Below are 109119 nucleotides of genomic sequence, written 5' to 3' on the forward strand. Positions count from 1 at the left end.
GTTGTAGCTGTTGTTAAACGTAAGAAAGTTTTATTTTACAAATTTATAACGCCAACGATTCATGACCTTTTTATTGTTTACTTCCCTTGTTAAGTAGGTCGACATTTGTAGTTATTTTTAGAATTTTAATATCCTCATTCAGTTAATTATTTCTTAGCCACTTATATATATATATATATATATATATATATATATATATATATATATATATATATATATATATATATATATATATTTAACAATGCTAGTCTTATTACTCATTTTTGTTTTATTTTTAAGTTAGGAAGATTTACACTTATTTTACTAATAAACTCTTATGAAATCATACGTTGACACTGTTTAAAGAAAAAAATGGCTTACATCGGTGTCTTTAACAAAAAAAAAAAAAAAAAAAAAAACATGAAGTAGAGTTGTTTCCCTTTAATTTAGTTTAGACTGCTAGCTAGATCTAAAAATAAGAAAAGGCTTTTTGAAATTTAAAAACAAAGTTATAGAAGTTGTTTTAAATTTTAATATCCGTAAATTATAAGTACAGATGAGCAAAAGACGTATATTAACCTTGATACATTAATAATTTGAAAGTATTAAGTAGTGTTTAACTAAATTTAAGTATCGTTGACTTTCATTGTAAAGTGCGACAACTCAATTAATAAAATCAGCATTACTTCATATATTTAGTTGCATTCCCTTATTTAATATACACACAACAACATATCGACTGCTCTACCTTGGTGAGAGGATTCTGATAGATCTGTCTCTTCTCACGTTAAACCCCAGGATTTGCACCTTTGGTTTCAGGTGGTAATTTTCAATGCGTCTCTAAGACTTTGTTGCCGTTGAATGGCTAGGAACATTTAACACATTTAACATGTGTTAAATGTATGTGGCATAAAAATAGATGGATATCGAAATAAACGTTATGTTTGAAGAAAGTCGGGTCATTAAACTCTAAAGATGTTCTTTTCTGTTTGTGCTAAACTCGAATAATTTTAATAAAAACAAAGATTTTTGACGTGTATCTCTAATAATGATTTTAAAATATACATCATGCATGTTAAGGTATTGAAATCGTAATTTGCTCTCATAATTTGTATTAATTCGATAGCAACACTATTTTTTTTTATTCTGATAATTTCGTACTTCTAAATTCAAAAAATATCTTTTATTGCTACGTAAAGCATGATACCTCACATAAAACGGGCCCACGATAGTATTGATCATTTGAATTTCGCTGTAAAAACACAAAAACAGAGAGTGCACTGCGTACACAGGCTGCCAACAAATAGAAAACTAAATAAAGAGACTAACAAATTAACCTGTAATATATAAACAGGCTACTAACTAATAGGGCACTAAATAAACAGGCTACTAATAGGGCACTAAATAAACAGGCTACTAAATAAAGAAACAACCGGCTATTATATCACTAAATAAAGCCCCTATGTGATGTATATACATAATATACATGTTGAAAACGTGTTTACTAATCAGTTGAAATAATAACCCGTTGACGTCACACACAGAAGATGTTACAGACTTGGTGTAGTGTATAGGACAAGAATCACAGAGATGTGGACAAGCTGACCGTTATAGCGTCATGTCATGTTCTAAACAGACTTGGTGGAGTGTATAGGACAAGCGTCACAGAGATGTGGACAAGCTGACCGTTATAGCGTCATGTCAGGGTTCTAGGCATGTTTGTAGGTAACTGGGTACACGGGCAGGAGGTAAACGACAAGCGTCACAGAGATGTGGACAAGCTGACCGTTATAGCGTCATGTCATGTTCTAGGCATGTTTGTAGGTAACTGGGTACACGGGCAGGAGGTAAAGGACAATTTTACAAGGTACTCAAAACATTAAAAACATTTTATATCTCGATCATTACCAAACTTTACCACACCTCATGAAAAGTAAAGCATAAAATCTACACATTTGTGTAAATGGGTAAATGTTGTGTAAATAGGAGTAAAATAAATGTAAATCTAAGAATACATATAATTTTAGCATTATGAGCATTATAACGCATCCTACCTATAATAAATGACATTCGTTTTCATATTACCGTTAATCAGTTATACATTATTTATATCCTACTAGTAACTAACTGCCTAATGCTATTTTTATCTGCAGGATTTCGTCTAAACATTTTATCTCTTGAGAGGGCCTGTTAAAAATTAAGTGGGGGAAGGGAGTTCCACTTAAAATGTGCAGGAACCGGTCACTTGTGGAAGTAAATATTTCTATACTACTTATGTATTTTTCTATTTTATATCAGGAGTGAACGATAGAGGGGGGGGGTAGAATTTTGAGTGGCCTCTCCGCACATCACACCCAGCGGGGTGTTGCCTGAAAGAAACTATGTTTGCCTAGTTGTGATGGGAAAAGTAGAGTCAAACTCTCAAAAACCTGACACAGTCGAAAGCACACAGGTTTACAAGACGACTGCGACACTCTATTGGTGTGTATAGAGAACTGATCTACAGATCCCATGGCTAATATACAGCAGAATGTTATCACACGTTTTATAGTACAGCATCAATTTCAAACAACTTACATAAACAGTATACCGTCCCTGAGTTCACCCAACTCTGATCGGTACCTAACTCACGTTAGGGAAAGTAAAGGCGGCTGGGCATAGTGCTGACCACATTATCTCTTCATATGCCGAGGTCACAGAAACAAGTGAACTCTACTTCACTTGCCCCATAGACCGTCAGGTTTGAAAGGGAAACTTTACTTTACTTTTTACATAAATAAACACACACACATAGAAATGAACACACACACACAGACTTTAACACTGCACCAGCAACAATTTAAAGCAACAGACATAAACACATAATTAGAAAGAAGCTCACACAAACACACATTAACATTGCACAATCCACGCTGTGTAGTCGGATTTGTCGGATGTTTGTAATAGGTCACACCATTAAAAAGAAAGTTAGGGCTGTTATAATCAAATTTTAATCACTTTTTCTAAGCACACAATTTAGTCGTCTTAGAAGTTTGTTTACCTGCATAAAGTTAAACAAAGTTGCTTTTTACATGTAAAAATTTATTCAAAGTAAACAGGTAGGCAAAGTTTCTTTTACCTGCATAATAGCACGCTTTATTGTGACTGGAAGGAAGACATTTGTGTATATCCTTTAGCAAAAGTTAAAAGATCAAATGATATTTTTATCCAAAATAAAGTGTAGGAAAAATGTAAAGTTGTATATAAGGTAAATGTAGTACTAAGAAGTAACTACTGAAGTATTGGTGGTTTGTGACGTGTTAAGTTATTTGTTTTCACAAATATCCAATCCTCTAGTAATTTCACGTAAGTGTTTCACAAAATAAAATTTAAAATATCAACTTCTTGCTATGTATTTTAAGAAATTATTTTTATTGACAATTTATTAATACAGTATACAATAGCATCAGGATTTTTAATTAGACAACTTAAGTTTAACGGTACCACGCACAAGCAAAAACGGAGCGAAAACACAGCTAGGCCCCTAAATTGAATATGGTTATCCCGCAAGTTTAGTTAGAATTAAACATAGCACCTATGACATTGCATATAGCTTTAAGGTCTGAAATAATATAAGGATCGTATAAATATTCAACTTTTTTGTATTTAAAAGACACGTGGTTTTCTATTGTTTTTTTTATTTACTTTCGCTACTTTTCACGAATGTTAATAATGTTATTTAATCATTATTACTTGTCTTGTAAATCAATATCCAGGATGACAAGCGATGTTCAAGTCAACTATCATGTCAGCAATATTTGATTTATCATATAAAGAACTCAAATAACTTGAAATACTAAATTGGCTACACTTCTTAAATATAATTTTTGGCAATGTTCTAAAATCAATCTTGTTTACAATTGTAATATATTGAGAATTGTGAAGTTAAGGGAACTCACTCTTCTTGTATTAGTATTATATTTATAATGTTGTTTTGAGTGATGCCCCTTGTATTCCTGTTCCTGTTTCCATCATGGTGGCTGAGGCCCAATAAAGTTCTATATACAAACAGCATGGTTTCTATTGTCAGTGTTTCAATCTACCTCAATTGGTGACGAGGATAAATCAATCCACTAGAAAGAGCACCTGCTTACTTAAAAAGAAGTTTGCTAGAGCATATTGGCTAAGTATTTCTAGGATAATGGCGCTGTATGGCCAAATAAAAGAATTTGATTCGAATGATGAAACCATTCAGGATTATCTAGATAGGTTAAGCTTTTACCTTGAAGCTAACGACGTGACGATAGAAGCCAAAAAGAGAGCTGTTTTGTTAACAGTCATAGGGCCTCAACAATTTAGGCTATTAAAGGACTTATGCGCACCAGCTAGTCTAACTACTAAGAGCTTTAACGAGCTGAGCAAACTGCTAACAGACCACCATGCGCCCGCACCATCAAAGTTCCTGTGTAGAGCCAGATTTGACGGTAGGACTCGTCACCCAAACGTGTCAATATCAGAATATGTTGCTGCTTTACGTCATCTAGGTGAATTTTGTGAATTCGGCGACACGCTGTCTGACAGACTATGTGAAAAGTTTGTGACAGGTGTAAACAGCCCTGATGTTCAAATAAAGTTGCTTCTTGAGTCAGATCTAACTTTGGAAAAAGCAATACAACTAGCAACTTCATTCGAGCAGTCATCCGAGGCGGCAAAATCTCTAACGAACTCAGGGATCCATGCAGTAGACAGCAGGTTAGTCAACAAACACCAACCCCATCAGAGCATTTCAACTTATGCTAAACAGCCTGCACGTTCAAATCCTAGATCTAAATCTAGTAATAATTATCAAAAATGTCATCGATGCAACGGTCCCCATGCATCTCATCGATGCAAGTTCAAGTCAGCAACTTGCTATAAGTGCAGTAGACAAGGTCACATTGCCAAGGCCTGCTTTGCAAAGTCTTCGTCTGTTGCCAAATCTAGCCAGTCAAGACAGTACCGCAACCAAAGGCAGCACTATGTTAACTCTCACCAAGACTACCTAACCCAACCAATGAACCACTCTACCAGTGAAAATGCTCAAACTGATTCGCAGCCGGAGTTCAACCTGTTCTCTGTGAAATCAACAAGGCATGCTCCCATCAATGTACTAGTTTATATCAACGGTAAGAGCATCATCTTCCAACTTGACACTGGAGCATCTCTATCCGTCATCGCAAAGAAAGACTTTGACGCTGTCACAGGAGGATCAGTGCCTCTACAGCCATGTCACAAGTGCCTAACAACATACACAGGTGACAATGTTCCGGTAATAGGAGAATGTATGGTTCATGTAAGCTATAATGGTCAAAGTGTTAAACTTCCTCTTCTTGTGGTTGAAGGAAATGGACCACCATTACTAGGTAGGAACTGGTTAGTTGATCTTGAGTTAAACTGGGAGAGTATATTTTCAGTAAACAAAGCAAGAGAATCTATTTTTACTTCGATAGATAAAGTTATATCTGAAAATGAAGGTGTTTTTGGTAGTTCAGGATCACTAAATGATAGGACAGTGAAGATAAGCATTAAAAACACAAATCCAAGATTATGCAAAGCTAGAGTTCCACCTTATGCAATGAGGGATAAAATTGAAAATGAGCTAAGTAGATTGGAATCTAATGGCATCATAAAGAAAGTAGACTATTCCGATTGGGCAACGCCCATTGTGCCAGTGTTAAAGAAGGATGGTTCTGTAAGAATTTGTGGAGACTATAAAGCTACACTGAATAAGCAAATAGAGCTAAATAAGTTCCCTATTCCTAACATTGAGGACATTAATTTGAATTTGGCAGGAGGAGACAAATTCACTGAATTAGACTTTAGTCATGCTTACACCCAACTAGAACTTCATCCAGATTCAAAAGTCTATACGACAATAAACACACATAAAGGACTCTACCAATATGAAAGACTATGTTTTGGTATATCATCTAGCCCTGGAATTTTCCAAGCTGTCATGGACAGTATTTTTAAGGATATTCCAAATGTTTGTGTTTACTTTGACAATGTGTACATAACTGGTAAGAATGACACTGAACATCTTAAAACACTTGATAAAGTCTTGAAAATAGTTGGTGAAAAAGGTTTAAAGATAAACAAAGATAAATGTCAATTCATGCTGACAGAAATTAGTTTTCTTGGTTATATTTTGAGCAAGCAAGGTCTCAGACCTCAACCTGAGAAAACAAAAGCCATTAAAGAAGCACACTAACCTGAAAATACCCAACAACTAAGAGCTTTTTTGGGCTTAATAAATTACTATGCGAAGTTCATAGGGAATCTGTCTGGTAAACTATCACCACTGTACAAGCTGCTACAGAAAAATGCAACTTGGCACTGGGGTAAACAACAAGATGCTGCTTTTAATACAGCAAAAGAAGCTTTGTCTTCTGACACCTTACTAACTCACTATGACCCAGGGAAAAGACTTATCTTAACATGTGATGCTTCACCAGATGGTGTAGGAGCAGTTTTATCCCACATAGATGAAAAGGGTGACAGACCCATTGCTTTTGCCAGTAGATCTTTGAACCAGGCTGAGAAAAAATATTCTCAGTTAGATAGGGAAGGCTTAGGCATCATTTTTGGTGTTAAGAAATTTCATAAGTTTCTGTTTGGTAGGAAGTTCACCATCTTTACAGATCATAAACCATTGCTAGGTTTATTTGGGGAAAACAAACCCCTACCTGAGCATGCCTCACCAAGAATTCAAAGATGGGCTATCACACTAACTGCATACAATTATGAATTGAAATACAAACCTGGATCTGAGAATAGTGCAGATAGTCTTAGTCGTTTACCTTTAAAAAAACCAAAGCCTTAGTTATGTACCAGAAGATGTATTTGTTCTTTTCACTATCATGGATAACTCCAATATAAATGTGAATGATGTTAAAAGAGAAACACAAAAAGATGAGTGCTTGATAAAAGTATATGAGTACTGTAAGAATGGTTGGCCTGAAGAGTCAGTGAATGATGATTTAAGGCCATATAAAATAAGAAAAACAGAGTTAAGTCTAGAAGATGGATGTGTACTATGTGGGTCAAGGGTTATTATCCCTAAAATGTTCCAAAAAGAAAATTTAAGAACTTTACATGATACTCATCTTGGTTCTTCCAAAATGAAGAGTCTTGCACGGTCGTGGTTCTGGTGGCCACATATGGATGCTGATATTGAAAAAATATGTAAAGCTTTGTTCAAGCTGTGCACAACATTCAAAGCAACCAGCTACAGCACCTTTGCAAAACTGGGACTGGTCAATCGAACCATGGAAACGTATACATATAGATTTCGCAGGACCCTTCATGAACAAAATGTTCTTAATTGTTATTGATTCACATTCTAAGTGGTTAGAAGTTAAAATCATGAACACAATCACTGCAAGTGATACCATTATAGAACTTAAGGAAATATTTTCAACCCATGGATTACCTGATCAAATTGTTTCAGATAATGGGCCTAGTTTCACTGCTTTCACTGTTTTGTGTAGCAAATGGTATTGAGCATATAACCACATCACCTTATCACCCTGCTGGGAATGGTTTGGCTGAAAGAGCGGTAGGCATATTCAAAACCGCTATGGCAAAAATGAGTACCGGTAACAAGTTTTCTCTCAGAGAAAGAGTAAACAGGTTCTTAGCCAAATACCGCACAACTCCTCATATAACAACAGGAAAATTAAAACTCATCTTGACCTACTACATACAACTGTCCAAATGTCTGTTTCCCAGCATCAACATACACAAAAAGTAAATCATGACAAAACATCCATTGAAAGAGAATTTGGAGTAAATGATGATGTGTATCTGAGAAATTATGGGAGAGGGGAAAAATGGATACCAGGTCAAATTGTTCAATGTACAGGACTGTGTCTTATAAAGTAAAAACAAATGATGGACTTATTGTCCGTAGACACGCAGACCAGTTAAAAATAACTTGTGCAGATAATAAGTGTGAATCTGTCAATCCCACCAAATCTGAACAGTTCACACCAACTCAGTTTGTTCCACAACCAAGTTCTGTTGATATGAGTGAACCAAGTGGTCTAGAGTCAGAAAATGTAAATTCTGGAATTAATGATTTAGATCCTAGACCTCCTGAGATAGAGAATCCAGATGTTCAGAATCTTGAGTCACCAAATCAAAAGCCACTGAGAAGGTCAAGCAGGACAATCAAAGTCCCAAATACGTTAGACCTATGATTTTAAAGGTCAAAAGGACTTTGACATCATTGTTTTGTATTTTAATTATGTTGTAACATATTGTGCATTGTTTGTAAGGATGTAATCTACAAATTAATTTAAATCATGTAATGTTCATGTTACAATATAATTGGTGATGTTGGAATACTATCATTTGTTCTATTGAGAGATGTGTTGTGTTTACTAAGGGTAAAGGGACGTAATATATTGAGAATTGTGAAGTCAAGGGAACTCACTCTTCTTGTATTAGTATTATATTTATAATGTTGTTTTGAGTGATGCCCCTTGTATTATTGTCTTCCTGTTCCTGTTTCCATCATGGTAGCTGAGGCCCAATAAAGTTCTATATACAAACAGCATGGTTTCTATTGTCAGTGTTTCAATCTACCTCAACAATCAGTCAGACTAAATGGTTTTTTAGAAACTTTACATTTACTAACTGGAATAAAATCATGCTAAAATGTTCAAAAAGTTCTATTAACAAGCTTTGATAGGTACTGTTATGGTTAAATAAATAAGTGGAACACCTGTTGAGTTAAACCGCATCTTAACAACCAGTCAAAATACGACACAAACACAGATGTAATAACCAACTTAAATGACTACATTCATTTTACATGTTTAAAAATGTCATTAAAATCGAAATCAATATTCTGGAATAATGCAACACGTGTGCCTAGCTTAGCGTAATTAATGTAAAGGAAAAATATCTTTGGAGCATGCACTATAAGTATTAATAAAAGGATACAATATTTTTGCTTATGTAAGACAAATAACATTTTGATATTTACGAAAATAATTTATGTGATGTATTTATCAAGCTTGCTGAAATAGTGTAGTGCTTATGTGGTGTGGTCTTAAATAATACTTTGGTTAGAGGTCTATGTTTTGTCAATTTTCATTTCACCATACATGACAATACGCTCTGCCTGCCCGTAAGGTAAACACAATGTTTAGATTAAGAACATCTGAGTAAAACAACCAATATTATAATTTAAATGTTTGTCTCTAGATACACTAAAAACTCATTTGAACTAGCTAACGATTGTCATTTCCAGTGCAAGTGCAAGTAAAAATATCTCGGGTGTGTTTGCTATAAATAGTTTTTCTATATTTAACCAGTTTGTCTGAGTGTTCTGGTAAACAAATATTTCGGTAAGTTTTTACAATGTATAACCTATCATAGTAGAACGACAATATCTTTAAGTACTTAAATATGAAAAAGAGAATTAGCAAATGCCATGTTCTGACATTAGCGCACACCACATATTGGCAACCTATGACATTACATTGTAAGTAAAAATACTAGCACTAGCCATGGCTATAGTCGCTGTTTGTGAAGTTACTCGTTTCACTGTTGCTAGTAGTCCTTACACAGTTCTTTAGCTCAATATGAGAACTTTAAAGTCCGATATAAATTATAATGTAACCGTTCAATTGATAGCCTGCTATAAATTCTGATTTCATAATTTCATACATGTAATAAACTCTAACAAAAGTATAAACTTTGTTTGACAATGGGAAAAGAGTAAATGTGTTTATGTGTGGGAGTGGGAAGGGAGGGGGTGAGGGGGAGAAATAAGATGGGGGTGGTTCATCATTTTTTTCATTATATTCATTGCGAATATTTAAGCTTAGTTTAAAACGGACTAAATTAGTATTTCCGTGTCGGTCAACCCAAAAAAAAAAAAATAATTGAAAATTTAAACATAGAAACATTGTTGTATGATATTTAAACCACAAATAAAACCAAAGATTGCAATTAAAACCAACAAAGGCATGCTATCGTGAAGCTTTTTAAATAACAATATGTCTCCCATACAAACGAGGTTAGTCAATAACCTATCGTGAATTGTTTTGGTTTATTTTACCTAATATTATTGGTCTATCGTATCAATCATTATCTTTTGACCTATAATTTTATGTTTATCAATAGATTGACTTATTTTCTACAACACAACAAAATATATGATTTTACAATTTAAGTAAGTGTTAAGTCACTTTAAGTAGGAATTTTATATATCTTCCTATCAGCGGTGTTTATAATGAACTTCTTAAGTTTGTTACTATATAATTTAGTTGTTGATAGCGTACGCTTAGCAACCTCTTCCGCCACATATTGTAAACAATAAATCCCTTCCCCCATTTATAAATAAACTTTTTGCTTTGGTTAAAAACACCGTCCCATGAAATGCTTTTTTTTTTTACATGTAATACGATATTTCGTTCAATAAATGAAGTTTAATTTGTGGTAATATAACTAAAATTATAACACTGGTAGTAGATAACAAACTATAGTTTTGACTTACTTTAGATTTATTGCTTTTCCTGTTTTAGTATCTACCGCCTCTAAACTTAAAACCTTGAGTAAGGAAGTATCTTTTCTCCCTATTAATTACGTTCAACTAAATTTTGTCCATGTTCAACTGGCTCTGGTTTTAACCATGGCTTTGGCTACGGCTTTAATGCAAATATATGATGATTTATACAGTTGATCAACAATAATATTCTGTTGCAAAATAGATGAAATAGATGAAAATAATAAGAGACTATAAGTAATTGCAAACAAAAATTAAAGTTTATAAATGTATTTTAAATCATGTAAATTAAAACACTTATTTGTAGCATATTATGCTTAGTAATAGGGATAGTAATGCAAAAATTCATTTAAATTTAACTGACATGATAAAATGTGAATTAGTATTATGTTTGATAACAATTAAATTTTAAAAAAATACATTTAAAATAATATTGATAATAAAAGTATTACAAAAACGTCTGAAATAATATATTTTATGGAGCACATTCAAGCATCTAAGCAAGACCTAAACAACATGTGTTTTAATATATAACATCAAGCTGTGATGATACATAATATAAAAGTAGTAGTATAAAATTATCATATAAATTTTTTTTTTATAATCTTAACTATATTTGATTTACATAGTTGCAAAGTAGTTGGATTGCTTTAGTATATTACTATATTGATAAGTAATTATTAAGTGCATTAAAAAGTACGTAACAAAAAAAAAGATATTTATATTAAGAAATGTGAATTTATCCTTTCTTAATTGAAATACCGTGTGGCAGTTTCTGTGACATTGGCATAAAAAAAGATGAAGTTTTTAGCACTATGTCCATTCACCAATACGTTTTCTATGATGAGTCACGGCTGGCTGGAATCAAGCCAGTGGTTGGAAATCGTAAAATTCTGGTAAGCGATCATATTCATATTCGAAAATGTCGTCCCATAAATTGGCAAATAGCATCAAACATTATGTTAAGAATACTAAACTGATTTGTTTGTTACTACTTATATTTTGATGGTTTTGTTTCAATTAACAAAAAACATCTAAAACCAACACATATGTGCTACAATATTTTTTTTTTTGTAAAATAAAATGACTATATTTTACAAAATAAAGCTAAAGATCGGATCCTTTCTAAAACGTTTACTTAAAAACATAGTTCTAGAAAATAAATATATATAAATGTATTTTTTTTTCTTTAATCATCTACTAAAAGAGTGAAATTTATAGTATGTGATTGTCCTAGCTCTTAAACATTCTTAAGATGCGAAAAAAAAAATGCTTTTGTAGCTAAAAGTATATTTTATTAGGATTGAAAAACACAGTGGTGTAAATTGAAACTTTTGATACTAGTTTTCAACATGAAGTGATTGTTTTGATGTTAATGTATACATTCGCAGAAATACTGTTTTATTTGCTATTTTAGTTGCAAAATGTGGTTAACATAATTTCACAAGGATGTTTACTATAGATATTTTTATGAAGAGATATATTTGAAAAATGGATAGTTATTAATTTATATTTTGAATGGATAATTTTAAATACGAATTTGCTTTTACTACACACATTTAACAATTTTATCTTGTTTAAGGATTATCAAAAGATTTATTTTATATCTTTAAGACTTTTCATATCCACGAACTACACAAGCTTTTATTTTTTTTTAAACCCCTGGTAATAAGTGTTTGTAGTAATACACATATGTTGTTCAATGGAGTCAACATTTATAAACTGCCTGTTATAAACGGGTCTTCTCTCAATAAATCTTCTGCTGATGGCCTTTGTTCTGCCTCAGAAGTAAATGTCTTTTCTAAAAAATCTCTCAGGTTTTTTGACGCTGTGATTGACAGCTCATACTTTGGTTTCTGCAGCATAGCGATTTTAAACAGTACATTGACTGATGCCGTTGTTGAGTTAGGTGGTGATCCAGTTATCATCTCTACAACTGTACTTCCCACACTCCTGTACGAATTTTAAAATATATTATCATATATATTACACAAATGGAATCTATGAAAAGAAAATTGTGCACAATGAAATTAAATATTTTAAAATGCATTATAGATTTAAGAATATTTTTTGTTTACTTATAAAACCTATTGTAACTTAATAATTATTTGAATAAAAAATTCTCACCAAATGTCCAAGCTACAACAATGTTTAAATATTCTCCCTTCAGGGCAGTTAATCATCTCAGGAGCCATATATCGAGTTGTGCCCCTTTCTGCTTCAACACCTTCCTCGTTAAGTATTGTCGACAGGCCAAAGTCTGTTAGCTTAATGTTTGATTCATCCACCATTAGAATATTGGTACCTGTTAAAAATGTGAATAATTATCTCAAAAATTGGTAAGCTCACTCTTTGAAATTGGTTACACTTGTATTAAAAAAGAATAATATTATATTGTAATACCTTTGATGTCCAAATGCAAGATGTTGGTTTCATGTAAGTACTTCACGCCTTCCAGAATTTGAATTGTAAACTGTCTGGTCAAACCTTCATTGAGTCTTGTGTGTTGTTTGATGAACGTTGAGAGAGTGCCCTGTAAATAAAACACAAACATTGTCAGCAAAACTCAACTGACATTTTAATAATTTTCTTACGTGAGTATCGAATAATACAGTGGTTATTTAATAAAGAAATATTGTTTTACCATTTTTATGTACTCCAGAAATAAGATAACATCATTTTCTTTCTTGAGATACCCATGAAACTGGACGATATTTTTGTGTTTCAGTTTAATTAATATCGAAGCCTCTGATTGTAAGCTCTCCTATTAAAAATAAATACATATGTGTACATTTGTAAATATACACGGTCATGTATATATATATATATATATATATATATATATATATATATATATATATATATATATATATATATATACGATGTATATCAGAGAAGTTATTAGAAATAAAATAAATAATTTCTAATATTAAACTTTGTGAAATTAGAGAATCGACTATTTAATGATATGCTACATGTTTACAAGAAACATCACTGCTTTATCATTTTAAAATTTAGCGTAACAAATTTCTATCGCATGTCATCATATGATCGCCCTCATGTACCATCCACTTCTTTTGGTTATTTGGGTCTGCGTGTGTTTTCTTGGGAACAAATGTTTCATCATCTGGTTGGTCTATATCGACAACAAGATGGACGCTACCAAAACCTCCTTGACCTAACGGCGTTGGTTTAATTTCAAATCTCTTTGGGAACTCATCAGACAGCACGATATCTACAGATATTAAAATATAATGTCTATCAAAAATAAACCCTAGACACTTAACAATTAATAAATATTCATTATAATATCATAAGATGATGTTAATTAAATTAGTAATATACTAGCTAAAGACAACTGATATTATAATTAACCTGTTGTAGATGGCAATATTCCTGTTGTACGTCCAGCTGTCCAAAGTATCGAATGTACGTTAGCAGAAAGATCCTCATTATGGCTGTTTATTAAACGTTGTAAATTGCCATTTAAGTCTTTGTCTGTGATGATAATCTCACTTCCTTCTTTATTCCTACATAATCCTCTCAAACATTGCGTCGTAAATATTAGGTCATCAGGATCATCATCATCTGATAGACCACCTGTTAGTAGTTCATACAGTGGAAGCAAATGAACAGCCGTAGCTAAAAGTAGAAAGAAACAATTATGATTACCTCATTCAACTCGTCGTCATTTTGTTCTAAGATTTTAGCCAGCCCTTGAAGCAGCTCAGATCGTAAATATCCATGTAGCATTTTTTTCTTTGTAACATATTGCATTAAAGTTTCCTGTTTTAACATATTAAATACGCACATTGTACAAGTGCAGTATTTTAAAAATATAACATTCTTACGGAAGAGATAACTAAGGTAAAGTTGGTATTAAGACACGTTCTTAATTCTAAGTATAACGTATTTATATTAATTAAAACGCCGATGTAGGGTAACCTGGAGTAATTTCACACACTGGGTAATTCCACATCCTATACACTGAATTGCTTTTTTACTCTCTCGTATACGAAGTATAGAGAAAGTCTTGTAATTGTGCAAAGATATAAATCGATATTTGTGCAAATCTCGACGTTTTACCTCTCCCTGAGTCGGAAAAACATAATTTTTTAATCTTGTCCATATGTCTAGGTGTATTTGTGTGTATGTGTGTCTGTAAACACGGTAACTTGAGTAACGTTACAGCTAGGTGGATGACATTTCATATATTGGTTTTATATCAACGTTCTAGTAACCAGAAGTGGCACTTATTTTACGTTCAATTTTTTCAAAAGCTTATAAATTGAGTACTGTTTGAGATGGATAAATATAATTTCGCTTGTAAGTAAAACATCCAAGTTTATATCTTCCTTCAAAATTTGAGTAATTTCTGTTGACCGGGAGTAGTAAGTAATAACTCCTAATTTTTTGTTATGCTCGTTCATTCACTACTAGTGGGAATCGCAAATAAACTTACGCTGTTATCGACTCCTTAAAAAAACACATGAATTTTTAAAGTATTAATTTTAGTCTTCACTATTATACACCTATTGTTTGCCATTCACTTTGGTTCGCAATTTTTTTTTCCATAAGATACTATTCTATTAATAAAAGTTAAAGTAATTAACAATGGATTAAAAATCATGCCTATATTCCGAGTTGATATTCCGCGTAGTGTTATATAATAATAATCGAGATCATTCCCGGTTTTTTTTATGTTTAATTTAATTTTTTGCTTGTTTTTACACTTGCTGGTTAATTGTTCATTTCGAAAGTGATAATGCCTTGAGTATATATTACTATGTTGTATTGACTTTTATTGACATTATTTTTTTTTCATAAATTAGTTTTATCTTGGGAAAATGAATGTGTGTAATAAGATACAACTTCCTGTCGAAGTCAAAAACTTAATTTATACAAGTATGTATGTTTATAACCTAATTGCTATTTATAATCAACGTTGGTGTTAATTTAATGATAAGAATAAAAACTTCAAGACAGATAAGTGTACACATTATATATGAGCCTATTTTTTACACCATGTGTAATAGTTAAGCAAATTCCATACAATCCATTTAGTTAAATAGTATTTGACATGTTACACTAAACAGTTTAAATCATTACTTTCTGCCTCCGTGTCTGTGGTAGAATCGTCTTCTATAAGCACTCGCAGAAATGTTGCAATCATTGATGTGTCTTCTTCTTTAAACTCCATGTTTTGAATTACCTAGTGAACATTAACATGCATTAGATTTTATAAAGGGATCTTAATTTGAAAGGATAAACGTAGTCTATTGTAGTATTTAAAACTAAAATATGTAGTACTTTCAAATGTAAGTTACATTTTATTCAACAATTAGTAAAAAAATATGAATACACAAGATACACTAGCTGGTTGAAAGGTGGAAGTGACGAGCACTTGTTTAGTAAGGTAGCAAAATAGTATAAGTGAGGAGAGCTCTAACTCAGGTATCTTTACTTTCCCTAACCTAAATCACGTACCAATCAGAGAGCCGGGTGGCCCAATGAACGTCCTGTAAGCTAGCAGAAGAAAATAAATTAGAAGGATGAGAGGACGCCTGATATACAGGGGACCGTTGGGAAACTTTAGGTGCCCATCCGTGCTCTACTGGTGGAGACCCGGATTCAGTCAACGATTATACTAGTCCATTGTTTGAAAAAGTGCGTTTTGTCATTTACTTACATTGTATGTGTTGTTTACTGAGAAAAATTTCTTCGCTCCCTTCCTTCTGGCAATGGTATATAAAACGGCAACAACTCGACCAATGATGAAATTAGATTGGGAGTTCTGTAATTTTAAACATTGACATTCATTTAATTATTTGCGATCACAACTAATGGTTTGAAAAGATGTTAATGTATATCAAGTCAGCAGACCATCATTTAGTCCTTTGACAATATAAATCAATTATAACACCAAATTGTTGTCGGGGAAATAAACGAAGAGGAAGGTACACCGCTAAGCATCATCAGTACATTATCAGTAAAATTATAATTCAACGAAATGACAGTCTAACTAATAGTTTATGCAATTTTGGAAAACGACAACAACAAAAAAAAAACACAATGCATTCCTGTTGACAAGAAAGCTAAAAATTAGTGGAATCCGACTTTGGAGCGAGGGTTGCAGATGTGTTTCATATATAGGTCACCTAGGCATGTGTGCACGTTGTAGTAACCTTATTGGGGTTAACTAAAGCGTTCGATAAAATATACAGATGTAAATGATATAGCAAGACACACACTTATTAAACATCTGACTGCTCTCTCTTTAGTTAAACTGGGTTTTGACAAGAACAAGTTAAACAAGAATATAAAGAGTTGTCTTAAAGTAAATCTATGCTCTGATCTCGGCAAATAAATAACATGTGTACTTAAGGCAATCTTTATACAATAGACGTAAATTAATAAATAACCATTAATCTGAAAATATTAGGTAATAAAAAATAAGGATGTATGTAATTATTTTTTTTTGTGAAACTTAGGTATTTGACTTACTTTCATTCATCAATAAAAGCAAAAAAATGTAAAAGAAATAATTAGGTATGTTATGAATAGAAATGAAAGCAAATTACTAAGTACGTATTTAAAAAATGCTATCAATAAATTACTATACCTGCACGTTTTTATGATAGATGAGGAAATCTGTAAATGTCTTTACAGCGTCCTTCTCGGCCAAAATCTACAATTACATATTGAATAAACTTCTAAAGAACTTCTTTCTTTTTGTTTTGTCCAATTAACATAAAAAAATTCTTTTTTAACTGTGTAACTCTGGTGTTTAATATACATTTAAAAAAAAATTATCGTGCAATAATTACCAAAGCAAACTCTGCACTTTTATTACTACCGACCATCAACAGATTCATCATATCACGAATTAAAGACAAAGTAAAACCTGGTGCTGTTGTATCAAGAAGATTTTCATCTTTTAAACATCTCCATGTAATATCTGTAACGACAATGCATCAAGAAAGTGCTTCATTTTTTCTTTTACTTTTATTAGTTTCTTACTCTGATTTTGATCGTTTAACCGTTGAGCTAAAATTATTTATTATGTTATAATCCATAAATTCTAATTTTGGTTTTCAGTGGAGTGTACGCCTCTGAACGAAGTACTAGTGTAATTATAGGTGTTATTGTAGGGATAGAGATTGGCATAGGGATATTTGTCTGTTTATAAATATGTTTGAGTTTCGGTTCCAGTCAAACATGTCATATGGCGACTTATAAATGCCTGAATGTAAAACTACTTCATGAACCAACACAAATTCATACATAAATTTAGCTCATAACTGCTATGCGACTACTTTAAACATTTTGAACATGTTTTATTTAAGCCAGAGAATAAATGATGCTTAAAAGCGAGTTCAGATACTTGTGTTAGGGTTTGAGAATTTCTGTCTAGACAGGAACCATATTGGCACGAGACATTTTTTCAGGAGTCCTGATGACAGAAGCCTATTTGTCGTGAGTCTAATTGACGGGGTCTGTTTGTTACGTCCCTTGCATGTCCCTTGCTTGTGTGTAAGTGTTGTGTGCTTGAACGACAGGTAACCCCCCCCCCTTTAGTATGGTTGTAGCCCTTGGTTGAGTGTGGTTACATGGAGCGAGAGGTGTTCACGTCAGGTGTGTCAGTTGACAGGTGTCAGAGCGTGTGCCAGTGTGTGAAGCAGTTAGTTGTAGTGTGGCTGTGGACGTGGAACGTGGTGTTGAGTATTCTTATTTATGTTGTACACCCCATTTGATCTTTTATTATTTATTACTGAATACATATATATATATATATATATATATATATATATATATATATATATATATATATATACATATATATATAATATCGTATTATTATTATTATATTTATAGAAGGTTAGTGTTATCTACTGTTGTATACGTTGTATTTGTCTGTTGCTATATATACCCCTTGACAGAAGAACCCAACAGGGTCCATTTCTCACTGGCGTTTTGACGGATCGGCTATACGGGGCTATTTCGTCGGGGCTATTTCGTCGGGGCCATTTTGATAATGAAACGTTACATCATAAATGTTGCATATAAAAGGGATAAATTTGAAATTCAGATTCGCTGTCATCAACAAAACATTAACTTTTTTTTACTAAGTCAAATAAACCGGAATCTGTCTAGTGCTATATGTTTTCCACACAATATTCCATCTTCAACATAGTCAGTAGCTTAATTAACATACAAGTAGCAACAGTCAGTGACTTAACATACAAGTAGCAACAGTCATTGACTTACCATACAAGTAGCAACTGTCAGTGACTTAACATACAAGTAGCAACTGTCAGTGACTTAACATTCAAGTAGCAACTGTCAGTGACTTAACATACAAGTAGCAACAGTCATTGACTTGACATACAAGTAGCAACATGCTAGTAACATCTGCAAGGTTGTAGTGAGGGTCCTAAACATCCGGCTGTTCCTTTTGTCGGTCTTGTTACACAGCTTTTACTAAATTAAGACTGCAAGCTGAAAAACTAAATTACCCGCATAGTTAAGATCTAAGAGTAATGTGAAAAACTTCAGATTATCTTCCTCTTTTAGAACATCGTAAATTGTCTTCAAACATCTCTGACATATGAAGAAATGTAACGCGTCAAAGTCTCTCATGTTAGAAAACTCCGACATAACATCAGAAACAAATTCCTGTAAATCATCATAGCTTGGTTTCTGTAAATAAAAACAACAATATTTTTAACATGATTGTAGTTACATATGTGTAATATATTGTATCGAATTCTTTATCAAATACATGTAATTCAAGAGAGAGTTGTTAACGAATGAGATCGATAAATACGTCGGATATTTGAGTCTAAAAAGGCAAACTACTCAAGCGCAAATAACAGATCCCATGCAACTGATAATATTCAAATCAAAACGCCTCACGGTCGTTGGCTTACACCAATGTTAATAGCTACTTTTTAAACTCAGATTTCCCTATGGATGTATGTCTGGGAACGAATTTACATATATGTTATGATAGGTTATAAATATCTATCATGGCGTCTCCACCTCTCCCCCCTTCTTGCTACCCCACAGGTAACGGTACACACCTGGACCTGAGTCCAGCGGTATTGTAAGGCTGACCGGGCCTCGACCTCAGACTGCGGTCGTGAGGGCGGAGCCTGAGTCATGTGACCTGTTGCGTAGGGACGCCACAGAACGGTCACTCTACCTTCCCTCCCCCCTTTCGGATGTACACGTTTTTGGTGCTAAGGCAATAGCCATTATTACATTATACTTATGTTTGTGCTAAGGTACTTGTTATCTACACAGAAATTAACTTAAGTTTTCGCAACGTGTGTAGAGGATTATGTGGCTTCATTTGAAGGTACCAGACACTTACTTTTATTAACTGCACTGTTATAAATTAATAAATAAGTATGAAATGGGTATATAACAATGTATGAATGAAAAGAATATTTTTTAGTAATGTTTATAGTAGGCCCTATGTCAGGCTAATGTAAATGTATTATCTTGGTCACAATAGTAAAATTGTATGTGTCTGAATAAAAGTGTATATCACAAAGATGTTAGGAAGTTTGTCAAATGTATTTTACAGCCGGCCAGCATGGGGCTAAAGAGACGCCACAGAGGTCCTTCTGTGAGCAATGGGCCCACCAGGGGTGGAACTACAGTGCCGCCAGACCCCGCAATGCGGGGGGGGGGGGGGGGCACGCCATTTAGGGACCCACAGCCGATAAATAATCATAAGACAATAATTCTACAAAGCGTTCATGTTTTATATTCTTTTGGCAGACTAATAATTATTATAAAGAGGACCAATAGCGCAAATTAAAAATAATGATTTTCTCAAAACACACTAATGCACTTACACATATGATATGATGTAGTAATTTGGTTTAATTAAAAAAAAAATTCTAAACCCGAACAGGCCAGTAATCAGTATCCTATGTTCATATTTTGTGCTTGCATATAAATATATATATATATATATATATATATATATATATATATATATATATATATATATATATATATATACATATGTATGTATATATATATATATATATATATATATATATATATATATATATATATATATATATATATATATATATATATATATATATATATATATATATATATAATGGGGGGAGGGGCTATAAAATTTTTGCGGGTGGCCCTTTTTTTCTAGTTCCGCCACTGGTGCCCACGCCGCCCTGATGACGAGTCACCATTTCAGGCTAATCTAACTTTGCTCCTTTATATATTACTCTATGTTAACCTTCATGTATTAAAATCTAAATAAGTGTTTAACCTTTGCAATGTGTTAATTATTGACTTGTATTGTTACACACTTTTCACTGAACCAAGTATTGGCAACCAGTCAATAATAAAAACATTACATTAATAAAACGCATTATTACGTATTAAGGGACCTCTTGTCTAACGAGACAAACGATAGGCCAAACAAGCAATTGTGTAGCTGCGACTACATATATATACATATATATATATATATATATGCAAAGTTAACTTGACGCGGGTGTAAATAACACTTCCATATAGGGTGCAATACGATCTGAACAAGAGACCAAATCAAACATTAAGACCGCTTAGACTGGGAATAATAATCACATTCTAATTAAACAACAATGAGACACAGGTAAAATACATCATTGATTAAATGATAATGAAGGGGCGGCTTAAGTGGCCGAGATCCATCATGAAGAACAACGAATGCCACGCGGCTACTCTATGACATAATCTTCAAATGACCATTAGAAACCTTGATTCATGACAGGTAATGTTTAAAATATTAAAGCAGACACTTTTAATAAAAATTTAAGAACATGAATCGAAAGCTTAAAGTCAAAACTACAAAATGTTAAAAAAGTTACATTGCTATATTTACAGGACGAGAACCAGAACAACAACCACAAACTAGATACAACACACACACAAAAGATATCAGTCTACAGTAATTATGAACCTTAAACACTGAGGAAATAAAATCCGACTCTTTAAAATTTCAGGAGAATACCTGACCAACAGAATAATTGTGTGAGATCAATTATGGTATTCTATGATTTCGGGTGATCTCGCTCACTGACGTTGATATAAAGGGGTACGTACGGTTGAGCGGTGTGCCTCGATAATGAATTTAAGCTGTTACTATATCATTTCGTTTGTGGGTTACCCATGTATTTTGTTGGCGTCCTGTGTTATTCAAGTAGTTCAATGTACTGAACTATTTCAACTGTTGAGATCTTATTCATTGTTTCAACCTGAATGGACTATATTTGTTGTAAATAAAATGACAAGTTAAGCTCGAAAATATACTGTTACATTTCTATAACGAACCCACAAACACATGGACGGGGGGAATAACAGGGAAATAACAGATACGGGGTAATACGTCATGGTTATTGTTGGAAGGGGCAAATACTTGGGTGGAAAGAATTGACAGAGGTATCATGTCATGTCATGTTTGCTTGGCGTCCCTGCTGGGACATAGGCCGCTGACAAGAGCTTTCCAGACGTTTCTGTCCAGGGCTAGTCTCTTCAACTGTGCCCAGGTGTATCCAATCTTCTTGGTGTCTTCTTCCAGGTCACGTCTCCAGGTCTTTCTTGATCTGCCCCTCTTCCTCCTGCCCTGTGAATTCCAGGTGAGGGCCTGTCTTGTTATGCTGGATACAGGCTTCCTGAGTGTGTGGCCAATCCATTTCCATTTTCTCTGGAGGATCTCTACTTCAACTGGCAGTTCATTTTTCCGTTGCCATAGAACATCATTTCTGATGGTTTTAGGCCAGCGAATTCGCAGGATCTTTCTAAGGCATACGTTTATAAATGATTGTATTTTCTTCTTATTTATATCAGTTATTCTCCATGTCTCGGCTCCATAGAGTAAAACATGTTTTACTAGTGTGTAGAAGATCCGGATTTTTATTCCAAGTGTTAAATCTCCCAAACCCCAAACGTTTTTTAGTTGGTTGAAGACTGCTCTTGCTATACCCGTCCTTATTTTTATGTCTGCTTGTGTCCCACCCTGCTTATCAACAATACTTTCAAGGTAGGTGAATCTATCCACTTCTTCTAGGGCTTCTTCTGCCAGTATTATAGGGTGGCACCCCGTAGTGTCTCAACAATTTCCACATTGACTGCCTATCCAGGCTATCTAAGGCCTTCTCGTAGTCTATGAAATTAGTATAGAGAGATGAGTTCCACTCTTGGGTCTGTTCAATGATGATGCGCAGGGTAGCAATTTGGTCTATGCATGACCTTTCCTTCCTAAAGCCCGCCTGTTGATCTCGAAGCTGGGGGTCTATCGCTTCCTTCATTCTGTTTAATAATATTCTGTTGAAGACTTTGCCTGGGATGGACAAAAGTGTTATCCCTCTATAGCTAGAGCATGCACTAAGATCGCCTTTCTTTGGAAGCTTTATGAGTAGTCCCTCCTTCCACTCCTCTGGTATTTGTTCATCTTCCCAGATTTTCTTGAAGACTGTGTGTAGCAGTGTGGTGCTAGTTTCTATATCTGCTGTCAGTGCTTCTGCCGGTATATCATCTATTCCTGGAGCCGAACGCCCCCCACGATCAAGCTGGGTACCAGGCGGTAGGACTTCCGCGACTAGTAGGGGGGGGGGGGGAGGAAAGCCCGGTAAGAGCCGACGGAGAAGCGACCGACGTGTAGCAATTACACCGACAATAAACGACTTGCTACTACCACCATGTGTCGGAGTTTGCTACACTGCGACCTGCCTGGCTAATGGAAGTCAAACTTCTGAGCCGGTTTTCGTATATATATATATATATATATATATATATATATATATATATATATATATATATATATATATATATATATATATATATAGAGAGAGAGAGAGAGAGAGAGAGAGAGAGAGAGAGAGTTTAAACTTGTGGGTTACTATTATGTTTTGGTTGCGTATTTAACGTAAGTCAATTTGTTAGACGCTGCTTTGAAAAAATAGTTTTACAAACATTTGTGAACATTGTAACATCACAATATAAATGACTATTATAATGTATCATAAAGTGAAATCAGATGAGAAATATAAAATGAGTAATATGACAAACATGATAGGCATTTTACTGTCAATATCCTAAATTAGATTTAGTTGCCGTTCAGAAGGCAATATGGACTAGAAATACATAAATTATAATAGTTAATGTAATATTAGACCTACACAGAATATAACATGGGTTGTACTACAGTGTTCTCCAAGTCTATATTATACTTAAAGTCTGTATTACAATGGTAACTCTGTTTTAATGTTATTCTACCACCCAGGGTAGAAATGAAAAAAAAAAATAGAAATTTAGAAACTTGTCCTTTCGCGGCTTTTTAAGGATACAAAATATACATGTTTTCGACTAAAAACAATTTTGCTCATAAAATTTTTATTTTTTAGTTCAGTACTAATACCTTTTATCCATCTAACCCGAGCATTCTGAACTTCTACAGCCCACGGATATTCTTTTATTTGGATGTGAAACAGGGTACCCTCCAGCAAATGTTACACTACTACGCCGACAGCGGCTATTTTCGAGCGGGTATTACATTATTTATTGCCCGCGGGGAAACATAAACTTTACAGCAATCTAAGGGCCAAGCACTAGTGTCCTAAAAATAAGTGGGATAAAAGTTGTTTTCTACAAAGTAAAGTTTGATATCAATCCCCATATAAGGACATGCACGTAAAAGTAATGAATGGGAAAAGATGCATTGATACGGTTGACCAATCATATTATAGTACAGTAAATCAAAATAATTCACGATAGGTGGCAACTAACCACGTGTGCCAGGCAGCCATCTTGTTTCTAGATTTTAAAAAAAACGATCGCCCGTCTTCGTTTGTTTACTTTTTGCATATACTTTTCTGTTTTAAAATTATACAACATTTAGGTTAATTATTAAAACTTTGCCAAGAAGTGCACTGTTTATTATCATTGGAACACTATTAAACATTGTTTGGTACGCTTTATGCAAAGCTGAAACAATGCGTCATGGACATGTCTGTCAGTTTGATGAATGTGCTGTCCATCCCCTTTACCCCTTCATCCCCTTCTCGCTATTCAACCAACGGCCAGTTTATAATAATTTTACACTATGCTGTGGTAGGTTTGAGCGCATTCATCAGACTTTACATCGGACTGTAAACGACACATGTGTTAATGTGTATGCCCTTCGGTCCGTGAAGGGTGTGCTAGCTACTGATGTAAATACTAGATGGGATAGCACGGAAATCTAGTGCTTGACCTTATCTACACAGATGTTATTCACGGTTCGATAAACATACGTAATCTATGCCTCATTGGATCTCCAACGGTTGAGGTGTGGGATTAGCCTTAAGCGCTGTACCCAGTAGGTTATCATCATAAGGCAATAAACTTGTGTAACCTACAATTTATGTGGGGATAGTTATTGTATTGAAGTGAGAAGACCGGCAAACAAACAAAACCTCATCTGGTTTGATGCTAGCTGTTCTCAGAATAACACTCGATTGATAGGATAGTTATTAATTCATAACCTTTGTATACATAGTTTCTGTTTACACAGAAAAATCTGCCTAAAACTTACAACATAAATCACTTAGACAAATGGTTCTTCCACATATAACAAGACGTATGTTTTCTCTGTGATCCATAAAAGGAAACGCACAGTGTCTTTTAGTTTTTACCGCCCTTCTTTTCTCAACTTTGCATGTTTACTAAAAATAAAACATTCAAATCGCTAAGGCTTTGGAATCCTTTTTCATACAAGACTGAAACATTCCATTTAGCATCATACCTTCTACAAAACAAAGTTTTTACATTACGTTCACTACAAAAAGCCTACTTTAGGCAATATTGATATGTATGTAGCACCACCCATTAATTTTTGTACATAAATGTACGTAAAAATTTGTATTAGAAATAGAGTACGAGCTATCGCAATAAATATGCATAGACATGTATAGTTTTGATTTAGAAATCTAAATCTTTTATCATCTTTTAAAAATCTTTTACGAAAATCAAGTCATTAGAGGTTTTAAGGTTTTAAAAGGTGTTAGTTTTCACACCTTTTCGCGGTTTCCTTGGCAACCAGTAGTAGTATATTAGGTCCCTTTTGGGTATTATGGGTGAGCAGGAGCAGGAGGTGGAGGTGAAGGTGGAACAAAGGATATATAGGAAAATACTCCCCCACCTGGGGGACCCGCAGGAACAATGACATATAGTAAAATACTCACCCACCAGGGTGAGGCGAAGGAGCCGCAGGAACAACGAGATATAGTAAAATACTCCCTGGGGGAGGTGGAGGGACACCGACATATAGTAAAATACTCCCCCGCCTGGGGGGAGGTGGATGGTGAGGGTTAAACATGTTATATAGTAAAATACTCCCCCACCTGGTGGTGGGGGATGCGGAGGGTGAGGAGCCGCAGGAACAATGAGATATAGTAAAATACTCCCCCACCTGGTGGTGGGGGAGGTGGTGGGGAAGTAGGTCAGTAGGTCACCACCGGTGACCTTGTGACGTAATCAGTCACCTTGTGACGTAATTAGTGACCTTGTGACGTAATCAGTGACAAAGTTAAGTAATTTTAATGCGTTTTTTAATTAGTTTGTTTATATTGTGTAAATTTTTATTAACGAGTTACGTAATTTGATTATTTGTTTGTATGTTTATTTTGTTTAAATTGTTTGTTTACTTGTTGTTTAATTACTTTGTTTATATTGTGTAATTTTTATTACGTAACTCGTAAATACATGTATTTTGTGTTTATGAGTTATATAAAGAGTAAAAAACTACATACCTGTTCATTGTGAGCGAGAACTACAATCTTTACATAACAATCGAAGGACCTGTTTTATAAAACAATATATATAGACATAGTAAATGCAATATGATTAAACTGACTACTTATATGTTTCTGTGTTTGTTTCTTTTTTTTTAATCGATATGCTGAAAAACTATTTAGGTACTTGATTGGCATTATGTGAAAAGAGGGATGTAGTGATGTAGGCTATATAAATAGACACAAAGATACATCTGACATATTGATCATGATCCTTCTCGAGATTGGCCTAAATTTGATGTCGACAGTGGAGTAAAATCAAACTTGAACTTTTTGTTGGACAATAGATAATTAGTTAATGATCAGAGGGTGATATAGTGATATTGTTAAGGACAATGTCCTGTTCCCAGATTGAATACGGTTGCTTGTCAGGATGAACGGGTTGATCTCGTGGTATTTGTGAACTGATACATTTATAGTAGACCCAATTGACATTAGGATTAAAGGTTTGTTTGTCTGTCTGTACCTTATTTTTGAGAAAATATACATATTTTTAATGCTGTCTTTAGAGTGCAGTAAAACTCATGTAGGGCTATTTGACGTATATGAGGCGATGTATTTAATTTGTAATTTTAGTTATTTTGCATATTTAATTTTTGAGACTTTATTTAATAGTAAATTGTAATTTTTAGCTTTACAATTGAAAATGTTTAGACATCTTACTTTAAACAATACAAATTACTTACTTCTTAAAATTCTGGAATTCTATATTGTATAGTTCACTGACTGTTGAGTCGCTCAGTTGTGTTTTGGTGTCATTTTCTACATCTTGTTTTAATGCTAGGTATTTGATACGACACATGACTTATTAATATATTTCTATTTAGAATACACATTTAAATTTTGAAATTATGATCTCCACATTTAAATACCAAACTATACTTTTAGCTTGATGATAATAAACAAATCATTAAAAAAACAATTGCATTTTCTCTTGTATCTGTTTAAAATGATTCTAACTTTGTCCAGTAATTTATATATGCAATCGTTTAAGTTTGGACATCGCCGTTAACACTCCAGTTAGTATACAATCACGTTTATGACACACAATTTATAAGTCATCATGACATTGAAAAGAGGGACATGTAAAAGAAGAACTGGGACAGTAATGTCATTTTTTAAAAACAGTAAATGGTTTGTAGTTTCAATAAATACAATGTAGGATAAATAATTGACTATAAAAATGAAACTATTTCATTAAAATAACAACTTAATATGATATACTAAAGGGCTTGAGTGTGTAACGTACATCTTGTCTCACTTCTCACCAAAGCTAGTTTGTGGCATAGTATTTGTTATAAATCTTAGTTGTTAATAAGCCCAAAACGTACACGAATAATGCAATTACATAATTACAGAACGTACTCTAATACAAGGATAGAAAAGATAACACAAATGTTCACCGTATTTTAAGGATTGTGAAAATACAAAAAAAATTTTAGGCACTTCTCTATGCAGATCAAACTAACAATCAGCTTAAGCTGGAAACAAGTTATTAAAAGAGATTCATCTTTAGTTTCATGTTTAATGCGGATACATCAACATTTAGCTGCACAGTTTCCGAAATTATGAAGAGTCCCAATTCTCCATGGTCCCACTACTCTACCTCATATATCCACTAGCTCTTACCCGTGCTTCGCTACGGTATGATGCTCCGGAATAAAAGTATTAAATGATTGAAGATAATCGTACATTATATAAAACAGCTGCACGTTTAAAATTCTTGTGAAATAAACATTTATTTCTCAATAGTAGGTATTAAAAAGCAGGGGAAATTTTAGAGAAAGCACAACAACACACACGATACCATAACACCCAAACCAAACCCACACCATCAACCCACCTCCACTACATTTCCACCTCCGGTTTAGATTATACAGTGATGTACGAGTCGATATATTTTTAAATATCCGGGTTAAGAGAAACATAAATGCATTAAACACTATAGAGATTATACATTTGAATCAATAATAAGGTATTGTTTGCAGATTTGCATCAACTGTTAAATGCTCATATAGATATAACCGAAAACTTTACGGTGCTGAGCATGTTCGTATGCAATTTGGTCTACATTGTGTATGCGTGTGATGTATACGGGTGGTTGACTGAGGGTTTCAATGTCTATGTAGTAGAGTAAAAGTAAAGTTCACTTAAATAACTGACGTTCTTTGGGGCAATTGAAGTGGTACCTAACACACAATAGGGAAATTCATCGCAGCTAGGCATAGTGCTAGACACTATCTCTTTAAATACTTAAATCATAGATTCAGTTGAAATGCACTTCATTGACAGGATTGCAAGACAACTTTATGTATATGTATATATATATATATATATATATATATATATATATATATATATATATATATATATATATATATATATATATATATATATATATATATATATATATATATATATATATATTTATTTATATATATATATATATATATATATATATATATATATATATATATATATATATATATATATATATATATATATATATATATACTTCATCGCATGAGAAGTAAATGTGTGTCGCGCTTCTCTTCTTGATGACATACAAACGTTTTGAAAATATATTAAATGTACTGCTTACCTTGTAAAATTAATTTACAAAAAAGTTTTAACTGGAATTTAAAATTCAGTTCACTACAATTTTCGTCGACAAAAATAGATATTTTTTTCATTGTATTATAGAGTTTGTGTTCAAAAGCTTGAAATAATATACCTAATAAATACAGTGCCATACTATTATTCCTATTAAATGGTATTGGACTTAAATCGCTTGATTTTTCATGTTCTTGCATTAGAAGATCTTCTTTAAGCAATAATTGTAGAATGTTATCATGACCTTTTTTTGAAGCAAGCATTAAAGCATCTCGTCCATCTTCATCCACGCGTTTAATATCAGCTCCGCCGTTGATAAGTAACTCTACTATTTTGTCATGTCCATTCTTTGAAGCAAGCATTAAAGCATCCCATCCCTTTGTATCCACACGATTAATATCAGCTCCGCCGTTGATAAGCAACTCTACTACTTTGCCGTGTGAATTACGTGATGCAATCATTAAAGCATCCCATCCTTTGTTATTAACAAGATTAATATCAGCTCCGCTGTTGATAAGTAACTCTACTATTTTGTCATGTCCATTCTCTAAAGCAAGCATTAAAGCATCCCTTCCATCTGTATCCACACGATTAATATCAGCTCCTCCGTTGATAAGTAACTCTACTATTTTGTCATGTCCATTTCTTGATGCAATCATTAAAGCATCCCATCCACACTTGGTTACACGATTAATATCAGCTCCGCTGTTGATAAGCAACTCTACTACTTTGCCGTGTGAATAACGTGAAGAAAGCATTAAAGCATCCCATCCATCTCTATCCACACGATTAATATCAGCTCCGGCGGTGATAAGTAACTCTACTATTTTGTCATGTCCATTTCTTGATGCAATCATTAAAGCATCCCATCCATAGTTGATTACACGATTAATATCAGCTCCGCCGTTGATAAGCAACTCTACTACTTTGCCGTGTGAATAACGTGAAGCAAGCATTAAAGCATCCCATCCGTCGTTATTTACATGATTAATATCAGCCCCGCCGTTGATAAGTAACTCTACTAGTTCGTCATGTCCATTCTGTGAAGCAAGCATTAAAGTATCCCATTCATCTGTATCCACACGATTAATATCAGCTCCGCCGTTGGTAAGTAACTCTACTATTTTGTCATGTCCATTCTGTGAAGCAATCATTAAAGCATCCGATCCATCTGGTTTAACACGTTTAATATCAGTACCGCTAGTGATAAGTAACTCTACTATTTTGTCATGTCCATTTCTTGATGCAATCATTAAAGCATCCCATCCATCTGTATCCACACGATTAATATCAGCTCCGGCGGTGATAAGTAACTCTACTATTTTGTCATGTCCATTTCTTGATGCAATCATTAAAGCATCCCATCCATCTGTATCCACACGATTAATATCAGCTCCGGCGGTGATAAGTAACTCTACTATTTTGTCATGTCCATTTCTTGATGCAATCATTAAAGCATCCCATCCATCTGCTTTAACAAGTTTAATATCAGCCTGGCCGTTGATAAGCAACTCTACTACTTTGCCGTGTGAATAACGTGAAGCAAGCATTAAAGCATCCCATCCATCTGTATCCACACGATTAATATCAGCTCCGGCGGTGATAAGTAACTCTACTATTTTGTCATGTCCATATCGTGAAGCAAGCATTAAAGCATCCGATCCCCTATTGGTTACATGATTAATATCAGCCCCGCCGTTGATAAGTAACTCTACTATTTTGTCATGTCCATTCTGTGAAGCAATCATTAAAGCATCCGATCCATCTGGTTTAACACGTTTAATATCAGTACCGCTAGTGATAAGTAACTCTACTATTTTGTCATGTCCATTTCTTGATGCAATAATTAAAGCATCCGATCCATTATTGGTTACATGATTAATATCAGCTCCGGCGGTGATAATTAACTCTACTACGGTCTCATGTCCATTCTGTGAAGCAAGCATTAAAGCATCCCATCCATCTGTATCCACACGTTTAATATCAGCCTGGCATTTGATAAGTAACTCTACTACTTTGGCATGTCCATTCTGTGAAGCAATCATTAAAGCATCCCATCCGTCGTTATTTACATGATTAATATCAGCTCCGCCGTTGATAAGTAACTCTACTACTTTGTCGTGTGAATTACGTGAAGCAAGCATTAAAGCATCCCATCTGTCGTTATTTACATGATTAATATCAGCTCCGCCGCTGATAAGTAACTCCACTATTTTATCATCTCCATTTTTTGAAGCAAGCAGAAACGCTTTACCTTCATCTTCATCTACACGATTAATATCGGTTTTGCTGGTGATAATCAAATCTACATTATTAGTATCATGTCCAACACTTGATGCCATAGTTGAAGTGTTTAATTCACCTTTAATCATAATATTAACATTCTCTCCTTTTTTTATTAGCTATCCTATAATTGTATCATTATCAAAATGCGTTGAAAGAATTTTGAAAAAAGTAATGGACCGTGCCGAATGCTTCTATAAGCAAGCTGGTCTTTTTTATCTTCAGTTCATGATGCAAGAGTGTATTATAATTTTCCAAATAGCCGTTGAAACACCATAACGCTGAGTTTTTTCTCTACAACTATTTATTGATACCTAAGTATTTAGCTAAGCATGATTACTTACTAATTGTCTTTATTAACAATGCAGTTTCATATTGGCACCAGCTCTTTGTCGATCTTTTCTTGTTGTATTTTTATAGGCGGAATTTTTTATCACATTTTATTAAAATTTCGACTTTTTTGAATTTCGAAATACAATCATTAATTCATCATCTTTGAGTTTGATTCTCTTAAATAAAATATTTGTTTTAGCATTGTTTCCTAAAGCTATGTTATTAGATTAGTTTCAAATCTCTTAGCCGATATCAAACGTTCCTGTGGTTTACCAGACTTTTAGCAGCAAACAGATCCTTATTAATTAATTTATTTTGGCAACATAGTTCATCAAAAGATAGACTTTTAATTTTAGAAAAAAAGAAATGTATTTGCATAGCTTGTCTTGGCATTTGTATTAATTTCTTGTTAGACGTCGTAAGCACAATTTTCGTACTTTTTATTGCGCACTTTGTTATGTCGCATTAGTGCCACCTTAATTCAGTTTCTTCATTATCAAAGAACATATATTTTCATTTCGTACAAAGTTGTTTTACACAATGTTTCGTCGTTTAAAAGAATATCGTTGCTATGGACTTGACTTTTTAACAAGCGAAGTTTTAGTTTTGAATTCATTTGATGAGTTCACCTGAAAAAAAATCTTTATTACATCTCGATTCCCAATGCTTTAAATGCTTTAATTTGCATAGCTCAATATGTAAACAATTCCTTAAAGCCAACATAAAAAAAAATGAATCTTTCAAGTTACCAGTCGTGTTCACTATCGTCGGCCACGACGACACATTACAATACTCGTACATGTTGTAAAACGTAGTTGTCTTAAAGAATTAAAGAAAGCAGGGATATATTAGGGGGTTACAAAATCAACAGCAGAGAACCGGACAAAAAGGGAAATTATTGTTGAGGCACTATAATACACAAGGACTAAAGAGGGTTAAGTAAGAAGGTACTTGATATAAAATGACATCTATAATTTAATGTTAGAAATTTGAAACATAAATGTACATTCTAGCAAAATGTAACTTTTGAAAATGTAGGTATTTAGTTTTAAAACAAGAACAATATAACGTGGAGAAATGTATCCTTGTGTAGAACACGTTAAACATGACTCCAGTTAATCTTACAAAACGTTAATAGCAAGAGATGTACACAAATACTAAATTCAAATTTTAGAGTATGTAGGAGTGTTTTAAGTGGATGTTGATGATGGTAACACGATGAGTATAGCAAACAATACTTATGGTAGCTTGCTGATAAACACACACAAATATATACACGCACACGCGCTCGCGTGAACTCTCGCATACACACGAATACTATGTGTTATACATGTCTACTTTTATGATTTCGAATGTTTTTCAATTTGAAATTATTAGTATAATACATATTTTCCAGAGAGAGCGATTATGGTACTAGTTAATTGATAGGCAATGATATGTAATAAAAGTCAAGGATAAATTAATCGCAGGAAAACGAACAAGGGTTTCATTATATATTTTTAACGTCCTGTAAATGGCTATCAACAATTAACGCAATATGAATCAACGTAAATGTATATGGCAATTATAAGCTACTTAGCACTTGGTAAAGCAGATATCCTAATATATAAAAGGCCACGTTCGCACTTCTCTCTCTCTCTCTCTATCTCTCTCTGTCCGCAAAATATTTTCGCCGGACATCACGTCAGAATCGGCAGCGATATATGAAGAACTTTATACGAACTTTTGTTGAAAATAATATGTTAGATGTTTTAAATGTATAACCACAATGTTATTTAAAGAAGAAAAATAAAAACTAAAGGCGTATTTGAATATAGAGAAACAGTATTATTTATGCAACCGGAAAAGCATTTAAACTTGGGACAAGAATGCATTTAACAATGACGTCGCTTATTGTTTACACTAAAAAAAGAGCACGAAACTGATGACGTCATCTTCCGAGTTTAGAATAAAAAGAAATGAACTATTTCATTCAAATATGATTTAGAGCTAGATATCTATGTACGCTATAAATGTATACAATACGATTTTCTCGGCCTAAACTTAAACAAATTATTTTATCTATTTGGATTCTAGATCTAGAGATTCTAGATCTAGATTTAGACTCTGTAGAATCTATTCCAAAAATAAATTTCTATAATAAACCTTTTCAGGACTTAAATATTTTATAGAAATCTTTGTTTGTTTAGCAACGAAACTGGCTAATTTTGGGTAAAAAAATTAATTTGAAAAAAAATAGGCATATTTGCCTAAGTTATTTTTTTTTTAAACACTTCTTTTATTCTCCATATTTTAAAGGTACCTAATTAGCTGATGTTGCCGGATCGAGACACACCAAGTCAAACCTAATTTTTTTTATATGTGAATCTTCCTATTTTTAACACGTTTTTCTTAACTCAGCTTCGCGTTTATTTGTTTGTTTGTTTGGATGTTTGTTGTTAAAATTGACATCGAAAATTAGCCCACTTCTGATTGCTCTAGAGATCTGAAATTTGGCATGCAGGCTATTTTCGCCTAACAACTTCAGATGCAATCATAAAAACTAGCAATTAGAGACCTAAATTAGCTTAATTAAATTACGACCCCAGGAACATAAAATTGAGGACATGTTTTCTAAAGCAAAAAATATCAATCCAGATTTATCAAAATATCAAAATTAAGAGGTTTTATCAGTGGCGGAGTGGTCTAGCGGTAAAGAGTTGGACTGCTAACCCGTTACTCTCAGGTTCGAATTCGGGTTTAAGTCAGTAGACCGTCCCTGAGTCCACCCAACTCTGATGGGTACCTAAAAAATCCTCTAAAATTTTATGTATTTAAAAACACTTAGTCAAGTCATACTTAATTCAAGTCATTGGATAAAGTAGAAAATAAACTATATAAAAACTTTTTAAAAACCACGTTTTTCATGTGTAGCAACGGACTAAAAAGGAGAAAATAAAATACTTAAAAAAAACTTTTGAAAAAACCACGTTTTTCTTGTGGACTAAAAAGTAGAAAATAAATTTTGTGCTTCCTCGAGCTGTGCAGGTTCTTGTGATGACTGTTCATACATTTGATGACAAAAAACGTGGGTCGGGCAGATGGGTCTGGAAATTTGATGCCTACACATTTTACACACAATAGAGAAGACAATTTAAATACAGCTAAATACTAAAGAATATATACATTAATGTTAGAAAATAAATACAGTACATCCAACAAATCACCCCCCCCCCTCATCGTTTAAAAGAATACAAGTAATATTCTACTTTATCAATAAATACGTTTGTATAATTTAAGATCTTAAACTAATGAAAATAACAACACACCATATTAGATGATGATCTAGGGCAGAAGGAAAAACCCGACACAGTCGACTACACATGTTCACAAGACGACTACGACACTCATTTAACTTGCGTGTAGGTGTAGAGTGTAGCGACAAGTGGTCTATAGACTCCATGTTTCGAATACAGCAGTATGTTTTTAAACGTTCTATAATACAATGCTTGGGGATATAAGTCAGTTAGTTACGCTGACATTTTGTTATGGAAATCATATATAAACACGTTTTTTTTTTACTTTCTCGTATATGCGAAGTATATAGAAAGTCTTGTAATCGTGGAAAGAAAAATCGAGTTTTTTGGAAACCTCGACGTTTTACATCTTACTGATACGAAAAAACATAATTTTGCAATCTGGTCCGTATGTCTGTATGTGTGTGTGTGTGTATGTGTCTGTAAACACGATAACTTAAGTACCGTCAGAACTAAGTTGATGAAATTTCATATATAAGTATTTTATCAAAATCGTATCAACTTTTGAGTGATTTCCGATAAACGGAAGTGGTACTTTTTTTTTGAATTTTTTAAAAGCCTATAACTTGAGTACTATTTCAGATAGATAATTAAAATTTCACATGCTAGTAAAAGATCTAATTCTCTACCTTTAGTAATTTCCGTTGACTGTAAGTAGTAATTGCCGCTATTTCCAATTTCTCAAAAAACGCATGTAAATTTATAAAGTACTAATAATATTGCGCACTATTATGCACATTTTGTTTTGGCGTTCACTTGGTGCGCAATTCTTTTTTCTACTAGATTCTATTCTATTTTTAAAAGTTTAAGTAAACAAAAATCATGCTATATTCCGAGTTGCCATCCCACGTAGTGTTATATTAGAATATTCGAGAAATTTTACGGGAGATAACTACCAGTTTATTTCTAAATAATATCTTTCTTTTTTTGTCTACGGTGATTATATACTCAGAGAAGGTGCTCCTCTCCTGGAGAATAAACTAAAATAAATATTTACTAGGCGTTCTTGTAAAGTGTTCCGTCATATGAGATTTTTGGTACCATAGTAGGAAAATAATTAAACTGAATATTTAAAAAAGAAATGAAAACTAACAAATAATTATAAGTGTGTTCTTTAAAAAGTATTAACGTTTATATTAATTTAGATTTCTAGCTTAAGATAATTTTTAATACTAGACTACCCGTTATCTAGTTTGATAACAGTTGGTTTCGGGGGTCATCAATAAATGACACCACGTCTTTCACTTATAATCACAAAATAACCAGAACCCACATTCAAACAAGATGTTTTTATCTTTTAAAAACACCGATTTCAGCTGAGCATGGGTCTGACCCCACTATTCCTTCATATACTGACGTCACTACTCAACTCTACTTCACCTGCCCAGGGTCCCGCCGTGTCACAGACAACATGTTTACGTCGTTTAAAAAAAAACGATTCCGGCCGAGCATGTCTCTGACCACACTATCCTTTCTTATGCTGAGGACAAAGAAACAGGTCAAATCTACTTCACCTGCCCTGTATCCGAACAAGTTCAGATAGGCAACTTTATCATTCACATCTAAATAAATGACATTTTTTTTAACATTGACGTGTTGTGTCTAGAACTCGTGCCACCCGCATGAAAGCCTATTACACTAACACTGACTCGCTAAGTCATTGATGCTTTTATTATTGTATAATTTAATACTTTGAGTTTCCTTATGCAACTTGATTTACGCGCATAGGCCATATCTAGATCTAGATCTAGTAACTTTCAAATGAAATGTTATCTTAAATTAGCCAATTCCATAGCTAAACAAACACAGATTCATATAAAATAATGAAGGTCTGAAACAGTTTAGTATAGAAACTCATTATTATCTAAATCTAGATAGAATTGTCTCGGAATCTACGACTGGTTTGCTTACGCCTAGATCTAGTTATTGTCGTAAATCTTGCTAAATCTAGATTAGACAGATTCTAGATCTAAATCTTGCTAAAATCTTGCTAAATCTAGATTAGACAGATTCTAGATCTAGATAGATAAATCACTTGTAATCTAGAATGAGATGATCCGTGATGCTAAAAAGCAAAGATCTATATCTATAAGTATTTAAGGACTAAAAAAGTTTTATTATGAAACTCAAAAATGTATTATGATTTTAAAATGGATTGTATTTTAACTATTTTATCTTTGGTTTGACCTAGATTCTAGATCTAGTTCTATGAATAACTTTCTTCGACAGCTGATATTTAGATTGTAGGGCTACAGAAATTTATTGTATAAGTATACATAAAATGAAAAGAACAGTTGAAAATGGATATAAATGTTGGAACGTAATTAAAACAGGAAACGGACGTATTGTTAAAGTTATAGCCGACTTAAAATTAGCTTTAGAACACGTTAAGCATTGGAATGTTTACACAATCTTCGATAGATAGATAGTAGATAGATAGATAGATGAATAGTTTTATATTTGACTTATTAAATGAAAGTAGCGACACGTACTGAAACACAATTGATCTGTGAGATCCCCACCTTGCAAATTCGATGGAGAAACGTAAGATGTGGTTAATGTATAACTGTAATGATATGTATTTAACCCAGCCCCTAAAATGCCACCCTGACTTTCGGATGCGTATTTCAAATAAGAAAATTGTATTTATGTATCAGAATATAGTTTATGAAATAAACTAGTTTTAGAAAGTTTATTTACCCTAAAAATCAGACAAGTTAAGCTTAAGATAGACGCTGATGTAGGTCTGTTGTAGGATAGTGGAGGCTAGTGGAGGTTAGAGAAGGAGATTTAATTCGTTCAATTACTCACTGTCAATGCAAACGTCTTTCGGTCACTTTAAATCACATTCTTTTTAACGAATTGTTTAAGCCCACTAATTGGGTTACTCTTATCTTAAATCTCGCTCGTATGTCAAAAAGCTAAATTTATCTAGATCTACATCTCATGTCTAAATAATGCCTTATCCATGGCACTAAAATGTCTATGTACCACTGTATTCTGTATATTTATTATATGTATGTATGTGAAATGGTTTATGTTTACAAATTTACTATAAAAAATAAATCACCGTTTTAAAATCTTCTTTAGCTACATTTTGTTTTCGTATTATATATTGCTAATGATTAATTAAAAAAAAACAACAATAAGGAACATATTTACCTGCTAAAAATAAACTGCTTTGTGTAAGAAAACTAAATCACAAGTGCTTCAGACAAACGTCACCAGCACACTGTCGAGTAGACAAACTTTGCTACTGTAAACACACATCAGGCGAGTCAGGTGACTTCCATTGAAAAAAAATAAACCTTAGCTAATACGTTAAGCAGACTATTTACCTAAATACTGTTTGAATTGGTTGTTTTTCTAGTAGCTATTATTTGAATTTTTAATTAAAGCATCATAAAATCGAGTAGCATAATATCATATTGTGTTGTGTTTTGACACATTTGATCAGCTAATGCAATGTGTAAGATAATAAATATTGTTTTCCTTGCCTGTACAGTCGTACTTGAAGTAAAGGAATGTCTAGGAGATGAAGGTAAGATAGATCGTCGCACACACAAACATGCCGAATTGCAAACAATAGAATATCTGGCCACACAAAGTTGGCAACTGTAAATACGTTAAGCTTTCTGAAGTAGCTAATACCATGCCTGACCTAACGATCAAGATATCCGTTACTTTCACAATTCAGAATGACCATAATTTGTACCAGGTACTAAAGATTGATATCCTTGTTATAACATCTTTCTACGCAACAGTATGGGTTAGTTATTGTAGAACAATCTTTGCGATAGAAGACCTCTTTATTTTTTTTTACAAAACCTGTACCAAGGTACACGAAAATTACATTATTTAACAAAATGCATTGTTTTTGTTCGGAAATTTGGGACTTAAACGGCCTGGGCTACCCCACATGTCTTGTGTGTTAGCTATCTGATTTAAATAGTGATAACCAGTTTTTAAGCAGCCTATATAATATGCTTACGTTGATTCATGTTGCATTTATATATGACGACATATTACAGGATATTACGCTACATCATAAAACCCATTGTCAGTTTCCTGCGATTAACTTATCACTATCAGTTATAACCTGTTAATACAAATGACTGGTAATCACTCTCTCTTGAGAAAATGTAATATACTAAGAGCAGCAAACTGAAAACATATTCATGCACATATTCATGAAAACATATTCATACACATAGCAATAGGCATGCATAACATGTATTATTCGTTTGTATGCATGCATGTGTATATATGTTGACTTGTGCGTGCATGCGTGCATACGTGCGTTCGTGCGTGCGTGTGTGTGCGTGTGTGTGTGTGTGTGTTGGCTATACTCATCATGTTGCAATCATCAACATCTAATGATATTATTTTCGTTACTGTTTAGAACCTTAAGCAAAGAATGCAAGATATTATTTGGTTTTCAGCTTCTCTGTTAAAAAATAAATAACCCAACAGTACCAGGTAATTATTATCAGTCATTATTTACTTATTTTCACGACCATTCGAATTTTTTTCTTTGCTTATCTTTATGCGCAGTAAGAGCTTACGTGAAACAAAAAAAAAAAATTCTTGTCGCAACTACATCCATTTATGTACATCTAATTTATGAATGATTAACAAAAAAGCAGGAAAGAACCTATCACGTTTTAATAAGTAGATTTGCAATGACTTAGAAAAGTATGCATTGTTTTATTAGCGTCCCCCACCCTTATTCTGCTGCCTTCATGCGCTCGCGGCAGTGAGCTCTGACATGACTAATAGACTGCGCAGCTGGTTTAGAACTTATTTAACAACCAATCACTGAGTAGGAATTGCACCAAATACGGGTAGTCGGACTCCCGTGGTGCGTGTTCAGATTGCATTGTGTTAAATGTTTAGAACGGGTCATGGCCTTTTTGTTGTGCGCAAGCTGAATCCAAAATACCCAGGTCAGGATGACCTTCAAGAAAAAAAAAACGCCTGGTCTGAGAATAAAAATACACAATAGATGTATGAGCTAGGATTTCAATTGTCTCTATTATTAGGGGGTTTGAGAGAGGGCTATCACTACAATTATTTCCAAAACAGCATTGCTTCCAGAAGCCTAAATCCCAGAGATATACACAGTCACACATACACACGATTGACCATACACATACACAATACATACGTTTAAAACACACACAATAAATCAATCCGTTTACCTACTAGCCCCACACCTTCAAACACACCACCCAACTCAGCACGACACCATGAGCGACACACCAATAAATAAACCCCTCACCACCCAACTCAGCATGACACCATGAGCGACACCCCAAAATAAACCCCTCACCACCCAACTCAGCATGACACCATGAGCGACACCCCAAAATAAACCCCACACCACCCAACTCAGCACGACACCATGAGCGACACCCCAAAATAAACCCCCACACCACCCAACTTGGCACGACACCATAAACGACACACCAAAATAAACCACTCACCATACCGATCCACTCGTCACCTTACGCTCCAAACGCCAACCAATAATCTGAACCACAACACCTCACAGCACACACCGCAAACATCACAACCTCCATGACACCCACAGTCCACGACCCACATTCCACAACCACACATAGAACAACCAACACCTCACACCACTTAGCATATGACTGCACATAAACACTTATAGCAGTGTTCTCGAGAAAGGATTTGGATGTATTCGTCCGTCGTCGTGAATGTAGTCAAGTCTTCGTATACGTTGTGAATGTCGTCGTCCTTGTCCATCAAGTGGATGTAATGTGTAATATATCTACGTTTTCATGTGTGGTCGACCCTGTACTCAACTAGATTCGCAACACACAGCCTATTCCACTAAACACATACACTTCATATCATACAGAGTAAACTAAACCCAAAACTATTTACCTCACGTTCTAAAACATACCACTCCACACCCAACCCTCACAATGCATAAACAGCACTCAAAACAAAACCTAAAACCACCCGGAACCACAACCCTTTACTTTCGATTTGCACACCCCCCGCTCGAGTTTTTCTCTATATATTTTGCTATTTTTTGCCTTGGTGTCACCCCCCTAAATGGTGTCACCCGGTGCGGTCCGCACCCCCGCCCCCCCCTCGCTACGCCCCTGCTTCACATGCAAGCAACCTTACACCCACTTACCCGCACACAATCGTGTATCTTAAACCAAACAAACCACTTTCATTACCTAACCCATCAACCACATACATCACACACAAACCAGCCCCCAAACCAATTAGATCAACACCGTGAAGTTTTCGCGAAAATTAATACGAGCATTTAACAGCCTTTTGCAAAACTTTAATCAACACAATATTATAATAGCAAAGAAATAGTTTATACCGCGTTTAATGCATCAATGTTTGCTTTAACCCATTGACAGTCTTCCTGGTAAGCTTTCTGCTAAAAATAAATTTCAAAATGGCGGCGCTTGGGAGTAGGTTGCAATTTGACGATCTCACACTTATGCACATAAGTGTGGTAAAGTTTATTTAGGCCTAAAAAACCGAAAACAAAAATACTTTTTTCTTACACCGTTCGAAAACAAGTCAGTGGGAAAAAAATAATGCTGCCTTTTGTGTTTTAAATTGCATAATTTTGTTCGTATAACAGTTACAAATTATGCTTCTATTACTGACCTTAACACACATTATTTAATATATATAAACCAAACCTGTCAAACGCTGGTTATTTGACTTATCGGTGCAGCAGGCGCTTAAAATGTTAAAATGTTAAAATGTTAAAATGTTAAAATGTTAAAATGTTAAAATGTTAAAATGTTAAAATGTTAAAATGTTAAAATGTTAAAATGTTAAAATGTTAAAATGTTAAAATGTTAAAATGTTAAAATGTTAAAATGTTAAAATGTTAAAATGTTAAAATGTTAAAATGTTAAAATGTTAAAATGTTAAAATGTTAAAATGTTAAAATGTTAAAATGTTAAAATGTTAAAATGTTAAAATGTTAAAATGTTAAAATGTTAATGTTAATGTTAATGTTAATGTTAATGTTAATGTTAATGTTAATGTTAATGTTAATGTTAATGTTAATGTTAATGTTAATGTTAATGTTAATGTTAATGTTAATGTTAATGTTAATGTTAATGTTAATGTTAATGTTAATGTTAATGTTAATGTTAATGTTAATGTTAATGTTAATGTTAATGTTAATGTTAATGTTAATGTTAATGTTAATGTTAATGTTAATGTTAATGTTAATGTTAATGTTAATGTTAATGTTAATGTTAATGTTAATGTTAATGTTAATGTTAATGTTAATGTTAATGTTAATGTTAATGTTAATGTTAATGTTAATGTTAATGTTAATGTTAATGTTAATGTTAATGTTAATGTTAATGTTAATGTTAATGTTAATGTTAATGTTAATGTTAATGTTAATGTTAATGTTAATGTTAATGTTAATGTTAATGTTAATGTTAATGTTAATGTTAATGTTAATGTTAATGTTAATGTTAATGTTAATGTTAATGTTAATGTTAATGTTAATGTTAATGTTAATGTTAATGTTAATGTTAATGTTAATGTTAATGTTAATGTTAATGTTAATGTTAATGTTAATGTTAATGTTAATGTTAATGTTAATGTTAATGTTAATGTTAATGTTAATGTTAATGTTAATGTTAATGTTAATGTTAATGTTAATGTTAATGTTAATGTTAATGTTAATGTTAATGTTAATGTTAATGTTAATGTTAATGTTAATGTTAATGTTAATGTTAATGTTAATGTTAATGTTAATGTTAATGTTAATGTTAATGTTAATGTTAATGTTAATGTTAATGTTAATGTTAATGTTAATGTTAATGTTAATGTTAATGTTAATGTTAATGTTAATGTTAATGTTAATGTTAATGTTAATGTTAATGTTAATGTTAATGTTAATGTTAATGTTAATGTTAATGTTAATGTTAATGTTAATGTTAATGTTAATGTTAATGTTAATGTTAATGTTAATGTTAATGTTAATGTTAATGTTAATGTTAATGTTAATGTTAATGTTAATGTTAATGTTAATGTTAATGTTAATGTTAATGTTAATGTTAATGTTAATGTTAATGTTAATGTTAATGTTAATGTTAATGTTAATGTTAATGTTAATGTTAATGTTAATGTTAATGTTAATGTTAATGTTAATGTTAATGTTAATGTTAATGTTAATGTTAATGTTAATGTTAATGTTAATGTTAATGTTAATGTTAATGTTATCTACACTACACATTAATGTCATATCTACACTACACATATACACACAGTCACACATATACAATTACCCATAGACATACATAAGACAACAAACAGAATAGATCAATCACCATACCAACTGACACAACATCTTAAACCACACCACCTCACTCCGCATTACACCGTGAACGACAGCCCTAAAAAAAACATCACAACACCGATCCTCTCGTCACTTTACGCTTCGAACGGCACCCAACATCCTGAACCACATCTTACACAATACGCCACCCAACATCCTGAACCACAACATCTTACACCACACGCCGCAAACATCACAACACCCTAGATCTAAATTCTAGATTTAGACTCCATCTACTCTAGAATCTATTCCAATAATAAATTTCTATAATAAACTATTTCAAGCCTTAATTATTTTATAGAAATATTTGTTTAGCTGGCTAATTTGGGATAAACAATTAATTTGAAAGAGCAGGCATATTAGACTATTAGTGTAAGTTAAATTACTTAACTACCTCTTTTATTCTTACTAGAATCTATAACTCATAAGGTGCTTAAATAGCTGAGATGATAGTGTACTTGATACCATACGCATTGTATGGGTTCTAGACTCACAAAGCCAACTTAAATTTTCTTTTTATGTGTGAATCATCCGATTTTAGAATATAAAGAAATGAACTACTTCATTTTAATTTGATTTAGATATAGATCTATAGATCTACTCATCAAGACATACGCTATGAAATATATGCAATTTTATCGCTCAAACTAATTCAAATTACTTTAAAAAAAAAAACAAGATGACCATTGAATAGCTAGATTTTTAACGGAATCATTTAAGTCTTTTAATCAGTGTGTGCATTTAAGATGGTGTTCTGTTGACTAATAATGTATATAATATAATGTGTATGATTTGGTTTTAATGTTTCGAACACGTATTGGTAGTCTATGTTATTTTAAATGTGTCGGATTTTTAGCTATTTAGTTATATATTTGCATGGTCACTAATATTGTTCAACGTGTAGTAACGCACATTGAGGATTTTTAAAAATTCCAATGCATCTAAATGGTTATTTTTAGAATGGCAAACTGAAGTATTAGAAACTGTAAGAAAATCACGGCGCCCCACGTTTTTCATTTTTTGTCATAATGCGCACGCAGTTTGCGATCGCTTATAGTAAAGTGATCGCTTGCATTATTGCGATGTATAGCATTTATTTTCTACCTTTTAGTTCAATCAGAAAACGTGGGTTTTTAAAAAAAAAAATTATGATAATTATTTTCTACTTTTTAGTCTTTGTCTGTTTGTTTGCATTCAAATCTTGCTATCGATTTTATCTTCTCGCATTCACTTTTTTTGGGTAAACGAAGACAAACACTCACAAAGGACGAACACAAAGATAAAAGGGACTTATCGGTGACAAACTTCTAGCATAGTCTTTTGCGCAAGCTCAGGGGAAGGTATCCCTTAGAAGCAAGCATGTGATATTTTGTCGCTTGATTAGGATAGCACTGCTTATGACAAATATCACAAGTTATATTGCAAAAAGTGTTTATCGTGTCGAAAAATGTTTTCATTGCTGCCGAACGTTGGGCGTAAGCAGTGCGTCGACGTTGCAATTCTGCTTCATGCCTTTCTTTGTCTTGACGAGCAGTAGCATGACGCTTTCTGTCTTTTGCTTGGCGAGAGACCCTTTCTTCTTCGGTCTCAATCGCAAGCGCAGCAGCAGTTCGTTCTTTCTGCGTAGCAAGACGAGAGATCCTTTCTTGTTCTGTCTCCATCGCTAAAGCAGCAGATTTTCGGTTTCGATCTTTTTCAAGCTTCTTTTGATACTCACCTTCTTCCAAAATTTTTGGTCGTTTAGGAGGATTTTCCAATCTGTATCCTGCATTGCGCTTCTCCTGATACTTCTTGCGTGCCTTTTCCAATCGACGTATCTTCTGTGTTGCCGTTTCTTTCACCATTTTGCCCTCGCGAGCAAACCATTCGACCATCAACATTCTTCTTCCGCATCAGTCAGATTTGCATAGGTTTGTACACAAACACCGCGTGACCACTACTCAGCCAATCGCGTGCTCGCTCCTTCATGATTTTTTTTTCATTTGTTTTCAGTAAGCCAAAAGAGGGAAAGTACCGAACCTTGTTTTTATCAAATTACAATTACTAGGTTATGTCCCTTTTTTGTACAAATCAATAGGAGTATAAAATGATCAATAACATTTTTCCATGGATCAATTTAGTAATAATAATAATTGAGTATTGTATTGTCATCGGAAACAAAGCTTCCCTGAAAATGTCAGCGCGCTAGCTACTTGGGAAGTGCCCGATATTTCGATCGCAAGATTTGATGGAAAAACAGACGCGAAAGCAAGTTAAAGAAAACGTGGGAACAAAAAAGTCCTTAAGTGAAGAGGCTCTCGAGTTATCTTTCCTTACACGGCCCGCGCGGCAGAAAGTTACAATAGCTTAGTATTTTAAGCAGACATTTAGACCACACGATTGTCCGGAAATTAAAATATGTGTACAAACAAACAACTGAAGTGCTATTTTAAATGTTAAAATCTGAGCTGCTTAAACTAAACATAAAATTTAGACCCCTTGTACAGACAGGGAGTGGCAAGTATAATTAACCGATACAAGTGGTGTGACATAATCAGAAGGTGAGGGTGGCGGGGGGGGGGGGTCGACTTTCCCCAATTTGGTTTCATGGCTGTAAACAATCTTCTACAGGAGAAATAGACCAATTATTATACGACTCATATCATGCATGGTAAAATCATCAACAATTTATAGCAGCCTGGTATTTCTACATTTGAAGGAAAATCGGCTTAAAATGATATCCCGTTATGTACGATTAGAAAAATAAGACTATCGGAACGAAAGACAGATAAAAATGAAAATATTTACACAATAAGAAATCAATGTTGTATCATTAAAGACTATTTTTGTAAAGCATATCAGAGTATAAAAGTACAGAATATGTTAAATCAGGCAAACATTATAGACCTATATTTAAGGCGAGTTTATTATTCAAGTTAACTCAAAACAAAAGTCTACAAGTATGACGCTCAACTTTACGAGAGTCTTAAAGTGTTTGGAGTGTTTCAAGATGATGATGGAGTAATGAATTCAGACAAACTGACGTCATTCTTTACTTGTCGTTACACTTGAATGCGTAAATACATTGCATATATGTAAATATTATATAAAAAAGAAATAGATTACGGTTGTGGCTATGGTTATGGTTATGGTTATGGCTATGGCTACGGCTACGGTTACGGTTACGGCTACGGTTACGGTTACGATTACGGTTACGGTTACGGTTACGGTTACGGTTACGGTTACGGTTACGGTTACGGTTACGGTTACGGTTACGGTTACGGTTACGGTTACGGTTACGGTTACGGTTACGGTTACGGTTACGGTTACGGTTACGGTTACGGTTACGGTTACGGTTACGGTTACGGTTACGGTTACGGTTACGGTTACGGTTACGGTTACGGTTACGGTTACGGTTACGGTTACGGTTACGGTTACGGTTACGGTTACGGTTACGGTTACGGTTACGGTTACGGTTACGGTTACGGTTACGGTTACGGTTACGGTTACGGTTACGGTTACGGTTACGGTTACGGTTACGGTTACGGTTACGGTTACGGTTACGGTTACGGTTACGGTTACGGTTACGGTTACGGTTGCGGTTACGGTTGCGGTTACGGTTGCGGTTACGGTTACGGTTACGGTTACGGTTACGGTTACGGTTACGGTTACGGTTACGGTTACGGTTACGGTTACGGTTACGGTTACGGTTACGGTTACGGTTACGGTTTTGGTTATATTTTGAAGGTAATCATCATTATTATTTTTTTTTACTGTTAACCCTTTCAGGACCACAAGGGTTACAGGCATAATTTTTAAATATCTGTTCACTTATTTAGTAGTAAAATGACACGTATATTTTAAAAATGTTAACGGTTTTCCGCTATCTTAAATAGTTTTTGAGATACAGCATGGGACTTATGTGTCCCTACGGTCATCAAAGGAAAATTATCGAAAACAGGTTATGTTGTGAGTTATGTCAATATGTTTATTCTAAAAGTGATCTAACGTGTGTTAGTTGTTCTGGTACATTAGAAATTGAAAATATCAGTATTGAGAACACATTTATGTCCTTTATGAGTGTATAGTCATCTATGAATGGAGCTATGTTATATAAAATACACGATAATGGCAGATATAATACATATTGTCCGCTCTGTACTCAATCTTTTCTGTTACACACTGTGCGTAACTCCTGCGTTTCTCTTCCTTTGAATTATCAACTTCTGGTGGGGTTGAAGTGAAATTCTTGCCTCTACGAACAGGCCTTGAGGTGATATCTCTATGATGTAATCCCTAAATCTGAGCTCTCGCTATCATTTGCCTATATTCAAGCTTGGTTTGGCATTGTAGCCAGCGTTGAATTCTTGACAAATATAGGTATCAATGGCTTTTTGAATCCATATCATTATCTTGAAAACAAATTATCAATGTATGAAACATGGATTTAATTGCCTAAAATCATTAGGATCTTCATTTCAATCAACATCTATTGTCAAATTCCTATAACCATAGTCAATAACTTTTATTGGAAACTGTGTTTTCACAAGCCTCTAGTTGAAAATAATATCTTGCTCCATTCTCCTTTTTCAATTATCACAAAAACGTTTGGTTGTTCATGTTTTGGGCAAGTCTAGTTCTATTGATGATAATGATATGTGTCAGCTTCGGGTCTAGGACATTACCACCCCGTCCAATTCCCCTCTCCCCCCCCCCACCGATGCTGATGACCCCTGATCTTAACCCCAAGCCTATAGCTAACCCTAACAAAACCCCTAACTCCAACTCTAAATCAACATTTAACTCTAAAACTAGCCCTAACCCTAACCTAACCCTAGTCCTAACTAACTTATCCATAACTGGATGAGGGGTAATTGCTCGGATGTTGTAATATCGGGTTGGGGGATGTCGGAGGGGTAATTGTAACTATTAACGCTCCCTTTGAGGGGAGAATTCTAGTGTACATCGTATATTTTTTGTGCGCGGTGTTCTAAAAATCTCATACAAGGTAACATGTATTTTACGAAATGACAGCGCGGCATGTTCACAAATATTAGTCACTATAGAATGTTACATTGACGATGTATGCAATGTTTGCAAAACAGAATGACTAGAATAAGGTGTAGGCCTTATCGTAGTGTTAACAATCTGCTCTGAGACTTGAACAAGTCGTTCGATTATAGCTTCTACACTTACTTTGTCGGGATATTTCTACAGAAAATTCACATCTTTTTCATAAAGAAGCAAGTTGTTTTCATCGTCTTTATTGTAAATAAACAGTATTTGCGCAGCATTTTGTTCAGTTATAGTAAATAAAAGCTTTGCAACTATTTGTATTCTAATGCCAAAACTCATGCTGAGCAGCATTGTAAAAAAAGTTAGCTCCCTTCCGGACCGTAGGGACATATATGTCCCAAGCAAAAAAAAAAAATACTTTAAAAAAAACAAACGAGCAAAGCTATTAGGAAAAACAAATGTAAATATAATACCTAAATAGTAATCCTTTAAAAAACCGCCAGTAATTTATTTCTGTTACAGTTTGTATTTTTTATATAAAAATGTAAAATGTAGCTTTGCGAGTGGTCTAAAAATGCAAAGTTCCCATAATTATGACAACAAAACTATCTCATATATACTGAAAGCAAATTTATTTATATTAATTCTATCATGTAATAAATGTTTTAAAGCAAATTCAACAGCTCTATGTTATTCCAATTTCATTTGGTGATAATTTGAAAATTTGGGACACCGGTGTCCCTTGGTCCTGAAAGGGTTAACTTAATGCCGCCACAGATGTTTTTTTTCGGAAACTGCTTCTATTTCCAACTCTCCTAGAAGTCTATGTTGTACTTAGCCAGAAAAACACAATAAGTTTAATAGCATTCTAGTATGTATTTAACAACGCAGGCTGTTATTACTCACTGTCGGTGTGGTGAAATATACCGTGTGAATTATGTCCTGGTCTAAACTATATTGGATGAATGTGTTTCTCGTTTTGCTGTCCCTTTATATACCAGCATCCACACATTTTACTTATTCATAGCAAACTCCTACTTCATTTGTTGTCAATTCCCATGTCGAAAAAAACATATTTAGAAATGGGGTTTGAAAAGAATGAATAATTTCATGCATATTCATAAATGTATTTTGCGTTAAATATAAAAACTTGATATTCTTAACACACTTTTGACAGCCATAAACTCACACATATGATTATTTAAAGGCATGTTAAGGAATGTTTGATGTAATGTATGTAAATATTGGTGTGGTATCGCTGTGAAATGATAACCGCTAGCCATACAACCCGTAGCTAAGTCACAACTCAATCAAAAATCGGTCAAGTACATTCCTACCAAAAACTGTAGACTTTGGTCTGTGTCGGGCTAAAGTGTTTTAACTATATCAAGAGTTTAAGTGTATTGCTCAAAGTCTTTTGGTTAAGTTGATTTTTATATCAACATTTGCAGTACGATACATTAAAACATGCTATTTATTAGTGTCGAATATAAAAACATATTAAAGCGGGCACTAACAAATGATACATTACTACAACATTTAGCCGACATAAAATTATATTGATCAAGTCGACTTCAATTTCAGTTAGACAATTCATTCGAATTTTTGAAATACGGTTATAATACATTGCATCCATGCGGGTTAATTGTTCACCTGTTGTATTTCATGAGTTGGTCTGAGTGTTATGGAGAACAACGATATCGTTAATTACTTAAAATGTTTTTATTCAGCAATATGCGGAAGTATTGTTCAGAAGAATCTTAACAGATGAATTCTTCATCTGCCCCACTTGTGTTAAGCACGAGCAATATTAGATGTAGATGATGTAAGTAATGTAGATAATGTAGATGATGTAGATGATGTAGATGATGTAGATGATGTAGATGATGTAGATGATGTAGATGATGTAGATGATGTAGATAAAGCTAATCACGTGCTTGAAAACTGTGTATCATCTCGTTTAAACACAGCCAATTAATCATTGTTAGATAATCAACAATCATTATACTAAAACACAAGCACCAACATACAACAAAAAAAGAACTCTGAAATACAAACATTACCAACCATTTTATATTAAATACAACTATCAACCATTACATTAAAACCCGTTATCAACCGACGGTACTTATACGTACCACTTTAATTAAGCGCCTGTATTACATTTAATTTAAGATTAATTTTATAAATTATTAATAAAATTAATAGTATTGTATCTGAAAGTAAAAAAAAAAATGAAAGAAAAAACTAATAATATTTATTATGTTTAGAACAAAATGCTCATCACAAATTTTATCTGACAACTCTTTTTTTTATGACTATGAAATACTCTACATAGGAGAGATCGCAATTTTATGTTTGAATTGCTGTTACATTGATTTTTGCAAATGATATACTTTAAATATTTTTCATACTAGCCACAGGCAGTTATTTTATGCATTTTTAAAATGAGCACCTGTTTAATTACTTTAGCAGCGTTTAACGCATCACAATAATTGTGTATAATTTTGTGCTATTTATGTATTATCTACGTACTTTGAAATTTCGATACCAGGTCAGCCCGATACAAGAACGAAATAACACGAGCAACGTGTTGAAGGCTAGTGAATGGGTTTCATTTTTAAGTTGAGAGCATCTAAATCATTTTAAAATGTCTCTATTTATTTTTATAATTTTTCGGAAATCTATTTTAAAAATATAAGGCCTACAGTGATCTAAATTAGCTTCATTAAATTAGATTGTTAAAAATATTATTAATTAAATCATTTTAAGGGATTTATAATTGTTATGAAATAGATTATTTTTAAAATATGGTTTGTGCTTGTGATTATTGAAAGGAAGAATGTAATGCACACATTAAAACTTGCTTGTTGTACATTAGTGGCTACGTCCGCCACGACTGTGAGATGACAATTGTTGGGTTTTTTTTTAATTATATTTTTAGATACACCAATACATATGATAGTAGTATATTAGGTCCCTTTTGGGTCGTATTCTTGGCGGAGGAGCGCAGGGTGAGGAGCAATGACATATAGTAAAATACTCGGGAGCAGGATGGTGAGGCGGGACAATGACATATAGTAAAATACTCCCAGCCTGGCGCATCGGGATGGTGAGGAGCGAAGGGTGAAGGGACAACGACATATAGTAAAATACTACGCCAACTGGCGTTGGCGGAGGAGTGAAGGATGGGTCACCTTTTGGTGACCTTGTGACGTAACCATCGACCTTGTGACGTAATTAGTGACCTTGTGACGTAATCATTGACCTAGTTACGTAATTTTAATGAGTTTTTTAATTAGTTTTAATGAATTTTTAAAATTTTAATTAATTTTTATTAACGAGTTACGTAATTTGATTATTTGTTTACTTTTTTAATTGTTTAATTTGTTTGTTTACTTGTTGTTTAATTTAATTACTTTGTTTTGTAATTTTTATTAACGAGTTACGTAATTTGATTTTAATTTTTTAAATTTTTAAATTTTTAAATTTTATTTTATAATTAGTTTAATTTTTATTAACGAGTTACGTAATTTGCTTATTTGTTTGATTTAAATTGTTTAATTTGATTTTGATTACTTTGTTAAATTTATTTATTTGATATATTTCTTTTCTTTGTTGTTTAATTTGTTGGTTTGTTTATTTGAATGTATGTATGTTTTAAATAAAAGACTAACACTAGCATGTACTAGAACAGTCTTTGTATAACATCCATTAACCAGCAGTGCAACATGTGTTACTTATCGATCCACGAAACTTTCCCTTGTTGACACGCGCTGCGTAGTGATTTATGGGTATTATATTGATCGCAGCCGCTGGGCCATCACACCTAATTAAATCTTGTTATGCATCACCGATTTATGTCGGGTTCACGGAAGCGAACACCGTAGGGGTCCCGCGTTTAATCGAATGCGCTACCGCAAAGCCACCGTTAAGTGTGCGAACAGATGTTACCACTTTAATTGATTTTTCCCCGATCGATATGTCAGCTCTGCGAAGCCAGCAGGTAACAGCTGGTGCTGTAATTAGAGGCACCTCCCGACCGTTTTTAATGGGAATGTATTGATCGCACCCACTGACCATCAGTATGATGGTCCACCTAATTAAATTTGGTCACGCATCGGCGATTTATGTGGGTTCGCTGGCAACAGCTGGTGCTGTAATTAGGCTGAGCCTTTCACGACCTTGTTGTAACTATTCGCCTATAGCGAGGGTCAGCGAATACAAAATATATTTAAGGGTTGGAATTTTCTTTCAACCACCGTTAAATCAGGCTTTGAGACGAAACGAAGTCTCGGTAGGTTCGTGTTTTTTTTTTTTTAATGGGCGACAGGGCGACTTGGTGCGTTGGTACGTGAGGTATGCGGGGTAGACATGTTTTTACAAATCTGGAAAAGTAATTAAGTTTTTTTATAACCGTTCCGATTTTCTTTTGATCTGACCATCATTTGACCACCCTGAGCCAGATAAATTTAACAAATGTTCAATACATAGTCGCTTATAGTAACATGGATGAGGGGTGTAAGCAGGCGGGTGACGGTGTGAACAGGTGATTGAAGGGTGAGCACGTAGGTGAAGGGGTGAGCAGATCGGTGAAGGGGGACAGGAGTAGGAGTAAAGGATATATAGTAAAAGATTCCATAACCTAAGTGAGGTGGGTGGGGAGGTGGATTTTAATTTTATTTTGAATTTTTTTTTTTTTTTTTTTTTTTTCATCATCTGTTAACTTTAAGGTTCTATAACTCTATATATTTTAATACGTTTTTTTATTCAAATGAGTTTACTCCCCCTAACGTAAGTACGTGTAAAGAGGGATTTCCTATAGATCTGTAATGAATTAGGCCTTTTTGACTATGACTTGTTGCCCAGGTGTTGACATGATACACTTTCGCGCGCGAAATTCATACTAGCTCGGTAAAGGCGGAGAGAACTTATAGGTATACATTATCATGGCGACAACAAAAGCGACCCTTATTTTATTTACATGAAAGCGTGTTTTCCAAAAGGTGTCACCATGCCATTGTCATTTTCGCAGCGGGGTTTTTGTTTACATTTTAAAAGAAGTGTCGCGTGTCTTCCCCATAGGTCTTCCCTAATAGAGAAACGAGAGGAAAGACAACTGTTCTAAAATTAGAACAGCCTTGTCTACAGACACGAGTATCGTCCCTTGTGAAAAAATTCGCGTCAGAATCCTTAACTAATCAATCAATTTCTTTAACAAGTTAAAAAATAATTTAGGAAGACAAGGGTTAACAACATTAGACGCCACCGTTTTTGTTTCCTGTGACGACAAGGTACAATACACTTTTGTATTTTATGTCTCAAGTAGAGGGGTGGGATATTTTTTCTTTGTAAGCGTGTTGTAAACAATAGGTAGAGGAAGCGATTACTAGGTAAGAGGGGAGAGAACGTGACGTACATCGCGATATTTGAAAACATGGCGATGTTTAACCTCAACCAAAAAAGGCAATGAACCTAGAAGGAAGACGAATATATATCTTAGTCTTGCAGCAGATTACCTTCCCATGTTCGCTTTAGTATTACAGTTTTCATCAAACTTCTTTTTGACTTGAACTTCTTTAATTTTTAAGAAAGTTTACTTATACATAATACATTACGTCTAATGACAATTTTTTTTTTACCACTCAATGTATTTTGTTTTTCTATATCTTACATTGTCATCTTAATTTTTGATCACCTTAGTAAAAATTTGCTTAAGATTATAAAATGCAAGTTTTAAAAAACAACAACGTTATAGTACGTCGTGTCAAATGACACACCGTTTAAAATGTCTACATTTAAAGTTCACCAAAATAATGACGTAAAATCTAAATATGATATGACGTTAGCATACATATCATTCAGTCTAATCACTCTAAAGTACAAATCAATCATTTTTATTGATTAAGGGGCTGGGTGAGTTATTTTTATCACTATTCACCCTTCCCCTTCCCTTCGCCCGCAACCCCTTTCCCCTTCTCCCCTCCCTAACATCAATGCCAACCGCTAGATACACAGACCGTAACACTACCCATTCTATTCCATTAAAGAGACAAAGGATGTATGACAATCCTACAGACAAATATTTATTCAACTAATATCACAACTCCTAGACACTACTCCAACAGACTGGGATATGTAACTTGTAGACACCACTCCGTAATGAATACCACATGCACCCTACCCACATCGACAACTTGGCCACTCGTCTGTTCCCTCTGTGTACTTGGTCCCTTCCCACACCCTCCCAGTGCCTGTCCTGAGGGTGTTGAGTCCCCTGCTTTTGTAGCAAGGATATGGATCTTTAGTGCCTGGTAAAAACTCTGGTCTGTCTGGACTGATGAACTTAACGGCTATCCTGACAGTTAGGTCAGCCAGAGCTTTTGTGACGTGATACAAGTTGTTGTCATGGAAACCAGATGGCAAGCAATCAACACTAAACTTATTCGCAGGTACAAACATTTTATGGCCTGGATTTTTTTTGCAGTTTATACTATGTATGTGTAGATCTATCTCACCTTAACCTTCAAGACATTCTCTTGTACTTCATGTGTACCTGCACAGGTAAATAAAGCAAATATATTATTACTGGAATAGTTTCTATTGCTGCTACATTTTGACAAAGATAAAACCACATACTTTTCCTTCATCTGTCATATCAAACCCAACCATCACTATTGTGCCATAAAAAATACAAACTAAATAATGTTTTAACACAGGGACTTCTTCCTCACCAAACCATTGACCAGTTCCATTGATGCCATTTTTGTTTTATTTGTAACATATTTTTCTACATATTAGGCAGATAAACAGAAATAATCTGTAAAATATTGTGATTTGTCCAATTCACTGTCCATGCTGTTGCGTTCATCAAAATTATCAAGGTTGTTTCCTGTTGATCAATTACAACGTAATAATTGTACTATTACAAATTATCCAAACTGATCTTAAAAACATGGCAATAGATTTCTTTGAAGGAGAATATTTATTCACATCTGTACCTACACATTGATCATCAGGTTGATCTTTGATATTTTGAGTTAAAAAAATATTTTTTTTTAATTTCACATAACATTCAGCAAACTTATATATGTCATAGTTTAATAGGCCTTTAAATTGTAAGCATATTTTAAAAATTATCATAGGTTAATTGGAATTAACAATCACACTTAATGTACAATTTAAAAATAAACTCCTGCATAATGGTTAGCTTTAAAAGATCTACCCAACTAAAACCTTAGATCAACAAGCTAGATAGCTAGAAATTGTTATTTAAGCTCCTTAAGTGATTTACGTGAAAGCTAATTAGAGAAACTTCAATGTGATAATACTATATTATAATCATAATAATATATTAAATTAAAAAAATATACCTCAGCTTGTGAAGTAAAAGTATGACCTGCTCGCTGTGACATTTGTCAGGAATTATATCGGATATTTAAAGCAAGATCTCAAGATATCATTTAGAATTACAAGAAAAAAAAAACAACAACAGAAAATATATATTCTTCACCTTATAAAGAATAATTGTATAACTAAATCTTAACAAATTTGTTGTTTGGTCTGAATAGGGGCCGAGGCTATAACGTGGCTTTTCGGACCGGGTCCGAATAGATACACTTTTTTTACATGTATGACTATTGACTCTTTTAAGTCCAACTCACTACTATCTGTTATAAGTAAGTAAAATGATAACAACGTAAGAATATGTCATATAGTAAAAGTAAAGTTCCTCTTTAGACCTAACGATCTACAGGGCAGATAAAGTAAAATGCATGATTGTTTACCTCGGCTTGTGAAGGAAAAGTGTGACCTGCACCATGCCCAGCCCACTGTTCTTTCTACAACTTAAGTCATATACCCACCAGTCCGAACCAAGACCTTTGGGCTATAGTTAAAGAGAAATAAATGAGGTAGTGTGAGGTAAGGAATTTGAGGTGTTATGTATGTATCTCTATTGTATATCGTAATGCAAACGGTAATACACATTCAGTCCGGACATCGTACCGTGTTATCGTCTTCTTTAAAATGTAGTCTGGCTCAGTTTAGTGATAGAAACAAACACTAAAAATCCAATTCAAGGTAAAACTATAACGGTCTTTTTTCACACATCAATCTATTTACAACTAACACTCGACTTCTACTAATTCTTTCTAATGCAACTAACACTTCTCCCTAAACACTCCAATGACCAACTCTAACATGTTCTACATTTTAACTCTCCACATCATTCCTCAAGCGCTACTTATCTTTAACTGCTGACCCACGCTTCAGTAGTCATCTGACCTTGTCATATCACCGGCAGCTATTTACAATGTGTCTACCATTCAGTCATTTATATTATTCGGCCTACTATTATTAGATTTCTAAAATTACCGTTAGACTCACAGTCTAAAATATAGGTTAAAGTTTAATTTACTATTCATTCCGGAAATTTTCTTTATTTCTTGTCGAAAAAACCGGCAGAACTTTAAGTATCGTGTACGCCATAAAAAAAGCAGTTGATGTGTGTTGGGCGATTGAAGTTATACATTCATTATAGACAGGGTTAATCTTTATTCAGTCATTCGAATAATTAAAAATATGCCTGCATAATAGTATAAAAACAAAAATAGAATATGCATGCACTTTGAACTCTGCACGGTCTAATCTAAATACGATACAATTGAAACAATCGCTCGATAGGCTTTATTTGACAAATAATTACAAAAAATATTACGAAAATTCAAGTAATTACTTCGTAAATATTAAGTTTGTAACTATAAAGGATACTTGTTTCTTCTTCTTCATTCTAGTTTTGGAAGATATCCCCAACACAATTAAGTCCATTCATAGCTTTTGTCATAACAAGAACAAACTACTAGACATGCGTAGTTTGCTTTTGGAGTTGTCTCTCTTTGGGGTATGGGTGTCCCCAGATTGTAAACCTCATCTGCCATGCGGTTCGAACTCGTGAATTTTCGAGCGAACGACCATGAGCTTTAAACAACTGGACTATTTTTTTTCTATTGTATAATACTTTTTTGCAATATGTTGAAGTTAGCACACTGGTGAAATGCAAGTATAATTATGAAGAGCTTGACGTTATCCGATTAATAAAAACAAAATCAAACATTTGACAATTTAATATAATTTTCATGTAGAGCTGATAAACGTTGTTAGTATTGCGTTCTGATATGTGATTAAGTGTGCAATAATTAGCTTTAGAGAAAAATTAAGGTTCGTATAAGTCAAATTTGTTATAAAAAATGAACATGTAAATCTAATGTCACTATAAATTGTCTTCCAACAACATAACGTACATAAATGCCAGTGTTATAGTTATCGATGACCTGTGACACCTTGACGCTTGTGAAAAAAACAGAATAAGTTGTATTAGTAAGAAAAATATGATTCTCTCTGCATGATTAAAAATTCAACTCTTTTCCTCATTAAACTAAAACTCAATTTTTATTTTAGCTCTCAATTAAAAAACAAGTTAATAAAAAGTCTAGTGACAATTTAAGCACAATTTCCTTATGTTATCCATAACAATTTTAAATCGAGATAAATCATATATTCAGCAAATAAATAATGCAAGACAAGTAGTTTTAATAATTAAAAACGAAATAGAAAAAATATTTATTAACGAGATTTAAAAAATATGCGGACGTGTAGGGGGTAATAGAAAACATATTTATTTACGAGATTTAAAAAAATATGCGGACGTGTAGGGGGTATTTAGTTGTCGCGCTCTCTATATTGCTATATAGTACTGTAGTGTATTATGTATAATGTAATTTTTTAAAAAATTTTGTGACCGAACGAAAGGATATTTTTGAAAACTTTCTCGGCAATATTGTTCTAAATTATGGCAGGAATCGATTGGTAAATGTTTCAAGGCGCTAAGTGGTCTGGTTGCCGAGATATGGGCAAAAAACTGCATGTTTTCGAGGTTTTTTTGCTTTTCCGGGAAATCCAGGAAGGAATTCCGGGATTGTTTTTGGCCCACAATCATCCTCGGAACTTGCTTAACATATTTGCTTTGGAACTAGTCCTCGATATTGCTTCGTTGAGGAGGAGATACGACTTGAAGCTGCTTTCACAGATCCACACATCCACACATCCAGAAATGACGAGTTAATAATCGCAATTCCAGTATGGAAATTGCGCTAAAAAGTAACGGAGAGATGATAACAGGCAATGTAGAACGAACTAAATATAGGCATGGGAATAAAGTTAATGATAAAGATATGTAATGTTTCTAATTAATAATCATTAATAAAAAAATATGTATATAAAGTGTTTTTAACATGAATAATAATAATAAGGTATAATATTTAATTCTATCGCACCTTAAATACCAAGAACAACTGACTACAAAAACATCGCATGAATTCAGCTATTGATAAAAGTAAATTTTAGAAAAAAATCAGTTATTATCCATATTATTAATTTTTACAGACAATACATTTTTATGTTAAATCTGCATGTACTTTGGTATTTCTTATATACAGTTACTCGTAAGTTAACTACATGCGTTGTTTATTAATGATCCAGTTCGTGGTCATAATTAATAATTGCAATTATGAGAAATTGATTTTTTTTTGTAAAATAGAATAACGAATTACTTATACGTCTATAGAATTCAAAGTTTGTAATTAAAAGAGCAGTCAATCCGATCAAAATGGAAATTGGGAAAAAAAATTGTAATCGATCTAATCGTCACTACATTCACACTATACAAACAATCAATGTTTTTCTTTATTTTACGTCCGTTGTGTTGGGCATGAATGGCATAATAATACTGAACAATATACTTCTTTATTATGCAAACAATTCTGAAGGAAAAAGCTATTTAAGAAATACTATAGCTTCATTTAACAAGAATACAGTTCGTATACATTATATATATATATATATATATATATATATATATATATATATATATATATATATATACATATATATATATATATATTTAACGGAGGCGACCGAGTTGACGAGAATCCTTCCATCATATTGCTGACATGGATTAGGAATCACTCACAAACCAGAAAAAAGGATGACACATCTATGTATGAAATGTTGCCAGATAGCTTAAACAGTACTCAAGATATTTAGTATTTTAGCATTTATAGAAACTAGAAATAAAATAAAATACCACTTCAGTATATCATTGTGAAGCACAAACAACAAAGCAATATCAAAAAATAAAACCACGATCTCTAGCATCCTACTCCAGCGCATTTAATTGATGTTAGAAATGTAAAATAAATTTATGTAACCATTTCAACAGCACATGTATTTTCTACAACAATAAAAGGATCGTTGTGTAGCAGCCAATAGGCTGTCGGTCTCAGTCTAGCTTCTTGTTGAAAAATCCTGTCCAAAAATGCTTTTAAAAGATCTGAAGATGATGCAGGAAGTTGGAATAGTAGAGGATCTCCGTTCTTTATTCTGAACGCAATCTGTACATCAAGCAAAGAATTGTTTGGTGGTTTGCCCGTCAACATTTCTACAACAGTGCAGCCTACACTCCTGTAAAGAAAATACAATACTCAATAGAATCAAAATTATTCATGTTAATGATTAGGTTGTTAAACATCTTCATTTAAATGTTTTGTCTTCTATAAATGCATAGTGTTAGCAAAGTAAAAAGTATTTTAGGCATTTTAGTACTGAACCCACGCGCTTATATGCTGAATGATTAATAAAACAGATACAATCAATAAACATTGCATTTTCTTTTTAATCTATGTTAGTGGACATTTACAGGCGTTGTACATACGTTATTTAAATTGAATAAGCTAAATTCATGGTTAGTAAAGACGTTTTTGCATTTGGTCTGTAACTAGGCCAAGGTGATTGAGTTTCTACTTAAAGTTTGACGCTGATTCAGTGATAAAATAAACTGCTAATTCACTTTTTTTAATAATGTTGTCCTATATATACTATTTAAAAAATAACTAAATTGGAATGAGATAGCCATCAATAGAGTCTCTGTCCTGGGAGCTTAGTAGAGAGTGAAGCTGGAGGGGTTGCATTCCTACGAGTTGCATGCCGAGGAAAAAATGACCGAAAACATTTGAAAACAATGTTCCTTCTATATACGTTTTAACACAATTTAAGGTATTTCAAATATTTTAATAAAGGTTTTATGATAATTATTTGAAAACTAAATAATATTATACTGTCAGCTACCAAATATCTGCTCGGCTGGTATATTTTAAAATCTTTCCGGCTGTGTTGATCAATTCGGGTGCCATGTATCGTATTGTTCCAGTGTCTGCTTTTATTCCATTTTCATCAACAATTTCAGAGAGCCCGAAGTCAGTTATCTTAATATTCCAGTCGTCGTGCATTAGAATGTTGTTACCTATGGGATATAGAATATAAGAAACCAATGTTAAATTAGTTTACACCAGGTAACATATTTACATCGAACCAGGTGTAATGAAAAGTTAATTAATAACATGCTTATACTACTATTTTGAAATGTATTAAAAATAGTGCGATTTTCGTTGGTGGATTATTAATGATAATCAGTAATTTGAACGCCTACCTTTTATGTCTCTATGTAAAATATTGTTATGATGCAGGTATTCCACACCTTCCAAAATTTGAATGGTGAAATGACGTGTCAATGTCTCATTTAAACTTCCTCGTTTCGATATGAATGACGTAAGAGTACCCTAGATACAAGTTTAATAGTTAATAATAATAAAAACATGAAACTACTAAGGGAAATAATACATTTAAAGTTATTAACAAGTAAGTTACATGTTTAAGGTACTCCATGAAGATAAAAAGTTCATCATCTTTAATTTGAAAACCGTGAAATTGAACTATCCTTTTATGTTTTGTCTTTAAAAGAATTCTTGCTTCTTGCTTGCTCGTTTCCTGAAAAGTGAAATACATGTGTACGACACACATTGTTTTTAGAATACATGTTATATTTTCTTTTTTTGCTTAGACGTTTCAGAAATAAACATCATCTATAAAATTCCTAAAAGCGTGTGTCCAATCTAACAGTAAAAAAAGGATAAGTAACTGTTTCGGGATCTTCTCCCGTTCATAACCCAACACAGATTGGGCATATCAGGAGCAAATGTATGGGTGGGCGGTGGGCTTATAACTACCCCAATTGACCTCACACATACACGCAAACACACACACACAAACACACACACACACACACACACATATATATATATATATATATATATATATATATATATATATATATATATATATATATATATATATATATATATATATATATATATATATATATATATATATATATATATATTTATATATATATATATATATATATATCCAGTCAGAAATTGAGATCGAGCACCTAATAATAGACCATTAGTAACGCTAGCATATTGCATCAGTCACACTGATGTTTAAAGCACGTCAAATAATTTTTTTACGTGTTAAAGAAAAAAATCCTGTTCTTTTGTGTCACTTTAGCGAATGACGAAATCTGCATCATTGTTTACAGGATGCTATTGGCACGCTGGGTTATCCTATGAGCACGATGGCGCCTGTTAGTTTTAAGGAGCCAGGGGCCTTACGCTGCGCCTATGCGGTAGTGTAATCGGGAAGAGCGCCCCTCTACGTCCCTGACACATGTGTGGTCACCGAAGTGTGTTCTACCTCATTATTTCGGTAAGTGATTAATGTACACTCAAGGTTTTCATGCGTTAGTGTAGGAAAACCCGTGTCCCTATAATTATTATCCAAGCGCAGGCATTGTTTACATTTAAAGAACACAGTTTTAGAAAAGAAGGACACGCGTCTAAGAACATATGATTGGTACTGCATTGGTGATATCCTTCTAATATATTTCGTCAGACTTTCTTCTATCCCCGAGGCAACGCGCGGGGGGCGGGTACGCTAGTCAAATATAAAAGTTTTATACATATAACTACGGACGTAAATGGTTGCTTTAGATTGCATGCAGATTAGGGACTAGTGGTCTCCTGTATCTGGCTTGAAATAACGTGAAATATGATTGACTAATTCAATAAATAATATTATTTATTAAGCAACAGTTTATTGTCATTTCATCGCAAATCTCCTCAATTCACTGCGTTGGTGAGTTACATTTTCGTTAATTGTACTGTCGATTTAAACACTACATCGACATAAACTTTTCCCGTTTGTTGCCAAAACATATGAAGCAGATGGAGTAGAGTTCATATGTTTATTGACCCCGGCGTACGAGTGTGGTCGAAACTACGGATCCCAGGATCGTGTCTGTAGGACGTCCCATAGTCAACCATCAAGTAAAGGTTGCCGGATGTATGCTAATCATTATATGCCCCAAATGTCTTGGGCTAGACTGGAAAAGATGTAGATGCCTTAAACGACTGCACTTACTATTCCACATTGAACATAGTAATGTCAGCTTTATAAAATATTAATATTTAAAATTAAGTAGTTTGGTTGTATTTAATAACTGTACGCATATTTTAGCTTAGCAATGTCGTACAATTGTATTTTGACTCTTTGATTGATTAATCAGCGTATCTACTTTTATTTTCATGTAAACGAAACAATAAACATATTGATTTAGTAAAAGAAGTTTCATCAGCAAAACAGTACATTTATGCAAACACATTAAGAATATTTTACTAGATTGTATAGGACAATATATGTGAGTTACTTTTAAAAGAGCAGTTTTTATAATATAATTTAGTGTGCCAATGATGGTATCTGAATTAAAATGCACAGAAATAAACAAAATTGAGGGAAATGTTTGGGAAGCCTTAATAAAAGCTTCTGAAAATGGACAAGATACAATTGTAGAACTACCACTAAAAACGAAATTAACATTCATGTAAACAAAACGAATGAAAACGGAATCACTGCTTTAATGATTGCTGCACAACACGGGCATGACACAATAGTAGAGATGCTATTAAAATATGGAGCAAACATACATCACATTGAACAAGAAGGAATTAATGCTATGATGCTGGCCTCACAAAATGGACATGATAAAGTGGTAGAGCTCTTACTAAAAATTGGAGCTGATGTAAATTACGTCGAACAAGAGGGGGTCAATGCACTAATGCTGGCCTCTCTGAATGGACATACACAAGTCGTTGATGTTTTGCTGAAAAATGGAGCGGATATTTTCATAGTTGAGCAAAATGGGTGGGATGCATTAATGATTGCATCACAAAATGGACAAGACAAAGTAGTAGCGCTCTTACTACAAAATGGATCTGATATTAGTCACATCGACAACGAAGGGTGGGATGCTTTGATGTATGCCTCACAAAATGGAAATCAAAATGTTGTAAATATTCTACTCGAAAGCAAAGCAGATTTGTACAGAATCAATAATTACGGAATAGATGCACTAACGATTGCTTCGCATGCTGGTCATTATGAAGTAGTAGATATTCTACTTAGAAATGATAGAGACGGAAATAGTTTTAATAAATATGGAACAAATAATATTACATCTTCCGCACACTATGGCCATGAGACAGATGTCGGCAGTCGACCAGAATATAACGAAAACAAAAACCAAAGCACTATGAAGTTAAATTATGCCTTAATGACAGCGTCTGAAGCTGGACACGATAAAGTGGTAGAAATTCTAATTAAACAAGGAGCAAGCGCAAATCACGAGGATCAACATGGATGGAGTGCTTTAATGTTGGCCTCACAGAATGGCTACGATAAAGTGGTTAAAATTCTACTTAAAATGGATCGGAAATAAATCAAGAAAGTGAATATGGATGGACCGCATTGATGTTTGCGTCACAATGTGGTCACAATAAAGTGTTAAATATTTTATTTGAAAATAAAGCGGACATTAATCCAATTAATTTAGACGGCTGGGATGCAATAATGATTGCATCTGATAACGGACATGATGCCATTGTAAGTAATCTACTTTAAATGGAGCAGATGTGAACAGAGTTGATAAAAATGGATGGGATGCTTTGGTGGTTGCTTCGAAATACGGATATGATAAAATAGTAGGTATGCTACTTGAAAGTGGAGCACAAATTAGACAAAGTCATATTAATGGAGTTGATGCTGTAATGATCGCCTCTCAAAATGGTCACAGTAATGTAGTAGAGTGTCTGCTAAAATGTCACGTTGACATTTACCATATCGACCACCTTGGACGGGATGCATTAATGTATGCATCTTTAAATGGACATTCCACAGTAGTTGATCTTCTACTTAAAAGTGGAGCAGATATAAACCGAATACTTATAGACGGAAGCGATGCCCTAATGATTGCTTCTGAGGTAGGCCATGAAAACGTCGTAGATATTTTACTTAAGCATGGAGCAGAAATAAACAGAACGCAACAAAATAGATGGAATGCATTAATGTTCGTCGCACAAAATGGAAACGATAAAGTAGTAGATCTTATACTAAGGAATAAAGCTGATATAAACCATAAGGGGGAAGAAGCGGTGAACGCATTGTATTTAGCCTCTCAGTGTGGACAGGATCAAGTGGTGCATGTAGTTCTTAGAAATAAGGAACAAATAAATGAAATTGAACACAAATTAGCTTCGGCATTAATAATTGCAAGTCAAAATGGACATGAATATGTTGTCCAAAATTTAATACAAAATGAAGCGAACGTAAATTATATCCACCTACAAGGAAGTGACTAGTTGCAATTAGCCTGTAAATATGGGCATCATAAAGTAGTGGATATTCTACTTAAAAGTGGTGCCCAAATAAGACAACGCCAAAATAATGCGGATGATCCATTAATAGTCGCCACACTAAATATGGGAAATGCATTGATGATTGCTTCACAAAATGGCCATTATAAAGTGGTGAAACTTCTTCTACATTCTCGTCCCGGAATCCACAATGCAGAACATAATGGAATGGATGCTTTAATGTTGGCTTCTCAAAATGGACATGACAAAATCGTAAATATTCTGCTGAAAAGTGGGGCAGACATCAATCGCATAGATACACGTGGCTATGATGCATTACGGATCGCCTCAAAACGTGGAAACGATAAATCTGTAGAGATTCTAATCAAATATCTTACAGATATTAACGCGGTGTATCTTCATTATTGTTAAACAAATTACGTTTTACTTATCGAGGGTCGAACATGTAAAAACATGCCTGCACTTACCATCCACTTCTTTTGATTCTTTGGGTCTGCATACGTTTTCTTAGCAACAAATCTTTCTTCTTGCGGTCGTTCTCTATCCACAACAAGATGGACGCTACCAAAGCCTCCTACCGCAAGTGAGGTTTCTTTAATTTCAAATTGCTTCGGGAACTCATCAGAAAAAACATCTAAAAGTAATTAATAACTAATTAAGATCTCCCGTAAACTTTTTCGAATATTCTTATTTTATACTACGGGGATGGGAACTCGGGATATGGACAAATAATCAAGTTTTTTATATTAAAATTTTTAAAATAGAATATAATCATCTTGTAGAAAAATTAATTACGCACATAGTGAATAGCGAAAATAGCGTTTTTAGAAATAGGAAATAGCGTTACGTACCACAGGACATTACTTAAAATTTGACAGAAAACAGATAATTAGATATTATACTTATATGTGACATTCGTCTAACTATAAGAAACAGTGCTCACGTTATAGGCTTTTGAAAAACCAAAAGTAGAATAGGTTTTTCTTCCGGTATCGGAAATTGCTGAATATATAATACATAACTCCAATTTTGATATAATATTTATATATTAATTTTCATCAACCTAGCTGTAACGGCAATCAAATTATCGTGTTCACAGACTCACGTTGACACAGACAAACAGACAAGATTGCAAAATTAATTTTTTTCCGACTCGATGACGCGTAAAACGTGAATATTTTATACATCTGGATTTAGAATTTTCGCCCGCTTAAAATAAGTCCCCTATACTCCGACTATGATGATGTGTTAATCGGTAAAAACTTGAAATGTCCTGTGACTTTGTGCAGATTATAATACACACTCTATACTCTGCACACGAGAAAGTAGAAAAAAAATATATATTAGAAGTCCATGTATTTGTTTAACAGTTTTACTTGTAAGCTTATTGTAATATGCATACTTGTAAAGGCTAAAATCAACACGTATATTCAGATTAAAATGTTAACCTGTTTTTGTAGGTAAGATACCAGTTGTTCGACCAGCTCTCCAGAATATTGAATGGACGTTAGCTGATAGATCCCCATCATTGCAGATCACTAATTTTGCTAACGTTGCATTTAATTCATCGTCTGTAATAATTTGGAGACTTGCTTCTCGATTCCTACTTAGTTCTCTCAAACATTGTGTAGTAAATATTTGCTCGTCACGATCATCGTGTGTTAGTATTTCTTTTAGGTTTGAAACCCGTGGTAGCATCTGCACAGATACATTTGTCATCAAAACATGAGGAAAACGATAATATCTTTAAAATTCATCAACCGATAGGTGAGCAAATTTTATAACAAACATAAAATGTCTTCCTAAATGAGCCTTAGCTCAAAGTAGAAATAAACAATTATGATTACCTCATTCAACTCATCGTCATTTTGTTCTAAGATTTTAGCCAGCCCTTGAAGCAGCTCGGATCGTGAATAAATTTTTTGCTCCTCTCCTTTTTTTGTAACATCTTGCAATACATATTCTTTAAGACGACGTTTTGATTTCCCTGTTGTAACATAATTAATGGATACACAAACAAAAAGAAATTGTTTTGAAAAATTGGTATTGAGACACGTTCTTAAAGAGTATGCATAGCTTATTTATATTAATTAAAACGCCGATTAATAACTATTCAGTTATTGCAAACAGTTCATTAAATTAATATATACTTTTGCTTTTCGCATGCTTATCCATTCGTTACTATTGGGAGATCGCAAATAAAATCTAGCCCTCAGTTTGTTTTACACTTAACATGTAGGTCAAGTCTCATTGTCAATGTGACATAAAATTTGACATAGTTTAAAGCTTAAATACTTTTATAATATTAATTACAATGTAAAAATAAAAAATCATTATTAATTTTTAACTAGTATATAAAGATATCACACAGACTGCAAATGCATATAAAATTATAGGAAATAGTCATAGAAAAATTACTACATAAAGATTATTAAACCATACACGATCTTGTTAGTTTCAATGGTTAAAGTATGACAACATTTTGAAATTATAGTACTTTATGTCATTGTTGAGTTTCTTCTAAGCCTTTACTTATTTAATTTTTATCAATTTAAATCTAAACTTTATTTGTACACATGATGGTTAACTATTGAATTCAAAAATTGTAATTCATTGGTCTATACATATTTACTGACTTTTATATATTCTTATTTATTTCCTAAATTAGTACATTATACCTGTGAAAAATGAATGTGATTAATAAGGTACCGCTTCAAGTTGAAGTCAAAAACTTAACTTATACAAATATGTTATTACTTATTTTTTAATGTTTAGTTTAAGGATAATAAGAATATAAACTGCTAGGCAGATATGTGTTCTGAGAATATCATGAGCCTATTTTTAACACCATATTTAACTAATTCAAGCCAATGATATTTAGTGACACAATTAGAATTTAACAAGTTACACAAAACAGTTTAAGTCATTACTTATTGCCTCCGTGTCTGTGGCAGAATCGTCTTCTATAAGCAATAGCAGAAGTGTTGCAGTCATTGATGTGAATTTTTCTTTAAACTCCATGTTTTTAATAACCTATTAAACATTAACATCAATTAGATTCTGAGAAGAGATGTTAACTTGCAATGATAAACTTAGTCTACTCTAGTATTTAAAAAAGCAGTACTTTCAAATGTAACGTGAAGTTAAAGGTTATGCAACCATTAATTTTAAAAAATGAACACAAAAGATACACTGGTTGATTGAAAGTGTGAAGTGACGTGCCCTTGTTTGGTAAGGTAGCAAAATAGTATGAGTGATGAGAGTTATTTACTTAGACTTAGATGTATTTACGTCCCTAACACGAATCTGAGGATTCTAATCTGAGAGCTGGCTGGCCTAAATGTCATCCTGCAAGTATTTAAAACAATAACAAACAAGAAGAATGAAAAAATTCCTAATATACCGACTCCGTGTGCTCGATGGACGTTGGGAAACTCCAAGTGTCCATACGTGCTCTACTGTTGAAGCCCCAATTTTAGTCAATGATTATACTAGTCCACCGTTTATTACGTTTTTGGCGCTAAACATAACGAATAACGTAGTTGTCATATCTTCATGATAACGGCCGGAGTGGTCAAGGTCATTACAGACGGGACTCCAGCAGACGCTCCTGCTCTATTTAGTCAACGATTATAGTAGCCCACAGTAGCCATTGTGTATGGCGTTATTAAAAACAAAAATAGACGTCTTTTGCTCATGGGATAGGTCGGAGCACACGACCACAGGTTAAACAGTCACTGGATTCCATGTCTGAAAATTGCCGTAGTGGAACTCTCAGCGCCAATTCGCATCATGCCGTGACAAAACCCCTTCAACATTAAATGTGATTTTTGCAGAAAACAGCCCAAAATAGACTAATCAACTTCTTAAATTTTCATGGCAGTGTGATGAAAAACGTGCAAATTCATACACGACAATGCTACACTCACAAACACATACAAATTATCTTTCATTTTTATATGTATAGAACATTTTTACTAAAGTTTTCAAGCTATTGCTTATATACTTAACCATATGTTTTGAAGCTGCAGATGTTTGATAATACAGTAAAACTTTTGCTACTATACTGTATACTGAGTACTTTAGAGTGTGTTCAATTGCATGGCATTTTATGAACAATATACATTAAAAACAAAATGCAATTTACTTAAAGTTATACAATTAAATAACATTAGCGTGTTGTACCATTTACTTACATCGTATGTGTTGTTTACTGAGAAAAATTTCTTTGCTCCCTTCCTTCTGGCAATGTTATGTAAAATGGGAACAACTTGACTAATGATACATTGAGATTGGGAGTTCTGTAATTTAAATATTGACATTTATTTTATTTTTTGTCATCAGAGCTAGTAGTTTATAGAGATTTTGACTTAGTATTACATCAAGTCAGCAGATCCTGATTTAGTCCAGTGCTGAAAGAAGCCGATTAGCAGATTACATTGTTGTCAGAGAATTATACGAAGAGTTTAGAATAATGTTAGGCATAATCAGGACACCGGCCGTAATCGCAAAGTTCAACTAAGTGACAGGCTAATACCTTTCAAATACAATTTGTCACAACGAATTCCTATTCACGGAAAACTTGGCATAATTGGAATCCAACTTTGAAGCGAGGGTTGCAGATGTGTTTCAAATATGGTTCACATGTGGATGTGTGGAAGTTGTAGGAATGTTAATAAGGCTAACGAAAACGTTCATGATATAACAATACACAAATATTTTTTTTTAATCAATAAGTGTGTAATAATACCAAATGATATCACTTCAATTAAAAGAGAAAACTAAAAACATTTTACCTGTAAGTTATTGTGAGAGATGAGGAAATCTGTAAACAATTTTACAACATCCTTCTCGGCCAAACGCTACAGGTACAAGTTGAATAAAATAAAGAAATAGATACATAATGTAATTTTTTAAGCTGTGTAGCTCTAAATATTTTTTAAATACCAATAAGAAAGATGAACGTGTAATAATTACCAAAGCAAACTCAGTACTTTGATGACTACCATTTATCAAAAGACTCAGCATATCACGAATTAAAGATAAGGAAAAACCTGGTGCTGTTGTATCAAGAAGATTTTCATCTTTTAAGCATCTCAACGTTATATCTGTAACGATGAAGTTTTAAAAATTGCTTAATTTCTTTATAATTTGTCTCTTAGTTTCGATAATTTAAACCTTGAATTAAAACTACACCGTTTATCCGATCAACATGAAACTTTGGGAAGTTGTTGGGAATACTCGGGGGGGTGGGGGGGGGGGGGGGGGGGTCTGCGGAAAAAAAATAATTTCAAATTCGCAGGTCTGATGCCCCGGGTGGGTGCGATTTTTTTTCTATATATACGGTACATAAAAATAAAAGTCGATTGCGGCTTCACAACGTTTATTCGATCGCCATCAAAAGTTGTGAAGTTGATTAGAATACTCCAGGTGAGGTTTCTGTAACAAAAATCTTTTCTTTTATTCTTGCAAGGGCGGCGCCCCGGCAGGGTGCGATTTTTCACAATATACGGTATATTGAAAAATGAGAGTCGAATGTGGTTCGACACCGTTTATCTGAGTGCCATAAAACTTTAGGGAGTTGATGAATACTCCCGAGAAGTTTTCTGGGGGGGTTGAATTAATTTTCGCACTGGCAATCGCATTGCAACCATGTTACGGTTTTTTAAACAGATTTGCATCAAGCTGTAAAATGTACGTATAAATATACAGGCACATTTTAAAGTTTTCAGCGTGTTGGTGTGGGGTTTGGTCTACTCTGTGTTTGAGCGTGTGACGTTTGTGGGTTGAGGAATGTTAGTTTAACTGTCTCAGTAGCGTAGAGTGATTTTTCGGTGTGATGCGTGCGATGTTATCTTTCATTTTAAAGTGTAGGCATTATTCGTGTGTGGCGACGTAGATCGGGGATGTATGGAGTTTGGTTCGTAGTGTCGCTCATGGTGACATACTCTGTGAGTTGGCGTAGGTTTCCGATTTATGCTATTTAATACCTAATTTCTAGAAATAACTGTTTATTTCATGAGAATTTCAAAAGTACGGATATTTTGTTTGATACATATCTCTTCTATTATCCAAATAGTATATTGCGTAGCAAATCTATCAATGAGAACACAATGATCTTAACATCAAAGTACAATGTAATACATAGCATACAGCGAGACAAATGAGTATATATATATATATATATATATATATATATATATATATATATATATATACAAATGAGTATATATATATATATATATATATATATATATATATATATATATATATATAAATATATATTTATATATATATGTATATATATATATATATATATATATATATATATATATATATATATATATATATATATATATATATGTACATATAAATATATGTATGCGTGGTGTGTGTGAGTGTGCGTGTTTGTGAACGAGGTACATTGAATACCGTTAGAGCTAGGTCGATGAATTTCTATATATAATTATTACATTCAACTTTTCATTTCGTATCGACTTTATGGTTACCGTATGTAGAATTAATTAGAATTGCCGTTTTTCAGAAGACTTGATTACTGTTTCCTATACATAGTTGGAATTTCACATGTACGTGAAATATTTAATTCTCTGTTGTTTTCTGTCAAATGTTGAGTAATTTCCGGTGACCAGAAATAGTACTATACGCTATTTATGATTTCTCAAAAAATGCACATGAATTTACAAAGTACTTCTGATCAGCACTATTATATTATTTTTTGAGTTCATTTGGTAGGCAATTATTTTTTCCACAAGATTGAATTCTATTTTGAAAAGCTAGAGTATTTAAAAATGGATTAAAAGTCACAACTATATCCCGAGTTGTCATCACCCGTAGTGTTATCTAGAAAATTAGGGTAGATCACTCCCGCTTTATTTTAAATAGAGAGCTGAAAAAGAATTGCGCACTGAATCGACGTAAGACAGAATTGAGAAGATAAAGTAACTGCGCACTATATGAACGTAACAATGTTTTGCATAACGAAAGAAACTATTTTTATTAAAAAAAAAATTAAATATATCAAACATCTAATTAAGTCAAATGTTATGTCACGGTGCGATTTCGTCGTAGTGCCTTACGTGAAAAGATTTAAAGAATTCGGTCCGTTTAAAGTAGGCCTATTCTATTTTTTTTAGAAATCGGACATAGCGTAAAGTAATACTTTCGCTCACCTGAAATTGATCTTATTCCTGGGATTAAAATTTCGACAACGTAACTAAAACGTAACTCAAGTTATTTTTAGATTTTACGTTGGAATAGAATCCATTACCCACATCTGAAATTTCGTCTATCTTTTACAAACGGTACTGACGATATAAGCTTTTCAAAAATCGAAAGCTGATTTTAAGTACCATTTCCGTTTACCTGAAATCGCCCAAAAGTAGGCACAAACGACACATTTTATATAGTACCTATATATGAAATTTTGTCAACATAACTGAAAAGGTACTCAAGTTATAATATAGACAGACTCCGGGTTGTGTAAAACGTATACTTCGTACACGACGAAGTAAAAGTGTAAAATACCTGAAAATTTAGGGGAGATCACTCCCTCATTAATTTTACTTGCAAGCTTCAGTCGTTCTGTGTAATCCTCGAAACGAAAGTTATTTACTATCACATAATTTCGTTTTAGAATATGGTTTATTATTTTGTACAGGCGACCTACATGATCTTAATTAAACTAGGACTAGATGTATGTTAGCGCCAATAAACAAGATTTTTAATTGGGAAATTAAGTGCACACATGGAGGCAACAAGCAAAAATAACAACTATGCGAACAAAATATAACATCGTAAATGTAACATTTCTGTTGCATGTAATAGCAATTAGTAGCCAGCGCCATTCAAGAGAAAACTAAATGAAAGAGTATATATTACAAAAACGTATTTTAGTATTTTACTTCTTTAGACGCAAATTTCTACAAGTAAAATCGTGGCCACAGTAATGGATATATTTTATTACTTTAAAATGATTTGACCAATGATTTATGGGATAGGTAGATGAATAGTGCAAGTGAATAATTACCGGCTAGTTTAAGAATCGCTATATTTCTAACGACAGAACAATTATCTGACCGCTAAACAATGCAAGGTGATTGTCCTGTCTATAAAAAAAAATTAAGCGGTCGGTTCAGATACTTTTGATAACATCTTCTTTACACCGGTGTCCTCAAAGGGTATCAACTAAACCAGAGATAGCAACACAGTCAGTGACTTAACATACGAGTGGCAACACAGTCAGTGACTCAACATACGAGTGGCAACACAGTCAGTGACTCAACATACGAGTGGCAACACAGTCAGTGACTCAACATACGAGTAGCAACACAGTCAGTGACTCAACATACGAGTGGCAACACAGTCAGTGACTCAACATACGAGTGGCAACACAGTCAGTGACTCAACATACGAGTAGCAACACAGTCAGTGACTCAACATACGAGTGGCAACACAGTCAGTGACTCAACATACGAGTAGCAACACAGTCAGTGACTCAACATACGAGTGGCAACACAGTCAGTGACTCAACATACGAGTGGCAACACAGTCAGTGACTCAACATACGAGTGGCAACACAGTCAGTGACTCAACATACGAGTGGCAACACAGTCAGTGACTCAACATACGAGTAGCAACACAGTCAGTGACTCAACATACGAGTGGCAACACAGTCAGTGACTCAACATACGAGTGGCAACACAGTCAGTGACTCAACATACGAGTAGCAACACAGTCAGTGACTCAACATACGAGTGGCAACACAGTCAGTGACTCAACATACGAGTAGCAACACAGTCAGTGACTCAACATACGAGTGGCAACACAGTCAGTGACTCAACATACGAGTGGCAACACAGTCAGTGACTCAACATACGAGTGGCAACACAGTCAGTGACTCAACATACGAGTGGCAATCTAGTCAGAGACTCAACGTAACAGTAACAACAAAGTCAGTTACTCAACATACTAGTAGCAACATAGTCTTAATGTACGAGTAGCAATCTAGTCAGAAACTCAATGTAACAGTAACAACAGTGACTCAACATACAAGTAGCATTATGCTCGAAACGTACATAATGTTGCTGTGACAGCCAATTAGATTCGGCTTTCAAAGTTTCAGCAGTAAGTTTAACTATAAACTACAACAAGAAAACGTAAACAATTAATAACGTATAACTCTAACATGTCTCTTAACTTAAAATATAAGTTGTAAATGTAAATTACCAGCATAGTTGAGTTGTAAAAGTGAAGAGGAAAACGTATGTCGATCTTCCTCATTTATAGTAGAGAAAATTCTCCACAAACATCTCTGGTACATGAAGAAATGTAAAGCGTCAAAGTCTCTCATGTTTGAAAACTCAGACATGACTTCAGAAACAAAGTCCAACAACTCTTTGCAGCTTAATGTCTAAATGTAAATTTAGAAAAAAAGAATATAAAACTAAACAAACTGATGAAATAAGTATTCGTAGAATATGAAAATACATTTAATGTAGGTTTTTAGTTTAAACAATTTGAATACTAGTAGAAAGATTATCTTCAAAATAAAACTAACATAACTGGTTAGGTAAGCTTAACTTTACATGTATTGTTTTACTATAGTTAGCTAATATCGCAGGAGGTCTAACATTTAAAAATTTTCATCACTTATAGTCATTATATATTTTGAAAAGTATTAGGTTGTTACAGACAAATCAACTAATTAATGGGAATGTTAACTGCACATTTACTTCAAAAGGTAGAACATATTTTACAGAAAATCACTGGTATTATGGAAGTGATATGGACATTAACCTTTTTGACGAGTGCCTTACCAATTAAGTTATATTTTCCATCATAAACATTGAATAGCAAAAGATAATTACTGCATTTGATATTAAAAAGTTTAATTAATTATTTTTACAATAAATATAATTAGTATTGTATAATGTGTATTTAGAATGGTTCAAATTTGTTTTCAAAATTTAAAGGCTAACAATTATATCTCGTCCTTTAAGACTTTTTAAAATGAGATTAAAGGTTAAAATATTCTTATATTCTAAAATATAGGAAATTTTAACTTACGTAAAACGTATTAACCTTCACGTAGGGACAAAATCACATTTTGTATTAACCAATGCAAATAACGTATCAGTGCAGGCTTTATCAGCTTATTACATGCATTTAAGTTTACCTAAAAATACATGATATTGCAGTCGATTCCGCTTATTGGATATCCCTTTATAAGGGAAACATTTTACAGAACCAATTACAAAAGGGCAATCGCACATTCGTTTAGACAGGAAATATTAATCCTTATAGGAGACGAACCTGACCGTTGTTTAACTTAAATAAATGTCTGTTTATGCGAATAGAGCATATCCATGTTAAAGACAAACCTCACATTTGAAGACATAAATAGAAATGCCCGCAACTACATTAGCTGTTGTATTAAATTAAACTCATCGAAATGAAAGATAAATCGCTTGTTAATAGTCGCTATACGAGTTTACATGAGTGCGTTAAATCTTGGTTTTCTTTATCCATGTTGCAAACTTCATTTTAGAAAAGATAATATCAGCAAGGTTGGCTGATTTAAAAGACGTGACCGAATTTTTCAATAAAAAGTGAATTAATTTCATTATTTATGCTATGTCTCCAGTCTCTAACCAAAACGTACCGAATTATTATAAAAATTTCTTTTATTCAAAGCGCTTATTCACTTGGTTTTTTTTTTAAATTTATGATGAGCACAATCTAAAGTCAGGTACACTCTAATTAAGTAGTAAGACTAATTCAGGTCACCAGGATAGTTTTCAATTAAATATTACCATCATTTTTACTAAAGTAAAATCTGGATACAGTTTTAGTAGCCTAAATGGAGTATTACAAAATCTTTTTGATATCATTCAACTTTCAAGCCGCCTTCAAATAAACTGTAATTATCATAGTGTTTCGGGTCAGCGATATGTTTTGTGCAAAAGCTTTTCGTTGTGTGTGTGGTTAAGCAGCAATAACTGAAACACGATGTAGACTTTCACAATAATATACGGCAGCTAGATTCAAACCTCATGGCGGTAGTCGCCTTGCATTTTAATTATATTTTAAATGCTAATATTAATCATTGCTTTATATTCATCTAGTATTGAGCATATACTTTGTATTATGAAAAATTTGCTTGCACATTTAAATATAATTTTTTTTACATTCAAATACAAGTTTTCTGTTGACGACCATCTTTAAATACAATTTGCTATACAGAAGGTTTACCAAGGATATTAAAGCTTTGGCGTTAGTTTAGATGTTGTAATAATGAAAATTGGACATTGATTTAGTAATACACACATGACACATAAATAAAGAGATAAAAAGATGTGTCCTACCTGTTTATTCTGAACATAAACCACACTTTTTAGGTAACATTTAATTGACCTGTAATGTGAAATAAAATATATATTATTTATACCCTTTTAGTTAAACTTTGAAAGAGACATAACTGTATATGTTTTACTGTTTAAAATAGTAAGCGCATAATTTGATATACTATTCATTTTCAATGTATAAAGAAAATAAATTGTAATGGTTGTTGAAATTACTAACACGTTTGAAATGTACGAATAAAAAAAAGTTGTGATTTCGGTTATATAACAAAGTATTTTAAACAGAATTGTACAGCACCAAATATGCCTGCAACGTAATATGTGCAAAACACGCAAAAAAATCTTAGGTCGATATTAAGTTCTGGAAATATGAAATATGTCAATGTGATCTTAGTTTATTTTATTTCTTACTGTTTAAGATACTTTTGTTTATAAAAATACTTACTTTAGATAACTATAAAAGAAAAGAATGTTTTAGCAAAATGAAAGACACCGACGGTTTTGTGATAAGTATTGTGAAAGCAACATAATAACAAATACATATATATCAAAATACTTTTATTTGTATTCAACTGACCAGCCATGAATTTAAATCGCCGATCAATTACGGTATGATTGTCTTTCTGGTTAAGTTCCCAAGTTTATTATTATTTTTTTCTTTTATTAAATAAATAGTTCCAAACTTAAGCAGTTTACAGTTATGTGCCGAGGTATAAAACTGAGCAATTTATTTTTGCAGCATAAAAAAGAATGTCCTTATACATAATCTAAATTTAGGTGAAATAAATATTAATTTTACAAAATGAGATGTTAAAAAGAGTTAAGGTTAAAGGATTACATATGAGGTAATACATAAAAACGCACCCCATACCGCACGACACGACACAACGCAAAACAAACCTCACACAATTTGTTCCACATACTATCTTACAACATAACACATCCCACTATACCAAATAGCACAAACTCACTAACCCTACCATCCACAGCCAATCACTCATCTGTTGATTACTAAACTTGAGAGCAGACAATGGTTAAAGCTTGGATTCATTCAAAACATGTGCAGTAAACACCGATGGACATGTTTAATATACCACTTCCGGTTATAAGTGGTCAATCTAAAATTTAAAGTCATTCAGGAAAAAATCTTTTACTAACTGAAATAGTAACCAAGATATCGTTTTTTACACGGAGATAGGGCAAAGTACCACTTTTGTTTTGTGAAAATCGTTCACAATTTGAAAGAAACATGCGGATACAATGTAATACTTATATGTGAAATTTAGTCCATCTTAAACGGTACTCAAGTTATTGGCTTTTCAGAAACTAGCAGTTGAGTAAGTACCGCTTTATGTTAAACGTCGAGATTTGATAAAAATCTGAATTATGATTCTTCGCACCATAACACTACTTATAAGAATACAAGTAAATGCTCAAATTTAATATAAATATACACATTTATTCAAGTTCAAAACTTAGGCAGTAAATTTCAAACTCTCAATTAGGAATACTCTCATGACCTATTTGTTGTTAATTTTTTGTAAGTTAGTTTTCTCATGAGTGTTTTTCTCAAACACACAGATCACATACATTATCACATAGGATTAAAAGCGTCATTAAAATATATTTGTGATAAAAAGGGTGTTATAAAAATGTAATCTACCTTTGATTAATATCAGTATCATGAAAAAAAAGATAAACCACATAAATACGAATGCTGATGACTATGATCATAGAGGTTGATTTTGTACTCTAAAATGTCAACCAATACATACATAATGATACTATTTACTAGTAATAGGTAAATATACTCTGTGTAAAAAAAAGAAATTCCGCAGTATAGAAAAATTACTTACTTCCTTAAATTCTGAAGACCATATCTGTTTGTTCCAAATATGTCGTCTACTTTCAACTGTAGTGTTTGATCATAGAGTCCAAATTGATTCAAGGCTGGATATTGTTTGAAAAATGTATTAAAACATTCAATCGTTATCCAATGTGTTAACTTTAATATTAGTTAATTCAACTTGAAAAATATTTTATTTTTCTATTTTAAACTATCTATACACATCCACACATTAATTTTCTGGGATATTACATTAATTTCAGCCTATTCAGTTTTTATAAGTAAAGCCTTTTTAAAATATAATAAAATGGCCTTGTTCAAGATGTTGGTTTTCCTCAAACAATTCTAAACTTCACATGTTCAACGCCTTTGTTACAGGGGACAGTTAATTTTATACAAGTTAAAAGTAATCGTTGAGATGGGTATACATTTCCAGTCAGTGTGTGACAAAACTGCCTAAAAGTTGCCCTTTCAAACATGACGGTCTATGGGGCAAGTGAAGTAGAGTTTACTTGTTTCTCTGACCTCGGCATATGAAGAGATAGTGTGGTCAGCACTATGCCCAGCCGCCTTTACTTTCCCTAACGTGAGTTAGGTACCCATCAGAGTTGGGTGGACTCAGGGACGGTCTACTGACTTGAACCCGGATTCGAACTCGAGACTTACGGGTTAGCAGTCCAGCTCTCTACCGCTAGACTACTCCGTCCCAAAAAATGGCGTCAAAACAAACACCACCACTTATTTTAAATAACATATATTATTAAAATAGTTACACATAAATCTATATGTAAGTACATTTCATTATATACATATACTTATTCATATACTATAAAATACTTGCCTATTTTAAGTAATAAATTGATATGTTGGAACATTAATGTTGACGTCGCATCATCGATTATTTTAAAGTTGAATGAAGAAAATATATCAATGACACGCTTATGTTCATTTTCAAATGCAAGGAAACATGCATCAATTAGATACACAGTGGAGAGAAATAATCGGTTGTGTCTTTCCATACATACATCGTTTGCTAACTTGTTTAGAAGAACATTTAACGTTTTCTCGTTTCCCTTTTGACATGCACTCATTAACGCATCCAAACCAATTATATTGACATTGTGAAAGTCAGCTCCACTCTGTATTAGAATGTCTACGATTGTATCGTTTCCTTTTTCATCTGCAATCAATAACGCGTCCAGATTATTTTTGTTTCTGTGGTTTACGTCTGCACCTCCTTTAATTAGAATATCAACGATTTTGTTGTGCCCATTGTTAATGGCAAGCATAAGCGCATTCCATCCAAGTTTGTCCAAATAATGTATGTCAGTTCCACATTTACTTAGAATATCTACGACTTTGTCTTGTCCATATACAGATGCCATCATTAATGCATTCTTCCCTTCATCGTTTACATAAAAGATATCTACTCCACCATGTATTAGAATATCTACGACTTTCTCATGTCCTTTTTCAGCTGCAATAAATAACGCGTTAATCTTATTTTTTTTCATGTAGTTAACGTCTGCTCCGCTTTTAATTAGAATATTTACGACTTTGTCGTGTCCTTTATCACAGGCCACAATTAATGCATTAAATCCATATTGATCCACATAGTGTATGTCTGCTCCACATTTAATAAGACTTTCTACGACTTTATCGTGTCCCTTGAGACTTGCAATCAATAATGCATTCCATCCACCTTTTGTGACATAGCCTGTATCTGCTCCACTATTGATAAGACTTTCTACAATCTTGACGTGTCCAAGTGTAGATGCAATCATTAATGCATCCCATCCATCTTCTTTCACATTATTTATACCAGCTCCACCTTTAATTAAAAGATTTACAACATTTACATGTCCATATTTAGATGCAATCATTAATGCATGCCATCCATATCCTTGAGCATGGTGTATGTCTGCTCCACTTTCAATAAGAAGGTCTACGACATTGTCGTGTCCATTTTTAGCTGCTATCATTAATGCATTCCATCCGTCTTTATTGTCATAGTTTATATTTCCTCCACATTGCAATAAAATATGTACGACCTTATCGTATCCATTTTGAGATGCAATCATTAATGCATCATAACCATCTTCATTAAAAATATTTATATTTGCTCCATTTTGTATCAGAATATCTACGACCTTGTCGTGTCCATTTTGAGACGCAATCATTAATGCACTAAATTTATCATTGTTTACATTGCATACTTCTGCTCCCCCTGTAATTAAAATATCTACGATCTTGTCATAGCCATATAGAGATGCCACCATTAATGCATCCCATCCGTCTTCGTTTTTATATTGAACACTTGCTCCGCATTTAATTAGAATATCTACGACCTTATCGTGTCCTTTTTGAGATGCAATCATTAATGAATCCCCCCATCTATCTTCATTGATTATGCCTACTGAGCGTTTGATTAGAGTATCTACGACCTTATCGTGTCCGTTTTCAGATGCAAAAATTAAAGACTCATTCAAATGTGTGTTTACATACTGTACGTCTGCAGCATATTCAATTAGAAAATCTACAACATCGTGATGTCTATATCGCAATGACAACATTAACACATTCATTCGAACTTCAATGCCATGCATCTTTTCTGCTCCAGATTTAATTAGCATAACCACGATCTTGTCGTAGCCGTTGTGAGATGCAACAATTGATGCATTCGATCCATTTTCTATAACATGGGTTATGTCAGCTCTGTATTTATTTAGAAGTTCTACGGCATTTTTGTATCCATTACATGATGCAAACATTAATGCACTCTGACGATTTATGTTTACATGAAATACGTCTGCACCACCATTTAATAAAATGTCCACGACCTTGTAATGTCCATTCCATCCATCATGACGGGCATCATTTATGTCTGCTTCATTTTGTTTAAGAGTATCGACCACCTTGTCGTGTCCTCTTAGAGATGCTAACACTAACGCACTTTGTCCTTTGTCGTTAACATGGTCTATCTTTGCTGCACCTTTAATTAGAATAACAATGACATTCTCGAGTCCATTATCAGATGCAAACATTAATGCACTCCAACCATTCTCAGTGACAATAAGTACGTCTGCTTCACGTTTTATTAAAACATCTACGACATTGTCTTTCCCATTTTGAGATGCAATCATTAATGCACTCATTACATTTAGGTGATTGACGTCTGCCCCACCATTAATCAAAACATCTACAACCTTGTCGTGTCCATGTACTGCTGCAAGCTTTAAAGCATTCATTCCATTTACCCCTACATATATGTCTCCTCCGCCTTTAATTAGAATATCTTCGACCTTGTCGTGTCCATTTACTGCCTCGTACGTTAAAGCATTCAGCCAATTTACATCCGCATAAAGAACGTCCGATTCACCTGTGATCAGAATCTTATCGTGTCCATTTTGCGAAGCGATTATTAATTTACTGAAACCATTTATTTTGATTATATGACGTACGTGTGCTCCACCTTTAATTAGAGTTTCTACGGCATTGTCGTTTTCAGATGCAAGCAGTAATGCATTATGTCCATCTTCGTTTACAAAGTTTGTATTTTGTAAAATTGGTATAGACGCCATCGTGTGAGCACAGATGATATATTATTTACTTGAACGTCACTACAACTGCCAATTTGTTTTATTGATTTTGTACAGCATTTCAGGAACGTTTTCTCTGTAAAAGATATTCTGTAGCTCAGAATTCTGGAACAATCAGCTAACATTTAATGAAATTTACTACATAATGTTTCAGGTGGCGGACAAGAACCCCCTAGACGTAACCCCACCCCCCCTAAAAACAACCTACCAACAAAATCCCCCTGGACAAATACCCTCATGTTAGAGTGTTTATATTCAGGGGGTTTATGACCGGGGCCGTTTCATATCTTGTTAACGCTGTTTCTTGATAATAATTTTAAAATAAGATTCTTTATAAATTAATCTGGAACAACTGAACGACTGGAAACGCTACCCCATATTCTTTTAAGATATAAAGTTGCGATCATAGAGGAGGGGGGCTCCTCTATAAGGACAACAATGAGTCGACCTTTTCTTCATGCGTTCTATTAACATTTTAGCATTCGAGTATTATCTGTGCGCAACAAAATTTGCACCTTTTTTGTAGTTTGGGCGCAAGTTTACTTCGGATTCCCTTTTAAGTTTTAACTAAATCTGATTTATAAATAAACTGGGAGTGATCTCCCCTAAACTTTCTCGAATATTCTTATATAAAACAACAGGGGATGGGAACTCGGGATATAGTTATGATTTTTAATCCATTTTAAATACTTAAACTTTTTAAAATAAAATAGAATCTCATAGAAAAAAGTATTGCACACCAAGCGAACGGCGAATAAAGATGTTCATAATGGTGCGCAATATTATTAGTACTTTATAAATTTAGATGCGTTTTTGAGAAATCGAAAATAGCGTAAATTAGTACTTCCCGTCAACGGAAATTACGCTAAATTTGACAGAACGAAGAGAATTAGTTTTTTTTACTTACATGTGAAATTTCATTTTTCTATCTGAAATAGTACTCACGTTATAGGCTTTTGAAAAATTCAAAGTAGAAAAAGTACCACTTCCGTTTATCGGAAATCGCTCAAAAGTTGATACGGATCTACGATTTTGATAAAATACTTATATATGAAATTTCATCAACCTAGCTGCAACGGTACTCAAGTTATTGTGTTTACACACACACACACACACACACATAGACACACAGACACACATACATACGGACAAGATTGCAAAATTATGTTTTTCCGTATCAGTGAGTTGTAAAACGTCGAGATTTGTAAAAATGTCGATTTTGTTTTGCACGATTACAAGACTTTCTCTATACTTCGTATATACGAGAAAGTAAAAAGTGCATAATAGTGCGCAATATTATTAGTACTTTAAAACTTACATTAGATTTTTGAGAAATCGGAAGTCTCGTAAATTACTACTTCCGGTCAACGGAAATGACTCAAAATTTAACAGAAGGTAGAGAATTAGATTTTTTACTTACATGTGAAATTTCGTTTATCTATCTGAAATAGTACTCAAGTTATAGGCTTTTGAAAATTTCAAAGTAGGAAAAGTACCACTTCCGCTTATCGGAAATCGCTCAAAAGTTGATACGGATCTACGATTTTGATAAAATACTTATATATGAAATTTCATCAACCTAGCTGTAACGGTACTCAAGTTATCGTGTTTACACACACACAGACAGACAGACAGACACACAGACAGACACACAGACATACGGACAAGATTGCAAAATTATGTTTTTCCGTATCAGTGAGATGTAAAACGTCGAGATTTGTAAAAATCTCGATTTTGTTTTTTTTTGCACGATTACAAGACTTTCTCTATACTTCGTATATACGAGAAAGTAACAAGAAAAAAAGAGTCACAGTTTAAATAAGTATATATATATATATATATATATATATATATATATATATATATATATATATATATATATATATATAATAAATATATATATAAAGATGGTGAATTTAATAAGGTCACAGGGGCTCAACCATAGATAGTTCAGAGACATTACAAAAGAAACAAACACATAATCGAAAGATTTACCTTATTACACAGCAGAAAAATGGCTAAGTTGCGAGAAAGTTGGGAGTTAAGAAAGGAAATAGGTTACTTCGTGGAAAGTAAAAGCAGACCACAGGCTTTAATGTCTGATGAAGAGTGGGTATAGAAGTTGGCCCCTGCTGCAGACATAACTAATAATTTTAATTTTCTGAACCTAAAACTACAAGAGGGAAATCTAGTTTCTGATCTATACACCCACCTCCAGGCCTTCAGATTCAAACTAGTCATGTTTTTGGAACATGTACAGGCCAACAGCTTGACTCACTTTCAGCAGTGCAAAGTCTTCATGGCTGAAGTCCCCCGGGTCATTTGCAAGCGAGATAATCAAAGACCTCGAGCTGCAGTTTCAGTAGTGGTTTTTCTGACTTCGATTCAAATGCAGCAGAGGCGAGACAATGAACTGCAGAATCAAATGACCTCATTAGAGACAAGTTAAAAGAAGGGCAGGTGTGTTTTAATATGTTTTGCCCAAGGAAGACTTTCCTAATATTAAAACTTTTGCATCAAAGTACCTTTCAAATTTTGGAACAACATGCATGGGTGAACACCAATTTTCAAGAATTAAATACGTGAAGAACAATTTGAAAAGAAACTTTGATCTCAAGTGTGTTTTAGGTCCCAGACAGTGTTTATTTCAGACTTTTTTTTCTCCGAAGGGGGGAGGGCATTAGAAATGTGTATATATTTCTATATAAATTATATTTCGGCGGGGGGGGGGGGGTGCTCCATCATCCCGAAGAGATGCCTGGAAGAAAATATGGCCCCCTAACTGATCAATAGTTTATGCGGCCCTCGGGCTGAAAAGTTTGGAGACCCCTGTTAGCCGCTAACACAATGCTTTGAAACTAGATCTTCATTCTAGAATCTAAATATCAATCAAAACAATATTATTCAAATAATATTTCCCCATGATTGTGCAATAAATTTAATCATTTTAGTTCACTACTAGCTTTAGATTGAGAGTTTATCTACGTGTTAAGATGTTTTTTATGGTAGGTTACAAAATGTTTGAAGTACATGTTCAACGACATGGTTAGTTGTCTTTAGTGAATGCTTTTATGATTAATTTTTCTACAGACAAGCCTCTCTCAACACACCAGATCCTCTCAACAGACCAGCCTCTCTTCATAGATCAGCCTCTCTCAACAGACCAGCCTCTTTTGAAATACCAGCCTCTCTCAACAGACCAGCCTCTCTCAACAGACCAGCCTCTCTCAACAGACCAGCCTTTCTCGACATACCAGCCTCATTCGACAGATCAGCCTATTTCAACAGACCAGCCTCTCAACATATCAGCCTCTCTCAACATACCAGCCTATCTTAACAGACCAGTCTTACCTTACAAGACACCAGCATCTCTCAACAGACCAGCCACTCTCAACAGACCATTCTTACCATACAAGACACCAGCCATTCTCAACAGACCAGTCCTAACATACAGTCCTAACATACAATAGACCAGCCTTATATAACAGACAATAGGCACCATACAAGACACCAGCTTTCTCAAAAGACCAGTCTTACCATACAAGAGACCAGCCTCTATAAAAAAGACCAGTCAGACCTATCAAGAATTCAATGCGACAAATATTCGTGCACTGCAGTACAACCATGATGCTACTATCTACTTCAAAGTGAATTAGCACATAGCTGGCAATTGCTAAGCTAGGGTCGTAAGATTATGATCTCATCTGTAGCCCCTGACAAGTTGTGCAGGAACAGAAAAAAATATAAAAACTTTCATATATGAGTACCTAAAAGCGTGTCATAAATATACATTTTTATGATTTTTTGCCTGATTTAAAAAATATGTTGCCATTTTAATGTTTCTTCACATGACGTTTATTTAAAGAATAAATTTTAAAAAATAAACATTTTTGTTGTTACAATTTGTAAACATTAAGTCATTATTAATGTGATTAATTTGTTATGACTCATTCATAATATATCTGACAATAAGGTTTATATTTTTACTATTATCATTCTACTAACCAGCACCGACCAGATTTAGTAAAATAAATTGTGATAATAGAAATATGCAATAAATAAAGTATAACCTTCAACAGTTAACAAGTCTAGTGCTAAATACTAACCAGCCATAACGAATAAACAGTCGAAAGCGATAAAGCCATACTAAAATATCTCTAATAAAATTAAAGTGACCCATAAAGTAGAATAAACTCAAATAATTAAAATATGAGCCCAAAACTATAATCTAAATATTATGAAGTGTTAATTATAACTTAAAAGCATAAACATAACAAAATCACGTTCATTGGACAAAACGAACGAACGCGGCTGAGACCAAAATTCTCGGTTCAAAACGGCCAAGTCACAGATAGACGGTTTGGCAGCTAGAGTTTTAGACCGTCAAAACCGACTATCTTTTAAAACCTGCTATAATTTTGTGAATAATAACAAAACTTATTTGAAAACTATACAGTATAGTCGATAGAAAGTTTCTTCCCACATATCATTAAAAAAATTGTATAAGAGCGATCTAAAATGGAATAATCAGTTTTTTGTCTCTCCTGTAAAATTTACGTTTTGGGAGTTAGACGGTTTGCGACCGAGACCATGGATATATATATATATATATATATATATATATATATATATATATATATATATATATATATATATATATATATATATATATATATATATATATATATAGGGCCTACATACCATATAGCAAATACAGCACACCAAACACAACTCACCAAATACTACACTTCTATACGAAACGACAAATACCATTACAACACAAAGCATAATCCTTGTGTTTGTATAACATACGTAGACTTTATACTTTATCTTGTAATAAAATAATGTTTTAATACATTTAGTAAAATATGTTGGTTTACTTTCCATATTTGCGGGGAGGGAAAATTGTAGTTGTACATATACGATAAACGTAATTAAATGTACTTATTAGGCCTACCTTAGTTAACGTATTTTAATTCAGATCCGTAGCCAGTGTGTTAAAAAAAGAACATAAAACGTGAAACAGTACTATCTACCTGTCGAACTCAAGTATCAACATCCGTACGCGAGAGAGGCGTTAATTGCTGTGTTTTCAATTTCCATTTTTAGATACAGGAGGAAACGATTACAAAGGGAAATAACACATACAGGTTTGAGTGTGTGTTCAGCGGGATGTGAAAATAAAACGACTGGCCTACAACAACAGGCCCATTGTTAAGTACATTTGTGCAAGGAGAATTTGTAGCTTCATCCTATTGGGGACGGTATACAAAGAGTAAAGCTTATGCTGGTTATGGCCGATAAATAGTCCAAAAAAATCACCAATAGTATATTTGCTACATATTAACTTTTTTAGGGCTGTATGTAATCTTAATTTCTTAGACAGAATACTTATACATTGTACGAGGATATATTTTCCTATTTTATAATATATTTCATCATATTTTTTTTTACCGTCAGTAGAGTTCCTGTAAGTAGTTTCAATTGAGTAAAAATAAATATTTCTACTTATTTTCAATAAGATCACAAACAGTATGCTAATGTGATAGCATGTCCTTCTGTAACTTTATGCGTGTAATCAGTTAATAATTGATAAATAACACGCATAAAGTAACTACCTGACAATACGGACTAACAACTGAAAACAAAACACATATTGTTCTGTCTTGTTTACACACTTTAAGATCGCTAATTAATATAATGTTGAAGTTTAAGTATGCTTGTAGGCTTTTCGTACCTGTGTAAGGGATTATTGATACCGAGAGAGAGTGTGAGGGATCTCTCTCATGCTACCAAAAAAAGTAAGGGAAACGGTTAATGGGTCGGTCGTTTACCGATAGAGAGATGGTGAATGGTTTTTATTTTCTCTTTTCAGTGAAACCCCGTTGGTTTAAATAAGTTTACCAGACCTGAGCAAACTATTTACTTCGTACTAACACTACATTAATATTAAACTAAGAATAAAACTTATGAACACAGAGTTTAATACATTTAGTTACATCAATTAGACGTCACAAAGGTTTATATGTTAAAAGCAAAAGAAACAATACAAATAAGACATAGCCTGTCTATCTTATTCAAGAAAACATCTATACTAATCTATACTAATAGTTTCGCTGTCTGTCTATCTATCTATCTGTGTATCTATGTATCTATCTGAAAAGAACACTATAGAGATAACACAAGCAAAATAAAAACTTTCATAGTAAAACGAAAACGAAACACGACGTCACATGGAGCATATAGTAGAAACTAGTATCAAGCCGGAGAGTGCACATAGTAATATGACGTCATTGATTCTCGAGTAAACATTGAATTAAAAAAAATTGGAATCAGATTTGTCACATAAACTGCTGAAAGGAAACCAGAACGTATACGTTCTGGTCGTAAAAATGTTTCTGTGAGTTAGGCATATGAAGAAACGCCTACTTAACTTTTCTTTTCCTAACGTGAACCAGGTACGAATTAGAGCTGGTGGACTCATGTAAGACCTTTGAACTCAAGCCAAAATCCAAACCTGAATCTTTCAAGTTACCAGTCGTGTTCACTATTGCCGGCCACGACGTTCAATTACAATACTCGTACATGAAGTAAAACGGAGTCTTCTTAAAGAATAAAAAAAGCAGGGATGTCTTAGGGGGTTACAAAATCAACAGCAGAGAACCGGACAAAAAGGGAAATTATTGTTGAGGAACTATAATACTCAAGAACTAAAGAGGGTTAAGTAAGTAGGTACTTGATGGAAAAGGGCGTATTTAATTCAATGTTAGAAATTTGAACTGAAATAAAAGGTAGGGCCTACATACTAGCAAAATGCAACTTTTGAAAATGTATGTATTTAGTTTTAAAACAAACACAATATAACGTAGAGGAATTTATCCTTGTGTAGAACACGTTAAACATGACTCGAGTTAATCTTACAAAAAGTTAATAGCAAGAGATGTACACACATACTAAATTCAAATTTAAGAGTATGTAGGAGTGTTTTAAGTGGATGTTGATGATGGTAACACGATGAGTATAGCAAACAATACTTATGGTAGATTGCTGATAAACACACACACATATATACACGCACACACGCTCGCATGCACTCTCGCACACACACAAATAATATGTGTTATGCATGTCTACTTCTATGATTTCGAATGTTTTTCAATTTGCAATTATTAGAAAATACCTATTCTCCGGCGAGAGCGATTATGATACTAGTTTATTGATAGGCAATGACAATTAATAACAGGGAGAGATAATTTAATCGCCGGAAAATGGCCACGGATTCAATTATGTAGTTTATTGTCCTGTAAATGACCATCATCTATTAACGCAAAATAAAGCAACATATTTATATATATCACAATTATAAGCTAGTTAGCGTTTTATAAATCAGATACCTAACATAAAAGATAACACAAATAATCGCATTACTCTATACTGTATGTATGATACATACTCTCTTTAAAAAACACCCGATGTTTTTCATAACATTCTACGTATCGTATGGATATCTAACGGTCAACTGTCGTTTTTATTTCCAGCCCAATGCATGGTGTATTTTCAGCCTAGCAAGGGTCATTGCTATAAACCTACGACTGAACGAAGTGTATGTCACCCTTTAACATTATGTATGTTGTGATAGTTTACATGATGGGTTTTTTGACTTGATATATTACAAGTACCAAAAAGCCATTTTCAGTTTGAGACGCTTTTTGTATCTTTAACATCACACAACAATCTACAATAATTAAAAACCCAACCACACTTCACACACTCAACTGCGTACTCGTTAACAAAACAAAAAGTTTTTAGTCCACTTTGCCTAGTTTTACCTTGACCCTATTTCCCTACTTATGTTAAAAACAATAACGGAGAGGGGGCGGTACTTAACCCACTAAAACTACGTTACACTCTAGCCTGTACATTGGGTGGCGCTATTAAGTGGGTCAACTGTAAATAAACTATAACAAATTGTGTTTAGTAAGTGAACTTAAAAAACTACGTTTGGAGCAATTATTTAACAGATAAGTTAATGTGCCAACCAAAACAAAGTGCAGTGAAATGACGCAGGGTTGATCTCCTCTACATGTTCTAGTATATTCTTATAAAACAGTAGGGGGAGGGATAGCTACAAATAAAAACATGATTTATTGGACATACATTTCTACATACTGGCATTTAAATTGTGTTTAATTGTGTTTATTTAGTACACATTTTCGCGTAATCGTGAGTCAAATTGAGAGTACTTACACACACATAATACTTCTATTTATTAAAGACTTAGATATAAGATACATACACGTTTTATCCTATTTACTTTGACTGCACACAGGCGCACACACCTTGTATCTTGTTGACGCATTGAGGAGGATTGGTAAGGCTGCTGGATGAAAGGTTTGCGTCCGGTTTTAATATATTGTAGGCTGTTCGTTACGTTTAGCTGTCGGCCTTGTGTTAGCCGTGTACTGGGTTAGTTGCCGTGGTAGGTTAATTTAGGGTTGCGTAGAGACTATAATCAATTTTAGATTAAAAAGCTTTGGTCACTAAAAATGTAAAAAAAATCTCATACGCGACCAAAGCTTTTATTGTTTGTTCATTTTCTTATTTTCATTGCATTTAAAAGCTTGTTTTTTATAAGGTTATTATATTTCTTTTATTCACCCTTTGTCGTAATTCGTTCTAAATGAACAACTACGAAATGTTGCTTTAAAATTTTATTAGGAAATACACACAATAGAGAAGACTATTTGAATACAGCTAAATACAAAATAATATAAACATAAATGTTAGAAAATTAATACAGTACATCCAACACAAACAAAGATTCTACTTTACCAAAATTTTATTTAACCATGCATGTAGTCAGTAGTGTGTCAAAATGTCAAGTTTGTATTGTCCTTTATGCGCATGACATGTTTAATTTAAATAAAATATTGTATAGGTCTGTACACTCAGAGTTCAATACATACGGATATAAACAATAAACAATAAACAATAAACAGATTTTCTTTTTAACAAGTAAAATATAACTTTTCTCTTTGTATAAAGTAGAGGGGATTTTATTGCCTTTATAATACGTTAGATTTTTCCTTCTCTGTCGAGCTTCCACTTTAAAAAAAAGTTGATAAATAATTAAAAATGGTGTCTTATAACAATGTACAAAAGAAGATTATTTTCACGATTAGTTTTTAAAGAAGACTTTATAGCCCTAAAAATGCATGTAACTTGTGAATATGGTGTTTTGCCCAAATATCAGGCAACATTGACACAAAATTGTCTGACCCTGCTATAGGACTATGCTACTTGTTATAGTAATAATACGACATTCATTGTTAATTTTATTTATATGATTAGTACCAGTTATTTTTAATTGTGTTGTAATTCATGTTTTTCAAAATGCTTTTTAAAAGTTGCATATACTTAATAGATGTTTATTTTAAGACACAACACATACATGTAATTAATTATTTAATGATTTTTTTATCATAGCGCACACTGTCCTCCTTCAGAACTATTTGAATCTATGCCAAGTCTGTTTACATATCACACTCTTGAAGGTGTGAAATATCTTCATGATAAAAACTTCGTTCATTTGTATGTAATGCGTTCAAAACGCCGAAACTCTAGTTTTAAAAAATGCAGGGCATGTTGTTTAAAAAATTGAGTTTCAAAAACACATATTATTACGTAAATGTAGCCCTTGTGATAATATTTTTTAATGTGAGAGAATGAGACTAGAACATAAACCAATAACAATACTAAAATAAAAATACAGAATTAGTCTTGAAAGTCAAATGTTTTCACGTACTTTTATTAAAGTAGGTGTGTTCTTAATAAAATGAAAGATTATTTATTATGTTGTTTTTGTGTGTTTCCTTCAGGGATTACTTTAATTGTTTAATGAAAAAACAAGTGCTGAATCTGATAATGACACAATTAAAAAATTACTTGAAACACTCAGCTTAAAAAGAAACGAAGTGTTATAACTGGGTTCTAATGTGTCCCACAACTATGCAGTGAGAGGGTTGAAGTACTTTATCCAATATTTTATTCAGATACCTCTACTATTTTATAATATCTTGCCATTCAGTAGTTCATCTTGAAACACGACGACATGGACGAATATAAATGATTGAACAGGACGACCATGTTTACTGTTTCTATTTTTTGCACTATAATATATACATCGGACGACTTGAACAAACGATAACGGGACTGGACCACATTACAACCTCACCTAAACACAACAATAACAAGACTACCTGAAGCTTCTTCCCCGGCAACAACGAACCTACACTAAAACGTCACTTTCTTGCGTACCGCATCACACTTTCACTCGTTCAATATTATATCTTCGCACCAGCATTTATGCGTACCAATTTGCCTAGTGAAACATATAACACAACACAAAGCAATTAAAAAAAAATAAAGCATCAATCTTTAGTGCCCTCCTGCAGCGCATTTTAATTGCTGTTACACGTGTAAAATAAAATTATGTAACCAATTCAACTGCACATGAATTTTCTACAACAATAAAAGGATCGTCGTGTAGCAGCCAATAGGCTGTCGGTCTCAGTCTAGCTTCTTGTTGAAAAATCCTGTCCAAAAATGCTTTTAAAAGATCTGAAGCTGATGCAGGAAGTTGGAATAGCAGGGGATCTCGGTTCTTTATTCTGAACGCAATCTGTACATCAAGCAATGAATTGTTTGGTGGTTTGCCCGTCAACATTTCTACAACAGTGCAGCCTACACTCCTGTAAAGTGATATAAAAATGAATAGAATCAAATGTATGCATGTTAAATATTAGTTGATGAACGTCTTCAAATAAATGTTTTTCCAAAATAATTGCATAGGAGTTAACGAAGTAAAAAGCTTTTCTTTTAATACTAAATTCACAAGCTTATGCGCTGAAAGCTTGATACAAAAAATAGTATCAATACAAATTAAATGTTCTATTTAGTCCATGTAAGTGGAGATTTACAGGCGTTGTACATACGTTATTCAAATGGAAGAAACTACATTCATTGTTAGTTAAGTTAGTTTTTAACTAGGCCAAGGTGATCGAGTTTCTACCTACAGTCTGACAATGATTCAGTGATAAAATAAACTGTTAAATCACTTAAAAAAAATAGTCCTACATAGAATCTCTTAAAATTGGAACGGGATAGACATGAATTGAGTGTCTGTCCAGGGAACTTAGTATAGAGTGAAGCTGGAGGGGTTGCATTCCTACGAGTTGCATGTCGAGGAATTATTGGCTGTAAACATTTGAAAACAATGTTTCTTGAAGATACGTTTTAACACAATTTATGGTATTTCAAAGGTTTTATAATAATTATTTAAAAACTAAACAATATACTGTCAGCTACCAAATATCTGCTCGGCTGGTATATTTTAAAATCTTTCCGGCTGTGTTGATCAATTCGGGAGCCATGTATCGTATTGTTCCAGTATCTGCTTTTATTCCATTTTCATCAACAATTTCAGAGAGCCCGAAGTCAGTAATCTTAATATTTCTGTCGTCTTGCATTAGAATGTTGTTACCTATGGGATTTAGAATATAAGAACCTGATATTAAACCAGATTACACTAGGTAACACCTTTATATAAAAAAGAGGTAATTAATCAAATGATTATACTATTATTTTGAAATGTATTAAAAATAATGCGATTTTTGTTGAAGGATTTTCAATGATAATCAATAATTTGAACGCTTATCATATGCCTACCTTTTATGTCTCTATGTAAAATATTTTTATGGTGCAGGTATTCCACACCCTCCAAAATTTGAATGGTGAAATGACGTGTCAATGTCTCATCTAAACTTCCTCGTTTCGATATGAATGACGTAAGAGTACCCTAGATACAATTTTAACAGTTAATAAAAATGAAAACATTAGAAACTACTTAGGGAAATAATACATTTAAAGTTATTAACAAGTGAGTTACATGTTTTAGGTACTCCATGAAGATAAAAAGTTCATCATCTTTAATTTGAAAACCGTGAAATTGAACTATTCTGTTATGTTTTGTCTTCAAAAGAATCCTCGCTTCTTGCTTGCACGTTTCCTGAAAAATGAAATACATTTGTACGACACACAATGTTTTTAGAACACATGATATATTTACTTTTATTGCTTAGACATTTCAGAAATAAACATTATCTATAAAATTGCTAAAAACGTTTGTCTAATCTAAGATAAAAAAAAAAGTATAATGTAAGTACCTTTTTCGCGATCTTCTAACCCACACAGATTGGGCATATCAGTAGCAAATGTATGGGGGGTCTCAGGTGGGCGGAGGGCTTATAACTAGCCCAATGGACCTCTCACACAAACACACACACACACACACACATATATATATATATATATATATATATATATATATATATATATATATATATATATATATATATATATATATACATATATATATATATATATATACATATACATATATATATATATGTGTGTATACATATATATATATATATATATATATATATATATATATATATATATATATATATATATGGGCAGATGAATGTGAGTCTGAGACTTTCATTATAATTGACTTCTTACCATATTTTCCTTATTTTGTATTTTAATTATTTTTGCAGCAAATTTGTGTTCTTCTGGATGTTTTACATCAATAACAGGATGTACTCTACCAAAAGCACCTGTCCCTAATATAGTTGATCTGAGCTTGATTTCCTTAGGAAACTCGTCAGAGAGAACCTGATCTACAATTATCAGAATAACGCAAACTTAAATCAAATGTATTGGCATGACAAACCGCTTTAACAAAATGTAACATTTCCCAATACAATTTGATTCATATGATTATATATTACTTAATTACTTAATCCTCGTCACCCCCATATGATTATACCTTACACAGTTAAAATGTTACTAACAAGATAAATACAATAAGTTATACAATGAGATCGTTTGAAATTAGTCGAAACCAGGGGTCTCTAAACTACCGCCCTCGAGCCAGATGCGGCCCGGGTGTCCCCTCATCCGTTCCGCGGGGATCTTTTTGACTATGAAAAAAAAATATTTGTTTGAGGTGGCTGAAGAATTTGATGGAAATACAATTGCCCAACGTGTTACAGGCATGGGTGAAAATATTGTGACTCAATCAGCGAAAAATGGAAGTTTCGAAATTTTTCAATTACAACGGATGAGTCGCTGGACAGCTATTCCATTTCTTAACTGCTTGTGTTCATTAGAGGTGTGGATGAAGACATAAACATATCACACGAGATGGCTTACCTAACTAACATGTATGGCACTGTTACCGAAGAGGATATATTAAAAAAATACTGAATATAAACTGTACTGGACTAACCTAAGTTACCTGACCGTTGATGTGGGAAAGTATATGAGTGGCATAAACAAGTATTGGTTGGACAAGCGAATGAGAGAAACATTCTATGTGCATGGTTCCTGTATTATTCACAAGCAAGCTTTGTGTGCTATATATATGTGGACATTAGCAATGTACTTAATCCTGTGGATGATGCATTTAGTAAGGTCACATGTGCTCAACAATAGCTAGTTCAAAGACAAGTTAAAGGATGCAGACACACCACCTTAAGATTTACCATATCACACAGCAGTAAGATGACTAACTTGTATTTAAGTTAGGAAAGGAAATAGATTACTTCCTGGAAAGTAAAGGCAAGCCACAGCCATTAATGTTTGATGAAGAGTGGGTATAGACATTAGCATTTGCTGCAGACATAACTCGTCACTTAGATTTCCTTAACCTTAAACCACAAGAGAGGGAAATCTAGTTTTTGATCTAAACATCTACCTAATGACCTTCAAATCCATACGCGTCATGGTTTTGGAACAAGTACAGGCCAACAATTAGACGCACTTTCAGTAGCTAAAGCAACAGCTGAGTCACCCGAGTCAATGCGTGTGAGATCATCAAAGACCTCCAGCGAGTATCAGTAGCGGTTTTCCGACTGGGATTCAAAGTCAGAAGAAGTGAGACGGTTTCAAAACTCACTTGAAGCAAATGTGACAAGTTGCCAGATGAACTATAGTTGGAGCTCCTTAGAGACGAGTTTAAAGAAGAGCGGGTGGATTTGTATAGGTTTTTTATAATACGTTTTTGCCTAAGGAAGATTTTCCTAATATTAAAGCTTGTGCATTAAAGTACATTTCGAATTTTGGAACAATTTACGCTTGTGAACAGACACTTTCAAGAATGAAATATTTGAAGAACAATTTGAGTACAAACTTGGACCTCGAGTGTGTTGTTGGCCAGCGACAGTGTTTCTTTTAGACGTTTTTCTCCCGGAGATACGGGGTGGGGGACACTTATAATTTGTATATATTTCAATGTAAATTATTTTTTCGTTGGGAGTGGGGCGGTAGACCTACTTCGCGGGGGGGGGGAGTCCATAGCCAAATAAAAATTGATAAAGCTACGTTTATGTGTGGGTCGTTTTCTGTAAAAAAACCAATACGTCTTTTTGTATGTACGCCCTGATGCCTGTCAATCAAATTTACTTGGCTAATAATATGAGATTGTACAAGATCTGTGCTTTTAGATTCATTGTGTGTGTTACTTGAATTATGTTATGCCCGTTCATTTAAAAAAAAACATACGCTATACTTTTATTATTCTGTTATCTCATTTCTAACCTGTTTTAGATGGCAATATTCCTGTTGTACGTCCAGCTGTCCATAGTATCGAATGTACGTTAGCAGAAAGATCCACATCATGTCTGTTTATTAAAGCTTTTAACATGTCATTTAATTCTTCGTCTGTGATGATTTTCTCACTTCCCTCTTTATTTCTACTTAGTTCTCTAAAACATTGTGTCGTAAATATTTGTTCATCAGGATCTTCATGTGTTAGTATTTCTTTTAGGTGTGGATACAGTGGAAGTACCTGCCAAATTTTTATGAACATAATTTATAAAACGATTTTATGTGTTCTCTTACTGAAACAAACAATACATACACCAGTATTATTAAATTAAAACAACGATTAGCTAAGAATATGCGTATGACAAAACACATGGAAGTATGAAAGGACTATATAACTTAGCCAAAATTAGAATCGAACAATTATGATAACCTTGTTCAGCACATCCTCATTTCGTTCCAGGATTTTAGCCAGTCCTTGAAGGAGCTCAGATCGTGAATATTCTCCTGGATCATTTTCAATCCCTGAAATTTTTTGAATGAAAATTTCCTCTAGACGATGTTTAAAATTCTCTGTAATATATATTAAATACATATGTCAAACGATTCAAATTAATTCTAAGATGATAATAATTTGCTGACGAAATAAATAACTATGGAAAAAAGTATTATTATACGTTATGCAATTATAGTGGCCTAATCATAACGAACTTATTAATTCTAAATTCTAAATTGTATTTACATAGTCTTTTCATAATTAAAATGCACGTATTATAGTTTACGTGTACACAAGTGTGTTGTTGTTATTCTTAATTTAACTTATATTTACATGATGTTATGCTTGTTCATTCGGTAAGGGTGAAAAGTTTAAACATTGACTGGTCTTTTGTATACGCAAATTGAAATAAACTGCGTTATAATAATAAAACGCATAAATAATATACTTTTAGCATTAATTATATAGTAAAAGCACAAATTTTAGTTGCTCAAAAAAGTAAGATATTTATATATTAAAATAAGACTTCTTGACAACGTGATTGACATGAATAATTTATTCATGCTTTATCTTTAAAGTTTTTTTTACTACTCTAATATATAAAAAAAATTAAATTTCGCAAATTTTAGTTGATCAAAAAGGCAACACTGTGTAAAACAATAAAAGGGGTAGATAGTTGCAGTTGTTATAATGTAGTATCTTAAAGTTCTAAAATTGACTTTCTGTCACTGTTTAACTGTTTTACTATTTTTCTTTTCATTGCGCTTCATCTAACGTCCATTTTGTTTTTCAACTTAAAGGTTTATTATTAAATTAGAAAATGTTTTTAATTAAATTTATACATAATTATAGAATTTTACAGATAATTCGTAACAATTTTTTTCTTAAAAGGAAAATCTTTCTTGTTATATTTTATGCGTTTACCAAAATAGAACTGCTTTTGATAGTAAGTGAAAAGTTTATTTAACATAATATATTTATTTTGTAACTGAAGTAGTTTAATTTCAGTTCTTATTTTTTACTTCGGATACGATATATAAAATGCAACGTTATCTACGATGGGCATAATATATACATACTCTTTTTTGCAGATTTATTTAAAGAAATTGAATTGATACTATTTCGTAAAATATTAAGCTTTTGACATAATATAATAAAAACATGCTTAAATAATTACTAAATGCCCCAGTATCTATAGGAGAATCCTCTTGTATATTTAACAGTAAAAGTACTGTATCCATAGATATGTCTTTTTCTTTGAAATCCATGTTTTTAATAACCTGAAGAAAATATATCTGTATTAGATTTCTGAAGGCATGTTAGAATGTATAGAATGTTTATTATATTCTATTTTTGAAAGTGCGATATTTCAATTGAATGACATAATTCGTTGTTTTATTTCAGTTAGTCGAAAAAAATACCGGCTGATTTAGAGGATATAGTGAAGTTAATTCATATACTAAGATAGTAAGAGTGTGGCTAGCTTGGGAGCCGGACGTTTTCCCGAAAGACACTTGCCCGAATGCGACAAATGCCCGAATGGACACTTGCCCGAATGCGACAAATGCTCGAATGCCACTTGCCCGAATCCGTTTGCCCGAAAAATGTTAATATTGGAAAATAAATAATATTACCTAATAGACATTCTAAATCAATTCAAGTTTGAAATTTTGATAATAAACACAATTCTATGCATAAAAACAAAGTTATTTATTTTTTTTAAATTCAGCTTTTATTTTTTGTGTAACCTGAGAAGTTGCTGTAAAAAATGTTTTTTCTTTAATAAATATAAGGTGATGTTGGCGGCGGTGTCGTTACGTTCTTTTGATGTCAGTTTTGAACACCTTTGTTTAGCCGATGTGTTCACGTGGCTATACAGCGCTTGTGATACGGTGTTGTCGGCACGGCAATATTGAACAGAGGCGCGTTTGTTTGATTTATTTGTTTTGTTTAACATGTGTGGTAATCATTTCACAATGGAACGAGGCGCGGTCTAGCCGGCGAATTTAAAAACTAAAGGTAGTCAATTATGTCTTATCTCCATTTAATGCACCCTGTTTAGACATTTTGTTGAAGCGATTACTTAATAAAGAAAGCAAAATTCATTTTAAAATCCTGAGATAAACGAAAATGGTATTTTTATTTCGTGTTGTTTTATAGATAGGAAAAAATTATATTTTTACACTTTTCATATAGCAAATACAAATTAATTAAGAAGGTCTGCGTGGTAATATATAACATTATTTTATTCTTTTCTTTTTGTTAAGATATTTATTGTTTACCAAAATTTCAAATTTAAATTGATTGCAAATGATTATTTGGTTATATATAATTCAATATTTTTCGGGCAAACGGCCTTCGGGCAAATGGCATTCGGGCATTTGTCGCATTCGGGCAAGTGTATTCGGGCATTTGTCGCATTCGGGCAAGTGTCCATTCGGGCGTTTGTCCCATTCGGGCAAGTGTCCATTCGGGCATTTGTCGCATTCGGGCAAGTGTTCATTCGGGCGTTTGTCGCATTCGGGCAAGTGTCTACTCGGGAAATCGGCCTTCGGGCAAACGGCATTCGGGCAAGTGTCTTTCGGGAATTTGTCGTAGACCCGGCTAGCTCTCCCTACACATGTAGCATATACCAAGCAGAGCAGAACTTGGAGTAATAAGGGACGTTGTAAAGAAAGATACTGAGTTCAAGTCATTATATTTTTTTATAATTTTAATATTGCTATTTTTTGGCGATCTTTGTTTTAAAAACCAATATTCTAGAGAAAAAAAATAAAACATTTTGATTAATATATTGCAGTATAACTCTTTAACATCATGTATACATTTAATGTACATTTAAACTACATACAGCTTTTAGACGCATATAGTACATCGTAAACACAAAAGTGTTTCTTTTTTTACAATTATGTCTTTATTTTCTTTTAAAAAATATTAATTATAATTTCTTAAAACATATTCTCAATTGTCAAAAAAATAATCTTCTTCATTACAAAGATTTCTATCTTTATAGTTACGAGATTTGCATATTTGTTATTGGTTATTTATTTATTCGGTCCATTGTATACGTAAATAATACCGTATATATTTTGTCTGTACAAAAATTTAAAATTTAAATTTTGTATATCTCAACATTTTGCGATGTAAAACGATGTTGTACAAACACATTTAATATGCGAACATTTATTAGAATATTTACTTACATTGTATGTGTTGTGTACAGAGAAAAATTTCTCCGCGCCCTTTCCTCTGACAATGTTAAGTAAAATGGAAACAACTTGATAAATAATCCATTTATATTGGGAGTTCTGTAATTTTAAAAATTGACATTCAATTAATTGTTTGCCAACACAGCTAATGTTTAGTAGAAATTTTCACGTATATTGAGTCGGCAGATCATGGTTTGCTATAAGAAACCGATTAGTACATTAAATTATTGTAGGTGACATAAAATAAAGAGTCTAGAATACTGTTAGCCATCATCGGTATACCAGCCATCTACCTCTATACTACTAAAACTCAAGTTTGTTTACATGTTTGAATATATTTTTTTTTAGTTTGTCTGATTAAATACTGGAGAGAATCTGCTCTATGTGGAGAGCTGTTAAATAGTATGTAGGTATAGAACAATTTTTGTTTTCAGACAGACAGTTAATCACAAATTTATGTAAAGACGTTAATTAATTTACTGATTTATTCATAGGTAGATTAACCACATTAATTTTAAAAGTTAAAAACATTGACTTTTCTTTGTGGGAATATTGACGTCACATGATTTGTTTACTTTTTAGTACAATAAATGGCGGCTTCTATCGAAGAAGATTATGTTCCCATTCCAATGTTTAACGCGTTCTAAAGCTAATTTTCTGTCGGCCATAACTTTTACAAAACGACCGTTTGCTGTATGTATTACGTTCCAACACTTTTATCTCAAATTTCAACTGTCTTTTTCATTTAGTTATACAATACATTTCTCTAGCTCTACAATCTGTCCAAAATTCTAGGTCAAACCAAAGATTTATTAGTTAAAAATACAATCTATTTTGAAATCATAATTTTTTTTTGAGTTTCTTTATTAAACTATTTTAGTCCTTAAATACTTCATATAAATCATAGTGATTTATCTATCTAGATCTAGAATAGGTCTAATCTAGATCTACCGAGAGCTATGCAAAAACTAGACTTAAACAAACCAGTCGTAGAATAATAATATAGATAATTATATCTAGATTTAGATAATAATGTGTTTCAATTTACTAAACTATTTCAGACCTTTATTATTTTATACAATCTTTTTATGTTTACCTATGGAATTGGCTAATTTAAGATAAAATTTAATTTGATTTAACACAGAATTTAATTTGAAAGTTACTAGACTTAGATCTAGATCTAGAGATAGGTCCTATGCGCGTAAATCAAGTCGCATAAGGAGACTCGACGTATTATTATATAGCACAAAAAACATCAGTGACGTCAACAGTCTAGATAGCTAAGTTGTTAGTGTAATAGATTTTCATTCGGGCGGCACGGGTTCTAGACACATCACGTCAATAAAAAATGTAATTTGTTTTTTTAGATAAAAATGATAAAGTTGCCTATCTGAACTTGGCGGGATACACGGCAGGTGAAATAAAGTTCATCTGTTTCTTTGTCCTAAGCACTTGAATGGATATTGTGGTCAGAGACATGCTAGGCCGGAATCGTTTTTTTAAACGATAAAAAGATAATGTCTGAGACTTGGCGAGACACTGAAGTAGAGTTGAGTAATTCACCTGTAAAATCAGTATGTGAAGGGATAGTGTGTTCAAACCTATGCTCAGCCTAAATCGGTGTTTTTAAAAGATAAAAAACGTCTTTTTGAATGTGGGGTCTGTGACGGTAAACCCGTTTAGGCCTAGCTTCACGTTTTTCTTCCACCACCCTCTACCTGCTCTATTACTCCCCCCCTCTACATCCAAGTACATTTTATCTTTCAAAATTTGAAAAAAATAGCCCAGCTGGTGGTGTCGCACGCGGCGTTGGGGCCGTCGGCCCGATCTCCACGTGTTTTTTGGATTTGGTTTTACTTTAATTCTTATTTTCACTTAACCAGTTTTGATGTGCATATTTGATTATCATTGTAGACATTTCACTTACCTACTGTACTACTTTTATCCTGCACGTGTATCAGCCACGGAGCAGTAGATAATAATATTGTATACTGCATCATTCTATTTTACCACAGGCCGTAAACTGCGTGCATTCAGTTGACCCGTAGTCATCGGACCTGATATTTTATTTTTTTCACTGGCCGTAAACCCTTGCCAGAGACAAGACGTCATCGGACCAGGTGAGAAATTATTATTCTACTAAGGCTGTAAACTTTGGGCATTGAATTGACCCTTAGTCATCAGACCATGGTGAAAGTACGTCTAGTTATACTATACTAGAGTTTATATTCCCTGTAGAGAAGCGGCGCAGACCCTTTTACCTGTTAAATACAATCATTTTTACAGATTTTACTGATTATTATTATTATACGGTACCGAATATTTATCTATTACCGTTAACAGGGTCTGGTTATTTTGTGATAATTAGTGACAGACATGATGTCATTTAGGGATGACCCTCGAAACCCACAGTTATCCAACTACATAACGGGTAGTCTAGTATACTACTAAAACTCAAGTTGTTTACATGTTTATTTTTTTGTTTGTTTTTTTGGTTTGTCTGATTGGCTACTGTAGAGAATCTGCTATATGAGGAGAGCTGTAAAATAGTATGTAGGTAGAGAACAATTTTGTGTACAGATTGTTAATCACAAATTTATTTAAAGACGTTAATTAATTTATTGATTTATTCATAGGTAGATTAGCCACGTTCGTTTTAAAATTTTCAACAATGAATTTACTTTGACTGAATAGTGACGTCACATGATTTGTTTACTTTTTAGAACAATAAAATGGCGGCTTCCATCATAGACTTTGTGTCCCATTCAAAAGTTTAACACGTTCTAAAGCTAATTTTCTGTCGGCTATAAATTTAACAATACGTCCGTTTGCTGTTTTTATTACTTTCAACACTCATATAAATTTTTAACTGTCTTTTTCATTTAGTTTTTCAATAAATTTCTCTAGCTCTACAATATGTCCAAGAAAGTCATATATTTATTTATAGATCTAAATATCAGATGGCCAAGTAAGTTATTTATATATATCTAAATCTAGAATCTAGGTCAAACCAAAGATTAATTAGATACAAACCAAAGATTAATTAGATAAAAATACAATCCATTTTAAAATCATAATACATTTTTTAGTTCTTAAATATTTGATATAAATCTGTGTGGTTTATCTTTCTGGATCTAGAATAGGTCTAATCTAGATCTTACAAGAGTTACGCAAAAACTAGACTTAAGACTTAAGCAAACTAGTCGTAGAATCTAGATCTAGATAATTCTATCTAGATCTAGATAATTTCAGACCTTCATTATTTTATATAAATCTTTGTTTGTTTAGTTATGTAATTGGCTAATTTAAGATAAAATTTAATTTGAAGGTTACTACTACTAGACTTAGATCTAGATAGGGCCTAAGAGCGTAAATCAGGTTGCACAAGGAGACTCAAAGTATTAAACTATATTATAAAAAAAGATCAGTGTCGTCACGAGTCTAAATAGCTAAGTTGTAATAGGCTTTTATGCGGGTGGCACGGGCTCTAGACACATCACGTCAATGTTAAAAAAAAATTCAATTTGTTTTTTTTTTAGATGTGAATGCTAAAGTTGCCTGTCTGAACTTGGTGGGATACAGGGCAGGTGAAGTAGAGTACATTTGTTACTTTGCCCTAAGCATATGAAGGGATAGTGGTCAGAGACATGCTTGGCCGGAATCGTTTTTTTTAAACAATAAAAACATGTCTGAGACTTGGTGGGAAATTGGGCAGGTGAAGTAGAGTTTCGTAGGTCACGTGTGACGTCAGTATATGAAGGGATAGTCCGAAATCAGTGTTTTTAAAAGATAAAAAAAACAATTTTTTGAATGTGGGGTCTGAATTTTTGTGACGATAAGTGATAGACGTTATGTTTTTTTTATGGATGATCCCCGAAACCCACAGTTATCCAAGGGATGGCGGGTAGTCTAGTTAATATATAAGTTATATAAGTATACACGTTCGGGGAATTGAAGGCTGATCCACCTTAAATACAAGTATCAAAAAGCAAATAACACACAATGCGTTGCTTTTGACGATAAAACTGGGAATTGGGTTGCATATTAAAATTAAAGACTTTCATTTTAAAATTACTTTACCTGTAAGTCTTTGTGAAGGATGAGGAAATCTGTAAATGTCTTAACCAGGCCTTTCTCTGCCGAACGCTGCAATTAGATGTGGAATAAACTTTTTAAGTAGCTACTTTTTTTGCAAAAATAAAATGTGTTTTTACCGTGAAGGTCTAATGCTTTGTTTAATACGAATAAAAACATGTTTGTGCAATAGTTACCAAACCAAACTCTGTATTGTGATGACTACCGCTTAGCAACAGACTCAGCATATCACGAATTAAAGAAAAACTAAAGCCTGGTGCTGTTGTATCAAGAAGATTTTCCTCTGTTAAACATCTAGCCGTTATATCTGTAATGATAAAGTACCAAGAAAGTGTTTCGTTAATTATTTTAATGTGTATCTTAGTCAGAATTTGAAGTTCCACTCTTGAATTACAAATGTTTGTTATTCTCTGTAAATAATACATTTCGTTTTCCGGGGAGTATAGGTCTACGCCGCTCACGAAAGATCTGATCGTGTGTTGTATGAGGGATACACGTTTGCCATCTATTTTATAACAGGCATATTTGTGCAGTACAATGAAATACGTGCGACAGGGTGTGTATGTGGTACGTTGTTTAAATCTTAGAAGGGATGAATTCCAATTTGGATATTAATTATTCCTGCCGATTCCCACTCCCTCGTCCGTATTTATCCCCTATCCTCACATCAAGTCAATTGCCCCTTCCCCCGAACATAATATGTACCAGACAACTGCAATAGGACATTAGCTCCCTCTCAATCCACACCCAGACATTTAGATGAAGATATAATATAATAATTTGTACAGGTACATATACAGGTACATCTATTGGCATTGGTATAGCGTTAGGAATAGGTAAGGGATATGAATAGAGTTAGAGTAATATGACATTGGATGAGGAAATAAAATAAGGGAATCATTAACGCTAATGTTATTGAACATGAATTGTAATATAGACATAAATAGGGAAGCGGATGAGGTTTAGATAGAGATTGCGTTAGGTATAATGAAAAGATTATGGATAGCTACAAATACAGGATACGAATAGGAATAGCTTTAGAGAAAATAAACTAGGATTGGACAGATGTCTAACATACTGATAGCAATAACAATAGGGAAAATAATATGTATTAATACAGAGTTGGAGATTGGAATAAGAAAATGTTTATGTTTATAAATATCTTTGAGTTTGGGATCGTGGTTTTAGTTAACGTTACGACATATTTGCTCTAGATATTTTGGCTCCCGACAAAATAATAAAAAATTATTTTCGCTATATTAGCACCAAACAAATATGACCCTATGGTCAAACCCCCTATTGTCGAACCCCCTATGGTCAAACCCCTTATGGTCAAAGCCCCGTTATGGTCAAAGCCCCGCTGTGGTCAAACCTCCTATGGTCAAACCCCCTATGGTCAAAGCTCCTGTGGGCAATGGTCCGCGCACCCTCGCTGCCAAACCGTCTATCTGTGCGCACGCAGACTTTGCCGTTTTGGACCGAGAATTTCTGTGTAAGCCGCGTTCGTTCGTTTTGTCCAAAGAACGTAATTTAGTTAATAATATTTAGAATATATATTTGTGCTGATATTTCTATTATTTGAGTTTATTCTACATTATGGGTTAATTTTTAGTAGAGATGTTTAAATAAGGTTTTAATTAATAACTACCTACTTATGGTGTACTTATCTTTAAAAATGGGCATCAAAGAAAAATGCAATAAAAGAAATAACCATGTTTAGTTTTAATATATTCTTTTAAAAAGTCACATTAGAGAATATTAAAGTGAGTACAATGTTTTAAAATTGGGCACATTATCATAAAATGTATATTTGTGACGTTCTTGTAGTTGCTCCTATTTGACAGATTTAATCTTTCTTCTTTTTTGTACAAATTGTCAGGGGCTAGGGATAGGATCTTAATGTTGAGACCCAAGTTAATATATTGCCAAATATCTGCTAATTGACTTTGAAGTAGATCAGGGGTCTCCAAACTACGGCCCGTGAGGTCCTCTCATCCGGCCCGCGGATATCTTTTTTGTCCACGGACATTTTTTTTTGTTGGAGGTGTCTGAGGAACTTTGCCCAGAAAATTCATAACAAGTTGACAATGTAGCTTTGGGTGCAAATACCGCTGCTTACCGTGTTGCAGACACTGGTGAAAACAATATGACTCAAATAGCGAAAAATGCAAGCAAGTTTCGCAATTTTTCAATTGCAATGGATGAGCCGCTGGACAGCTGTTCCACCTCTCAACTTGTGTTTATTAGAGATGAGGATTGTTGTGTCCCTTACATGTCCCCTGCTTGTGTGTGTATGTGTTGTGTGCTTGAACGACAGGTACCCCCCCCCCCCCGTTTAGTATGGTTGTAGCCCTTGGTTGAGTGTGGTTATATGGAGCGAGAGGTGTTAACGTCAGGTGTGTCAGTTGACGGTGTCAGAGCGTGTGCCAGTGTGTGAGGCAGGTGAAGTTTGAATGTGGACGTGGATGTGACATGACGTGGCTGTGACTGGGGTCGTGTTAAGTATCATCATCTGAATTAAAGCATATAGTATCTTTTATTGTTTCCATATTACTTATTCTTATATATATATATATATATATATATATATATATATATATATATATATATATATATATATATATATATATATATATATATATTAAAGGTATTATTATTGCTTAGCATTCTTATCCAGTGAATTTACTTTGGTGTATGTTGTCAGTTGCTATAATATACTCCTAGACTTATACAGAAGAACCCAAAATGGATGGAGACATGAACATAACACAAGAGTTGGCTTTGTATGACACTATTTCCTGAGAGGTATATTTCAGTGAGTTAAAAAAAAACATTTGCTGATTATTACTTGGACTGGACCAACCTCAGTTACCTGACTGTTGATGGAGGAAAGTGGCATAAAGAAAGGCTTGGTTGAACAAGCGGAGAAGATGTGTAATGAGAAAAACATTCTACAACCAATTTGTATATATTTCTATATAAATTATATTTCGTGGGGTGGGGGGAGCTAGCCATTCTTCGGGGGGGGGGGGGGGGGCTCTACCTCCTCGAAGAGATGCCTGGAAAAAACTCAGAACTCCCAACTGATTTTGTATTGTTAATGCGGCCCTCGGGCTGAAAAGTTTGGAGACCTCTGAAGTAGATAGTAGCATCAGGGTTGTTTTGCAGTGTCTGTTGCATTGAATTCTTGAAACAGACTGGTCTGTTGAGAGAGGTTGATCTGTTGTGTGACAAGAACGGTCAGTTGAGAGGTTGGTCTGTTGTATAGTAAGACTGGTCAGTTGAGAGTGGTTGATCTCTTGTATGATTACACTGGTCAGTTGAGAGAGGATGATCTATTGCATGATAATTCTATGAAGTTGAGAGAGGCTGATCTATTGTATGTTGAGACTGGTCAGTTGATAGAGGCTAATCACTTGCTTGGTAAGAATGATGTGTTAAAATAGGCTGGGCTGTTGTATGGTAAGACTGGTCTATTGAGAGACGCTGGTCTGTTGAGAGAGGCTGGCCTGATTAGACTGATTTTTATTTGGTAAGTCAGACGAGATTTTTTTTACTACTGAAATAATTTAATTGTGTTGCTTGACAGCTTAAGATTTTAAGCTAAGTTGAAGTGGCTTTTTCTCTCTGTTGTATTGGTAGTATATGTAAATCCAATTTCAGATCATGTGATTGAATCATTTTAAGTTTGATCTGAAATGCAGCATGTAATACTTATCACTATAGCATGCTAATTGCCGTTTAACACCTAAATTTAAGTTCCAAGTATTTTTTTTTGTTGTTTATAATGTAGGCAAAAAAAATTTAACTACCATATAAAACATTTCTTAACACGAAGATAAACCCTCAATCTGAAGTTATTAATGAATAAAAAATAATTATATCACACGTTTGTAGAAATTCGATTCGATATTATTTTAAAATAAAACTCTAGATGTAGACTAGATTCTAGAATTTAGATCTAGTTTCAAAGCCTAATAAAATGTAAACTAAAAAGTTTGGTTCTCGAAATTCTAACTGGAAATAGGTTATATTAAACAAATGCTGTTTATTTATTATCCTTTCAAATGATAAAATATAATAGAATAGCTGACCATAACTAATCTAATATTCTTACTTATAAATACTTTGATTGCTGTGGTGTAAAATTGTGCGACTGCGTTGCTTATTCAAAGTGTACTGCGTTATTTGTTTTGCGCCGAGATTTTTTAGCGCTAAAATAATAGGCGGTTCGTTCAGATGATTATATCTCGATAATCATTCACCAGATTTATATAATATTTTCATGCATTATGGGGAATCATACTGGCTTTTGATTTATGTAAAAAACAGGAGTTTGAATTTTTTTGAGTAACATGGTTTATGACCAAGACCATCGATATATATATATATCTATATCTATATCTATATCTATCTATCTATATATATATATATATATATATATATATATATATATATATATATATATATATATATATATATATATATATATAGTACCATACACGTGTTATGCCCGGAATTGTGTTTGATAATACGTCTCTGGCCCTTTATCTGTTCAACTGACAAAATTATAAAGTTAACTTACGCTACAGCAAACCAACTGTTATACACACTATTTTAGCTAGATACGGGTATTTTCCTGCCCATACTGTTTCCTAAATTGAATCAATGCAATAGTTTTAATACTACATTATAAACATGTATTTGTCTGTGCATTTCACTAGACGGAAGTTATTTAGCATACCACAATTTGTTTGTACAGTATTTGATTTCACATTCTGTCCATGCGACTCAATATGACCTTATTTAAACAAGGTTTTTGTGTGGGCCAATAAACACGGCCCTTATTTTAAATTAGGAAATAAAGCACACATATGAAAGCAACAAGTAAAAAT

General features: G+C 33.3%; 6 protein-coding genes across 6 annotated transcripts; 1 reads left to right on the plus strand and 5 right to left on the minus strand.

Moving 5' to 3' along the window:
- Positions 1–10945: 10945 nt before the first annotated feature.
- On the minus strand, positions 10946–55028 carry LOC131946845 (dual specificity protein kinase shkB). Its single transcript, XM_059307817.1, has 16 exons — positions 55004–55028; positions 54783–54820; positions 31614–31671; positions 27060–27153; positions 26332–26380; positions 19033–19216; positions 17344–17474; positions 17139–17204; positions 16206–16310; positions 15626–15728; positions 13892–14158; positions 13582–13751; positions 13161–13280; positions 12920–13049; positions 12644–12821; positions 10946–12469 (listed from the first exon to the last, which is right to left on the minus strand). The coding sequence occupies exons 1-16, from the start codon at positions 55026–55028 to the stop codon at positions 12232–12234; spliced, it is 1956 nt and encodes a 651-aa protein (XP_059163800.1). The 3' UTR covers positions 10946–12231.
- Positions 55029–59259: 4231 nt separating this feature from the next.
- LOC131946836 (mitogen-activated protein kinase kinase kinase 2-like) lies at positions 59260–61141 on the minus strand. Its single transcript, XM_059307808.1, has 4 exons — positions 61027–61141; positions 60809–60938; positions 60448–60622; positions 59260–59784 (listed from the first exon to the last, which is right to left on the minus strand). Exons 1-4 carry the CDS (start codon positions 61042–61044, stop codon positions 59523–59525), a joined length of 585 nt encoding a protein of 194 aa, XP_059163791.1. The 5' UTR covers positions 61045–61141; the 3' UTR covers positions 59260–59522.
- Positions 61142–63175: 2034 nt separating this feature from the next.
- LOC131946846 (ankyrin repeat domain-containing protein 29-like) lies at positions 63176–63994 on the plus strand. Its single transcript, XM_059307818.1, has one exon. The coding sequence runs from the start codon at positions 63176–63178 to the stop codon at positions 63992–63994; it is 819 nt and encodes a 272-aa protein (XP_059163801.1).
- A 5310-nt stretch (positions 63995–69304) lies between these two features.
- Positions 69305–81736, minus strand: LOC131946847 (ankyrin repeat domain-containing protein 50-like). The gene is made up of 5 exons (XM_059307819.1): positions 79181–81736; positions 74175–74358; positions 69906–70036; positions 69725–69790; positions 69305–69340 (listed from the first exon to the last, which is right to left on the minus strand). Exons 1-5 carry the CDS (start codon positions 81734–81736, stop codon positions 69305–69307), a joined length of 2973 nt encoding a protein of 990 aa, XP_059163802.1.
- A 10471-nt stretch (positions 81737–92207) lies between these two features.
- LOC131946837 (mitogen-activated protein kinase kinase kinase 2-like) lies at positions 92208–93816 on the minus strand. The gene is made up of 4 exons (XM_059307809.1): positions 93702–93816; positions 93482–93611; positions 93122–93296; positions 92208–92505 (listed from the first exon to the last, which is right to left on the minus strand). Exons 1-4 carry the CDS (start codon positions 93717–93719, stop codon positions 92244–92246), a joined length of 585 nt encoding a protein of 194 aa, XP_059163792.1. The 5' UTR covers positions 93720–93816; the 3' UTR covers positions 92208–92243.
- Positions 93817–94318: 502 nt separating this feature from the next.
- Positions 94319–98188, minus strand: LOC131946848 (uncharacterized). Its single transcript, XM_059307820.1, has 4 exons — positions 98098–98188; positions 96858–96949; positions 96419–96668; positions 94319–94497 (listed from the first exon to the last, which is right to left on the minus strand). The coding sequence occupies exons 1-4, from the start codon at positions 98186–98188 to the stop codon at positions 94319–94321; spliced, it is 612 nt and encodes a 203-aa protein (XP_059163803.1).
- Between the last annotated feature and the right edge of the window lie 10931 nt (positions 98189–109119).

The sequence above is a fragment of the Physella acuta genome, unplaced genomic scaffold, assembly GCF_028476545.2.
Source record: "Physella acuta isolate Inbredline_101_S28 unplaced genomic scaffold, ASM2847654v3 ptg000572l, whole genome shotgun sequence".
Taxonomy (NCBI): domain Eukaryota; kingdom Metazoa; phylum Mollusca; class Gastropoda; family Physidae; genus Physella; species Physella acuta.

Coding starts and splice junctions, on each gene's coding strand:
- LOC131946836 (XM_059307808.1), bottom strand. Junction 60,623..60,808: donor TTTACATAGAGACATAAAAG/GTAGGCGTTCAA, acceptor TATATCCCATAG/GTAACAACATTCTAATGCAC. Junction 59,785..60,447: donor ACCAGCCGAGCAGATATTTG/GTAGCTGACAGT, acceptor TTTTCTTTACAG/GAGTGTAGGCTGCACTGTTG.
- LOC131946837 (XM_059307809.1), bottom strand. Junction 93,297..93,481: donor TTTACATAGAGACATAAAAG/GTAGGCATATGA, acceptor TAAATCCCATAG/GTAACAACATTCTAATGCAA. Junction 92,506..93,121: donor ACCAGCCGAGCAGATATTTG/GTAGCTGACAGT, acceptor ATCACTTTACAG/GAGTGTAGGCTGCACTGTTG.
- LOC131946847 (XM_059307819.1), bottom strand. CDS start 81,736: ATGGCGTCTATACCAATTTTACAAAATACAAACTTTGTAAACGAAGAT. Junction 70,037..74,174: donor TTTACAACTCAACTATGCTG/GTAATTTACATT, acceptor TCATCGTTACAG/ATATAACGTTGAGATGCTTA. Junction 69,791..69,905: donor AAAGTACTGAGTTTGCTTTG/GTAATTATTACA, acceptor TTGTACCTGTAG/CGTTTGGCCGAGAAGGATGT.
- LOC131946846 (XM_059307818.1), top strand. CDS start 63,176: ATGCTATTAAAATATGGAGCAAACATACATCACATTGAACAAGAAGGA.
- LOC131946845 (XM_059307817.1), bottom strand. CDS start 55,028: ATGGCATCAATGGAACTGGTCAATG. Junction 14,159..15,625: donor CACAGACACGGAGGCAGAAA/GTAATGATTTAA, acceptor TTCTACTTTTAG/CTACGGCTGTTCATTTGCTT. Junction 13,281..13,581: donor ATAACCAAAAGAAGTGGATG/GTACATGAGGGC, acceptor TATTTTTAATAG/GAGAGCTTACAATCAGAGGC.
- LOC131946848 (XM_059307820.1), bottom strand. CDS start 98,188: ATGGATTTCAAAGAAAAAGACATATCTATGGATACAGTACTTTTACTG. Junction 96,950..98,097: donor TATAGATACTGGGGCATTTA/GTAATTATTTAA, acceptor AAAAAATTTCAG/GGATTGAAAATGATCCAGGA. Junction 94,498..96,418: donor AATATTGCCATCTAAAACAG/GTTAGAAATGAG, acceptor TGATAATTGTAG/ATCAGGTTCTCTCTGACGAG.